General features: G+C 29.9%; 17 protein-coding genes and 4 long non-coding RNA genes across 53 annotated transcripts; 12 read left to right on the top strand and 9 right to left on the bottom strand.

The window, feature by feature from the left end:
- The first annotated feature begins 4,958 nt into the window (after positions 1-4,958).
- On the top strand, positions 4,959-6,246 carry LOC122516158. Its single transcript, XM_043633746.1, has 2 exons — positions 4,959-5,783; positions 5,874-6,246. Exon 1 carries the CDS (start codon positions 4,970-4,972, stop codon positions 5,705-5,707), a length of 738 nt encoding a protein of 245 aa, XP_043489681.1. The 5' UTR covers positions 4,959-4,969; the 3' UTR covers positions 5,708-5,783; positions 5,874-6,246.
- Positions 6,247-25,128: 18,882 nt separating this feature from the next.
- On the top strand, positions 25,129-30,387 carry LOC122515272 (Y+L amino acid transporter 2). The gene is made up of 8 exons (XM_043632571.1): positions 25,129-25,747; positions 27,247-27,465; positions 27,602-27,872; positions 28,027-28,150; positions 28,239-28,439; positions 29,159-29,308; positions 29,687-29,864; positions 29,943-30,387. The coding sequence occupies exons 1-8, from the start codon at positions 25,462-25,464 to the stop codon at positions 29,999-30,001; spliced, it is 1,488 nt and encodes a 495-aa protein (XP_043488506.1). The 5' UTR covers positions 25,129-25,461; the 3' UTR covers positions 30,002-30,387.
- Positions 30,388-32,443: 2,056 nt separating this feature from the next.
- LOC122519565 (ubiquitin-conjugating enzyme E2Q-like protein 1) lies at positions 32,444-35,115 on the bottom strand. 3 transcript variants are annotated; one of them, XM_043639228.1, is made up of 5 exons: positions 34,886-35,115; positions 34,562-34,727; positions 33,891-34,189; positions 33,249-33,656; positions 32,444-32,849 (listed from the first exon to the last, which is right to left on the bottom strand). In XM_043639228.1, the coding sequence occupies exons 2-5, from the start codon at positions 34,590-34,592 to the stop codon at positions 32,721-32,723; spliced, it is 867 nt and encodes a 288-aa protein (XP_043495163.1). In that variant the 5' UTR covers positions 34,593-34,727; positions 34,886-35,115; the 3' UTR covers positions 32,444-32,720. The 3 variants fall into 3 exon arrangements, with proteins under 3 accessions (XP_043495163.1, XP_043495246.1, XP_043495085.1); XM_043639311.1 differs by lacking the exon at positions 34,886-35,115 and having other exon boundaries at positions 33,891-34,247; positions 34,562-34,837; XM_043639150.1 differs by lacking the exon at positions 34,886-35,115 and having other exon boundaries at positions 34,562-34,837.
- A 240-nt stretch (positions 35,116-35,355) lies between these two features.
- Positions 35,356-36,875, bottom strand: LOC122519501 (transmembrane protein 231-like). The gene is made up of 5 exons (XM_043639024.1): positions 36,644-36,875; positions 36,403-36,566; positions 36,027-36,149; positions 35,744-35,951; positions 35,356-35,658 (listed from the first exon to the last, which is right to left on the bottom strand). Exons 1-5 carry the CDS (start codon positions 36,780-36,782, stop codon positions 35,396-35,398), a joined length of 897 nt encoding a protein of 298 aa, XP_043494959.1. The 5' UTR covers positions 36,783-36,875; the 3' UTR covers positions 35,356-35,395.
- Positions 36,876-37,282: 407 nt separating this feature from the next.
- Positions 37,283-41,641, top strand: LOC122519372 (transmembrane 9 superfamily member 2). 2 transcript variants are annotated; one of them, XM_043638812.1, is made up of 15 exons: positions 37,283-37,614; positions 37,925-37,992; positions 38,278-38,371; positions 38,461-38,596; positions 38,679-38,800; positions 38,897-39,023; positions 39,128-39,270; positions 39,379-39,555; positions 39,820-39,976; positions 40,130-40,307; positions 40,496-40,655; positions 40,742-40,893; positions 40,984-41,095; positions 41,182-41,353; positions 41,511-41,641. In XM_043638812.1, the coding sequence occupies exons 1-15, from the start codon at positions 37,483-37,485 to the stop codon at positions 41,576-41,578; spliced, it is 1,998 nt and encodes a 665-aa protein (XP_043494747.1). In that variant the 5' UTR covers positions 37,283-37,482; the 3' UTR covers positions 41,579-41,641. The 2 variants fall into 2 exon arrangements, with proteins under 2 accessions (XP_043494747.1, XP_043494830.1); XM_043638895.1 differs by having other exon boundaries at positions 37,284-37,614; positions 39,832-39,976.
- A 2,068-nt stretch (positions 41,642-43,709) lies between these two features.
- LOC122519243 (apoptotic chromatin condensation inducer in the nucleus) lies at positions 43,710-48,778 on the bottom strand. 2 transcript variants are annotated; one of them, XM_043638623.1, is made up of 10 exons: positions 48,597-48,778; positions 46,574-47,924; positions 46,391-46,475; positions 46,187-46,303; positions 45,910-46,102; positions 45,582-45,790; positions 45,210-45,437; positions 44,889-45,146; positions 44,362-44,511; positions 43,710-43,757 (listed from the first exon to the last, which is right to left on the bottom strand). In XM_043638623.1, exons 1-9 carry the CDS (start codon positions 48,598-48,600, stop codon positions 44,392-44,394), a joined length of 2,565 nt encoding a protein of 854 aa, XP_043494558.1. In that variant the 5' UTR covers positions 48,601-48,778; the 3' UTR covers positions 43,710-43,757; positions 44,362-44,391. The 2 variants fall into 2 exon arrangements, with proteins under 2 accessions (XP_043494558.1, XP_043494638.1); XM_043638703.1 differs by having other exon boundaries at positions 45,582-45,787.
- A 498-nt stretch (positions 48,779-49,276) lies between these two features.
- Positions 49,277-59,795, bottom strand: LOC122526687 (CD109 antigen-like). 4 transcript variants are annotated; one of them, XM_043650250.1, is made up of 27 exons: positions 59,475-59,795; positions 58,227-58,314; positions 57,530-57,722; positions 57,219-57,443; positions 56,890-57,140; positions 56,624-56,782; positions 56,364-56,535; positions 56,104-56,295; positions 55,784-56,019; positions 55,412-55,532; positions 55,178-55,324; positions 54,985-55,104; positions 54,833-54,887; positions 53,432-53,654; positions 52,890-53,007; positions 52,611-52,797; positions 52,369-52,529; positions 52,146-52,284; positions 51,928-52,046; positions 51,713-51,852; positions 51,418-51,637; positions 50,965-51,345; positions 50,732-50,881; positions 50,475-50,650; positions 50,224-50,395; positions 50,005-50,107; positions 49,277-49,928 (listed from the first exon to the last, which is right to left on the bottom strand). In XM_043650250.1, exons 2-27 carry the CDS (start codon positions 58,289-58,291, stop codon positions 49,720-49,722), a joined length of 4,434 nt encoding a protein of 1,477 aa, XP_043506185.1. In that variant the 5' UTR covers positions 58,292-58,314; positions 59,475-59,795; the 3' UTR covers positions 49,277-49,719. The 4 variants fall into 4 exon arrangements, with proteins under 4 accessions (XP_043506185.1, XP_043506168.1, XP_043506178.1 ...); XM_043650233.1 differs by lacking the exons at positions 58,227-58,314; positions 59,475-59,795 and adding an exon at positions 57,856-58,176; XM_043650243.1 differs by lacking the exons at positions 53,432-53,654; positions 58,227-58,314; positions 59,475-59,795 and adding exons at positions 54,415-54,580; positions 57,856-58,175.
- Positions 59,796-61,304: 1,509 nt separating this feature from the next.
- LOC122526718 (39S ribosomal protein L15, mitochondrial) lies at positions 61,305-63,027 on the top strand. Its single transcript, XM_043650273.1, has 5 exons — positions 61,305-61,537; positions 61,765-61,919; positions 62,083-62,248; positions 62,412-62,571; positions 62,724-63,027. The coding sequence occupies exons 1-5, from the start codon at positions 61,439-61,441 to the stop codon at positions 63,023-63,025; spliced, it is 882 nt and encodes a 293-aa protein (XP_043506208.1). The 5' UTR covers positions 61,305-61,438; the 3' UTR covers positions 63,026-63,027.
- Positions 62,232-62,838, bottom strand: LOC122526722. Its single transcript, XR_006306160.1, has 2 exons — positions 62,713-62,838; positions 62,232-62,623 (listed from the first exon to the last, which is right to left on the bottom strand). It is a non-coding gene; the product is annotated as an uncharacterized LOC122526722 (long non-coding RNA).
- A 31-nt stretch (positions 63,028-63,058) lies between the features above and the next one.
- On the bottom strand, positions 63,059-64,994 carry LOC122526710 (WW domain-containing oxidoreductase-like). The gene is made up of 7 exons (XM_043650266.1): positions 64,824-64,994; positions 64,645-64,709; positions 64,322-64,558; positions 64,041-64,236; positions 63,790-63,975; positions 63,466-63,721; positions 63,059-63,367 (listed from the first exon to the last, which is right to left on the bottom strand). Exons 1-7 carry the CDS (start codon positions 64,916-64,918, stop codon positions 63,158-63,160), a joined length of 1,245 nt encoding a protein of 414 aa, XP_043506201.1. The 5' UTR covers positions 64,919-64,994; the 3' UTR covers positions 63,059-63,157.
- Positions 64,995-65,450: 456 nt separating this feature from the next.
- Positions 65,451-68,056, top strand: LOC122526672 (ubiquitin carboxyl-terminal hydrolase 46). 2 transcript variants are annotated; one of them, XM_043650210.1, is made up of 8 exons: positions 65,461-65,700; positions 66,065-66,145; positions 66,237-66,453; positions 66,530-66,610; positions 66,679-66,968; positions 67,100-67,237; positions 67,322-67,465; positions 67,566-68,056. In XM_043650210.1, the coding sequence occupies exons 1-8, from the start codon at positions 65,698-65,700 to the stop codon at positions 67,671-67,673; spliced, it is 1,062 nt and encodes a 353-aa protein (XP_043506145.1). In that variant the 5' UTR covers positions 65,461-65,697; the 3' UTR covers positions 67,674-68,056. The 2 variants fall into 2 exon arrangements, with proteins under 2 accessions (XP_043506136.1, XP_043506145.1); XM_043650201.1 differs by having other exon boundaries at positions 65,451-65,700; positions 67,100-67,465.
- Positions 68,057-68,188: 132 nt separating this feature from the next.
- On the bottom strand, positions 68,189-69,207 carry LOC122526680 (60S ribosomal protein L21). The gene is made up of 2 exons (XM_043650224.1): positions 69,104-69,207; positions 68,189-68,704 (listed from the first exon to the last, which is right to left on the bottom strand). The coding sequence occupies exon 2, from the start codon at positions 68,693-68,695 to the stop codon at positions 68,216-68,218; it is 480 nt and encodes a 159-aa protein (XP_043506159.1). The 5' UTR covers positions 68,696-68,704; positions 69,104-69,207; the 3' UTR covers positions 68,189-68,215.
- A 625-nt stretch (positions 69,208-69,832) lies between these two features.
- LOC122518634 (WD repeat-containing protein 74) lies at positions 69,833-71,966 on the top strand. Its single transcript, XM_043637684.1, has 8 exons — positions 69,833-70,009; positions 70,099-70,246; positions 70,321-70,416; positions 70,509-70,815; positions 70,892-70,989; positions 71,091-71,292; positions 71,383-71,664; positions 71,806-71,966. The coding sequence occupies exons 1-8, from the start codon at positions 69,952-69,954 to the stop codon at positions 71,887-71,889; spliced, it is 1,275 nt and encodes a 424-aa protein (XP_043493619.1). The 5' UTR covers positions 69,833-69,951; the 3' UTR covers positions 71,890-71,966.
- Positions 71,967-75,180: 3,214 nt separating this feature from the next.
- Positions 75,181-99,198, bottom strand: LOC122518523 (flocculation protein FLO11). 17 transcript variants are annotated; one of them, XM_043637533.1, is made up of 19 exons: positions 99,069-99,198; positions 98,267-98,330; positions 97,684-98,183; positions 96,989-97,140; positions 95,542-96,261; positions 93,618-94,309; positions 90,245-90,335; positions 89,745-90,097; positions 89,347-89,562; positions 87,125-87,167; positions 79,257-79,390; positions 79,090-79,138; positions 76,951-77,088; positions 76,720-76,872; positions 76,467-76,645; positions 76,166-76,369; positions 75,930-76,076; positions 75,745-75,838; positions 75,181-75,617 (listed from the first exon to the last, which is right to left on the bottom strand). In XM_043637533.1, the coding sequence occupies exons 5-19, from the start codon at positions 96,251-96,253 to the stop codon at positions 75,337-75,339; spliced, it is 3,486 nt and encodes a 1,161-aa protein (XP_043493468.1). In that variant the 5' UTR covers positions 96,254-96,261; positions 96,989-97,140; positions 97,684-98,183; positions 98,267-98,330; positions 99,069-99,198; the 3' UTR covers positions 75,181-75,336. The 17 variants fall into 17 exon arrangements, with proteins under 17 accessions (XP_043493468.1, XP_043493483.1, XP_043493537.1 ...); XM_043637548.1 differs by having other exon boundaries at positions 99,082-99,198; XM_043637602.1 differs by having other exon boundaries at positions 97,684-98,049; positions 99,082-99,198.
- On the top strand, positions 98,480-98,853 carry LOC122518627. The gene is made up of 2 exons (XR_006304118.1): positions 98,480-98,571; positions 98,787-98,853. It is a non-coding gene; the product is annotated as an uncharacterized LOC122518627 (long non-coding RNA).
- A 15-nt stretch (positions 99,199-99,213) lies between the features above and the next one.
- Positions 99,214-101,967, top strand: LOC122518609 (alkylated DNA repair protein alkB homolog 8). Of its 4 annotated transcripts, none has more exons than XM_043637637.1 (8): positions 99,214-99,283; positions 99,546-99,853; positions 99,925-100,156; positions 100,231-100,353; positions 100,412-100,615; positions 100,679-101,064; positions 101,153-101,308; positions 101,384-101,967. In XM_043637637.1, exons 2-8 carry the CDS (start codon positions 99,746-99,748, stop codon positions 101,933-101,935), a joined length of 1,761 nt encoding a protein of 586 aa, XP_043493572.1. In that variant the 5' UTR covers positions 99,214-99,283; positions 99,546-99,745; the 3' UTR covers positions 101,936-101,967. The 4 variants fall into 4 exon arrangements, with proteins under 4 accessions (XP_043493572.1, XP_043493582.1, XP_043493601.1 ...); XM_043637647.1 differs by lacking the exon at positions 99,214-99,283 and adding an exon at positions 99,316-99,373; XM_043637666.1 differs by lacking the exon at positions 99,214-99,283 and having other exon boundaries at positions 99,738-99,853; positions 100,064-100,156.
- A 281-nt stretch (positions 101,968-102,248) lies between these two features.
- On the top strand, positions 102,249-104,283 carry LOC122518490 (mortality factor 4-like protein 1). 2 transcript variants are annotated; one of them, XM_043637458.1, is made up of 6 exons: positions 102,249-102,680; positions 102,766-102,883; positions 102,962-103,273; positions 103,355-103,567; positions 103,651-103,820; positions 103,924-104,014. In XM_043637458.1, the coding sequence occupies exons 1-6, from the start codon at positions 102,653-102,655 to the stop codon at positions 103,926-103,928; spliced, it is 846 nt and encodes a 281-aa protein (XP_043493393.1). In that variant the 5' UTR covers positions 102,249-102,652; the 3' UTR covers positions 103,929-104,014. The 2 variants fall into 2 exon arrangements, with proteins under 2 accessions (XP_043493393.1, XP_043493385.1); XM_043637450.1 differs by having other exon boundaries at positions 102,250-102,680; positions 103,920-104,283.
- A 275-nt stretch (positions 104,284-104,558) lies between these two features.
- LOC122518467 (serine/threonine-protein phosphatase PP1-beta catalytic subunit) lies at positions 104,559-110,217 on the top strand. 4 transcript variants are annotated; one of them, XM_043637412.1, is made up of 7 exons: positions 105,029-105,072; positions 105,192-105,253; positions 108,598-109,085; positions 109,171-109,269; positions 109,351-109,590; positions 109,803-109,965; positions 110,067-110,217. In XM_043637412.1, the coding sequence occupies exons 1-6, from the start codon at positions 105,044-105,046 to the stop codon at positions 109,908-109,910; spliced, it is 1,026 nt and encodes a 341-aa protein (XP_043493347.1). In that variant the 5' UTR covers positions 105,029-105,043; the 3' UTR covers positions 109,911-109,965; positions 110,067-110,217. The 4 variants fall into 4 exon arrangements, with proteins under 4 accessions (XP_043493366.1, XP_043493347.1, XP_043493357.1 ...); XM_043637431.1 differs by lacking the exon at positions 105,192-105,253 and having other exon boundaries at positions 104,559-105,033; XM_043637422.1 differs by having other exon boundaries at positions 109,803-110,217.
- Positions 110,218-114,581: 4,364 nt separating this feature from the next.
- Positions 114,582-128,675, bottom strand: LOC122518501. Of its 2 annotated transcripts, XR_006304088.1 has the most exons (8): positions 128,571-128,675; positions 124,164-124,301; positions 123,896-124,058; positions 123,233-123,321; positions 117,214-117,357; positions 116,870-117,121; positions 116,224-116,357; positions 114,582-114,871 (listed from the first exon to the last, which is right to left on the bottom strand). XR_006304088.1 is itself a non-coding variant. In XM_043637476.1 (7 exons), exons 2-7 carry the CDS (start codon positions 124,261-124,263, stop codon positions 114,858-114,860), a joined length of 762 nt encoding a protein of 253 aa, XP_043493411.1. In that variant the 5' UTR covers positions 124,264-124,301; positions 128,571-128,675; the 3' UTR covers positions 114,582-114,857. The 2 variants fall into 2 exon arrangements, 1 of the variants encoding a protein (XP_043493411.1); XM_043637476.1 differs by lacking the exon at positions 116,224-116,357.
- On the top strand, positions 124,810-127,092 carry LOC122518510. Its single transcript, XR_006304091.1, has 3 exons — positions 124,810-125,719; positions 126,204-126,284; positions 126,346-127,092. It is a non-coding gene; the product is annotated as an uncharacterized LOC122518510 (long non-coding RNA).
- A 19-nt stretch (positions 128,676-128,694) lies between the features above and the next one.
- Positions 128,695-129,823, top strand: LOC122518518. Its single transcript, XR_006304092.1, has 2 exons — positions 128,695-128,770; positions 129,192-129,823. It is a non-coding gene; the product is annotated as an uncharacterized LOC122518518 (long non-coding RNA).
- The last annotated feature ends 11,771 nt before the right edge of the window (positions 129,824-141,594 follow it).

Below are 141,594 nucleotides of genomic sequence, written 5' to 3'. Positions count from 1 at the left end.
CTTTTTATATTAATCTTCTTTATGTTATAAAAGAAAAGACATAAACTTACCACAACTGAAATCAATATAAAAAAGTAAACACAATTATTATTTACATAGAAAAGTAAATACAATTAGACTGACAATGAGTATATATATTCATGCTGTATTCTACCAATGTTTGGAAACCTAAAAAAAAGTATAAAGTAATATACCATGATACAGTTCTGTTATTTTGACGTAACAATGGCCTATAAGAGACATTTCTGTATATTTAGCATAAAGCTTGTGTGTTCTGTCAAATGTCAGAGCAAGTTGAGGAATTTATTGCAGCGAACAATTTCTGACCATGTTTACCAGTTTTATTGCGGAAGAGTAGAATGATATAATTCGTAATCTAAAATATCTTTAAGTATTAATCAACTTTAAATATATCCCCTGCAGGTTTACCAACTTTACTTTTTTATTTTTTTCAAAGTGCGCTTGCACCTTGAATTTGTGGTTGCGCATGCGCATAACATATAACCTCTTCATGACGTTTTTTGATTTTTAATTATTAATGACTAATTAAATAATTAATTAATAAAGTTAAAAGTTATGTATTTAAAATAAACATTTTATTAGAAAATTAGTGCACTTATTCATTTTTTTCTGCTGTGGCCAACTACGTTGCTTTACTGAGAAAAAACAACAAAAAATTTTCAAATTTTTAATTATCAATAACTAATTAAATAATTAATAAAAGATTTTAAAAAATATGGATTTCGAATTAGCTTCTAGCCAGTAATTAAATGTATATCTTCATTTTTCTTAGTTCTGGTGGTTCTGTGCCAACTTTTTTGCGCTGAGTTTGGTGCGCGCAGATAGCTGTCTTTTGCTTAAGACACTTAAAACTTTAAACGCGTTTTTCTCGGAATTACTTTTTTCGCCACGGTCTGCATGATAACTTATTTTATCCTTAGGTTATATAAATTATTTTTACATTTCCTAATTTCTAATTATATACAGGAAAAAAATTAAAATTGTTACAAAAAAATTAAAAGCAATAAATTTTTTTACATTTTGCACAAATAAAGGAAGATTTATTACTTAAATTAAAAATTCATCCTGTAAATATCATCCTAAAAAATGTATCGTTTCGGCACGTTAAAAATTAATTTTTGTTATTTATTGGATATTATTTGATTTATAATTAGTAATTTTATTACTCACGTAATAATGTTGATTTCTTAATAAAATTTATATCGTTAGTGCAAAATTTGAAAAAAATCTGAGATGGGACTCACTGACCGTCTCCTTGTTAAGAATAGAAAAACTTATAAAAAAAATAATTCCCCCACGAAGAATCGAACGTTAATAACCGGCACGAGAATCCAAGACGATACAATTTACGTTAGCGCACTACTTGACAAGTATTCAATTTTTTTCGTACAGTTCTTATGACTTTGAAGCTGAATAAGAATGCATTACTGTTTTCTTATAACATAATAAAAATGAATTATAATTATATATGTCTAGCCAAAAAATAAATTCCATGTTTTTAGAATATCCTTTCCTGTAAATCTTAAATTAATTTTATGTGTAGATATATAAGATTCTTCTTTTATAATATGTATTCAATTTGATACACTAATAAATTTTTACGAAACAAAAAATCAGTAATTTAAAATTTTATAAAATACATAATTAAATAGGAAAAATATTTAAATTTTAAATTTCGTCTTAAAGAGAATACGTATTCAATTTGATATACAAATAAATTTTTGTGAGGCAAAGAATTTATATCAATTAATTATTCTAATTAATTTTATTGCGAGACACAAAATTAATTCATTATTTTTACTCTCAACTAAATAATAATAGTTTCTGAAAAAAGGAATTATTTTTTTTTACTCAAGGTTCATTATTTTTGACAATAAATAAAGAAACGGCGTGCCATAAGCATCAAGATTCGATTTAAAAATGCCGCGCTTATACGCCGATATATATAGATATACAAAACGCTCGACGCTCGATGGCCAAGACGTAAAATTCTTGCTACCGAAAGAAAAAATATAAAAAGAGAAATATCAGAACGCTCAACAATCGATGGCCAAGGACAATAATACTCGTTATCGCCTAAACAAATAGAAAAGGGAAATATCGGTTTCTTCTCTCACTCTCACTTGCATTCAAGACCGAGAGTCCCGAAGATTGCCGAAGATCCTTCGTTTGTGTTTAGTGCACACGGACGCTCGCACGCACACTAGCATACTAGTGCGCTCGCGTGTAAAAGCCGATTGAGAGGCGGGACTTGCTTCCCCACTCTTACAATTATTTTCCCATCTTCAATCCAATTTTATTCGCTTATTTTTGAAAATACGAAGATAACTCATAGAACATTTTTTATGTATATTTTAATTCTCTACAACTTTTGTTTGAAACTTTTTTCGATTAAATGCCTAAATTCTAAGATAAAGCCATTTTTTACCAATTATTATCCTTTTTTACCCTTTTTCTCAAAAACGGCACCATTCAGATCAAAAAAATTAGCACCATTCGATTCAGCGTCGTCTATTTACCCTTATATCAAGTTTTCACCTTCTTTCCTGAGATCGAGGAAAACGGCTGAGTTTTCCAGTCCCGTTGACTGGACTAATGGCGCGGTTACAGCTTTAGTTCTCGCTTCGATCATTTAAGTAAAGCAGCGCTGAGTACGATTAGTATTTGGATGATGGAGACCCGCTTGAAAAAAAAAGGGGAAGAAGAAGAGAAGACAGCTTCATGCCGTAAACTTGAAATCGCATTGCTGCGCGTCGTAAATACCGAAAAACTTCATATTGTCGTTTTTCCAGACGCTCGGAACAAAATCACTCCCCATTACATTCTCCCCAACGCGCCAAAAGAAGTATAACTTCAATAATCAAATAAATTTTATTATTGAATTTCATAATTCATCTATTTAGAAATCACAGAGTTTAACATTTATATTTTCAAGAGAATTTATAGATATATATACAAATACAAATTTCAATTGAGTTGCGCAGTGTGTTCTGTAGTAGCCGGAAGTCAACTTGGCTCTCTCAAAGCAGAGAGACATAGACGGTTACATGTGTTTCACTTGCTGTTTTCTTGTTGTCAAATATTGTCGAAAATGCCTGTCATTTACGTAATAAACAAGAACTCGGTGCTACAACGATGTTACTAGACGTTGCAAGTCAAAGAAAAAAGAATCTACAGTGTCGATACGACGAATAAGAAGAAACATTAGGGCGTACGGGTATAACCATAAAAGAAGATAAGTTCCTCCCGGTATTCTACTACTTTTCTTCTACTTCAAATTGTCTCAGCACTTGTGGTATGTACTTATCTACTTGATCAACGTCTATCCTATTTTCATTGATACAAAAAGTGCGCGAAGACGATTAAACAGAAAGAAAGGAAAAGCAATCTTTCAACGTTATCAAGCAATCCAAATTACGAGAGAGTCGAGGTAACATTAACCTCGTGGTGCAAGGCGAGTCGCGCATCTCTCTCGCTCTCTCTCTCTCTCTCCCCCACCCCTTCACTAACATCATTTACATCGAATCAGTAGTACCCATTTCTTTTTCAATAAAGATGATATTCATTCAAATATATGGGTGAATTGTAAAAGGCACGTGGTAGTAGAAGGTATATTTGCCAAAATTCCTCCAACATGGAGTCCTCCGGCGATTAGGTTAAGCTAATTATGAGGAAGGTGGAAAGGTGAATTAAAATAAATAAAACACTTGGTTGAGCCAATAAGTGCAATGCTTTATTGGCTCGTCAGGGAAAAGCCTTGCGGCATAAAAACCCTGGTTGGTATCAAATACAATGGACGACGATGGATCACGAACTATGTCCGTAATCTACTTCTCGTCACGATTAACCCGGATGGGCAATCCAGTTGAAAGAAATAGAAATAATATCTCTCACCGTTAATTATCGCCTCTGTCTTTCGTTACCGTAATTATGTATTAATTATCGCTTATGCGATACATCACCGTGATGGCGCTATACCCTTAGGTATAGCCGTTACCATCCGTGAACTCTCTCCTCCACAATTCTCGCTTTCGTGGTACGTTTCCTTTTCTCCTCCACGATTCTCGCTTTCGTGGTACGTTTTCCGTTGTTCTTTAAGGTATGGTTGGTGGGGTACGGTAAGGTGGGGTTATGGACGCTAGTGTCCAGTAACTCTCTATCGATTAGTGCGCGCACTATAAATCTCGTTTTTTAGTTACTTACTAAAAGATAGAGGGTGAGATTCTCGCGTCATTTCTCGTGGCACCGTACTTTCCCTAGCGGTTCTTCCTGCATCGCTAGTAACTAATCTTCCATCATCAAGAAAAGTTTTGTGAGATAGAGGACGCGCATGCGCAAAAGCAAACTCATACCGGGAAGTAGAAGCCCGACGCGACCATAACAGCGAATCCACACGGCACAAGAAGATCGGCTCTTGTAACGTGCGGGTGCGTAGTCTCTGCATTTTTTTAATAGTCGACGAGCTAAGAAACAGATTGAGAGAGGGAGAGAGACTTGGGATTGCATTAAGTTAACTGTAAGTTTAAATACGATCTAGAGCATGAGGTTTATTTTTTTATTTCTTTGTGTTTAAGTATTTCACGACGTACAAATATCACATGCGCTCGAAGCGTGGTACGACGATAAAACTCTGTTCTTTATTTAATGCCTGAATAACGATTATTCTAATTATGACGTAGATTACGTGAAATACGAGAATCAAGATTTAAATCAAGATAAATCGAGATATATAGCGCCGGCATACGCAGGAAGAGCGATGTTTTACGAAAATAATTATATTCAACAGGACTCCTCCATTCTTATGCAAGAATTTATAAAAAATAAGTTTCAAGTTTTATAAGAATAAGTTATTAATAAATAATTAATAGAATACTACTTCAGCGAAGAGAATCTATTACATGACATTTATTTGAGACGTAAAATGGATAAAGAAGGATTCTTACCTATTATGTTGATAGCATCCTTTCGTCTGATTCAAAGCGTGACGGAGGATTTGAGCTTTGTGATCAATTCTATTGTGAAATCGGATAAATTGGAATTGGTTCAAGGATACATGATAAGAACCAGAATCGATCCATTGAGGTGGCCTTTACTGGATACAGCTGGCAATTCAACTTGTACTGATACGCAAAACGAAAATATGAACGAGTCTGAATTTTATCCTTGTTCGAAATCCATGATATCGATCACACGTGCGCCTGCACCTCAGCAAATCTATCGATTTTGTTATCAATCACAATCGACAATAGGAAAAGTAAACGGATCCGAAAATACCTTGGTGACAATGGGGAGTGATAGTCTCAATCCGAATGTACCTGAATTTGTACTCGTAGACATTTCGAGTAAGCTGATTGCGAGTAAACAAGTCAATCTAGAGGAAATTGATCAACCAACGAACGTTGAAATGATCGATAAAACTGTCGATGAAGTGCCAATAAATTCTATGCTTTTTGGGCCGTCGAGTAATGAAGAATCGACTAACGAATCTAATAGCAACGAATCGACGATCACTTTGAACGATAAAACGCTTACTCTCTCTGAGGATTCTACTTTAGAGAAAGTACAAATCAACGATGAGAAGGCACCATCGCCTTCCTTCAAATCCGATAACACTTGGAAAGAGGTCAAAAGAAGAACAAAGCATTCACATAAAGATGGAGTAAAAGGACAACTAGAGTCAAAATGACTCAGGATCTCGAACAAGCAATCAATAATGGATTGCGTTATTACGAAAAGGGTTTATAGAGTGGAGATGGGCAAAGGTATGGATCGTCATCCTCTATTAACAATTACAAATTTCAATTATATTATTTTTATCGTCATTATACTTTGATACTTATTATTGTTTGTAGATAAGGTTTCGCTGTCTGCCGGGATGTTATTACCGAAACAAATGTCTGCCGTATAAAATGTGGGCTCCTAATACTATAATAAATAACATATTAAAATTTCAGATTTGTTAAAATATATTTGTATATTAAAAGTTTGTATTTGTATATTAAAAGTTATTTATATATTAAAGTATATTGTACTCTTAAGCTATATTGCAATCGCCAATATATGTGTGTCAAATGTGCAAAACCACATCCAACTGTGGAATGCAAAAAATTTGTTGAAACTCCACCAACTTGTCTCCTATGTGGAGACCACCATACCGCGAACTACAAAAAATGCCCTAATTATAAAGAATTGCTCAAGAAGACGGTTCCGGTACCCAGACTAAAAGAAAATCCAAACATTCAATTAGTTTATTACCCCTCTAAACACAATATCCAAAAAGACAATTTCAATTTATTTTTCGAAACTCTAGGTTCTAGATTTGTTGCTGGAGGTGATCTCAATGCCAAACATAATCTTTGGGGTAGTAGAATTGTAACACTAAGCGGGAGAGCACTCTCAAAAAGCATCGAAACTAATAGATTAACACATTTTAGTTTATGTGAACCTAATTATTGGCCAACTGATATCAACAAAATGGAGGATTTGAGCTTTGTGATCAATTCTATTGCGAAATCGAATAAATTGGAATTGGTTCAAGGATACATGATACGAACCAGAATCGATCCATTGAGGTGGCCTTTACTGGATACAGATGAACGAGTCTGAATTTTATCCTTGTTCGAAATCCATGATATCGATCACACGTGCGCCTGCACCTCAGCAAATCTATCGATCTTGTTACCAATCACAATCGACAATACGATGGTTGTACCGAAAAATTCTGATTGTGAGCCTAATAAACAACGATAGGTTGAAAAGTTTTTTTTAAAACCACGAGGAAAGTTGACAAATTTTGAGCATAATGGTGTGGAAAACCATAAAAATGTACAAAATTAAATTTTAAATTCTTTTGTTTTGATAGAAGTCAAATAAAAATGTTGTAGAAAAAAAATGAATCAGGATTTGAGGAAGATTGACTACATAGACTACATATTCACGACCATATTGTATATTTTTTTTCCTTATAATATGAAGTTGCACTTACGAAAAAAGTGAAGTAATAGAGGGGAAAAAATTGTCATATTATTCAAATTTTTTTTCAATAATTTTGTTTCTCTCGCTTACCAAATTCAAGACATGATTTTGATCTCAATTATCTGATATACCCGGTATATTAATTCCATATGAACTCAGTATAATATTGCGTAGAGAGAACTAACAATGAGTATGAGAAGTCTTAATAAATGTTTAAACGTCAAATAATTATTTCTTTTATATGTTTTGTTTTTTATTTTGTTTACCAATACATTACAAATAATTGTATAATTGTTATTAAAAGACTTCTGTGTTAACTTTTAATATCATTCCAATTGCAATGAAACCACTACAAAATTCCCCTAAAAGTATTCTATGTAAGCTATTATAATATTTAAATATATTTTGTAATTATAATTATAGAAAATGTAGACTATTGTAAAGTATTAAATTTGTAATACGTACGAGAAAAGAAATAACTAGTCATAGATGTAAAAAAAATTCATAAGAGTTGAAATGTGAAAATTAACAACACAATCATTGTTATAAATAAAATGCATTAAATATAAACAATACAATGATGCTTAATGATACAACATCTCCTGTTAATTTTTGTTTCAGGGTAACAAAGCTGGATAATAATTATGAAAATAATATTTCATATATATTGAATATGATTATTACATTCATGATATATGTACGTGTTATACGTCTACATTGCTCAAAAGCAGTCATTTTGACTGCTTGGGAAATTTAAACATAAAAAAAAACTGGTGTGTGTACTTATGTACGCACTAAGAAGTTATACTTCTTTGGCGTACCAAAATGAATATAGCATCAACAACCTCAAAAATAACTGCAAAAAAAATAAGTATAATCTTATTTATTTATACATGAAGAGGAAGAAGAAGGGTTTAATTAAAATAAGAAATAAAATAAGAAATAAAAAATAAAATAAGAAATAAGAAATAAAAAAATTCATCAAATAATAAACTTTGAGGTAAATTTTCTTCGCCAAGTGCAATACATAAATATTGTTCTTCATCCCACATTAATGTCGGTTGGTTCGCCGTAAGACTCTCTTCTACAGGAATGTGTTCGCTGACATCATTTTGTCCAACTTTGTCGTGAATTTGATTATCATTAAAATATGAATTATCAATTTTAATATCGTACATTCTATACAAAGGAGACGGTATTAAAAATTGTAGCCAAGCTTTAATTGTACGCTTGTTAACAATGCCATGTAAGTAACTAGATCGGTCAATTTTCTTACGTTTAATATGTACATTTATACAATAATCGTCATCAATATTTCTTTGAAGAGATTTGACCATTGTATTAACTGAAACAGGCACGTTAATTAATTGACCATAAATGACTTATTTACCATTCACATGTCTCAGACGTCTGATCTGCATAAAAGAAATACGAGGCGAAATTAATCTTTCAAAAACTAAATCTAAAGGTGGTAGATGCTGAGGTACATCTGAATATTTGAAGCCGTTATATGTTGATATTAAAGGAATATTGTTCTTGATTAAAGCTTGTATGAATGTATTACAAAGCTTAGTATTTTCCATAGGCACATTAGGTATAATTTGTGTTAGAATATCCTTATGTTCATAAGATGGCTCTTTTAAATCCTTTTTAAACCACAATCAGTCACATACTGAGCATGGATGTCCAAATGAATTGCCCAAGAATTTTATTTTAAATTCCTTATGAGCTTGTTTAAATTGATGATAATTGCTATATGGTAAAGAAGGATCTAAATCCATATCAATTTGCCCGCCAGTGGAATGATTAATTAATAACTGGTCTGAAGAGTTAGAATAAATAGAGGGTACATCTGATTGAGGTAATTCCTGATCCATGATTGTGTCTTGGTTTAACGAATTGCGTTCTTCATCCGGTACAATGTCTTGATTAGACAATACATGTATAATCGAAGCATCAGCTAAATATTGATTATTTTGTGCTTGAGATCGTGAACTTTGCTTCATGTTTGTTAATGTAATGTTTTTTGATGTTATACGATGATGACACGGCATAGAAGAATTTTCCATATGCACATCAGCTTGCACAGTAATATAGCTGTAAAAGTCATCTTTTGCAGTAGACAACGATGCATCTTGAAGAAGTAAATGTAAAAAATAAAGACCAAATTCCCAAACGTACCAATAGAAGTATAAGTTCATAAATAATAATTAGCAGTACTATTATTTATTGCTGTGAATTTTAAATTGTATAAATTTGTACCGTTAATCATAGGCTGAGTCGATGGTTCAGAAGTCACTAGTACATTCTAAGTCGATGGGCACATAAAGTTCCATTCCCAGACAATTGGTTTTCTTGAAGAAATAAATGTAAAATAAATGTCGAATAAAATAAATGTAAGTAACTTCAAATTACTTCAAAACATAAAAACCAAACAAAAAAAATAAATAATTAGCAATAATATTAGTTATTGCTGGGACATTTAAATTATTTAAATTTGTACCGGTAATCACAGGCTTAGCCGATGGTTCGCAAAGTAAATTAGAAGTTAACGGAGTACATAAAATTTCATTCGCAGGCAATTCATAACCTTTTTGAATAATTTTTCTTTGCAGCCAAGAACCCTACAACGTTTGGCATTAGCGTGCATTATGTTTTCCTTATTTTCCTCATTATTTTCCTTATTTTCCTTATTCCTTTTCCTACGAAGACGATAATCTCTACATTTCTCTGCATTAGTTTTAGGCATATTGAAAACTAAAACAGAAATTTAAATGTATACTGATCCTGGTCAATAAAAAGCTGCAAGAGATTATAGTTTAATAATAACTTCAAAATTAAAATAATTAAAATAATTAAAATAAAATAAATAAATTTTCAATAATTAATAATAAATAATTAAATTTAAACTATAGATAAATGTGAACCCTTAATCTTAATTTTTGTATTGTTGCTAAGGAGAATAGTTGAAGATCTACGTCCGATCGGCACTATTGTTTTATTAATTTAAATCGCAACGTGTCCAGCAACTTTCTGTACGATTTTTTAGCCAATCTTTAGTGAATCTGAAAACTTAAGCCAAACAACATTTACTTCTCCATCTTCATTGTATTCAATATGAAATAACTACAATTTTCCCGAATGCCAATATATACTCTACATTTGTAAATAAAATAAAATATAACTTCAATAAAAACTTTAATAAAATAAAGATATTAAATACAATTTAAATAAAATACAATTATTAAAAAAATTAATAAAATAAAACAACAAATAAGAAAAAAGAAAAACTCTTGTTTAAATCAATACAAAGTATAATACTATATTGGCTCGTCAGGCAAAAAGCCTTGTAGCATAAAAGCTCCGGTTGATAAATTAAATATAATATGGAATTGCGGTTTTAACAAAAGATTAAACACGTATCTCACTTCTTGCTCGCTTCGCTTGTATACGGATTCAACAAAAAGGTTCACCTCGTTTATGGAAATATAAGGAATACTTATACTTTTCTTATTTCGCTTCTAGTTTAAATCGCTTTGTTCGTCGCTTTCTTTGTAAATTCTTCGCTGCTTATCAAACACGTGTCGTCGTAGGCGTCCAGTGGAAGAATAGGAGTGCTTTGTTTAATAGGCCCAGCAGGGCATACTTAGCAACGGTTTAAAGAGTGGGGAGAGACGACAACAAATTTCCTTATTTTCAATATTTTCGAAATGATTGAGCCGCTTATTTCGAATATACGCTAAGAATCTATAATCTTTATAAATGGTACATAAATCGTTAGTACGTTGAGTGCCTCACGAATTTTAGTTCTCGCTCGATCATTTAAGTAAAGCAGCGCTGAGTATGACTAGTATTTGGATGATGGAAACCCGCTTGAGAAAAAAAGGGGAAGAAGAAGAGAAGACAGATTCATGTCGTAAACTTGAAATCGTTTTGCCGCGCGTCGTAAATACCGACAAACTTCATGGTGTCGTTTTCCTAGACGCTCGGAACCAAATTACTCCCCATTACATTTTCCCCAACGCGCCAAAAGAAGTATTGTATTGATTTAAACAAGAGTTTTTCTTTTTTCTTATTTGTTGTTTTATTTTATTAATTTTTTTTAATAATTGTATTTTATTTAAGTTGTATTTAATATCTTTATTTTATTAAAGTTTTTATTGAAGTTATATTTTATTTTATTTACAAATGTAGAGTATATATTGGCATTCGGGAAAATTGTAGTTATTTCATATTGAATACAATGAAGATGGAGAAGTAAATGTTGTTTGGCTTAAGTTTTCAGATTCACTAAAGATTGGCCAGAAAATCGTGCAAAAAGTTGCTGGACACGTTGCGATTTAAATTAATAAAACAATAGTGCCGATCGGACGTAGATCTTCAACTATTCTCCTTAGCAATAATACAAAAATTAAGATTAAGGGTTCACATTTATCTATAGTTTAAATTTAATTATTTATTATTAATTATTGAAAATTTATAAATTTTATTTTAATTATTGAAGTTATACTTCTTTTTTTAATTATTTTAATTTTAAAGTTATTATTAAACTATAATCTCTTGCAGCTTTCTTATTGACCAGGATCAGTATACATTTAAATTTCTGTTTAAGTTTTCAATATGCCTAAATAGGCCAGTACACGCGGGCCAAACACGGACCTTTTTTACCAACAGCTTGATTCTTTGTTATAAGGGTAAGTTGACGACGCTGAATCGAATGGTGCTAATTTTATTAAAATCAATACCCGAGGTTTTGAGAAAAAGGGTAAAAAAGAGTAAAAAATGGCCTTATCTTAGAATCTAGGCATTTAATCGAAAAAAGTTTCAAACAAAAGTTGTAGAGAATTAAAATATACATAAAAAATGTTCTATGAGTTATCTTCGTATTTTCAAAAATAAGCGAATAAAATTGGATTGAAGATGGGAAAATAATTGTAAGAGTGGGGAAGCAAGTCCCGCCTCTCAGTCGGCTTTTACACGCGAGCAGGCTAGTGTGCGTGCGAGCGTCCGTGTGCACTAAACACAACGAAGGATCTTCGGCAATCTTCGGGACTCTCGGTCTTGAATGCAAGTGAGAGTGAGAGAAGAAACCGATATTTCCCTTTTCTATTTGTTTAGGCGATAACGAGTATTATTGTCCTTGGCCATCGATTGTTGAGCGTTCTGATATTTCTCTTTTTATATTTTTTCTTTCGGTAGCAAGAATTTTACGTCTTGGCCATCGAGCGTCGAGCGTTTTGTATATCTATATATATCGGCGTATAAGCGCGGCATTTTTAAATCGAATCTTGATGCTTATGGCACGCCGTTTCTTTATTTATTGTCAAAAATAATGAACCTTGAGTAAAAAAAAAATAATTCATTTTAACAGAAACTATTATTATTTAGTTGAGAGTAAAAATAATGAATTAATTTTGTGTCTCGCAATAAAATTAATTAGAATAATTAATTGATATAAATTCTTTGCCTCACAAAAATTTGTTTGTATATCAAATTGAATACGTATTCTCTTTAAGACGAAATTTAAAATTTAAATATTTTTCCTATTAAATTATGTATTTTATAAAATTTTAAATTACAGACTTTTTGTATCGTAAAAATTTATTAGTTTATCAAATTAAATACATATTTGAAAAAGAAGAATTTTATAACCACACATAAAATTAATTCAAGATATATATGAAAGGATATTCTAAAAACGTGGAATTTATTTTTTGTCTATACATAATTTTAATTCATTTTTATTATGTTATGTGGGATGCGAGCACCTCCAAGCCAAACACTTAGATAGGCATTCGTGAGGAGATTGGACGGTGGGCCCTGGATAGCTCAATGGTTAAGAGCAGTCGCCCGGAAAGCGGAAGATCCGGGTTCGAGTCCCGGTCCAGTCTGTCCAACGGCCCAATTTTTTCACGAATCCTATAGTTATAAGAAAATAGTAATGCATTCTGATTCATCTTCGAAGTCTTAAGAATTGTACGAAATAAATTGAGCTATTATCAATTGGTGCGTTAGCGTAAGTAGTAACGTCTTCGCTTCTCGCGCTGGGTATTTAACGTTCGATTCTTTGTGGGGGAATTATTTTTTTTATAAGTTTTTCTATCCTTAAAAAGGAGACGGTCAGTGAGTCCCACCTCAGATTTTTTTCAAATTTTGCACTAACGATATAAAATTTATTAAGAAATCAACATTATTACGCGAGTAATAAAGTTACTAATTATAAATTAAGTAATATCCAATAAATAAAAAAATTAATTTTTAACGTGCCGAAACGAGACATTTTTTAGGATGATATTTACAGGATGAATTTGTAATTTAAGTAATAAATCTTCCTTTATTTGTGCAAGATGTAAAAAAATTTATTGCTTTTAATTTTTTTGTAATAATTTTAATTTTTTTCCTTATATAATTAGAAATTAGAAAATGTAAAAATAATTTATATAACCTAAGGATAGAAAAACTTATAAAAATAATAATTCCCCCACGAAGAATCGAACGTTAATAAACCAGCGCGAGAAGCGAAGACGTTACTACTTACGCTAACGCACCAATTGATAATTGCTCAATATTTTTCGTACAATTCTTAAGACTTCGAAGATGAATCGGAATGCATTACTGTTTTCTTATAACATAATAAAAATGAATTAAAATTATGTATAGACAAAAAATAAATTCCACGTTTTTAGAATATCCTTTCATATATATCTTGAATTAATTTTATGTGTGGATATAAAATTCTTCTTTTTCAAATATGTATTTAATTTGATAAACTAATAAATTTTTACGATACAAAAAGTCAGTAATTTAAAATTTTATAAAATACATAATTTAATAGGAAAAATATTTAAATTTTAAATTTCGTCTTAAAGAGAATACGTATTCAATTTGATATACAAATAAATTTTTGTGAGGCAAAGAATTTATATCAATTAATTATTCTAATTAATTTTATTGCGAGACACAAAATTAATTCATTATTTTTACTCTCAACTAAATAATAATAGTTTCTGTTAAAATGAATTATTTTTTTTTTACTCAAGGTTCATTATTTTTGACAATAAATAAAGAAACGGCGTGCCATAAGCATCAAGATTCGATTTAAAAATGCCGCGCTTATACGCCGATATATATAGATATACAAAACGCTCGACGCTCGATGGCCAAGACGTATAATTCTGGCTACCAAATGAAAAAATAGAAAGAGAGAAATATCGGTTTTCTTTCTCACTCGCACTCGTATACAAAACGCTCAACTATCGATGGCCAAGACGTAAAATTCTTGCTACCGAAAGAAAAAATATAAAAAGAGAAATATCAGAACGCTCAACAATCGATGGCCAAGGACAATAATACTCGTTATCGCATGATAAATAGAAAGAGAGAAATATCGGTTTTTTTTCTCACTCGCACTCGTATACAGAACGCTCAACTATCGATGGCCAAGGACAATAATACTCGCTATCGCCTAAACAAATAGAAAAGGGAAATATCGGTTTCTTCTCTCACTCGCACTTGCATTCAAGACCGAGAGTCCCGAAGATTGCCGAAGATCCTTCGTTTGTGTATTAGTGCACACGAACGCTCGCACGCACACTAGCCCGCTCGCGTGTAAAAGCCGACTGAGAGGCGGGACTTGCTTCCCCACTCTTACAATTATTTTCCCATCTTCAATCCAATTTTATTCGCTTATTTTTGAAAATACGAAGGTAACTCATAGAACATTTTTTATGTATATTTTAATTCTCTACAACTTTTGTTTGAAACTTTTTTCGATTAAATGCCTAGATTCTAAGATAAAGTTATTTTTGACCCTTTTTTACCCTTTTTCTCAAAAACGGCACTTTCCACCTCAAAAAAATTTGCACCATTCGATTCAGCGTCGTCTATTTACCCTTATATCAAGTTTCCAGTTTCTTTCCTGAGATATGAAGGAAACGGCCCGCGTTGACTGGACTAGAATTAGTAGATCGCTATGAACCTATTACTAAACAAATAAACGAATACGAACAATCACATCGAGAGTGTATAGATTTCGGCCCTGAAGAAGACGAGGAATTTGACGATTTAGAGGATCTTTTTAACCGATATCATTCAATCGTATCTACAATTAAAAAAAAGAGAACATCCGCGGCTAACATCGCGAACAATAGCAGCATAACGTCAAATCAGATCAGTACGGACGAACCCCGCGAAAAACATAAACATATCCAAACGAACACATTACAATCGCGAAAACGGCAGGACACTTATCTTACGCATTCGGTCCCCATTAATACATCGCACAACTGCATCCTTTGCGAACGAGTCGAACACCCGTTGTACCGCTGTCCTAAATATAACGACATGACGATAACCAGCAAATGGGAGATAATTCGAAATTATAAAATATGTCAAAACTGTTTACGAAAGCATCAAGGTGCATGCATATCATCGAATTGTCGAATATGCCGTCAACCACATCACACATCCTTACACCGAACCGATAATGAGAACATACCTTCGACGCGTGACCCCACATCTTCAAAACAGGAAACACTCGCGTCAACATCCCAACCAACCTCGAATCCACATAACTAACTCCTATAGTCCTCGTCGTCACGCTAAATACACCGAATCAACTACTTAGAATCGCGACGTACCGCATTAAAAGAGGTGATAGAACTTTGAGATAATAGATATAAACGGAATCTTTCTTAATAGTACATTACTAGTCGAGCACACGATACAAAATACATTGGAAGAGCATTTATTACGATCTCATAACGGACGGATTCATACATTGAACTCAACTCGATCACATTCGGTATAGCATCAGTATCTTTTATCACCATCCGAAACTTAAAACAGCTCGTGAAAGACGAAAGCGCCAATCACCCGTTCAAAGCCGAAATTCTAATTAGAGATTTGTACATAAATAACTTTATCACGAACATCTAACCTATTCAATCGCGCCGATATATCTTCGCGAAAGAGTTACGAAACATCATATTCTGTCGGAAATCGCGAGAACGAACCAGAGAGCATGTTTTTGCAGTTCTTAATTATACGCGACTATTGAAAACTATAACACAGTGCAGAGGATGGATTGACCCTTTGAGTACAGAATACTTTCTCGCGCAGTATGGATCTCGTCTGCGGTAAATAACACATTATGATATAGAAGACCATCTAGTTGATATTTCGTTGTCTATCCTGCATTGAATGAAACATTTTTTATTTTCAATATATATTGTTTACTCACCTGCTAGAATTTAAAATCACTGTAATTTGATAATTATAATATATTTGGATATTCACAACCAGAAATTTAAACGAATCATAAAAAGGATTATAGAATCATGGAAAGGCTTCAATATATATTTTTACGAAATTAACATTTAACACATTGATATTTAAGAAAATAATAGTCAAACTAATAACTCATTTGTATACGATAAATCTCAAACAATTATCAACACATAATCCGATGTCATATTTTTTACGTTCATATGGTGCACCATTCCTTCTTTGCCGTCTTCTACAGACAACACAATAGAAATGATTGCCGAAAATATACGTTCGACTATAGCACTCAAAGGGTTAAGATGCACTCGTATCGGAGAGAAGATTTAACCGTGGAAATAATAGGACATGTATTAAAATTAGTCCAAGACGAACAAATTCGCGCCGAAAGAAAAAGATTAACCGATTCGGGGGGAGCGGTTATCGATGAAGTAGACTTGATTCCAGTTGGGAACCGATTAAGAAACACGAAATTAACTTTCCAGAAGAAACGTCTAACATCTTTACCATTTCGCAACCTCATGACCAATCTCATCATTCAAAATACCCACACCGATATTCGGACCACCATTTATACAATATGATAACGATATTGATTTCAACGAAACAAGCTATACATTAAAAGATTTGTAGACTTTGATCAACTCGGTTGAATGCAAACGAAAATATGCAACTTCATAATAGGTAGGAGATATACCTGACATATCAATTCTCCGTTTTTCTCCCAGCCCGGATGGCTGCGGGAACCATCTTTTATCTATCAAACACCATCCCAAATAAGTCGCATAAGAACTTTGTTCACTCATGAAGAATTAATTACACGAACGATTGAAATCAAAACAATATTAAACTTACAACCTCAACATTTCCATAACACTAACTCCAACATATTTTTTAGTGGCAAACCATTTCCGATGATACTTAAAGCTAGACGACGTGGGAATGTCCTGGATGCACACTCTACAACCGATAAGGAGACTCAAATCGAAACCGTGAAAATCGTACGAGAAAACAATCAAGCGCAGCGATTGTTTATATTTTATTCAATAATTTTAAATGTACTCTGTTGTATATGTTAACTGCAAACCTCGACACCTCAGATAAATTCATAACTATCATTCTTGTACGTACAAGACGATCAGATCGCCTGGCCAGTGATATACAATTATATCAAACAATCTACGACCAAACTTTGTAAATTTTAACGTAAGACATCACGATACACTTATCCGAGTAAGAATTTTATTGATCGGTACCCTCTCAACGGGAGGAGTATGTACGATCGGAACCGATCGTAACCAAAAATCCATAGTAACTAAAAATCGATAGTTACTATGCGCCCACTAATCGACAGAGAGTTACTAGTAACTAGCGTTCATAACCCCCAGCACTCGACCGTCGAGTGAGTGCACCCTGCAGGGCTCATTACAAAAGACATTCGGTCTACTCTAACGCTGGACGCCTACGAGAACACTTGGAAACAAGATACCCGGAGACAACAAGCGAGAGGAGTATTAGAGAGGCAAAGAATTCATCTGTTAAGACGAATACGTCTTACAGATATACCCGGTGATAGACGTAGAGGTGGTAACCCGGTAGTAGACGTAGAGGCGACAATTAACGGTGAGAAATATAATTTCCATTTCTTTCAACGAGATTAACCATCAGAGTTAATCGTGACGAGAAGTTGATCACGGACTATGTCGTGATCCATCGTCGTCATTGTATTTGATACCAACCAGGGTTTTTTGCCGCAAGGCTTTTTCCCTGACGAGCCAATAAAGCATTGCACGTATTGGCTCAACCAAGTGTTTTATTTTATTTAATTCACCCTTTCACCTTCCTCATAATTAGCTTAATCCAATCGTCGGAGAACTCCATGTTGGAGGAATTTTGGCAAATACAAGCAGACTACAATACTTGCTGTGATATGAGGTGTGTTTTGGAGCCATCGTAGAACTTCTTACGCAGTGAGTCAAAAAATTTAAAGTCCCTCCGGTGCTCAATCATGCCGAGGATGAAAGGTCCTAATCGGCACGAGTTACTGGTTGTAATTATTTCAATAAATCAGTGACGAGCACATGAGTAATTCCTTTCTAGGAATTACTTATGAAAATTGTAAATTATATTGTATCGTATTGTATGTTTTATTAGTTCAGGATAGGTTTTCTTGTCTCATCGATTAAAATCATTTAATTAACAGTGCAATTAATTAATGCATTTTCTATTTTATTACGAGTTTTGTTCGTGGTTAGTAGTGGTGAAACCGAGCATTTATTTACTCGTTTTTGTCCAGAAAAGCATGTAATAAATGTCTTACATGCATTGTTTCGTACTTAGTTTATCTAATCGCGATTAATTTTAATATATCTATACTTCGATATTATAAATAAATGAGCAAGAAGACAAACTCATTCGCGACGAATAGATTCTAGCAGTTAAGTGGTGGCTCAAAGCCCAGTTCTTTTATTAGAACAGCCAACTTAATGAAAGGAGTCGTCCGAGGTTGTTTATATATATTTATTTTTCTCTTTTAAAATTCTTAAATATTAAAAAATTAAATTTAACAATTTTTGTATAATCAAAAAGTCAAATCCAAATGGCTTGTAGAGTCTTAGTCCGCTTAAATGAAATAAAATGTTTTTATGTGTTCATATATATATGTTAATCATGTTTTTTAGATCAGGATTTTCAGCTTTTAATGTACTAATCTCCCGTTTCTCCCCCCCTATACTTTCTGCGTTCTCATTTATGCGTGTGTCCAGGTGCTACTCGTATGTGTGAGAAATGGTTAGTATAGGTTTAGTTTTAAGTTTTTCCCCTATTGGCGGCTGTCATTGTGCTAGTGGTTGCACGATGTACTTTACACTTTTATGAGCGTATTAGGTAGTGTGTACTGTACATCGTTTCGTGATACTTTTTAATTAATGCATCTTTCAATACTCGGAGTATAACTTGTAGAATCATTTATGGTATGAAAAATACACGAATATTTGTACTTTTATTATTTATATTAAATTTTTCTACTTTTTTTGCAATATATAAAATCGTTTTGAATAGTAGTATTTGTGGAAGCTTTGATATACTAGTATATACTAGTATTTTTAATCTAGTCATATTTGCAATAATCATTAGCCTTGGCAGTCGATTACAGCATTGGTACGTACTCCCATAAGTTTAGAAAACACGCGTTTGAACTAGGGTGTCGGAGGTGCCCCGGGACATGCTCTCTAGTTTAGGCTTCTGCACCCTGGTGGTACGTGAGAGAATCGTGGAGTGAGTGGGTGGGTATGTATGTATGTTTGCTTATTTTAGATATTGCCAATAGATTGGCAGGTAGCATACTTAGGTGTGAATGTTTATTTAATTTGTAAGTAGGTAGAGACCGGAGAAGTCGCCCGATTGTAATTTCCACTCAGGAGTAGACAATTTCTTCTCCGGATATTATACAAAGTTCCAGCAACCTTTAGATTCATTTATTCATTTAAATATTTCTTTTATTTTTTCCATATATTGCTTATGATCTGTACCGCGATATTTAAATCAGTATCGCACGATTCAAAAGTCTTTGCGTTTTCTTAAAAATTAATTTTTATTCAAAAAAGTGAAGATAGCTAAATACGTTGGATACTTACTTAATATTAAGTATATTAACGCTTTGCTCTTTAGTAATTCCTACTGAATACTTCATTTGTTATATATGTATAGTAAATACAAAGTAGAGTAAAGATAAAAGATAAAAGTGAGCGAGTAAAAAAGTAAGACCATAAGATGTATGACAAAATTTCTGCTTATTTTGATATTATTTAATTTTTTCAATGCAAAGTGTTAATAATAGGTTCATCGATTAGATCAAATATCTGTTTAGGCATTCGAGTAAATGTAATTGTATGATTTGTGAATTTCTTTCGGCTGCGATTGTTTACGAAATGTATCGTAAAATACGCTTAGAAAAAGCCTTACAGCAGCGTTTAGGGCATGAAGAAAGAAGAGGCATTATACCGAAGAGGCCCCACTTAATTGTTGCTGAAGAGGGCAACTACATAAACTATTGAGTTATTTTCAAAGGTTCAACAGCAAATTAGAACTTTTCAAGAATGCTCTCTAGTCATATTTTATATTTTATTATATTACATTCTTGCTCGTCATTAATTTGCAGTTGTAATTGGAGATGATGGACCATTCCATCTCCTTGGGACACCAAATTTGTGTCTCTATCGTCTTAAAGATGCATATGTGTTTAGTTAGAGTCAGAAATATTACAATGTTTGTATTATTCAATTTTAAAACTTAAATAACGTTCGGTAAATATTACAGTAATTTCTCTTTTCTTGTTTCATCTTTAAAATTTTTTATTGTGATCGTATTTTATTAAATTTGCAATTTTTCTTTTCTATAAGTTTTTCGTAATAATTATTAGATATTATTTTTTTTAATAACTTGATATTTGTACTTTTCCTCTTTTTTTTTTGTATATACTTTATATAAATGTAAAATCACGCGTTTAAATTTAATTTCATTGCAACGATAAATAGAGATTTGATCAAAATAAATAGAGAATTCAATTGAAAAGTGTATCTGCGAATTGGACGATTTATATGTCAGGCTACTGTATCACTTGATTATATGATTAATATAGTTTTCTTCTTGTTACAGGTGATCATCGTTGGATTTAACATTAGACCATTTGATTTTCTTCTATTTGATCGCCTTGAATGGTGACCTTTTAAAATATACGTTTAAATGCATTTCTGAAGGCACACACATGTTTATACATTAAAAATTAAATATAATTATTTCAATTTCTTTTACAATACAACTATATACTATATATATATATTATCATATACTATCAGAAAATACTGTGTTCTTTGATAATATTGAACCGTCATCGCGTAAAGTACCCACTATCGCTTTCTGGTGGTCCCGATAGTAACAAAAATGAAACTCGGTAGATAAAAAAGGGGGACTTGTAAGCTTCTATTAGTTCTTAATTATTTTTTAAGACAAAATTAAAAACTATATTTTTGAAGTCATATAAGTATGTTTATTAGAAAAAAAGGAACACTTTTTTTAACCTATATGATGGGTATGTTCTGATATAAAAACGAAATAGAACACGGGCGCCTTCTTATTTTTATATCCCATTTGTATACAAGGAGTTCGTGTTCCTTGTATAGTCTCCATGGTTGTTACTTTGGAAATCAACTTTAAATATATCCCCTGCAGGTATACCAACTTTACTTTTATTTTTTTCAAAGTGCGCTTGCACCTTGAATTTGTGGTTGTGCATGTGTATAACATATAACCTCTTTATGATGTTTCCACATTTGTAATTATTAATAACTAATTAAATGATTAATTAATAAAGTTAGAAGTTATGGATTTTAAATAAACATTTTATTAGCAATTTAGCGCACTTATTCATTTTTTTTGCTGTGGTCATCTGCGTTGCTTTACTAAGAAATAAAAAGAAACATTTTCACATTTTCAATTATCAATAACTAATTAAATAAGTAATTAAAAGAGTTAGTAATTATAGATTTTGAATTAGCAAATAGCTAGCAATTAAATGCATATATTCATTTTTTTCAATTCTTGAGGTTCCATGCCAATTCTTTTGCGCTTCTCACAACACATGCTTGGATCTGAATCAGAATGTCATAGTAACTTTCCTAAAATTGAAAATCTACGCAAATGTATTGCTCAATACATTCTATTTTAAAATTAGTTTAATCTATCAACGCTATATCATTGAAAAATTCGCACATGCTTAATCATAAGAATTATTTCAAAAAGTTTCCTAATTTTAACATAATTTCTCGTGATAAGATTATATTTAATATAAATTATACATTTTATCAATATTTTCATATCACTTAAATAAAATTCGTGGATATTTAAAAAATGCATTCTAGAATTTATCTAAGATTCATTTAGAAATGCTATTTTTACTCTAAACCTAATTCTATTAGAAAATCGGTCGGTATTTCAGTCTGAGCTTGAAACTAATCTTAACCGAATTAAATTGAATTTCAACTTTTTAACAAGAAATTAAATGATATAAGTACATTCGAATATTGAGAAAAATATTGTTTAAATTATTACATTGTTAGAGAATATAAATGTTCACAAATTTAATTTACTTTTCAATCAATACATACCGCATTAAATAATTATTAGTATTAACAATAAATAAATAAAAACACATTTTTTTTTAATATATAGATGGTGTGAAAATGACAAAATTGACTTTTAGTCGAGATTTACATTAGTTAGCTAATCTTCTAAGTTTCACATTTCATAGGATTACAAAATAACATCTGATGTAGAGTTAATTAGATAAAAAGTTACTAATAAACTTTATGTCTAGATTTCAGAAACACAAATAATAAGCTAGTATTAAATTTTGCAACGTTTTAGTTGTCTATCTTAAAATTACATACACGCATTATATTTCATTTTATCATAACTGTAACAGCGATAATATTTGTATGCATAGTCAAACCAGAATCTCTATATTATACTAACTAATGTTCTTATTTCTAATTGAACAATCAATTATTTCTATCAATAAGAAAAACATATAAATTCATTTAAATTTATATAAGTTTACACGAAAGAGAAATAAAAATATAAGTAATAAAAAATAAAATTATAATAGTTATTCTTAATAATTACTATGTTATCTTGCAAATAAATAATATTTAACAAAATTATAGATTTTTTCTATCTGCTGATAGACCTTTTTACAATGACCAATTCATTTGGTATCAATCAATAATCTTACAGTCACTGAAGAATACTAGTAACAAAACAAGTTCAAAAAAAATTCAAATAAACTTTAGTCACGTTAAAGATAAAATAAAAAATGGAATAATAATGACTCTAATTATTCTATAACGTTAATCTATAAATAGACATTTTTAAAAGTCTAAGAACGTTGTTTATCAGATGATAAACTTTACGATGATCGACTCCTTTGGCATTAAACAAAATAATTCTAACAATAAGCATACTCCTGCGGCCGCTGGAAGAATAAAAGGGGGAGAAACGAGTAACGGAAGTTCTCAATGCAGTGGTTTGCAACCATTTTCTTTTTTACCATCTAAAACAAAAAAAAAGAACATTATTAACATGTTGACTGATATGCTTTACCATGGAGGCCACAATTATAAGATATAAGATAGAAAACAATATAAAAAGTTGGCGTCATGATTGATCACGTAGCTTCTATCGAAAAAACAAACGGGTAATCAACAACGTGATAGTCAACATGTTATATTAATTGTAAAACATAAACGGAAAATGTCTTTTACAAAAATAAATGTCTATGTTTATATTTTACCATACGACCGATAAGATTACAAAATTCAAAAAACGTATAAAACAATCTGACTTATTAGTATATTAAATAAAATTAATTACACTTTTTACAGACTGCAGTGAAATTAATTTAAAGTAATTATTTAAAAAAGGATATAAAAAAATGAAATAATAAAGAAGAATTAACGATAAATTTGATCGACGGCAGGAAGATAAAAGGTTGTGCATCACTGGGCGCTCGTAACGGACTACTAAGCATAAGCGTAGGAATATGAAATTTGAACAATGATTGTTACATTTTACATCGACGATCATGAAATTAAGTCTCTATACCAATGTCAGCAATGGGTGTCCCCAAGAAGAGACTTTATCGTTGAAACGTTTTAACACGCAGTATTTCTAATCCCTTCAGCGTATGTGCTTCACGCGAGATTCACGAGAAATTCGTAATAAATCGTGACACGTCCGGGCAAACACCGGAAGATCACGATGTTTCTTTTTATTATCGATTCTTTGCATTTGCTTCGTCGTAGAAAATATCATCGTTCGAATGATCGTCAAAGAAATATTATGTTTACAATAATTTTATAAAAATTTAAACCTACAAATATATTTACAGTGAAATGTTTATAGTGATTCAAAATAAAGAGAAATATATTTTTATTTATTAATAATAATTATTTTAGTGCGATGGAAATTCTCGTGAAATAAGAATAAATAAATAAATAAGTGAAGTGCACATCGTGAGGGATGAACAAAGATGAATGAAAAATTTATGTGTTCTTATCGGAAGTGATACATACGCTTGATACAATAGTATTATTTTTAATGCTACGCAGCGTTCAAAATTTATGATCGATTTTCGTTAAATTCTATCGAATAATATACGTTTTCTGTTCGACGTTAAAATAAATCGCTATTCTATTTGTAATATTTATCAGTTACATTCGTGCCAATAAAATTATTCCTACGCGAATATCAAATATATGTAAATATATGTGGTACGTATTTCTTAAGAAGTAGATACCGGAAGTCCCTCCTGAGAAAATCAATACCGTGAATGCAGGTGCACACGAATGTCGCATTATCTGCCGTTTCGGCGCGGGAAAATATTTTCTTATGAAAATATCGATAGAATATTGTTCGTAACGAGTCTGCTATAAATTAAAACAAAAATAAATGTAACTTTTTATTTAATATTCTTGTTAAAACTAAACAATGTTTATCTTATCGTCGATAGTTATTTATTTTTTCAAATCAAACGAATATACGATAGGAACGAATGTAATCGAAATTAAACGATAACGATTTCTCGTTTTTCCTTTTTTATTGACAAACGTGTGAACTTCGATCGAGATTTATCTATATTTATTTTCATAGAAAATAATCTAACGAACGTACTAAGAAAATAAATAATAATCGACGAGAAAGAGAGTGCGTAGTGCGATATTTCGAATAGAAGAAGAAATGTAACTGACGAGTAGTGGGAAAGAAACGCGTTCCTGCCTCTTGAAGGGAAGTTTCAGCGATGACTAATGAAGTTAGCTGAAGTTGGTCGAAGGTAGTTGTTCTCCCCCACCGATACTTTCCCCCACCGTAGAACTCGTGTAGAACCACATGTGCGAAGAACACGCGCTCATTTCGTTCGTATATTGTACATACGTTTGGAAAGAGGTATGCTCACAAGAATTCGAACCTTTGAGTGGGTCGTAACTAAACGACGTTGTTCTTGGAAGACCCCGTAATTCGATCAATTCGCCGTTATATTGCATCATATTATTTTTTCAAATAAATTTTACATAACAAAAGAAGAAAAAAATAAAGAAAGAAAAGAAATATTTCGAAAAGAAAAGGAACATGCCGGACAAGGTAGCACCAGCCGAGAGGCAAGTGATCGTGCTTCATACTTCGAAAAAAAATATATCCGAAGATAATGACGACGAGGACAGTGGTGTTAAATTAAAAAAAGAATTAGGATTACTCGATGGGGTTGCTATTATCGTTGGTATAATCGTTGGCGCTGGTATATTTGTTTCACCGAAAGGAGTTCTTATCAACAGTGGTAGTGTCGGGCAAGCTTTGATTGTTTGGATATTTTCCGGTTTACTTTCACTAATAGGTGCTCTCTGTTATGCGGAATTAGGTAAGTTTAATGATTTGATTTGATGGCATTATTTATTTTCTTATTTATTTAACTTATATTCCTTTAAAAAACTCGCACATATTGTATATGTCAAGACATTTACACGTGGCCGCAAAAAAACATCGACTCTGCTGCAGTCTAATCGCGTTGCTATGACGCGAATCTGATGTCTGTTGCAATGAACTTTAGAGTTCTTGATATATATATTCATAGCTTTGAATTATTCAAAAACCTAGTTTTTCCTCCAATTTATAATATAATTCAAGAGATACTACTTTACCAAAAATAATATTCTTCGTTATTTTAACGTATTCTAAAAAAACAAAATTGATTTATTGAAACGATAATCGTATCAATTTCGGTTCAATTAACTCGAACTAATTTCTTTCGTAATTATTTATGTAATAATTAAGGAACATTATTTTTATCTTTTACCAATTTTTCTAATTTTTAAACCTACCTTTTTGTTAAATAAGTTTTCTCATAACATAAATAATAGATGTCAAAAAGGAAATAAGAATGACAATTTACATAAAGATAAAGTTTCAAAGGTAAATTTTAAAGCCATATCGGTTATCTTATTTATGTTATGGGCCATTAGTCAGTGATAGAACCGTAGACTCTTGCATCATCTTGCTGCAGGTTTTTGACTACTATAGTTCCTGTAAAAAAATAACGTAATAAGAAATATTTCGATCTATAGTAACTGACCAACAAAAAAATATAATAATTGAATAATAATATTTTTTATATATACAATTATCGTCTATATATTTAAATGTAATTAAATTAATTATTATTATTAATAGTTCATTGCAGGAATTTCAGATACACATATACATATTTAAATATATAGATCGAATAATTTATAAATGGCGCTTTTTCGTTTTTCTATCGATATAGGTCGATCATATTATTCTATCTCATGTCAGTTATGTTAGCTAAGAAAGATAAGATATAGAAATATTTTTTTTCGAAAATTTAAATGTAAAATCTAAAGATTTGTTTTATCTATTTAGTTTTGGACGATACTCTAATTATTTAAAAAATAATCAACAAACTCTGTGATAAATTATAGATCGAAATAATTTCAATAATAAAATAAAATAATTTAAATTTAAAACTTTGGTCTTTTCTTTTCTTTTTTGTCTTTTACATAAAAATCTTTTCAACAACAATTTTGTAAAAATGAAAACTAGGAAATATTCGTTGTAATATGATAGACTTATTCGTTTAATGGAAAAATAACTGTAGTTATAATTCAAATAATTACGGACTAACGTTTCAAGTGTTTCAGCAAATACAATAATCACACTTGTCGTTTTTTCATTTTTCATTTCATTTCATTTAAAATTACACATTTATACACGCACGTGTTATATACTTACATATATCCATATGTATAATATTTATATATATGTGGAGATAAATACTTGGTTGTATAAGTACCATTTCTCTATCACGTTAGAATTATTTTCTCTTTTTCTTTTTTGTTACAGGTACGATGATACCAAAATCTGGTGGTGATTATGCCTATATTAGTGATGCTTTTGGGCCATTACCAGCGTTTCTTTACCTTTGGGTTGCATTATTTATTCTCGTTCCAACGGGAAACGCTATAACTGCGCTTACATTTGCACAATATATTTTACAACCTGCTTGGCCGGATTGTAAACCATCTTACGAAGCTGTAAGATTACTTGCGGCAGTTGTTACGTGTAAGATATAATTACAAATTTTATTAAAATGATGACAACGTCGTTGCAATCATCATTATCAGCAACAGTAATAAGTCTAATTAAAGGATTTCAACAGGAACCAAAGAATAATATGTTTTGTTCTTATCATCTTTAGGCTTGTTAACTGCAATTAATTGTTACAATGTTAAATGGGCGACAAGGGTCCAGGATATATTTACTGGTACCAAAATCTTTGCTTTGATCATCATTATGGTCGCTGGTTTCTGGTGGCTTTGTACCGGTCATACAGATAATTTTCGTCAACCAATGGCTGGAACTAATACGCAACCTGGTTATATTGCGCTTGCTATTTATTCGGGATTATTTTCTTACTCTGGTTGGAATTATCTTAATTTTGTTACGGAAGAATTGAAAGAGCCTTACAAGTAAATATATATAAAATATTTTTCTTTTACAATAATAAAATTATTAGAAAAATATTGTTGAAACGTTGCAACGTTGCAACGTTGTAATGATATTAATCATATATGTTTAATATCTATATTATTTATATATTTACTTGAATAATATTGTTTACAGAAATCTTCCACGAGCAATATGCATATCTCTCCCATTGGTGACAGTGATTTATGTTTTGGCAAACGTCGCTTATTTTGTTGTATTGACGCAAGATGAGATACTTGCATCTAATGCAGTCGCTGTTGTAAGTTTCTTTTGTTTACATTTATGTATAATATGATTTATCAATCAATTAATTCATTTAATATTATTTTTATTTGTTCGTTCCGCAGACATTTGGTAATAAATTATTAGGAGTAATGTCATGGATCATGCCCTTTTTCGTAGCGTGCTCGACGTTCGGTGCATTGAACGGTGCCATTTTTGCTTCCTCAAGATTATTTTTCGTTGGTGCGCGTAATGGTCATTTGCCTGCTGCCATAGCATTAATTAATGTACAAAATCTAACTCCAATGCCTTCCCTCATATTTCTGGTAAGTATTTTCTTTTTTCTTTTTTCTTTAATTAAAATTTAAAAATAACTTCATACTATTGTTATACAAAAAATACCCACATTATTAATTTCTATTATTTATGAAAATTAAATAATATTAATGAATGGTAATAATAACAATAATAATAATAATAAAATAATAATAATAATAATAATAATAATAATAATAATAATACTCTCATTAATATAACTTGTAAGTAATATGTAAGATATTCGAGATTTGAACTACCGTCTTGTTTTGCGGCGCACGCTAATTGAGAGTAATAAATTGGATCTTTCATGTCGCTGACCGTCTCTTTGATAATAAACAGCGGAAGTATCCCTTTCGTCTTTGTTCCTTCGTTTGTGTGTGAGAACGTTATTTGACCTGAATGACCTAGAGGTCAACTCCAACATTTCAATACTACACTGATACAAGTCAAAGTGCATATTTAAACTAATACAATATTGAACCCTTGATAAATTTAATATCATTACTTGTTAATTAATATTTCTATCGTTTAATTTGCTCATCTTATGCAATTACAATAAAAATTGTTAATTAATATTAGCGAGATAATTAATTAAAAATGATAACAATTATTAAATTAAGGTAACAATTGATAAGCAACACACCTGTAGACATTAGAAGAGAACAATTTTTCTGCACTTGAGCGCGAACTCCCAATTTAAACGTTAAACTGTAATTTCCGTTTCTAGAGCATTATCACCCTGGCACTTCTGATCATAGAGGATGTCTATGTACTGATCAATTATGTTAGCTTCGTTGAAGCACTGTTCACCACGCTCTCAGTATCTGGCCTCTTGTGGCTACGTTACAAAAGACCCGATCTTCATAGGCCAATAAAGGTATTTCATTAGTTAATTAATTAAATTTTGTTCTCTTTAATTTACTATATCCTTTTTTAATTCATTTACAAATTAATTCTCAATATACGATTAATTATTAAGGTTTCTTTCTAATCGAATTTACAATGTTTCTAACTGGAAATATCTATCATCTATCATTTTCTGTTTTCAACAATCTGTTTGGTAATAAATTATTATTATTTTGTAAAGATATTCCAGGTAAAAACATTTAAATAGTTTTATTTAACATAAGGTACTACTAATACGAAACTCGTTATAACAGATATTATTCGTGAAGTGATATACAATTTTACGAGTTTTTGTGTATGTTATTTCTTAATTTTTTTTCTTTTTGTTTTGTCTTTTTCATTTGTTTAGGTATCTATAGCATTACCCGTAATATTCTTCATTATTTGTACATTTTTGGTTATTCTTCCTTGCTACGTTTCGCCATGGGAAGTAGGAGTAGGAATAATTATCATATTTTCTGGAATTCCTGTATATTGGATTTTTATATATTGGAAAAACAAACCTACATGGCTAGTATCAGCGTCGCGTAAGTATTTTCACTCAATTAATTTCAAATTACTTGTTTGTATACATATTAAAATTAAAATTAATTATTAAATTACAGATAATTTTAATATGTTCTGCGCAAAACTTTTCCTCTGCGTACAAGAAAAAAATGATTAAGAACTTGTGTGATGTTTTGTACACAATACAACTGATAAGCGTATATTTATGAACGATATGAAAAGTGATCTAAATTAGCAATAATTCTTTTTGAAATATGTAACAATGAATAGTTATAAAAGTTCCTCTCTTGGCCATAATAATTAATAACGTGTGAACTAGGATGAATGATAGTGAATGTATGAAGTTAAATCGTGAAAATGTTATATTATATAAATAGATTTTTGTAACCAATTATTCGATTAATTATCGAAACATTTTTTCTACAAAATTATCTATGTATATATATTTATATATAGAATGTTAAAATATTCTCGAAATACTGCCAAGTTCGTAAAATTTAGAAATATTTTTTGAGGCCAAGCATTTAATTTAAAATTAGAAAAGTAAAAGCAAAGATAATAAAAATTAAATTAATTGAATGAATATAAATTGTATGATATGATGAATGCGAAACGATTATTTTGATATATCGGATTTGTATAATTTTAAATGCAAAATTATTCTTTCTTGTGCATTACTTAATGTATTTTGGAATACTTTGCATATAGATTTTAATAACGCATGGAAATATTAAATTTTTCGATAAGTTCATGTAATTTTTTTTCTAAATAAATAAATGGTAAAAACTGCATGAACTTATCGGACAATCTACTATATTTAATATTTCAATAGATGATACATTTTTGCTTGATCATATATATATAATTGTACATATAACAATGAATTAGAATAATTGAATGATCTATTCTTTTACTATATAATAATTAATTAAGATATATATAGAGACACACTTTATATACTAAATAATAACAATTGTAAATATTACATCATGTATATCAGCCTTCGCAAGTCAATTATGTTTCTCTAATTATATTTAATATGTATTTCATATATATATGTATATATGAATGAAACAATTGGTATAAATAATCAAAGGAATGCGTAAACGTAATTTTTTAAATATTTCTTATTTGTTTTTTTCTTTTATATATTTTACTTATATTTTTAAATATAATTCCATTGTAATATACATAATTGAGAACGAATTTAAAATAAAATAAGTTTTTTCCAACACCGTTGGTTTTTTATTTTTTTTTTTTCGTTAATATTAATAAAGTGTAACATTTTCGACATTAGTTTTTGTAAATGTTAACCTACGTCTACGATAAGTAACGATAAAGACGAACTTGTATAAAATGTGTTATTTTCTTTTCTTTCTATATATTACATTAAAATTCATTCAGAATCATCTTTTTTTTATTTTAAATGTATGTATTAGAATTTATATATTTAGTAATCTTCATAATTCATTGATATTTTTCTCATTAATTTAATTTCTTATTCTTTTTTTGTTTAATTTTTGTTCTTCTTTATTATATTATAACAAATTGCACGTGATAATTATATATTTCCAAAAATGGCAAATTTATTGAATTTTTCTATGAAAATTCATTTTTCTTGGCACATATATTACTGTACATATTTATATAATCGTTTTGTTCCAACCAAACGTTTACTTGAAAAATTTATAGTGATATAATATATCCCGAAAAATTCTTTTTATTTTTACTATCATTCATTTTTAAAGAAGTTGAAACAATTTTTTCAAAGATTTATAATATGTATATATATATATATATATGTATGTATACATGTATGTGTATATATATATATGTATGTATACATGTATATATGTATATATATGTATGTATATATATAACAAAATTTTCTGTAATCTATGGATGCAGTATCAACAACAAAATCTATAAATACACATATTATCATTTATAATATTTTCTTAATAATATTCTTTTTAAATATTGGAAGAAATCGAAGATGAAAGTTTAATTCAAAGATTTCATTTAAATATAAATATTGTTTTAAATTGAGAGATTACGCAGAAAATGAATTAGAAACTTTTCTCTCTAATTATTTGCTACCGACATAGATATAGGAAAAAAAAACAATTAAAAAAAGACATATCAACGAATAACACATTATACATAATTATTATTTTCTTTTTTTTTTCTTTATATATATATATATTTTGTTTCAAATATATTTGTACGATCATTCTCTATAACTAAGAGACACATAAATAGAGAAATCCAAATGTAAAAACGAGATGATGATATTTAATAAGACTTGTACACGAAGAACATCGTACGTTTCCTCTAATTTCGTGTGAGAAAATATATATATAATATATTATCCGATAAATGTATATAAGTGCGTATATTCTTTTATCATACGATAAACATCATAATCATAATACGCTAGATGGATTTTTCAATCATGATCCAGCACGATAATAATTAAATACAACATTATACGATATTTCTTTTGCTAATGTTAAATGTTATTTACAAAAGATGCACCACCCTATTAACAAATTTTTATTCTCTTTTTTAAAAAAATAAATAAATAAATAAATAATTGTGCATCAAATATTTTGTCTATTATTTCAAACCAAAAATAAATAAATAAATAAATAAATAAAGAAATAAAAATTATCCTCCTCCACTAAATTTCGTCAACTTCATCTCCTACATAATATTTTCTCGAAAATATTTAAGCTCGAGAATTTTAAAATTGCGACTCATATATATAATATAGAAGAATTATTAGATAAATATAATAATTTCAACGTAAGAACGTTGACAAAGAGGATCGACTAAATGATTAAGATGATATTGATCAATCTGGATCATTAAGATCAGCCTTCCGCAAGAGGAGGCGTAACCCAACCATATTTCTCATGCGTTTTAACAAGATTTCGAAATGATTCTTCTGCAGATCGTCGATTAAATTCTTTGTTGGTCTTTAGTTTTCTTGCAACACGTCCCTACAAAAATTCAATTTATATTTAACATGTTCAACAAACATATATTTATAAAAATAATAAAAATAAATTAACACTTACAGAGAGAGAGAGAGAATAATAGAAAATTCAGAAAGAGAGTCGTGAAAATAAATGTACCAAGTCAAAAAATTATATATAAGTAATAATAGAGTCAAATAAATTATATAATCAATTTCAACGTGTTTAAAAAATTAATCAAAAAAAATCTCCAAAAAAACGAAATGAAATAATACCATGTATCTTATCAAGATATTAAAAGTTAAGTGCACGCACGCACGCACGCACGCACGCACACACACACACACACACACACACACACACACACGCGCGCGCGCGCGCGCGCGTGTGTGTGGTAAAGTGATACGTGGATTATTTTCTCACCTGTCCTTTAACGATACTAGCGGCGAACTGTGTGATAACAGCTTCGATAGTATATGCACTAGCCCATCCTCTAGGTGTTAAAAGTTCCATACAAATAGCCCCACCTTCCATGACAAATCCTTTCTCGATTCTCGGTGAGATAACTCTCATAAATGGTGGCGCGAAAGGAAAATTTTCTGGAAATACTACGTGAAGAAGTATATAAGGTATCTCGAGTTCTCGCATGTCGGCAGCTAACTCGCTTTCTGGATCGATTTTGTGAAGTCTCACGTGCCACTCAAAAAGATTGTCATTTACAAGCTCCGCGGTAAAAGTTGCATCTCGGCGGTGTTGGGTTTTTTGAATGTCGCTCAGTTCTTTCATCAAACGACGTAATCTTACTCCTTTTTCAGGAATTCCCATGTTACCCTAAAAATTTATTAATTAATTAATTATTTAATAATCATTAAATAATATATTTTTTCAATCAATTTTAAAATCTTCAATTAACACTTGCAATATAAAATGGATTATCTGTACAAAAGTAAAACACTCTGAAATATGTATAACAAAATAAAGTAAATATTCTTAGCTTCCTAAAAAGACTCTTAATCTTCACTCCTAATTCAAATATTTATATTATATTTGAATTAAAATGAATACCTGTGAGGAACTGGATGACTTCTTTGTTTTGAAAAAGCAACTACCATGTGCGGTATGACTGGTGCCTGGATTTTCAGGCATGGAACCATCAGACGGTGTAACAGCATCAGGCCGATGATGATGATGATGATGACGACCGAGTAATCGTCTCGAAGGTGAATTGGTTGTACCATCATTTCCACCTTCCTGTTCAGCAACAAGCTTCTCCGAAGATCGGAATAATTTTCGAAAAGCAGCAACTACTTTCTCTTTCGATCTCGTAGACATGATTCGCGCGTCACCGCGTTCTTCTTCGAATCCTTGAAATTTATTATCTCTATCTATCGTTGATTTAAAATATCTTATCCGATAATGGTCCTAAAAACAAATCTAAACTGATACAACAAATATATCACAACAAAGTAAAAATCTTTAAAACAATATTAGAAACAAAATAATTCAAAATTCTGTCAGAAATTGTAATTTAAAATCCGAGAATTAGTCGGAAATTAATATTTTTAATAAAATATAATTAACAGAATGACTCCTGCTTAAATTAATTAATTGTAAAGATGACTGTATACGTTAATTAGAAAACATCTGTCTAAAATAATAAAAATCTATTATGAGATACAATGATAATAAAATTAATTTCTAATTGTAAGATAAAAAATATCAAAAAAAGTAATTACCGTTTTCGATAATATTATCTTCGTGGAACATGATGTGCGTAACAATTGGTATCTATTTTCTTGCTCACTAAAAATCCATTTTTTCAAATGAATCGCCGGTGAAATTTGTCAAACAACATCTCTTCTTTGTAACGTTGGAATTACTCACTCACTCACTTTGTTCTCCCTATATGAAAGAGAGAAAGAGAAAAGATGAAAGAAAGAAATAAAGAAAGAAAGTGTGTAAGAGATGTAGATTATGCGGAGTAGTAAATAACGCTAACGTATAGGAATGATACTGACTGTCATGTATGTAAGTTGTATATATGTATGTATGTGACATACGTGATACAGCGCAGTCTCCACCCTCATTGAACAGAGTAGGACGCCTTGTTGAGATACGGATGAATGCTTGAAAGGGTTGACATAGTCGGTAATGCTGCTTCGTGCCAAAAGAAACGCCTTGACACCGACGACTCCCAATATCGATCCGCTTCGAGCGCACCTTCCCCTGTAAACAACGAAAAAACAATTGAAATATTTATTCGTTTTGTTATACATTCATTTGATTTTTTTATTTGTATGTGATACGTAAATCTTTTTTTAAATTTATTTATTGTGCATGCATGCATATATGTGTGTGTGTGTGTGCGCGCGCGCGCGTGCGTATGCGTGTACACACATATATATAGTTCGTTGTATGCAATACTTATTTTATAAAAATGATTATAAAACAAACGATTATTTTTTTTAAATTAATTAGTTACTTTCACAATGCTATTAATATAATTTTGTTGAATGTATATACGAATATATGTGTTTAATATTAAACATTGTTATCTTTATTATGTTTTACTATTTAGTTTTCCACGGCACTACAATATACGAGTTTAAATATCGATTAGAGAATAAAAATGTTAGAATGTAATTAATTAGATAAACGAATACAATAAAGCATGATATATACTGTATCCATGCCCATTTAAATTCTTCCCACAAATTAGGTTGGTAATATAGTAAATGATCTTTATAATGTAATTCTCCTTGAATCGTTATCATATCTTCTTTGGAAAATCCTGATTGAGTAATTACATGGCTATTGGTAATCTCAGCTGAAACTAAGTAATTAAATTACAAAAATAAAACAAATTAGTCGAAATAGTTTTGTAATTTTTAATATTAAAATTGAAATATTATGCTTACACTTTTTATTAACGTTTTGAGATACCAATTGCAACAATGATCGGTCTGTTAATTCAATGCTATGATTATATATCTCGTACAAATGATCGCTGTGAATTATGCTTCTCTGCTTCAATTCCAAATCTGCGATAAAATGAATCTTCTGTTCGTCTTGGTTCAACGTATGATCAAATATTGCAAACGATTGAATGGAGCTTTCGAAGAGTTGCTATTGAAGATAAAATAATATTTATCGGAAACATTGATATATAATTAAATATATATAACTCGATCAATGTCTTACTTTCAGATTAAAATCAAAAAATAAAAAGAGCTTAATATTTTTGATAGGTGAATCCGTATAAAATTGTGCTTCGAATTTTAATATATCTTTTTTCCCATCATTATTGGTATCTATTTCTCGTACCTTGGCAAAAAAACAATTATATATATCCTACCATAATTATAAATATGTGATACAGTGGGTACAAACAAATTGGACACTGAACAGTTCACAGGATATATATAAGAAGAAAAAGTACTGTGTCTTAAATTTATGTGGTTGATCGATTAATGAAGAGATTGGTTAGCAAACATCATCTTTGAATAGATTATGTTCGTTAACTGATCACCCACATCACAAAAATATATGAATTTATAAAAATATTATTAAAAGAAACCTTTATAATTAAACAATCATCGGAAATCTTATTTTCTTTGTAGCTAGTAAAGGTAGAACAAACTATTGGAGCCATTTCTATGCCTCTCTCCATTAATAATAAATATTTGTATTGAAAAGATACATCTGGCATTTCTGAATTAATTTTTGTTTTTATCCAAAATCCTAAAAATATACTAATTGTGATATATTTTCCAATGTTGATATTACAATCAAATAAAAATAACAATAAATATTAATACCTCCTGCATTAAACATTAAAAATAATGGAGTAATTATTGACATTATAACAAATAATAACACAATCAGAGAACTTAAAGAACATATTCTAGCTTTATATTTATAATAAATAGAACTTGAAAATATTTCAATCGCAGTCATGTCTAGGTACGTAGTTTATTCTGTTAATGTTTATTCGTTGCTTTGGTAACAACCATTAATGTGAGTTCAGTCATTACATGACAGACGCCGCCATCTTATATTATGAATACCTAAAGTCAACTTAATAACTTTATTACTAGGAATTTAAAACAAAACTTTAATTATTATTAATTTTCAATGATATTAATTTATATATATATATATATATATATATATATATATATATATAAATTTATTAATTTTAATATATTTTTAATAATTACATTAACTCAATTTGTTCTTTCGCAAAAAATATAGTTTTTATTTTTCATTATTATTATTATTATTCAAATAATTATTTAATGGTTTAAATATATTTGCATAATTGAAAAGAAATGTATTTAAACAGAATTATCGATTTAGTTTGATTAATATCATTGAAAAACTTAATCGCGAATAAGTCGATATATACTGGCGGGAAATTTAAATGACGGTTAGTTCGATAAAATTTTCTTAGATCGTATATGAGTGCATGACGTGTCATGGCACCTTTCGAGGTCTAATGTTCTTTGCGATATAACGTTCCATGCTATTAACAAACGTGTGTAACAGAGTTACAGGACGAAAATTGTTATGAAGTTATGTGACTAATCATCTGATGTAGTATACAATATACGTTTTTAGTAGACAATAGATACTTTACATTAAAAGTTTACGAATAATGGCGAGAATATTATCGATATGGGTATTGTGTACGCTCCTATGCGTAGTTAATGATATATCAGCATTTTATTTGCCCGGTTTAGCACCAGTCAATTTTTGTAAAAGCGGAGATTCTTCGAAAAATTGTAAGGTATAAGAACTTGCATTTATTTATCCTATTAATCGTATTAATAACAATATTAAACATTTTTTTTTTAGAATATTTGGTTAAGATCATCAATTTGCGTTTCAAAATTCTACTTTATTTTAATGTTAAATATCTTATCTTTTTGATAGATAGAATGATATTTCCTGGTATTTGTAATGCTTATGTGATAATAGAAATAAATTTAAATAAATAATATGTATATTCCAGAGATTTGTTTTATCAATTAATACTATTGTCATTTTTTTCAATTATAACAATAATAATATTCTAAAATATTTGTTCTTTCTTTCAGTCTGAAATTCAATTATATGTTAATCGTCTAAATACCGAAAAATATGTCATACCTTACGAATACAATCGGTAAGTAAAATAAAGTCATTTTATTTTTAATTAAATTTTTTAAATATTATACAGGGTGTCTGAGGTTTTTCCAGCCTCTATACAACTTTTTATTGAAGCTTTAGATGATTTATGTTTGTATAACATTTTTTCTTATTTTTGTGCAAAGAATACACTGACACTGTTTGATCGGAAAGACATCAGACATTCTGTATATTACTGTCAACTATTTAAATAAATTTCAAAACAATCTCTTTTTTATTTATATCCTATCATTTTAATAATAATAAAATTGTCTTCATTTAGTTTTGACTTTTGTACTGCGGAAAAAAAAGAATCACCGGTTGAAAATTTAGGGCAAGTTGTATTCGGAGAACGAATTCGTCCTTCTCCATACAAGGTAAACTAATAACTTCAATTATTTTTTATATTACAATAAATATAATATTTGATATAATATATAAATATATATATATTTTTTTTTTCTAGTTGGAATTCTTAAGACAAGAAACATGTAAAGTTGCTTGCACAAAAACGTATAAAGGAAAAGAGGAAGCTTCAGAACAAAAGTTGCAATTTCTTAGAAAAGGAATTGCGCTTAATTATCAACATCATTGGATCATCGGTAAATAATCCGATAAGTTCATTATTATTAATATTATTATACTTATAATCTGTTATTCTTACTTTGATTTTTTGTTTGATAGATAATATGCCAGTCACGTGGTGTTATCAAATACAAGATGAAAAGCAATATTGTAGTACTGGTTTTCCAATGGGCTGTTTTACACGGGAACCTCTTTCAGCACAGGATACCTGCAGCATTAATGTATGCATTATTAAATATAATAACATTCCAAAACATTTCTTTGGTAATTTTTATAGTACTTTAATACTTTAATATTTTGGATAATTCTGTTATTAGGGTTTATATAGCAAAACAGGAAAAGCATACTTTATATTCAACCACGTCGATCTTAACATAACATATCACAGTGGAGTCAAAGAAGAATGGGGAACGAGTTTCAAAGAGAATGGTGGTCGCATTATCTGTAAGCATTTAATAATATCTTTGTTAATATAGTACAGTATAATGTTAACGAAAAATAATTTTGTTATCGTAAATAAAAATGAAATATTTTAATTTTCTTTATAGCCGTAAAAGTAACTCCTCGTAGTATCAAACATACCAGTAACAACCCAAATTGTGATAGCAAAACATCTCCTATGGAAATACCCGAAGATCTTCCTGCTGGTAAAACATTGGATATAACATATACGTATTCCGTAAGATTTTCGGTAAGTTTTCTTAATTACATTTATTATAGTGAAAAGAAAAAAAAATAATAATACTAAGCGATTATTAATTATGTTATTACTATTTTTTGTATAATGATAAAATTACAGCAAGATAATACAATCAAATGGTCATCCAGATGGGATTATATATTGGAATCAATGCCACATACAAATATACAGTGGTTCAGTATCTTGAATTCATTAATTATTGTCCTATTCTTATCTGGAATGGTGGCAATGATTATGTTCCGCACATTGCACAAGGATATCGTGAGATATAATCAGGTATACACGCATACATACAACATTGTTACAATAAGATACACTAGAACAATGTATCTTTAAGTTTTTCAAATATTATTATTGGCTTTGCGTTAATATGATTGTTACGATTCACTTCCCTGGTAAACCTTCACTTTGTTTTACTTCTTATTTTGTCTATTTTTCTTTCTTTTTAATTTAAAAATGTTTTTAAAATGAAGAGTTATTCCAAGATAATATTTTTGTACAACATTATGATATCTTTACGTTTATGTTACGATAATGCAGGCCTACTTCCAGATAGAGTCAGGAGAGGATGCCCAGGAAGAATTTGGATGGAAACTCGTACACGGTGATGTCTTCCGACCGCCACGTAAAGGAATGTTACTTTCAGTATTACTTGGATCTGGTATACAAGTATTTTTCATGACCCTTGTCACGCTAGGTGAGAAAAATGATATATAATTTAATATAACATTAAATTACTTTAAAATGTTCGTTCATATTATTTTGAAATATACAAAATAATACTATTTTTCAATTCCTTTGCTTTTATAAAAATTATAACGAGCTATTGTATTGTTCCAATTGATTACAGCGTTTGCTTGTTTGGGTTTTTTGTCTCCTGCTAATAGAGGAGCATTAATGACGTGTGCAATGGTATTGTATGTATGCCTTGGAACAACAGCTGGTTATACATCTGCTAGAATTTATAAGAGTTTCGGCGGTGAAAAATGGAAATCCAATGTATTGCTTACGTCAATGCTGAGTCCTGGGTAAAATAATGATACTATATCCGTAAAAACATAATGTCTTACATAAACATTTTATAATTGATTTATAAAATGATATATGTGGAGTCTTCATATTCTGCTATTCTAACTTATATTTAATAATTCCTTTATAATATTCTACCTCTTTTATATATTTCTTTTCATATATTTTTCCTTTATTATTATTTCAGGATTGTCTTCGGTTTATTTTTTATAATGAACTTAATATTTTGGGTAAAAGGAAGTTCAGCAGCTGTACCATTTAGTACTCTTATCGCCCTTTTAGCATTATGGTTTGGTGTATCAGTTCCATTAACATTTATCGGAGCTTACTTTGGATTTAAGAAAAGGGTAAATGCATATACATGTGTACATTGTATGTAAATTTAAAAATTCAAACAAATATATGTTACTTAATGAATAATTTATTATTCCAGTCATTGGAACATCCAGTAAGAACTAATCAAATACCAAGACAAATACCAGAACAAAGTTTTTATACGCAACCAATACCTGGTGTAATAATGGGCGGTGTATTACCTTTTGGGTGTATATTTATTCAATTATTTTTCATTCTTAACTCGCTTTGGTAATTAATATTATACAACTATATTTTATTATTTAATTAATTATCCAAATAATATAATTCGTGTAAAATATTTATATATTTTTTTTTCAGGTCTAGCCAAGTATATTACATGTTCGGATTTCTTTTCCTAGTATTTTTAATACTTGTGATTACGTGTTCTGAAACTACAATCTTATTGTGTTATTTTCATCTTTGTGCAGAGGTAATATTATTGAAAAGTTTATTTTTATTTTTTCATCTTTAATATTTTTATCTACTATATAATAAAAATTGTATTTATTTATATAGGATTATCATTGGTGGTGGCGCAGCTTTTTAACGTCAGGATTTACAGCCTTTTACTTGTTAATTTATTGCGTACATTTTTTCATGACAAAATTAGATATCGAAGATGCCACATCCACGTTCCTTTATTTTGGATATACTCTAATTATGGTCTATCTATTCTTCCTTCTAACAGGTAAATAATATTTATTAAAAATATATATATATATATTATTATTATTATTATTATTATTATTATTATTATTATTATTATTATTATTATTATTATTATACAATAAGAAAAAATGATTGAATATTTTAATAATGAGAATAATAACATTTAAATGTTATAGGTTCAATTGGTTTCTTTGCTTGCTTTTGGTTTGTGCGTAAAATCTACAGTGTGGTAAAAGTTGACTAATTAGACAGTTAAATAACCAAAAGTATAAATATTAAAAAATAACCGTGGTACAACAAGATGAAAGGAATGAGTAAAAAAAAATGTTCGATAGTACAATGATCATTTGTTATATGCGTATATATAACTTATGTTCAATTTATTCTCGAATCCTTTTAATTCAAATATTATTGTGAAAAATAATAACATATTTTCTTTTTAACAATAATATTTGATTAAAGATTTAAAACTTTTGAACAATTTCATAAGATAATCCTAGTTAGCTGTGAAACTATTCGAAGAATAATAAACATCGACTATCGATCATTCTTAAGAAATTTTATACGATTAATATTTGGATGCGAGCAAACTTGCTGCACGCACACCGCGCTCTGTATGGGCGTACGGAAATAATAATATATTATTACGATGATATTGTATTTAAAAATTATATTTTTGTTTCTTTTTTTTTTTAATGTCATATTAATTAATTTATCCAAACATTTATTGCCTGCGAAGAGAACGTTCATCTACAAATATTTGGCCTACAGAAAACTAAGAAACAAAGTTTAAATATATAGGTACCACCGTTCCGTGAAAAAAAACACATTGTACTCTTCAATTTATTATAATATTAATATCATTAGAATGATTTTTATTTTAGTTGCTATAAATATCAACAAACAAAATATAATATTAATTTTACTTAAATATTTAACTTTGAAGAGAGAAACATCTTATTTTAGTTTCAAAAATAAGATGAAAAATATTCATATTTTTCTAAATTTCAATCCCAAGTTTAACGTTAAAAATATTGGAAAAGTTGTTTTAATTACAAAAAAAAAAGTAAGAAAAATTGTAAACGATTAATTTAATTGACGTATTATAAAATCGTGATCAATGAAAATTTATTTCTAATTAACAGTATTTTTAATTTGAAAATATTTTCTTAGCGTAATCGATATGCACATTGTAACAACAATTTTGTAAATTAAAAAGCCATTTAAATATTAGTATTAATGATGTTATTGATATGAATAAAGATATCAAATAAGTTTATGTACATATTCCGTTGAAACCGGACAAAATAACAAATGAACTTTTTTGATGTTAATAGCAGTAGAAGAAGCATATAATAAATATACGTGAATACATACATACGTGTGTATTATATATATTTAAATATATGTTTTTAAATTAAAGTAAAAAAAAAGAAAAAAATGGAATTAATTAATAATTAAAAAAAGCAAATGTATGACTTTCTGAACACATGTATATTTTGTAAAGTATTACTTGTTTATATTTTCATCTACAGGTAAATAACAATCTCCCAATTGGTATACTGTAAAAAGTAAGCGGTAAACGTACTTCATATCCTACCGTGTTTTACATTTATTGATAATTTTACACATGTCATATTTATGGAATATTGAATATTATTATTATTAATATTATATATATACAACGTGTGTGTGTGTTCTTCCTGCACGACTATCCAGGAGCAGGTAGATAAACAACACTAGCGTATTTTCACGATCTCTATTATCACATTTTAGAGTGATAGGGTCATAATTTTCTTTTTATCCATTAACTTTCGAGTTTAAAGTTAAGGCGAACAAAAATATTCGATATTAAGAAAAGAAATTCTTTTTTCTTTTGTTTTATTTTGTTACACATGTCTTGCATCTGCTTTTCCCACATTCACATATTTCAAATGATTTTCATTGTTGTGATTAGTTTATTGCTATTCGCGCTTTGCTTAAACGGTTGACTAAAGTTTCATTTCGTTTCATAGTAAAAGAGAAAACGAATAACTCAATTCAACATTACGCTTTCACTAATACAATGTCCTTTTCCTTACTCGACCGATAGAGTTATTTATTTGTTTACTCTCTTTCTCTCTCCCTTTCCCTCTCTTTCTTTTTTTCTCTTTTCTTCTTTTTTTTTTTATTTTCTCTCAAACGTTTCCCACGTTGTAAGTGTATGCATACATTAACTCGTGATGTACGATACATCATCGAGTAAATAACAGAGTTTTTTTTTTTTTTTAATCGCAGCGTAATTTTTTATAGACGATGCAAATTTTGCAGAGAAAATTGATGTAGTGCCTGTCCCGTACAGATGATCAAAACACAGTGCGCCACACCCTATTGAATTTGTTCTATTGTTACCGCCACTCTGTCGAATAGTTAATGTTGTTGACCTGTAAGAAGTAAGGTTTAATGCTCAAAGCGTGAGGGTGGTGGTCAGAGAACGGAGGAAATGATGATGGAGCGTCACCATGCAAAAGGAAAAATTTTTCCGCACTGTCCGTAAAAAGTTAATCATCAAAAATGAACAATTATTAATCATCCTTGGCTAACTAGAAAAAAAAAAAAATAATAAAAATAGAATATACAAACAGAAAAGAAACCAAGATTTATACATACATACATATATACATACATATATATATATATATATATATATATATATATATATGTAGCAAAAGTTTGTTTTCAATTACAAAATTTAACAAATATTAAAACCCTAACCGCGGAATAAAAGCATCATATCAATAGAGATATAAATATTTTGGAAACAAATAAAACAGAACGTGAAACTTAATCAAACAAAAGCGACAGAATAAAGAATGTTAAATAATTGATGAATATGTCAATTGTCAGATGTTGCAACAAAAAAAAAAGAAAAGATTTATTTTTTTTCTTCTCTCTGTCGATAATTGCGAATAGGTTTTTTTCTCCGCGTGTAAGAAGAATCCGTCTGAGTCTGTTATTTTGTTGTTGTTTACGTCAGGAAAAAGGTACGTTTATCGGAAGTGGCGATCTGCAAATTTTCTATTTTCTTGGACTACGACGACGACGGCTGTCTCTGCTTCTTTCAGTACGTCTCATCTCTTCTAGTCTGCGTGCGTGCTCTGCCATATGCTGTCTTCGCATTTCTTCCTTTACTACTATCTGCGTTCATAGAATATGAACACACAATATTATAACATTGAATTAAAACTATTAATTTAAGGTTCTTCTGTATTAACGGTTAAATTGTATTTTTTCTTTTTTTATATATAGTCAAATTAATAATTGTTCAAGAAAAAACTAAAGGAAAAAAGAGAGAGAGAGAGAAGGAGGGGGAGAGAGGGAGAAAGAGAATGACAGAAAACATTGACATTGACGTTACTAAAATGTAAAATTTTTACTTGTTAAATTATAAGGAGATTTTATATTAGAAGAACCTTATTCTCTGGTAACTTTTATTATTTCATTTGATAATTTCAATAAATAAATAAATAAATAGAAAAATGCCCATTTTAATGTATAAAAAATAAAAAATTTACCTGTTCGTTCGTAAGTGGTAGCCAATATATGCACGGTGTTGCTTTAGTTTTTCTAAAAAGATCGTCTAAAAGTTTAGCCGGAGGTGGATCGTCTTCCTTTTTTTTGAATTTTCTTGCAGGAGCTGGAAGATGTGCTTCCAATGCCGGACTCCGACTTCTTCTTCTTTTCTTATCTTGTTCTTTCTTGTCACGTTCTTTTTCTTTGACGTGTTGTTGACCATCCTCCTTACCTAAATCCCATTCTCTAACAACGACGACCTGGATTCAAAATAGTTTATGTATTATTATCATTTATATTTATTTTAATAATTCGGTAAATACCTTAGCCGAGTTAGTTCTTTCCTCGCGATTCCAATCTTGTTGCCAGGATTCTGTCGTCAATAGCTGTTCCGTCTTACGGGAAACAGGTTGATCTTTAGATGATTCTCTTGCCATTTCCATATCATCCTTGGTGGCGTATTCAACGTGTAGTCTTTTCGGATTTGACACAGGCCAAGAAATACCATGCAATGCTTGCCTTGTTTCAAATGCTTGATCTTCATTAGCATACTAAACAAAAATGATAATAATAAATATTTAAAAAATAAATATATATATTTATATATGTACAAATTCAAATAAAATGATATTTGAGAGAACATAAGAATATTAAATTTTTTATCTAATTTTACATTAAAATAACTTATAACAAACCTCAACGAAACATTTGGATTTAATTCTGTCCATCCAGAATCCATTTTCAACAATAGTACCGGTACGTGAAAGTAATTCTTTTATTTGATTCAATGTAAATGGACGAACCAAATTTTTGATCAAAAGAATATTTGTAGGCTTCGTCGCTGGTGGACTAGGTGATTTCACGTGCGAAGGTTCTTTCATAATAGAAATCTTCCGCCTTGCTGCTATTAAATTACAAAATATAAAAGACAATCAATTAATCATTTAAAACAATATATATGAGAGATTTTGTTATTAAATAATTATATAAATTATTTCTAAAAATAAGCATGATTGTATATACCTATATGATTTTCAATTTGTAAATCCCCTTTTTTCGCAGCACCATTCTTCTGTGCAAGAATATCTTTAGATTTTGGATCATTAATATCCTCGTCAAACCATTTTCCATTTCCCTTTTGATCTCTTTCATCGTCGTCATCCTTCGATAAACGTACTTCATTGATGGATAATGGTTTTGCTCCTGGCACTAATGCCTATTAAACGCAAATAATATTAACAAAATTATTATCTACAATTTATATATGTTATATTAAAAATTTTATAATAGTTGATATTACCTTAAGGGAATCTGTTGAGATAGAAAAAGAAGGCACCGAATCTGTAGATAACGCCGTTCCCCATCTCCGTTTTCTTGGTACGGATTTAAACTCATTATCTTCGTTACTATGATTTTCCTAGAGGAAAAAAGAAAATTTATATTATTTAGATCCAGATTTGATTTAAAAGTAAAATTGATAATATATCACAGAATCATATTATACCTTCTGATTATTAGACTCGCTATTAGCATTTGGATCGGTATCCTCACTTTTTGCATCAGTTTTGTCAACTAATATTCGTGACGTACTAAAAAATAACATATTTAAATATAAGATTATTAATCAATTGTATTAAATAATAAATTATCTTATTTATGGAAAAATATATAATAGAATAATATTTACAATGATCTTTTCAAATTAACTTTAGCAGGTTTCTGAGTTGATGCCTGAACGTTAGTCGAGGGAACGTGGTCCTGCTTTTCGGTTTCATTCTGAGCTTTTGTTGATTTGTTTATTTCGGAATGTTCAACTTCTATATTTAAATTGTTTAATGAAGGATTAGATTTAGATTCTGGAGATGTTGGTTGATCTTTTTCCTTAGATTCATCCGTTGTTGTATTAGATTTCTTATCACGAGTAAACGATTGTTCAAATTTATTATCGACAGGCTGTTCATCTTCGGAATCAGGCGTTTCAGAATTAGAAGAATCTCTATATTTATTTCTATGCTTTCTACGACTAGCACGCAATGCTGTTCTATTGCTACTGCAATCTATTTTAGTATGTTTCTCATCATTAGACTCAGACGACGAATCTGATTTCTGAATTTTTTCTTTGTCGTCATGTTCTTCGTCATCGGTATTAGTATGCATTTCTTTGGATGCATTTTCCGAGCTCGTTTCTTTCTCAAATACTTCTGTTGATTTCTGGTCAGTTGTTTCTTCAGGTTGGTCTTCCTTAGGAATATCAGGGACTAGTTCCTCTGATACACGATCGCCGTTAGAAGAATTAGTAGTAGCTGGAGTGGTTGTACTAGTTGGCTTACTGGGCTCGCTATGAAGATTTTGGTTGGAACAACTAGCCTCATTTGAATCACCTTGTTGATCTATGTTTGGTTTATCGTCAGACAAGTTGGCTGAAGTGGTTTCAGGCAGGAGCTCCTTGCTATCACTTACCTCTTCGTTGGAGTCCTGACCTGGGTATGAAGAGGAGGGATCATACGGCTGTTCAATGCCACTGGACATTCTTGTACAAGATACCAGCTGCTCGTCTGCCGAGTCAACCTCCCCTGCACCTCCCTCACCACTTTCTTGCCACTTGTTAGACTTTTTCCTACTCAACGATGCTTCAGATGATGCCTCCGATATATTCCTCTGTCTGCATAACTTCAATTTTTGTATTTCCCCAGGAGATGCGTCAGCTCTTGCCACTTTCCATACAGAATCACCATTATTCTCCTCCTCTGCCTCAGGTGATTGCACTTTTATGTTTCCTTCCGTGGAAGATACTTTCTCTTCATGGCTATCCGATACCTGCTCTAATTCTTTATTTTGAATACGCGTCTGTACTGGAGACTTTTCATTTTCATTAATACAACTGGGAACAACTGTAGTAGCTGCTTCTATGTTATCTTTCTCAGGTGATGTTGATGGTGAACGTTTTCCACGCCTGCGAGTTGATTTTCTTGTCGGTTTTTCTACTTTTTTTTCTGGTGTCGCTTTAGCTTTATTTCTTTCACTCTTGCGCCTCATGCCTAAAATATATTAATACATATATTATTATACAAGAATAAATGTATATAATGCATGTACATATCGATTTTTACATCCTTACTTTATATTACAAAAGTTTATTCATATATTACAACTTCAAACAATACACATCAATTAATTATATGTAAAACAATAATGCATAAATTTTAAGTTAAATTAAAATATTATGTCACGGAAGGTCATATATTCATTTTTGTTATTAAATCTTAGTCATTCCATAAATAATGTTTAACATGAACACCAACATATCAATTTTAATATGATAAATAGAAGAAATAATATTAATGCATTGCATGTTATACCATAATATATAAAATTAATTAGAATTTTTCTAATGCCTTACATTATTGAAATAATAATAATAATGATGGTATAAGAAAAATGTATTCATACTTTTTTTCAAATCTCACCTTTTATAATGTAGAAATTGAATAAGATTTTTTACGCAACGAAAATAGTTTTTTTCTCCGTGCAAAAGAAAAAAAATTTCATAGCATAATTTTACGAAAAATTAATCGACGATAGTCGTCCCTATCAAATATTAGACAACGGGTTTGCATTTAAATGATTAGCGTTAGCAAGCGAGGGCAGTTTGTGGTTATCTAAGAATTAGCGGGAGCATTTTTGGATACTGGTAGGCAATCAAAACTTACTCATAAGTGTATCCCGTCCGCGGGTAATGCTTCTGCGAAAATTTAAAGTCCCTTTCAAGAACTTCACTGAATATAAATATTACGCTTCAACAGAAACAACGATCCCAATGACGCTATTAACATTCGGTCGAGCTACCGTACTCGCTCGATTAACCATAAACTTTATTAATTACATAAAATAGAAACTTCATGTTAAATTTTTTACGTTTTGGAGTGACCTCGTCGGAAATTATTGGTACTGTTATTGCCAATAATGTGACGTCACGTGATTCTTACGGTCGGTAAAAAGTTACCGACTAAGAAATACATGTAATACTCATATGATAATAATTATTATGTATAATTTATATGTTTTTATAAAATATTATTATATATAAATATTTTCTACAGTATAATTCAATAAAAATATTTTGCAATCACACAGAGAATAACTATTGAAATTTATGTTTATTTTCATACTTCTGAAATATTTTATATAAAAATAATTTTTGTGCCATCTCTATTTTCGCATAATATTATTGGAGAATAAATAATAAAAAGATAATTATATATATTTATTTCTCTTCGCGCGTTAATTAAATCTTTTGTAACGTTAATATATATATTCAGCTAGAAAAAAAAAAAATATCGAAAAAATATACATACGTAATATATAATATTAATAACAGTATATAACTTTAGTAATATGTTTTACAATATATTTTTTTTAGATGAATTTAAAATTAATTTCTTACTCGTTAAACTATTCTGCTTTGTCTGTAAAGTAATATTAAATCTGCAACTTGAGAATTGCAAACTCTGTAAATTTGAAAAGTACTTTGGTCAGCACTTACACACCACGTTTATATATATATATCAATGTTTCTCAAACTATGTACATGAGTTCAACATCTTGATGTCATGGCTTTCTCTATTAAATAAGAAATGAATCCTTTTAGATTTGTTAATGTAAATTTTGAAAATAAAATAGAAATAAGAAATAAAGAAATATTTGTATCTACAAAAAAAAATTACTGAATATTTTTACCAAACATATAAAGTTTAAGAAACACTGGTCTATACTTTAATATTATGTCACTTGTAAATATTAAGTATAAATGTATCTTCACGCTAAATCCTATATTTACAAATACTTATAGAGTGAAACAGAAAACAAAACGAGCAAGGACGTCACATATGCGTTTATGCATAAAGATGATGCCACAGCAGATGCATGATCATTATCTTTCCTTTTATCAGGTTGTGAGAGACAAACATCCTCGCATTCTTTATCCTCGCAAATATCACAAAGCGATGCTACTCGTGGCTCATAAAATGCTCGTGCTCTTCTCGCTAATGTATTTAAACAAAAATTATATTAATATATCAATAATATATGTAATTAATAAAAACTTATAGAAAAACTTACATGAATCATAATAATCGTAAATAGATACAGGTACTGGTTTTTGTTTAGCTACTTTATGTGTTCTATACGCAGATACGGTAGGACAATACTCGTGAACGACCATCTGTAACATTGTATTAGATTTTAATAATAAAAACAATAAAAGAAAAATATAAGTAATATCTATATATATAATAAAAAAGATATAAATTATTTTTTTTAGTATAATAAAATGCAAACCTTATCGAAATACAAGACAACCATTGTATCACCATTCTTAGTTTCTACTCGTTTAACATTTTGTGAAACTTCAAGACTAGGTAGGGAATCCCTATCAACTGTAAAACCTGATGGCAAACTTATTTCCATAACAGCCATATTACTTTCATTAGCTTCCCTCGTTGGTACAAACCTATGATATATAAAATATTCATATATTAATATAAAAACAATTTCTTTAGTTTATTAGTAATAAATAAATGATTACATACCCAGAACAAATAGATAGTTGCAAATGATTAGCATTAGAGTTTCGATCTACCTGAGGGTCTAAAGTAAATAATGGCCAAGCACCAGCTACGTTCAAATTATATTCGTATGATACTTGAATTATGGCGAATCCATTACCATTTGCAGTGATGTTAACAAAACGAGTTTTCTTTGGAAGCTATACATATCAATTTATAATAAATAATTCAAAAAGATAATTATATATTTTTCTTATTTATAAAAAATATTAAAAACTTACAATTTGTTTTTGAAGTATCATAGCATTGCGAGAATTTATACTCAATTGACTTTGTTCTCCTTCGTAGAGTAACGATATCAAAACAGAATTGTCTTTTGCCATTAATCTTGCACCTAATTGCGCTAATGCGTATATACCAATAACGGTGTCCTAAAATTAAAATAAAGTCTTGCATTAAGAACTCTTTAAATAGTCTCTTTATTTTATTAAAAATAAAATATAAATAAACATACTTGTGTAGATGCAAAACCACCTTCTGAATTTCTTTGTTTAACCAACCATTTCATTATGGAGATAGAATCAGCAATTAAATGTCTTCGCAAGTATGTAAGTAAAGCATAAGATGTCATTTCTACATCTACAGAACGAGGTAATAAAGAATGCCATGGATTTTTGTCATCTTTTGCAATTGGTTTACTCCACCATTTTATATCATTTTCTGTCAATGCTTTAGATTGTAACGCGTAAAATGCGTTAGTCTCGTATGGATGTTTGGCCAAATTCAATACGTAGGTGCATATACTTAATGCATATGGATCGTCTAATCCATCCATGTTTCGTACAATATAATCTACACCTCTATTTATATTATTTCTGTATTTTTCTGTCGCTTCCTAAAATCATATTTTTAAATATTCATTAAAAAAGAAGAAATAATATTATATTTTTATTAAAAATATACTTACTGGATTTTCGAGGAATGAGATAAGTGTAAATGCTGTTAATGCGAGACCTTTAGCAGCTCCACCTTGCATATCACGATGACTGATTCTTCCTACTTCAGGAAAACTACCATTTTCAGCTTGATTATTGGACAACCATTGTAAAGCCTCGTCTATTACTTTATCGTCGATAGTTATATAATCTTTTGCTTGCTGGAATGATTTAGCTACAAATGCAGTAAGCCTGAAGAAAAAATAAAATGAAGATAATATTCAATCTTCGTATATCACAAAAAGTACAAATTATTATTTATTTTACCATGTACTTCCACTAGGATCGGACATGCCAAATGCACTGAACGATCCATCATTGTGTTTATATGTCAATTCTTGTTGATAACCAATTTCTAAATATTTCAATGCTTTAGCTTGTATTGCTTGTTTCAATTGGTTTGTATTCTACAAATAAATAACTTCTAAATTAAAGATTCAAATTTATAGAAATAAAAAGAAAAGAAATTTCATTTAAATTACCTTCAAATAATCTAATACAACAATATTCGGCACAAAGTTCAACATATTTTGTTCGCCGCATCCAAATGGCATTTTAATCAAATTTGCCAAATTAGGTATACTAGGACCCAAGATATCACCTAAAAAATTAATATTTCTAAATTTACAATTACAATAAACAAATAAAAAATTTTTAATAAATCACTTAAATAAATAATATAAAAGATTATTATTATTACCTACTGCTGAGATCACAATGTGTTCTGAATCCGGCACTATATTTCTAGGCATTTCAATTGTGATATTTGTTTGCATGCTTTTTTCACTTCTCAAATCTATAAATATTGCCTTATTCGCATATTGCGTTTCACCCTCAGACTTTTAAAATATGAAGAGTAAATTATACAAACATAAAATATACATATATATATATTATTTATTTATTAATAAAAAAAAAGTTACCTTTACGAGTAATTTGTGTTCAACACTATCCCCTGCTAATGAACTATGCGCTGTAGCCTTGATCGTTATATATCCTAATTCTCTTGGAATAATCATAAACGATACGCTTGAACCAGTATTAGCCTTAATTTCTACTTTTTTCTTGCGATATAATTCCAATTCTATAAAAATAAAAAATACATTAGTAATATGATATCGTTTAATTAATTAAATAAAGACAAAATTTATAATAATGAACTTACTAGGCGTGTCGTGAACCTCATTTGAAATTTCTGCAAATTCAAATTGTCCGGCATTTTCTAACAATACATCGGCTACCACATTTTTATTAAAGTAATTAAATACCACAATTTGTATTGCCACGATCTCTCCTCTTATCACGGAATAAGGCAAATCCATAGAAATGAAGAAGGGTCTAAAAACTTTTAGCTAAAATAATATTCGTCATATTAATTAAATATATATATTAAATTAATGTATTTTTAATAATATAGCAGAATATATAAATAATATATAAAAACCTTTCTTGGTTCATTGATGAGACCTAATCCATGTACATCACTTAAAGAGAATGCTGAAACTACCCACGATGTAATAGAGTCTGGTACAGTGCGTCGAAATTCGGTTTCTCCTTTGATCCTAAAAATGAGAAAGAAACCTTTATTTACTTTTATAATAATTTAATATTTGAAATATCCTAAAGAGTAATTACGTAATCTGTGATAAGTTTATGTTGCGTGTGAAATGTTACAAATTTTTATTGGTATGAGATACTTGTGTATATTTTTATCTGATAATGAGATATAATAGCTCTAATTACAACATTGAGACAGTGGCATAACTACAAATAAATTTAAGCGGCTTTCGGTTTCTTTAGTCCTGCATTTTTTTACATATACATAAAAGACGACACGATTTACTATGTATGTGTATGTATGCATATAACATAACGGAATAATATTATTTACAGAAAAATATGTACGTATGTTTATAAAATATACAAACAAACAAAAATATGTCTCATAAGCATGCAGAAGGAAGTATAGAAGATACAAATAAATACCCTGAAGAAAAATTTGTGAAAAGCCAAGTGTTTAAGATGTCATGCATAAGGAATACACGGGGCTTATTCCAAACAGGAGGTGGAATGCGAGAGAAGGCATAAGGACCTGCCAATGGTGGCCTTGTTGCTAATCTGAGCGTTACGGGTGGACCAAGATCTGGTCGAAGCGTAGACGCTCCATGAGATGACCCTTCAAGCCTACCTTCCCAATTTCCTGGGTGTCCTGTAATTTAACTATATGTATTTAAGATGACTATATAACAGATAAATGTATCGAATAATACTATGTTCATATGAAATGGTACATCTAGTCATCGGCTGTAAAATAATTTCAATATAAATAAATCCTATATATAAATAAATAAAAAAATAAGAATTTTTAATATTTGTAATCTATAACATTTAATACAAAAAAAATCATATGTTTTAACAAATATTAAATCTGTTAAAAACAATATTTGTAATCACAGAACATATGCATTTATAAAATATGTTATATATGTACATTTGTTATAACGAAGAATGTTACTTACAGCAACCCAAAAACTGATTAGTGAATTAGCGCAAACGATTAATGATAATTAACAGTTTGAGTTCCAAGTAACGCAAAGTAGCATGTTATTGAAATGTAATATGCAATTCATACATTGTCAACTCACTTGACATATGTCGAACGATTTTTCTAAAGGAGTCTTTAGAAAAAAGACAACCCCTGATACAACCCTGAGACTCAAACGGTTAAAGAAAATTGTTAATAAAAATAGGTTCGTCACTGTGAGGCATTATGAAGCAAGTTTTATTCTCGCATACTAGCACTGATCATAACTAATGAAAAAATTAATGATTAAGATTGTTATAGATGAAAGAAATAAAATGATATTTGATATATGTTGCAAAACTGTATATACGATGTTAACTAAATTAAAATTAAAAAATGAGTACGTGTGTGTGTGTGTGATAATTAATTAATTAATTGGCATTACCCAGCATCAACTGCTTCCCAAAGCCAAGTTTCAGGGAAGTTCTTACGAACAGTGACCTTCTTAGTTGAAAATATATCTTGGTTGAATTGCACGCTTGCAGCAGAAGGAGTAGAAAGAAGAGCAGGAACAGCTACATCCAGTGCTGCCATGCTAGCTCTGTAGTATACTATGCACATATAAGCATTGTTAAATAATTAGGATTAATGTAATAAATAAGCATAATAACGAATATTCAGCACACTAGATTTAAGGATTATACTAATGAATATTATCATTACTTCAAGTTGTATTAAAGATAAGTGTAATCCAACTATACTACATTAAATATATATAGCTAATATTACAGATATAATTATGTTAAATAAATACAGAAATTATTACTTCATTTAGTTACGTAAGATTAAATAAATATACTTACTTGGCAATAGATATTCAAAAAGATATCCATTAGTAAGAATGGCTGCACCAGTTTCCTGATTAACAAATTTAATATTATTCAATTAAACAATTTTTCTATCATACTTATTTTTATAAATTTCTATTCTTATACATTTTATAACCGATATTTACCCTAAATACATCGTTGGCTGTACCTGATCCTGGTCTCCAGAATGAACGATAAAGGTCGAAATCTGAATAAGGAGATTCTTCTATTGTATCGTATGATTTTAATTCTTTTTCCACTTTTTCCTGTAAAAAATATATTCAATATATATATTTGTGTATATATTTTCATTTATTGTTCATTGAATATTTTACGTACATAAGATATATCGTTTCCTGATTTTAATAGAAAAGAACGCTGATCGACACCCAATAATCCAACGTATGAATTTGGTTTAGAGCTAATCGTCAAGCTAACATCCTTTCCTGGTTCGACTTCTTCTTCCGGTGAAATTTTGATGTCGACCTTCATTCCAATATAAAATTAATATTTTATTATTATATTATTAATCATAATAATATTAATAATGAAAGACTATATATATATATTTACATAATTTTGTAGCGCTCCTTCTAGTTCCACGTCTAATGCATCTGCAATAACTTCACCATCGTCTCGAATGTAATAAACGATTACATGTGCTGTTGGTGCCATAACGTATGTAGCCAAAAATCTATAATTAATATATCATTATTATTATTATTATTATTATTATTATTATTATTATTATTATTATTATTATTATTATTATTTATTATTATTATTATTATTATTATTATTATTATTATTATTATTATTATTATTATTATTATTATTATTATTATTATTATTATTATTATTATTATTATTATTATTATTATTATTATTACGAATGAGGAATTATTTTGAAAAAAGCTTGCACATGAATATTTTACGATAACTTACTTAAATTTGATACTGTGTTTATCTTGTCCATGTACAGAACCAGCATCTAAGATATCACCACGACCAAGCACTTCATAGCTTAAATATTTAAGCGGAGTTGTGGAATTAACTTCGATCTCAACATCATGATTTACAGTAGGATTTTCTGTTTTTAAAATGGCTTGTATGTATTGATTACTACGCGACATGGCTTGATTGGTACTGGAAAACCACTCGTGCAAATTTAAATATTGTGCCTAAGAAAGTAATTGAAATCAATCGTTTATTAATAGTTATTAATTATAAATTCATAAAATTGTTTATATGATCAATCATCGTACCTCGATATTAAGTGGAACAGAAATATCATCTTTAGCAATGGGTGGATAAAAATCTAATTGTATCATGCCATTTTTGTCTAAGAAACGTGTAACATTGGAAAAAGCTGATTGATTATAAGTGTATCCATAAGCTATTAAAACAGGATTTTTTGTATCTTGAACAGGAGCCCCATCGTGATAAGCCAATTTAATCTGAAAATAAAATTATGATATATAAATAATTATATTGAATCTATTATAATATAAATAATTATACTTACGAATGCTGTGTATTTTAATCCCGGTTTATAATACTCAGATGTTTTGATTAATTCCATAGTATATTTATGTTTATGCAACGTTATCTCGACTGAAACGTTCTGCCTTCTACCAGTTAATTCTTCTTCAACTGTGGCTTCAATTCTAATAGGCCTTTCGTTCTCATCTGTAAGCCTATATTATTAAATAATATAAGAAAACATTTATTATCATACATAAAATATTTATTTTAAACATTTATAACATTTCTCTTTTAATATACCTGAGCTCAGTAATAATATTAAAATCAACAGTAGCTTTTCCATCAATGGGTACTATTTTTCTGACAGGTTGCTGGAAAATTGGTTGAATAACTCCTGAGAAAATATTTGGAAAAGCTGTTATAGTAGCTTCTCCTTTGACAGGCTTTCCATAAGTATATCTAAGGAATATATATATATATATATATATATATATATTATGATATGTAATTTATCTTTTAATTCATTTATTTAATTTGATTATTATATACAATATTTAATTCCTTACTTTGCGCGAACTGTAGCAGTAACCTTTGACTCTTTAAATGTAGAATGTTTAGGCGCATCTATGGTTACTTCAAATTTAGGAAGCACATACTCGGCGACTTCAAATTCTTTATCAAACATTTGATCATTGACATTAACCACAATCTTCCAAGTTCCTAAAACTGGAGACATAGATAATTCGAGTTCCCCGGTAAAAACTCCGCGTGTTATTTGCGGTCGTTGCCATTGTTTAATACGATTATTAGCTCCATCCTATTACAATTATTAATACAATTTATATTCAAACATTTTTTTATCTAATTATTTTCATTTATTAATAAGTATACTTACTATGATATGAATATCAACTTGACGTGTAAGACTCGGTCTCAATCTAGAATCTAATATAAGACAACGGAACATAACTTTATTTCCAGGCTTGTATATCGCCCGATCTGTTTGTATGAAAACAGAATAACTTTTATGGACATATTGTATTTCGGTAGAATTAGCAAATTGAATGCCAGTCAGGCCACGTGCAAAAAGTGTGTAGTGTCCTGGAGAAGTATCTCCGATCTGTAAACATAAGAATAAACAATTAAAATAATCAATAATACTTTATACAGTATGTTTTTTATGAAAATTATAATTTTTAATTATACCTCTAATCTGACAATTCTTGTAGAATATGGTTCTACAACAACAGTTTGAGATACATTGAAATGATCTCCATTGTTAAGATTACCAGACAATTCGATGTACACGTTTGAAGGTGTTGAGACACCGATGGTGCTTACGGTAACATGGTATTCTGAATCAGGGCGTACAATTTTTGGTGCAATGATAGCATAATACCTTTAAAAACAAACATAAAATATTAACATTGTATATGAGCATAAAATGATTAAGTAAGAGAGAGTCACGATATGTAAATTTTATTAAATAACCTGTTGCTTTTGTACCGATCAAACTATAAACACTAACTTACGGTTTCTTTTTCTGATTATGTGAATCCAAATAGGAGAATGTAGTAAAAATAAAATACATTGAAACTACAGCAATAAATATACAAAGAGTGTAAAAGGAAAGATTGGTTAATTTAGAATTTAATTTATAATACATTATTTTATTTTCAGACATAATATTGATTAAGAAAATATAATGAAAAATATGCGCAATACTCGACAGATATTACTCCTGTTACGACATTAAGCTATTATCAATTAAAAATCAAGATAAATAGTCACGAACGTAGGTTTATATTATTACTGCGTATGATAGATTAACAAAAATGGCGTCTGATGGAATTCTCGTCGGTATTCGCGGGGATTACCCTTTTTTAAAAATTTTTATTCTTACGGTTCAGCTATCGCATTGGTCACTATTCCAAATAGAAATAAGCTGCATAAACAAAACCAGTCCATTATATTATTGAAATATTTCACATCTGAAACACACACGTACAAAAATTTATATTAAATATAATTATTACGGATATTAATTATAGTCTGTGTGTAATTCGTTTAAAACATGTACATATATATACAATATATACAATAATATAGAAAATTATTCGTTATGTCATATTTCAAGATAATCAATTATGATCATGTGCGCACACACGTAATGCATGTGATTTTTTTTCAATTATCTCTCATTATTACGAGATTGAATATTTCCAAGAATGATTGCATAATCTTTATAAGTTTCTAAATAAACTTCATTATATCACGATCATAAATTGTTAATGAATAATATTTCTAATATTAACAATGATTTACGTGATTAAACGTTGAACACAAAATGATCTTTATAACGATAAAAAACTCAATGAATTATTTAAATAATTTAAGTAATTTACATTAGTATTTTGCAATTAGGAAGTAACGAGTTCTTCAATGCAAAAAAGAAACATAATAAAATAAAAAACCGCTGTCTATCGTGTGACACTTTCGTTGGTGTCCAGTAAGACATTTCAGAATACGCGCTTTCCCTTAAACATGCATACAAACCACATATCACATAGAAAAGAAGAGAGAGAGAAAGAGAGCTTATATACCAGATTAAATTATAAACGTAGTCTATTATCTGAATAAATTGTTGTCTACTTGTCCTCGATAATTTCTAAACACAACAATAAATGTTCTTATAAAAATCGTATATTTCTAATACAATCTTCTTAATTATCAATTAAATAAATATTACAAATATATCATAAAACAAATACAGTATTGTATTCATTGATTTACAAAGAAATAATAATAAATGAAAATAAAAATAGGACAAAACCATTAAAAATTTCTGACAAAAAGGAAAAGTAGCTCGATCAAACAACTTGTTGCTCTGATGACCAAATAAAAACAAATATTAATTACAATTACCACTTCTTTATGAACATTTATATCCCAACAATAATTATAATGAGTTATAAAGAAAAAAAGAAATAAGATAATCTAGAATCTTCTAAAATCAGGTTACAAAAACAAGAGTTTAGCTTCACGCAAGACTACCAAAGACCTAGTTTATACCATCGAGATCATTCCCGGCGCTGAACCATGAATCCTTTCGGAGGACGTCATTTCGTTTTAAATAAATAGAATGACTCACCAGCCGTCGATGTAGTGCCTTTAAGAACGCTACCTTTATAAAAGGTGTTATAGGTATGCTACCGATCTTACGATTCTTCGACTTATTTTCTATACAATTTGTAATAATATATCGATGTTAAACAATTTTTTATTACAAGGTTGAAATAAAAATGAAAAGATACAGATATATATATTTTCAAGAGCAAATGACAACAATGTTTTTTAAGACATTTGGTTCAATTGCCATCTCAAACGACGGCTGAATGTATACTAACGAATACTACCAATCATGGACGCAAGAAACCGGACGATCTGGCTTTCCCTTCCATTTCTTTCTCTCTCTTTCTTTCTCTCTCTCTCTCTCTTTTTATTATTTGTCTGTCTTTCATTATTTCTCTCTCTCTCTCTCTTTTTCTTCGTATTTCTCACTCTTTCCTCTTTCAACAGCCAAGTCTTTACCGTTAGAGGAAGAACGACTGGGTCCACACTACCATCATCATCATCATCATCATCATCATCATCATCATCATCATCATCATCATCATCATCATCATCATCATCATTGCATTTAAGTTTCTTGTATTTTCCCATTATACGCCATTTCTATTTTAACAAAAGAGATAATGTAAGTTATTAAATCAATCATTTATTTATCTTTTCTTAGTTTCGAACTTACGTCATTAATAATTATTCATTTCGGAGAATATCTTTGTCGGCGAAGTAGGCTGATGCTGCGCATCTGCATCCACAAATGAAGGTCATCCTCGTCCTCCTCATCTTTCTCCTCTTGTCCATTATTTTTCTGCATAAACACGTTTTTAAGACGTCAATGGGTTTCCTATTTTAACATTTTTTTTTATTCTTCACCTTCGTTGGGTTAAAAAAAGGATGCGGTTACTGGAAAAAATAATTCAATTAATTAATTATTTATAAATTTTTTTGTTACATAATAGAGATTTTAATTAATTATACAATCTGGTTGAGAGAAGAACATCGATTATTTTGTTATTTAAAATATCTGGTATTTAGATATAAAAATATACTGCAAAATAAGAAACATGAATGACATGATTTTTATGGTGATTTTAATGCATGTATATGCGTTTATTCGTATCACTAAATTTATACGAATGCATTTAAATTTGCATAGATTTATGTATATATCAATATTATTATTATTCAATTATATGAGGAAATAATAGAAAATGTAAATAATTTAAAATATACGAGAGAATCGTTAGAAATTAAAAGGCACGACTTTAATGAAACACGTAAAAATATACAACAATCAGTACGATAGTACTTGCGTTACATAGTTTACAATTAAATTTCAATATATCGCAAATATTATCGATCCAGGTCTCACCACATTAAGGTTACTGCATGAGAGATCGAGAAAAAATAAATATTTTTCATTATTATTTAAATTATAATTAATTCTAATTCGCAATAAGAACAAATTTACAATAACTACGAAATGTACGTGAATCGAGATATCAAATTTAAAATTATTTAATCATTACCGTTTATTTTATGTGACTTAATTTTGTAAACAAATGTATTATTGCTTAAATAATAATTTAATATATTAAAAGGAAGAGTAATTATAGTCATATTTTATTATTATCCTAAATTATTTGCTATCTAATATTTAAACAAATGCACTTTTATTCGAATATAATTAATATTTTTAATATTTTAATTATATTTTTTCTATCTTTAATTTTTTTTTTAATTTGTATTCTCTAAATTTTGCATTTATTAATTAATACTATTTACTTTTTTTTAAATGATATGTATAAATCTTGCAATATATATATGGTTAATAGAAAATGGAGGGGATTATCCCCACCATAAGTGTACGATACATACTACCATTCATTCAATTGTATAATGTACTACTTGGTAGTATATTTTTTAAAGTGAATAATTCACTTTTTAAGTAATAATTATTATAAAAGATTACAATTAATTAAATCTAAAATGGCAAAAAATGGTAGAGATTTGGCATTATCTATGCTAAGAAGTTTACCTCGAGTAGGATTGTCAAATCTTCGACCTAACCCCGGTTCAAGAAAGCCTGTAAGAAATGTGTTTTGTTATTTTAATTTAATATTTATTACTATCTGTATATTAGATTTAATAAAAGTAATAGTTTTACGATTTTAAATATTTTTTTGTTATTATTAAAATCAAATATATGTTAAATATAACTAGTTTATATAACCTTAAAAATTGTATATTATGTGATTGTTGAAATATATGAAATTATATATATTTTAGTTTTGATTTATTTATATTATTTTTAGTCAAAAAGAGGTAGGGGTCAACACGGAGGAGATAAACATGGTGCAGGAAACAAAGGTTCTGGTCAAAGACAAAATTATATGAGACCTGGATTTGAAACCGGGAATAATCCATTTTATCTTAGATTTCCAAAAGAGCCTTATTATAAAGGACATCAGTAAGTACGATGTTGATTATTGTCACAAATGTATAACACATCTCAATGAAAATTAGTGTATTACAAATATGTAACATTAATAATGATTATAATAAGATTTATTTTAATTGGTAATTATATATTTAGAACACAAAGAGAATTATGCATTTGTTTGTGGTTACAGCTTAAGAAGACAATATCCACCACTTTCTTTGAAAGAGCTACAAATGTTCATAGATACTAATAGGATAGATTCCAGTAAACCAATCGACCTGGCAACTATAATAAATACAGGATTATATAACTTTAAAATTGATTGGAAACATGCTGGAGTACATTTAACGGATGAGGTAATCAAATTTATTATATTAACATGTTAAGAGCACAGAGTCTCTTTTACTTACATGGCCTGAATAGAAAGTATACTGCCAGTCACTAGTAACTAATTTAACGTGTTCAGAAAAATTATTACTGTTCGAAGGAGAGAAATATTAAAAAGCGTACTTTTTTAAGGGCTCAAATATATTCAAGGCAAAAGTTAACATAGAAGTGCAGTGGGCTAGCGAACCTGTGATTGCAGCAATTGAAAGAAATGGCGGCATTATCACTACGGCTTATTATGATCCAAATTGTTTATTCGCTTTAAACGATACTGAAAAGTTCCTTCGCAGAGGTATAGTTGTTTTTGATTGTTTAATTTTCTTTTTCTTTTTATGGCTATATAGCTTTATATATAATATAAAAAATCAAAAACATATATATATATATACATATATTATTTTAATAATATATTATTTGATAATAAGATATTTACTTAATTTATAGGCGATCCAATACCACGTAGATTATTACCACCTGCAGATTGTTTAGAATATTATTCGAGTGCTGCAACAAGGGGATATTTGGCGGATCCTGAAAAAATTTCTCAAGAACGTTTAATATTATCGCAAAAATATGGTTACATACTTCCAAAAATTGAAGATGATCCAGACTACAAAATGTTGACTGAACGTAAAGATCCACGACAATTATTTTATGGCCTTGAACCAGGTTGGGTTATTAGTCTTGTGGATAGAGTAATTCTTAAGCCAAAGGCGGAATATTTGAAAGAATTTTATGCTAGTTAAAATATTGTATATTTAATGATTATAAAAACGCCTTAAACCTTATATTAAATCATTTGATATATACATGTATATGTATATATATCTATATATATATAAAAGAAACTATATATACTCTTCGCATTTTTTACCTAATTATTTCAAAGTTAATGCTTCCCAAAGTTTATCTTTTTTCATAACATTTATAATTAAATCTTGAGAAACGGACCATAGTCTGCTTGCCAATGCGGAATCTACTGCTGCAGTCGAAGGATCGCAACGATAACAATTATTAAAATAAAGTCCCGTCGCTCCTTCTAATTCTGGTGCAGTTGCACAAAATATTGTTGTACTTGCCGCTTGTTGCTAAGTCAGAAACAAAAAAAAACAAAAAATGTATGAATTAATATGCAATCTACTTCAATTAGTAATCTCTTTGATTCAATAAAAAATTGTGAATATACCAGTGATTTGGTGAAAGGTCTCACTATGGCGAATAATAGTCGGAATATCCACGAATAACGAGATAAAGATGAAGAAACCATATTACCAGGATGACAACTGAATACACTTACTGCGGGCCATTGCTTAGATAATTCTTGAGCAAATAATATATTATAAAGTTTAGAGTCGTTGTACGCACTCATTGACCAATAATGATATTTAGGCGGGGACAAAGTTAAAGGATGAATATCTTCGACGTGTTGTATAGAAGAAAATCTATGAGTTAATAATAATATTTATTATATAAACAAAAAATTCGAACGTAATTAATCTATCAAAATTACCTATGTGATTCGCTGGAAACAATTACTATTCTTGCATTGTAACAACTACGAATGGGATGCTCCAACAAAAGTGTAAAATAAAATTGTGAAAGATGATTAACTTGGAATGTTCTTTCATAACCATCTTTTGTAAGTTCGTATGGAATCCCAAATACACCGGCATTCAATATTAAAATATGAAGAGTTCTAAAAATGTTATATTAATTAAAATAATATTATAACATTTATACATTTATTTAATAAAATATTACCTATATTTTTGTTTGAACTTTTCTGCGGCATTACGTACGCTTTGCAACGACCCTAAATCTAATTCTAAGATTTCACAATTAACATTTTCTTTTTCTTGTTTGATTTTTTTCACTGCCTCTTCGCCCGCGTTAACATTTCTGCAGGCAAGTATAACATGACAGCCATGTAAAGCTAATGATCTAGCTGTTTCAAAACCTAAAAATTAATGAATGTTTACTATTTCATATATAAATAAAAATAAAATAACAAATACATTTATATATAAATATACATTAATTACCTATTCCCGTATTAGCACCAGTGATAAGTGCTAATTTATTACGTAAATCACGACCGTATAAAACAGAAAGGGCTGTACTACTTCCATCGAATCTTTGTCGTACTGGTTGTGAACTCTCTCTGTATTCGGTAGCAAAAGCTAATCGAGGATCGGTGTAAGTAGTAGTACGATTCATGTGATCAATGAAGAGAACTTTACCATCGTCAGAAATACATCTTTCCCATCCAGAAGGTAATTCTAAAAAAAAAGTAATAATACATTAATTTGTTATTACTTAAAATGAATGAATTTAAATCTGTATAATATTAACTATAAATAAATACCTCCTTCTACAATTTTCTTGCGTTCAGTTCTAGGATGCGTCCACTGTGTACCTTTTGTATAATGACTATAAAAAACAGTAATTATTTTCAATGATAATTAAAATGTATGAAATTAATGAACTAACCATAAAAGTGCTAGTATTACAAAATAATATTAATAATAAACCACAAATATTTACTTGACATAATAAACGTTTCCATCAACAGTAGCTCTTTCTTCCCACCCAGGAGGTAATTCGTCCTCGCTATCAGAATCATTAAGAACATTTACCATTTTGACATTACAAAGCAAATTTCTTATTATCAATTAAAACAACAAATTTCCTTATCAAACGCTAGGGAAATTTGTATTTTAAAATTTAGCGGGTTGTCAAACTTCCTAGCCGCCATATTTAAATTACTATATGACATTTGATCAGAAAATAACCAATCGTTAATGCTGATCTTTAAAAACCCCAGTACTGTACATTAAAAATATAAATTAAATAATAATCTATTATTGTGTGTGTACAGAGTCAATAATATACTATAATACAATTTTCTCAATCAAAGGTTTGAATATTGAAAATTTTAATGAATCAGAGAATTACATTTTTTTTCTAAAATTAGACTAATTCATAAATTCCATGTTTATATGAAATTATAGTAATTCAAATATGTGTAATAAATGAATATAATGAAATTATGTTGCATTATAAAGATATTTGCTTTTATTTTTTTTTTAATAGGAAATTTAAAGACCCAATCACACATTTATTTTTGTTTCTATTTGAAGATAACTTCTCTCTTATTCATATAGATGATGCACAAGTGCATATACATATAATACACGCCACACGCACACATATATATGTTTGGTAAAGTAAATGCGCAAGTTAGCCTTTTCTTAGAAGAAACCTCTGAGTATAAAATTCTGCTAACTTTTATTGACATATTTAGATTAATCGACGATTTTAGGTAATGAATCATTAAATTTCATGAAGATGGAGTTTATATCCTTGATGAATTTTCTCTTAAATATTCGATATACAATTGGGGATAGAAAATCATAAAATGGTAAGTGTCAATTTAATATCAGTTCAAAGAATATGTATACTATTAAACTGATAACAAAATTTTCTTTTTTTCTGCTTTATATTATTTTACTTGAATTTCTTATTTAATTGTTACATTAATCAAATTGTTACATTAATTAAATTTACCTTCCGTGCTATATCAATTCTTTTTAATCTTTAATCTCTATGTATAATAGAATTTATGCTGCTTAGATAGCAATGTAAATATTTGGAAAGCTAGTGACAGTTAAGATTTTTTATATCGCTTGTCTTACTACTTTTAATTATATTATTTGTTATTATTTTAATTATTTCTGTCGTTGTATTACTTGTTTGATATTTATTTATGTAAAATGTTGTTTTAGGGTGCAAACATATCACAATTAGAAAGAGATATCGGGTCTGATCAGTTTCCACCAAATGAACATTATTTTGGTTTAGTTAATGTAAGTAAAAATTATCCTAATAAAATTTCAATATTATTGCCAATACATTTCTTAATTTATCGATTAATTATATAAGATTATTTCTTTCTAGTTCGGTAATACTTGCTACAGTAATTCGGTATTGCAAGCTTTATATTTCTGCAGGCCATTTAGAGAAAAAGTTTTAGAATACAAAGCTAGAAATAAGAGAACCAAGGAGACATTGTTAACATGTTTAGCTGATCTATTTCATAATATTGCAACGCAAAAGAAAAAAGTTGGTTCCATTGCCCCTAAAAAATTTATCGCTAGGTTAAGAAAAGAAAAAGGTTTGTTTGTTGCATCTTTTCATTTCATCTAAGACTAAATTAATTATTAAAATTATTACTTTCTTTTTTTTCACAGAGGAATTTGATAATTATATGCAACAAGATGCCCACGAATTTTTAAACTTTCTTATTAATCATATAAATGAGATTATTCTGGGTAAGTATTTCAATTATATTATTTTCTTTCCTTTGCAAAATATATTTATATATATTTCTTATTTTTAGCAGAAAGAAGTCAAACCAAACAGACAGGAGGAAAGGGTGCGGGCGATGCTGGGTCTCCACCAGAACCAACATGGGTCCATGAGATATTTCAAGGGATATTGACTTCTGAAACGCGCTGCCTTAATTGTGAGACTGTTTCTAGCAAAGATGAGGATTTTTTTGATCTGCAAGTTGACGTAGACCAAAATACTTCTATAACATACTGCCTGCGCTGCTTCTCTAATACAGAAACACTTTGTAGTGATAATAAATTTAAATGTGATCATTGTAGTAGCTATCAGGAAGCTCAGGTATACTTTTGATCTAATATTTTTTTATCATTTAAAAAAGCTTTTTATATTAAATTAGATAATCATTGATCAAAATATTAAAAAAAATTATTCAATTAAATTAATATATTATTTGTTGCTTTGTCCTTTAGAAACGAATGAGAGTTAAGAAACTTCCCATGATCTTAGCATTACATTTGAAAAGATTTAAATACGTGGAACAGTATAACCGACATATTAAAGTATCTCACAGGGTAGTTTTTCCATTGGAATTGCGGCTTTTTAACACTGTAAATATCACCAAGAATTTGTTATACATAATACTTTTCTCTATCTGTGAATATTTTATAAAAACAAAATTTATTTTGTTGCAGAGCGATGATGCTGTCAATCCTGATCGCTTATATGATTTAGTTGCGGTTGTGATACATTGTGGAAGTGGTCCGAACAGAGGCCACTATATTTCTATAGTAAAAAGTCATGGATTTTGGCTGCTTTTTGATGATGACATGGTTGATGTAAGATGTAGATTTATACGCAAAAATTATTTTGATATCTTAAATATTTTAGTAAAAAAAAAAAGGGAAATAATGTTGTTAATTGGATATTATTTTTCAGAAAATTGATGCATCAACTATAGAGGATTTCTATGGGCTCACATCAGATATACAAAAGAGTTCAGAAACTGGATATATTTTGTTTTATCAATCAAGGGATTGTAGTTAAAAATTATTCAACATAAGAAAAAAAAAGAATTTAAATTATGTTAAAAATAGTCATTATCATTTAAAATTAATGTAACTCTCTAAATTAATTTCTGCAACGTTCTAATTGTACAGTCGAAAAAAAGAGAGAAAAAGATTTTATCTTTTAAATTTAATTATGTATATGAATCTTTCTTCTTTTTTATTAAAACAAAAATTCCAACGCTTAACTATTTAATCTAAGAATTGGTTTCCTAAGTAAACAAGAAAAAAAAAGAAAAGAAAAAGCAAAGAAACGTTTATTATTTGTTATATGAATGTTATTATACTATGTTATTTGAGAAGAAGTATTAACTAATCTTATATAAAATATAAGTGAGAATTAAAGAACTTTATGAGCATAAATTGAATTTATTCATTCATATGAACCCATTCGCTATCAATGTCATATATTTGCAATGTGCAGATTTCTATTTAAATTAGAATAGAAAAAATAAATTATATCTATGAGGAGTACAAAACAATAGAGATAATTAGTACTTTATAAGATATTTATTGCAACACTTAAGCAATAAATTCGTAAGGAATAGGTGCTAATAAGATGGGTGCTTCGCGTCCTGAAACAATATGAGCTTTTGATGGTTCGGCTGGTTGTCTTTTAAGTTGAACTTGGACTTTGTTTTCTTTGGCTTCTTTCCTAAGCCTTTCGTTTTCCTTAACACGCTTAAGGAAATCTTCTCTACATTTGGAATGAGTAAGATGTTCAATGCGTACATTGATACGCTTGGCAATGATGCGTCCACGCACCCTCTTGTTAACAATAACTCCAAGTGCGTGAGGTGTTACATTGAATACGCGTCCTGTCTTGCCATGATAAACTTTATATGGCATACCCTTCTGAACTGCTCCGTTACCCTTGATATCAACTATGTCACCAACTTTATAGACTTTCATGTACGTCGACAGAGGAATAGTTCCATGTTTACGGAATTTGCGGGAAAACAAATCCCGAGTACCACGACGATAACCTTTTGAATTAGTCATGGTTTAAGACTGAAAAAATGTATCATAATTATTATATATATACAGAAAAATTCTCTTGCATGTCACAAAATGCAGCTGTTTCATATTCAACGTAACACTTTTCATATGACTGAATTATACTTTCATACGAAGTACCATAAACGATTATAAGCAATAATTAACACATATAAAGATTTAAACGATAAAAATATTACATTAAAAGTTTTTCATAAATTTTCACTATTACAAGTTTCGTCAAAACACGTGGTCACTTTTTAAAAGTCGACGGATTATCTGCATTTCGATATTGCTAATAAAAATATGTATGATGTAATAATATGGAAAAAGAAAGATATTTTATTTTTCGCATAAATGTTATTAATACGTTTATATAATTAAAATATTAAATTATTATTTTTGAATACTAACCTCTACAGAGACAGTTAATGGCCGATACAAGCTAGAAAGAAAGATATTCGAAATTCCTTTATTTAAGATGGCGCAGATGGCGCTAACACTGTGGCCGTCACGCCAAAGCTTGGCGCCACCGGCACTCTTACCGTCACGCCTCTAGTGACGAAACAAAAGAATTAAGAAAACACCAAGTATATGAACAACCGCTACTATTCGCTCTCTTCCGTTCCAACCACCGAGCGAGATACACGCGTTTTACTAGCAGCGACCAAAAGACTGAACACTAGTTACTACTTCCGTTTCTCTTTATTACATTTTGTTAAGTTTAAAATATATATTTTGTAAATCCTTTTTGATACGTTTAAAATATAAAAATATTCTAATAATATTTTACCCTAGTGAATTAATTATTATTGCATATCGACGAACACGCTACAACACTTTCTGAATCTTCATTTTGTAATGGATAACCTATTAGAAATAATAAACTTTCCCTTTGACCAATCACACGATTTTCAAATCATTACCGCTAAGACTCATCTAAGACTGGATTAGTTGAAACGTATGTATATTCTTTATGACCAATCACAATTATCAAATTATCATTGCTAAAATTGGATTGGCTAAAACGCGTGTTACTGTTTCTGACCAATTACAATTCTGAAATTTATTAACACTTAAAATGAAAACATTCAAAATCTATACAATGCTAACAATATAAAAATTTTAAAAATGAAATAATAGTTTGGCCAGCCTGTATGTTAGTCCGCGCTATTTGTAATTTTTCACGTGGTTATTCTAACCTAGTTAATAATTATTTTCAAAATACTTAGTAGTATTGTATAATTATTAATAGTTAAGTAATGGATTATAAAGATGACTTTGACATTTTTGTGGGTGGCAAATCAGGAGTATTCAAAGGTTAATTTTAATGCAATGGCTTCCAATGAAATTAAAAATTACTCTTTTCAATTAAATTGTTTTTAAAATATAAAATGAACTCGTTGTAGGAATTAAAATTGGACAGAAGGAATGTGTGCAGAAAAATTTAAAAAGTTTTATATCAATTGGCTATAATGATGAGATTACAACAGCGAATTGGAGTGATGACGAAGAACGAGATATACTCATAGCTTATGGTACAAAAGAAACAAGAAGGTATTGAATACATTACATTAAAAAAATTATCCTTTTTTTAACTGACACTAATAAACATGTTTAATATGTTATAGTGTTAGCATTTATGATACCGAAAACATGTCATTTAAAAGCACATTTGTTTGCGATGTTGGCAAAGGAAGTATAAATAGTATATCAAATTACAATGGGTAAATAATTATGATTATTTTTATAATACTTATTATGTTCTTATTATAAAAACCACCTTTGAATTATCGAATACATATTCAATATTTATTAGGTCAATTTTGACTGCAATTCATTCTGGCGAAATAAAAATATGGAATTTTAACAATCAAGACAAAGTAATATTAAATGCCGGTGATAATTTACATAGAATGTGTCATTCTAATATAAATAAGAATATAATAGCAACCGGTGGCAAAGAAAATGGATTAAAATTGTTTGATTTGGAGAAACAAAAACAAATTTTTCACGAAAAGAATGTACCGCATGATTTCTTAAATCTGAGAGTACCTATTTGGATTTCAGACATTGCTTTTCTTCACGACTCGCATAGAGTAGTCACTGTTAGCAGATTTGGACATGTATGACTTTTTAGTTTCTATGAATATTTCTTGATCTAAATTAAATACTTGTATAAATTTATAAAATATATTTTAGATACGTTTGTATGATCCTGACGCGCAAAGGAGACCAGTTTTAAATTTAGAAATAAAAGATGAACCCCTGACTGCTGTGACTGTACCTTATAAAGAAATGTAAGAATTTGTATAATACATAAACATATATATATACATAAAATTATATTATATTATTTTATAATATAAATATATTTACACATTATATATATATACTGTAGGCAAGTCATGGTAGGGTCAGGTAAAGGAATAATGAAACTTATTGATTTACGTAAACCTGGAAAGATACTTCATACGTATAAGGGCCTGGTTGGTAGCATAACTGGATTAGCTTCTAGTAAAGCTGGACCGTATGTAGTCAGTACTTCTATGGACAGATATTTGAGAGTGCATCATATCGACACAAGACAAATGCTTAAAAAGGTAATTTCATGAATATAAATGAATATAAAGATATCATGAGCGTATATCGACATACATTATTCTGTGTTAAATATTATTTTGTTCTTATAGGTTTATCTGACTTCAAAATTAACATGTTTAGTATTGAGATCAACATTTTCTCCAGAAACACAGATCGACAATTCTGATAAAGTTCAAAATAATAATGGCATTAATAACAATGACAATGAAGTTATCTATTTAGATAATAAATCAGAGGATTTAAATGGCGATGCAGAATACGATGCATTGTTTAATAAAATGGAAGTTATTACATCTAAACAGAATAAAACGACAAACTTGTGTTACAAAGGAAAGAAACGTTCTAAAAGTGCTTCTTCCATAAATCACCCAGTAAGTAATTTTCTATTATTATATATATAGGGTATTCATGGTGTTCCTCGTCCTGTATTTTTAACATTATTATTATTATTATTTATACAAATGTTTCTGAAAGTTCTTATATATTTAATTTGTTAATATTTACTTTTATAGGAGGAATCAAAAACGTCTAGGATATTGGAACCTTCAAGTACTATTTTAAAAAGTAAAAAATTAAAGAAAAGAATAAAAAGTTAATATCCACAATAATAAATAACAAATTGTATATAATCGTCAAAACTTATTGAACCTAAATGCACTTTTTTCATACATCATAAATACGTTTCCTCATTTTTCGTAAACGTTAATTTACAAGGATTGGAAATTTAGATAAGAATAAAAGTAAACGATATAAATATATTATATATATATCATAGTATATTCTATCGCTGAGCACTTTATAAGTTACATGTGTGTGAGAGAGCCAAGGATCATGCGCTAATCACTTTGCTCAGGTTACATAATATTTTAAGATGCAATCACGATAACTAACTACAACACAAGTTTTTTTTTTGTGGTGTATCATACAATTCATTATTAATATCTCAATAAATTACATTTTGGTTTTTTTTTTTTGCAATGCAAGTACTGCCACGTCCAAAATCTTCATCTTCATTTATTTTCAATGTTTCTCTTACCGAATTAGATCTAATTTCTTTTATTTTCATTTCTCCATAATATAAATTTGTTGCTTTTCGCTTGTCCAAGTAAAATATTACAGCGAATTTTAAAAAATTATGATACAGTATAATATAATATGTATGCGAATCAATCAATCAATCTCTCTCTCTTTCTCTCTCTCTTGCTCTCTTTCTTTCTAATTAAATTTTTATTTCATATATAGAAGTTTGTTTAAGGAAAGCGCGAACGTGACTGCTTGCAAATTTGCAGTAGTATATATTTTGTACTAAAAAGATTTAGATTAACTACTACGGCACGTTTAAAACTACGCGGATGTATAGTTTGTTTCTCATGTACAAAAAACTCCATCATCATCGTTATCATCAATCCGTTCTCTCATAATTTTTATCGCAATACTTCAATTGTAATTGCTATATCTTTCTCTCTCTCTCTCTCTCTCTCTATCTCTCAAATTTTCTTCTTTTTCAAATTGCTGTTGTTGTTGCTGTTATTATTAATGGAATATTTAATCTTACATGGATAAACATATACAGGAATATAATTTCACTAAATTATAGGCACTGGCTCTTCACTATCAATTATAGCGACTTCTTTTACCATTATTTTAAATAGATAAAAAGAGGAACGTTAGTGCCAAAAATAGAAATGAATATTAACAAACAGGCCATTTATATACATGATTCTTTTTTTTCCTCCTTCTTTTTAAGTGTTTTACGCATATGTACAAATGTTCTTTTTTTTCGATAGAAGGCTTTCTCTACGTACAATTATTATTTAGCTTCTTTTTTTATTATTTTTGCGTTTGCTTGTATACTATAGATTAAGTGAAATGAAAATAATGCCTTTTCCAAAAGAATACATTTTTGTTTCTCACAAAATTAATCGTTGACAAGATTTTTATTTGTTTCCCTTTCTTTTTTCCTCTTAGTATATATTAGTACATTTAACAAATTTCATTTTTTTTTAATGCGTTGTGTTAGCATCTATAATAATATGTGTGCCTAGAATTTAATTCAACAAGATCTCTACGTACGTATTTTTATTTCAAGAGAATTCTTCATCTATATAATAAGATTTTTTTAATATTTAGAACACTATTCATTTTTTCTTATTAGAGGTAAATGTTTTCAATGAGATAATTGATTTTATAAGTATTTCACAGAATTATGTGTTTGGGTTGTTAATCTTTTTTTTTTATAAAGAGTAAATTATAAAATAAAAAAAATTTATGTTACAGAAGCAAAAAATTTTGTCATGAAGCCATACCATAAAAAAGAAACAATATAACAATAAAAATAATAATACAACTCAAGTTAATTTTGTGTCTCTCATACGTTCTGGTGTATTTAGAGTATATTAAATATTAAAAGTATCATTAATGAGAGAGAGAAGCAAATCAATGATTATCAATAATTCTTAAAAAACTGTACGATAAATATGGTCAACATGTGTGCGAATTAAAAAAAGAAAATAAATCGCAAGGGAAAAAAAATCATATTGGTCAAACATCATTTCAAAATTATGTTTACATATTATCACTATACTCTTATTATATACTTTTGTTACTTTTTTTGTTTTTATATTAAAAAAAAAAATAATTATAAGCAAGTAGAGGTCACTGTGTATATGTGTGTATATATATATGCGCATATATATATAATAATATTATTAATAATAATAAAAGAAATTTCCTATTAATTTATAAAATACATACAAGGTAATTCGAAGAAGCAGTGGCAATACGAAGATAATTATAATTATAATTATAATTATAATTATAATAAAAATAATAATAATAATAATAATATAATAATAAAAATAATAATAAATTACAATGTATACTTTTCTTTTTAATACAGTTATAAGAGAATGATTTTCGGTGTTGGTGCTTAAATTCTTCTTACTATCTTTTGCGTTGTTTTTTTTTATTAAGTTCATATAATATACGTAGTCGACTGTGATTCTCGATTCTTGCAAATATGTTCCATAACGAACATGAAGCCTCTCTCGTTATAATTCAAATCAATTTTACCGGCCAATAAAAACTACAAATTTTTATATCATTTGCTGGCAATATATCTTTTCATTTTTCTTTTTATAGCATTACGCGTTACACAATATGTCGTTATTGCCTATTTAATTAGATTGTTTAAAAAACTGTTCATAAACCTCTCTATGAAATTGTTAGCTTTAATAAGTCAATCAATGGCAATAAGCATCGTAAAAGCGAACGCCCATGTTCATTTAATGTTATTATATATTTATTGATATTAATTATCTTCTGTCATTTATTATAGAAGCTTTTGATAGAATAAGAAATTAAAAAAGAAATTTGAATAATCTTTCCTTTTCTCTTCTTGCGAAAGAATATAAAGTTTAAGAAAAAGCGAAATAAAATATAGATGATAATTATGGCTTATTTCACTATTCGTTTTATCACAATGCTTGTAAAACATCCCTAGTAATGACTTTTTAAAAGGGCACGGAGAATTCATATCCTGAGCGCAAACAATGGCTCATCATTAACTATTTTTTCTTTAACGACAAGCTCGAACTTTAAAATCTCTCTGTTACAAAAGATTGCAACGTTAGAAAACTTAATCTTAAACATTTTTATACATTGTAAGAGCATGTCTTCTCACTGTACATCTTCGCACATCTATAGTGATAGGTCCACGTAGGTCGTGATTCTTGACTGGTGTTTTATCTTCTGTTTTTTAAACTTACAAATTTTAACCATAAGGACAACAACGATCAATATTGTATATTCACGAGCTAAAAAATCATGAGCGCTAATAAAAGTACTCTATATATAACATCATGTCCTTTTCTTTCTCTGTATCTCCCTTTTTCTCTGTTATACGCGATAATAAATTTATACGATTCAATTCTTTCCATTACATTCTTCTTTGTCATAATGCAATAAGACAATGTTCTATGATTGAAGCAATAATACCTATATGCTTCACACATTTTCACTGTTACAGTGAATTATTAGATGTTTCATTCTCCTCCTGATACGGTTACTTCTCGCCAAGAAGGCTCTTGTGATGGTTTAACAATAGTCGACGAAGGCTCAGTAATATCTAAAGCTGCTGGACTGGAGGGTGGTGTAGGTGTTGAGGGTCCGTCTCTCGTGTTGCTATTCCCTGTTACATTTTGTTCCGTTTCAGGTTCGCCATCAACGCTCGTAGTTGTTTCAGCCTGAGAATCTGTAACTTTGGATGTTACTGATTCTTGTGTTCTCAACGATGAACCATCTTTAGTACTGATACTATCCTCACCTATAATGAAATCGTTAATTGTTCATTAATGTTTACATTTATAAGTAGACAACTAATTATTTTGTTAAGAGTTTTCTAATAAAGATCAAACTGTTAGTGATAAAGCAAATAAACAAATTCTACTTACCGCAAGGCCTGAGAACCAAATAATATAAGAGGTCAGATAGAGAAATTATACCAATTACTTTATCATCATCGTCTATCACTACAAGTCTGTGAACCTAAAAAGATACGAAATGATTTGATAAGAAAAATTGCACATTTACTTATATTCTTTCTTTATCATTATTATTATATATTTTCTTTAATTACCTCTGCTCTCACAATTCTTTCCATAACAATAAACAACGTCTCGTCTAATTTACAACTTTGAACACCTTCAAACCATTCGTTCCTGTGTTCATTAGCAGCTCGCAAAGATACGTCTAAATTATTATATGTTTTTTCAGCTGCTAGGTTCTGCATAGAAGAAGAAAAAGGAATAAATAAATTGTGATTATTTAAGAGTAAAATAATTAAAAATAAATTAATCAAAGAAAATAACTTACGATAACATCGAACTTGGAATAAATATTAACTAGTTTTCCTTCTGCATCGATGACTGGTAATGCAGACACCCTCCTTTCGACAAATTTCTTGAGAGCTAAAATTATGCTAGTTTCTTCCGTAGCTGTTTCTATATCATTAAAAGTTCCTATCCTAAGTTCTCTAAGCGTTTTATTAGTAAAGGATGGTTTTGGTAATTCATGAATCTGTGAATTAAAAAGAATTCATTAATAAATTAAATTTCATTAAATCTCATATATTCAGTCTCAATTAAATATGCAAGTTTTCATTGTAACAACTTACATAAAGGAACAAAAACCTTAATATTCGTTTATGTGTTAAAATATAAAGCACATTGCCAGTATCAGGATCAATAACTGGTAAACGATGAATCCTGTTTTGTATTAAAGTTCTGATAGCTTCGTACAAAGATGCATCAGGAGCGATGCTAACCAATGGATGAACTTGATCCTTTAATACCTCTGAATTAATAAAATACAATTAATATAAATAACATAAGAAAGGATATTTACTTCTCCAAGTAAAGAATATTTACTTCTCCAAGTATCTAATTCGTGTTCCTCCAACTCATCCATTGTAACAGACGGACTTGTATAATACATTTGAAGAATTTTTATAAAATCTGTTATGGTCAACATGCCAACAAATTCTTGCCTTGAACTATCCCACAAGGGCGCAGCTCTCACTCCTAAAAAGTAATTAAAAACAAAATTCAATATACATTCCAACATGTAAATAAACATTATATCACTTTTTAATCGCTCACCATTGTATACAAGAGCGAAGAAGGCTTTTTTCACAAGAAGATGTGTGTCGAATACAACTAATTTAGCACTGGTCGGTATTAAATCGTAACACTTGTGAAACTTGAAAAACTTGACGAATATCTGCGACTCGTCTTCTTCTAAAAATTATGAACGAACAAAAAAACGAAAAAATACAATAACGTTAATACAAAAACACTTCATTATGTTATATCAGAAAACATGTAAACGTCGCAAAGAATCATAAAGGAATCACCATTAATACATCAGAGAAGAAGATATCATGATGATCGCACCTTTGGAAAGAATCCAAGCAAGTTCATCTTCAAGGGGTGGATTTTCAAGTTCGAACTCTTTGATAAGGTCCTTGGAATAAACAGGATCATCTTCCTGACTCCACCAACTTGATACAACGTGTCTTAAAGCGGCACGAACGCTTTCAGAATTGGAATAATAATGTAGAGCTAACATTATTCTTATTATTATCTATTGCCATCGTTTGGATAATTAAATGGATAATAAGACAAATAATATTTCCCCAAACTACAAACATTAGCGGTTCGAGTGATCATCAATATTATTAACTGATCAAAGTTTCCTTTATTCAACCGAAGCACGTAGTTCGATACGATGAATAGCATTTTCGAATAAGCCGGAAGACGTATCCGGTGATAGTGCGATGATATCGATTATGGTAATGATGATGGTGACAATAATAAGGATTCATTCAAATGCTAATATCATCATTGATCATGAATTGAAGATTAAAATATTAAGAAGATGAACGAGACGATTCTTACATATCTACGCGTCAGTGTCGATCATTAAACGATCTATTCTTAAATTAACTTGTATTCTAATATTGAGGTGGATATAGTTGTTGCAAGTGGGAGAAGAAGAAGAACCACGTCAAATCTTAACAATATAACAATATAACAACAAAAACAACAACAACAACAACGCCGATGTCGCTACTAATCGTTCGCCCTGGCCTTTATAATTCTCCTTCCAATTCGCGAGGTTTATCTTTAACCTCTCCCACCAATTTCCTCACCTTCTGCTTTACTCTACAAACACTTGCGATCGTATATATAAATATACGCACGATTGATTTTCAATTCTGTTTCTTTCTACTGAAAAAAGCGCCAAATAAAAAAATTAAATATGTAATAACAAAAAAGAAATTCTTCACTTTTTTGTTTAATTACATACATCCAACCCTGATGTAACAATGCTTGCAAGAAAGAAAAAAAAAATAAAGAAAAGAAGAATGTTCATCATCGATGACGACGTAATTAATTAATTGAACGAGCAAAGCGTTCGAGTGTAAAATCAATCACTCCTGCAGCATCGATAACAATAATAACTTCTTGATTATAAACGGACCGTATATTAACGGTAGTGTATCTCAACGTTGATATGACAATTACACGTCCAGTTTTATCAGAAGTAATTCCTTAACAACAGGAATTAACAGATTAAGCCAACACGAGTAGCAATTGTCTTTGAATAAAGAATGTACAGTCTTCTTTTTTGTCACTTTTTCTAAAAAAGAAAAAAGCAAAGGAAACACCCCTATCTCAACAAAAGAGACTCCTCCGCTTTCTCCACCACCACCCTCTTTCACTTCTACTTCCTAAACTGCCACGAACTTGGTCAGCTTCATTGCTGATGGAGCAAGTAACTGATTCGCTCAGCGTGAAACGGAGTTACAATATTCTCTCGGTTCGTACGTGGTACACATGTATATACGTGTGTTCTGTTAAAGAGTCTTCGTCGCATCATTCGTGCCAAGAATAACTCGAACTTGCCAAGAAAAAAAATCTGACTGCGTTTAGTGGTTTACATTAGAGAGACCTAACAAATGCGAACCAGCAACAGTAGCAGTAACAAACAGCAACCACCCTTGAATTCCTATTTGCCTGTTTGCCTATTTCAGAAAGCTCTTTCGTTTTTCTTTCTTTGGGATTGATACAGTAAAAAGTTAACACAACAAACTTTTTCCATATTTTCTTTCCAGGTGCATTTTCTAAAAAATTTACAACTATGTTAGCGCAACTTTATAATTCTTTGCGATGCAACTAACTTTCCAGCAAACTCTGAACTTTGAACTTGGTAAGAATAGCTGAATATAAACTTACCGAGATCCGAGAGGGAAACCTTTTCCAAGAACGGATCCACGACTGGTAACTGTGTAAAATATAAAAAAAAAATAATAAAAAAATGGATCAAATAATTGCTGCTTAAATTAACTCGAGACAAAGGTGAGAAAGGAGAGTCTCATCCTTTTATAGTACAGTAAACTTACCCCTCGTGCATCTCTGAAGAGTATGGCAGCGTGAACTGGATCAAGACACGCATCTGATGCTCTGTGAGGTATAACTGGGGTTCCTAACGATAATCTTCTCGGTCCAGGATCTAATGAACTTCTTCTAAGTGCACCTACATCAAATGAGATCAAATCAAATTAAATGAAATTCAAAAATCATCATTGAAGCTATTAAATCTAATTCAATCGAAATAAATAATATGAATGATCGAAAAAAAAAAAGTATTAAGTAAGACATTTTGATGATCCATCAAAGTTCAATTAAAGAAGAAGATGATGGATGATGAGGATTTGTTCGAGCATTTATCGTGCATTTTTATCAGGCATTTTAATCAGGCATTTTTATCGAGCATTTTCATCGATCTCTCGAGACGATCTAAAATCGCTAAAAAAGAAACTTACTAAAATATTAAAAGGATTATTCATTCGCGCGAAGATAGATCTTCCTCTCTGGTTACCTTGCCTCAATATACTCTCGTAGATTCGATAAGTTGTTTCGCAGTCGATTTCACGATGATGATTATTAGCTGCTGTAGCTTGACGAGCACCACCATCGAGACTCTGACTTCTATTACGAAATTCGTCCTCCCTTTTTTTTGGCGCTTCCTGGCATTCGCTTTGTCTTCTTATATGACCGAGTCTTCTACCAAAATGTCTAATCATATCTTGTATACCATGATGATGATTATGATGAGAATGATGATGTTTGTCATGTTCACCGGTCGGACTTGGCGAAGCTGGCGAACTTCTTCCACTTCCGGTTTGTTGTTGTTGCTGATGAAAGTAATTGTGAATAGGTGGATGAAGCTGATTATGATTGTGATGTTGATAATGTTGTTGATGATGATGAAAATGGTGTTGTTGTTGTTGTTGCTGATGATGCTGATGATAATAATAATGATGATTCAGTCTGGTTTGATGATTGTGACTCCCATGAATGGTATGATAAACCGGTTGATTATGATGCAGGGGATGATGATGATCCAAAAGCAAACTATTATAATTAGAAGTACGATGCGACAACCGATAGGTCGAACTGACTGACCCACGTGATATCGCGTTCTCCTGAAGGTATAATTTATTACTGATATTATTGTCTCCTCGATTCAAAAGTTCATGCAAAATTTTGGTATCTTGTTGACGAGCATCGAAAGATGAATTGGACGAAGACGATGAATTTTTGGAATCCTGCCGATTGCTTCGTGCATTTTCATTATTGTTGTTGGAATTGTGGTGAGATAACAGATGACTTAATCCATGCATCTTGAATTTTTTGACTTTTAATCTATTTTCCTTTATTAATTTATATTTTTCTTATGTAAACTTGTTTACTTCTTAATCTTCTCGACAAAATAATAATAATCTTCTTCTCCTCATTATAATCTTCGTTAGTTTCAACGATGAGATGTTTAATTAAACTGTGAATAATTATAAATAATAATAATAATAATAGTAGTAATAATAATAATCATCATTTCTCATTCTTTTATTGCTTTAAAGGTCTTCGAAAATGGAAACGTTTTGATTTTCATTATTTTTTTTAATTGTTCTACGATCCATTCTCCTTATTGATTTATTTCCTCCAATTATACATGCACTCACATATGTATGTATGTGTATATATACATTTTGGCAAGAAATTAAAGTGATCTTTTAGAAACGAAATCACCAACAGCCAAGAATTTTCTACTTTATTATATTTAGTTAGAGAAATAATATTTTCTAATCAATCTTTAAATAGATTGATAGTCATATTGAGAATAATATTAATATAATCTTGTTTACGAGTATTCGCAATAATAATACTAATAATACCAATGACGTTATAATTACTACGATGATAATAGATTAAAAGATTATTACGTACTTAAAGGATTATTAATTAAGATATAACATTATCCCCTATTAATTTCCAAGTTTCTAATTTGAGTTAGAATTCATTGGATTGGAAACATTATAAAATTGAGCTATAAAATTGAGACAGGAAAATTGTAGTCAAGATATGCCAATCATTAAATCATCTTTTTACAAGGACAAATTAGTCAATCAACGAATTATTACCAAATGTAAGATTCTCTTTCTCTCTCTCTCTTTCCTTTATTCATTTTATAAAAGCTTCAATATAGATTATCTTCGATATCGATTAGTATACATATAGATTGAATAATACGAGAAGAAACGCTGATCGTTCATATTACATATAAGATGTAAGCAAACATATAGGATGATTCAAAAGTTCTCAAAAGAAACCAGTTCTCAAAACATTTAAAAAAATAAATAAATTTTTTTTATTCAAAACTATAATATACACAGCATCTTAATTAAATTTTAGAAGCTAGATTTATTGTTTTCTTATTTAAAGACCAAAAAATATGTTTAACTCGGAACATCTAGAAGTTGGATTACTTAATTTTTAAAATTAAAGACAATAAAAAAAAAGTTATAAAAGAATTTATGTCCCAGGTAAGAAACTTTTGATTCATCCTGTATATATGTTTGCATATGCATATATGCATGCATGTATGTGTGTATATAAGAAAAGGGTGAAGCTAAGAGAGAGAAAGAGACAGAGATAGATTGATCTTGACCGAGAAACCTTGGCTCGTTAATTCAGCATGAGTTCAGCAATTTCATGAAGAGAGTACGAGTCTCGTTCTAGTTCTACACCAAGTACTACTACTACTCTCCTTAACTATTTTCAAATGTTTGTTATTTAAATTTAAGTGAAATTCATTTACATATACAATTTAATAAATTGGAATAAATGGAAAAATAGTTTGGTTTGTTAAATAAGTAATTTACAGTTGGGATTATGAAAGAGATTTGCTCGTTGATCTATACAAACGCAATTGAATTGCATAAATATATTAAATATTCTATTAAGATTATGCATTTGGGAATCAAATAAAAAGAGAGAAAAAGAAAGAGAGAGCTTCTACGTTTTATAACTTGGAAACTTCCCAATTTTTCGACAAGTGGGTCGCCGAAAATGTATATTTTTGGGTCATACGAGATGAGAACTAGGATATTCTCTGTATCGATCCTCTTTTGCCAGACTTTCGAATCGAACTTTTGGATTACTAATGTGGATCTAATTTTATTTCTTTAACCATCGTTTCTCATTCGAATTGCATAATACTACGTGTATTTGTATACAATATTAATAAAAATAATCATAAATATATTGAAATAATAATTATTAATAATAATATATGTGAATGGGTTGAAAAGTTATGAATCTAACAAATTCTTTTTTGGTCAAACTCGCTTCACTTAAAAAAAGAAAGAGGTTTTTTTTGTCGAAGCTTAAAACTTTTCAAAATCCGTTCTCGTATATTATATTTAATATATTTGAATAATTATTATAAAACATATTTATTAAAAATGAAATATATAAATTAAAATAAAATAAATGTAGAAAAGAAATATAGTGAAAAGATTTTTAAAAATGATGATACTTCATACTATTATCTATAATAAATATACAAATAAATCTTATCCAGATTAGAGTAAGAAACAGATTGAAATGTCTAATATTATCACAGATTAAAGTTAAACAAAAAAAAATTCTAGGTAAATCTAAAAGATAATGCGAAGTTCTAATCATTGACGATAAGAATCGAAAGATCGATTCTTAAACTTTAAAAAGATAAATCACAAGAGAACATTAGAAATGTGCTATTAAAATCTAATAGAACACGCAGTCAAGAGGAAGATAAAGAAGAAGAAGAAAATCTAAGGATAGAAAAAATATATCGTTTGTTATATATTATATTTAAGTTTCCAATGTTATTTTTTGAAAATTCAAAGAGAAAAAGAAAGAATGAAAGAGAAAGAGGAAGTAATACTACTGTTAAAACTTGTATTATATCAATACTAAAAATAGTACGAACAGTATCGAAGAAAGAGAACATTGACACGTGAATAAAATGTCAGAGTTAATCAAGTATTTGCTATGAAAACATAACGTATGATATATACACACACCATACATATATCTGTTACTTTTTTAAAGTAAATTTTAACACATCAGCACAGTTGGATCTTTCAAGGACACTAGTCTTAAGAGGATGATCGCATTTCTTTTTTATCTTCTTTCTCTACCTCTTTTATTCTTTAATAGAAAATGTATGTATAAAATGCGTAAACTTATTTACTACGTTTACGATCCTCGTATAAAGTTTATAACATCAAAGATATGAACAAAGGAGGATTATCATTTAAAATATTTAAAATAAAAAACATAGAAAATGGCTTGAGAAATTGTGTGCTTCAACATAAAAAAAAACACTTTTATTGTTATTATATATATAAAATAAAAGTGAATCTGAACGAAATAAAAGTTGTATCTATGTTAGGATCAAAACTTTTCAAGCCACCCACGTGTATTCCATATATATATATATAAAATAAGCTGTAAATAAAGTTAATAGATAAAGGCCGTTTTTACTTTTTGTGTACAGCAATGAATACGGGATCTTAATTATAAAAATAAATGACTCTTCTAAGAAACTTTTGACCCACCCGGTATATGTAAAGATACACATAACATACACACATAAGTGCAATAACTGCAGTAAAGTATTTCAGCTTGTACATTATTTTACATAAGTATACTGCAGACTTGTTAAATGCAGGTGAGGATGCAACAAAACTGCTGTTCGCTATTCTAAGAAACATATGTGTGTATGCGTGTGTTTATGCTATCTCACAAATGTAACGAGATCGTAATTGCATCATCTACATTTTTTTTCCTTATTTTATCTCCGTTAAAATATATATATATATTGTTTGCTTGTAATCCTTTTAATGAATAAGTTATTAAAGAAACGAAGAATTAGCTAATTTGGATAGATAATAAATTCTAAATAAAAAGAAGAAAAAAATTATTTAAAATAAAAATTCATAAAAAAAACGTTGTTTTCATGGCCGAACACACTTCTTCATGATATATCGAGAGTATTACTTTACAAGAGAATCAGATTTCTTTTTCGTTACTAAATTTGTTAACGTGAGCACATAACTTTTTGAGTTATGCGAAATTCGTGACAACTAGTATACATATACATACGTATATACCATATGACGTAACCTAAAAAAGATCATAAAATAAAATACATAATGACATAAAAAAATGAGGTTAAACATTATTCTTTTCCATATTTTTGTTATCTCAGAAGAACTAATTATCAATAATAACGAATTAACTAATTGAACAAAACATGAACGATGATTCTTCTATTCATGATTTCCTTCTTCATTTTTCATCTTAACAAAATAATAATAATAATAATAATAATAATAATAATAATAATAATAATAATAATAGAGAATAAGTTGCATAATAAGGGTCATAATTTCATAAAGGTGAATACTCATTTAGGTCATGTCGTTATGATGGAATCATGTGGATGCGTCAGCGACAAAAAACTATAACTGCAGCAGCAGGAAGGAAGGATTAACTTGAAGAATAATAATAAGGTTCTTCTCGTGTTATGCCGTATTTCTTACTCGTTTCGCATATGCGTCGTATTCCGTTTTCAAGGATAAGGAAAGAGAGAAAAAAGAAAGAAAGAAAGAAAGAGGTAAGAAAAAAAGAAAAAGAAGAGGAAGAAGAAGAACGCGTACAATTTTGAATTCTAGCGAAGTCTAAAAACAGCGCGTCAAAGGACTATTTTCATTCGCTACAATGCGACGTTCGCTCATTGGTCAAGGTCGCACGAGATATGACAACCAATTGTGTATCTTCTTCCTTGTTTACCATTCAAATGAGAAATAAAATGTTAAAAAAGTTACATTTACAAAAAAAAAATAAAAAAAAAAAAAATAAAGAAAGATTAATCACGGACATGGATCTATCTTGTTAATTGATTTTAATAGTTACTAAAAAAGATGCATGTGTTTCAATCGATTATGGTTTATGCTCAACGAACTACGTAGAATTTGAAATGACCTAGAAAAGGAGTGAACCTTCTCTCTCTCTCTCTCTCTCTCTCTCTCTCTCTCTCTTTCCCTTTCTTTTTCTTTCTTTCTCTCTCTTTCTTTGTTCCTCAATAGAACGTTGATTATAAGAACATTTGAGCAGATGTTAAATAAGAATATTTAATGTCTATGGGTATACATAGATGGTGTGCGTGTTGGATGTGCGTGTGTGTGTGTCGCGTGTGGTAAAAGAGAGAAAGAGACGGAGATAAAAAACATGTAAGACGTGACAGAAAGGAAAGAAAAATAGGATTAACGTTGCAGCATCTTTGTTTGAGAGAAAGAGAAAGAGAGAGAGAGAGAGAGAACGCAACCTATTAGATTCCCCACAATTACTAAGGATGCATAAAATGAATGAAAGAAAATAATTTAATTCTTAGATCGTAGAAAAATGATGTGCTAAGGTTATGTCATAGTTTTTCATGAGAAAAAAAACCATTGATTATTAATTTAAACCATGGGGCTATATTATTTGTTTCGATAGTTTTTAAAATTACTTTTCAAAAACGTTACGATTCTCGAAGACCATTGAATAATTGACATTAATTTGAATTCGACTTACGTTTCCAAAAATTGTGACGCAAAGTTGTACAACACGAGAACTATCAATAAGAACGTAGATATTTGCCTTAAGTAAACGTTCAAATTTTCAAGATTTCCAGCGTTGAAATAAAAAAAGAAAAAGAAATGAATTTTCTTGTTTTTCGTAGAAAATTAATTTCACAAATTAACCTCACAAATTTCACTTAAGAAACACAATACGCATTATCGAAAATGAAAGTGTCGGGTCTGTCTATGTTGTGATGAGCTTACTGAAACAGCACCTTAAATTCTCTTCCCGCAACTTCGGCTTTTCGACGAAAACGCACGAACTCGTTTTCACTTTCGATACATACACTTTTATTCAGCTATTCTCAATCGAACCCTCCTTCTTCTACGTTCAAATATATTGCAAGAAATACGTTTCGAAACTACGTGAAACAATGTGCGTTCCTAAGTAGTAAACAAAGGAAAAAGAAAAAAGTAAATAAAAATAAAAATTAAAAAAAAAAAACAAATAATGAGATTAATTACTGAAAAAATAAATGAAGAGAACTCGGTTAATATACGGTGCACACAAGCAAACACTTTTTAACGAATCACAATGATGAAGAAAGCGCCACCGACAGACTCTCAACCAAACGAATCCCGATTATATACAACCAAGTTAGAAAATCGCGCGCTCGTGACTAGAAAGAATTTAAAGAGAGAGAAAGAGAGAGAAAAAAACTCGTTCGATTTCTCCTCTCGTCCCTCTTTATGCACCATTACTTTCTATCCCTACTTTTCCCGCATTACCGTCGAATCTTTCGCTTAAAATATGGCGCATTTTTTAAATTGACCAATCGCGCGCTTATGACTCAAGTCAATCATTAATATACAGCGCATAGTCTGAAACAAACCAATCAGAAGTGTACGCAGGTAGTGCCACCAAGCGGAATCTTTTGAAAACATTTTGAAAAATTTAATCGATCCACGTGATTTTTGAAACCACAAAAGCGCGTTAAACTATGTATAATACACATAAATTTCCATATTTTTCACTATTTTCTATTCATTTTTTATCGATACTAATAATGATAATGCTCGATAAATTTAAATGCATGTGTAAACAAATTTGAATATGTACATATGTATCAATCGTCATTAGTGTTATCATCGTAGACGTATCGTATACATGCAACAATATCTTAGACTGTAAAGTTAAACGTATAAATATGTATATAAACGTGTAAGTGTATATATATGCTAAGAAGATTATTCGATGCTATTTTCTTCATTGCTTTTTTTTTTAATTTTTAAAAAGTTAAATGCAAATTACTCACTTTGCGCAGCTACCTGTGCTTGATGATGTTGAGCTGCTGTCCTCTGTAGCAAAAAGAAAAAAAGGAAAGCTATTAAAAATTCTATCAATTCATCATCAAACTAATAATGACAAGAAAAAATTATAATTGTAGATAAATATGCAATCGAGGTTTGAAATAAAAACAGAGTGTTATTTTTATCATTGAAAATAACAACAACAAAATTATAAGGATAAAACTATAGGAAATATGGTACATTTTGCAAGATTAGACGAATGCCAGAAGCTTCTAGGGTCTTCGAATCCAAAGAGCGACTTCTAGGTTTTGGGGTAAAATAATCATCTCTTTTGCCACTTTTAATCCATCGAAAATAGGATGACATATTGAATTCTCTTATATAAGTTTTTTCAAACTATCAATGAGAAGTCTTGTTTAAGTTTTCTTGTCAGGAGACTGATCTAAATTAATACATTCCTTGTATTACAAAAACAGATACAGCATTATTAAACTAATATCTTGTTCTATTAATTCACTAATTAAAAGAAAGAAAAAAAAAGGAACGAGGAAAAACATTAACAAAAAGAAGAAAAGTCAAAGTTTACACAGAACATGTTATAGAATACCTAATATAAAAAACACGAGCGGCGTGTTATCGTAGTACGTAAAAGGAAAACAAATTTAACAAATTTTGGCCTTTCAAACAAAAATATGTCATAATGCGCGCGCATCCACTCACACACGCACCGCGTATACATGAATTTTATCACTGATAAAAGCGCGTACATACAGGCGTGAGGAACATTTGTTTCTGCAGTTTACATTAAATTTACATAAATTAAGTGTCATCGATTAAAAGAGTACAAGAAAAAAGAGATAAAAAAATTAACTTTTAATTTTCATTTTTCTTTTTTTTTTTGAATACCATCATAGAGAGAGATTATTTATATCTCGTATTAAGATAACAATTTATTTATGATTTCCGAAGATATTTAATCTTATTAATAAGCAATATATGCATATGTGTATTTATTTTTTAAACGAAATAGATAAATTGTTCTCAGTTCTTTTCTCATTGAAAGGAAGAATCTAAGTAATTCCAAACGTGTCCCAACTTATACGCGATCAACTAAAGAATATCGAGTCATCGGATGACCTTTCACCTCGAGTGAAACGTGTAGAATAACACGACTTATGCGTATTTTACGTTGCCTAACTCGTTAACTAATGTTTATCTTTTTTCCTTTTTAACATTAACAGAAAACCTTTGGTTGCAAAATACTACCTACTGCAAGTTTTCACATTGAAATAAATGCACACGAGATTATAATTGCTCTTTTAACGTAATATTACATCGTAATTATATCAATAAAAAAATCTTAAACAGCAATATAAATAGAATGTAAATAGAAAAAAATATAAGAGAATTCAAATGTAAAATTTATTGAATAAAGTTCGATGAGATTTTGCACTTGAGATTCGTCTTGATTCGGATTTATTTAGAACGCGATGATTTTAAACGGTTTCTTTTTCTTTTCTTTTATACATATATAAAAATAATTTTATAATTAACACCCGTTTTTTTATACTTTAACGCGAAACGATAATAAACAAATAATTAAGAAAGAAAAGAAAAAATATATATGTATGCATAATTATAATAAATCACTGAACACATTACAACGGATTATGGCAATAATGCAAATACATATTTTGCAATTCGCGAACACTACTATTTTACAAAATCTCGGTAACTCCCAAGCAGTAAAGTATGACGACCGTGTACTGAGTGTAAAATGCGTGTTGTACTCTCTCCGTTTCAGTTCCCACTACGCATCGCTAAAACGAACGTGATACAAGCGCGACTTTACTCCCACCAAATGACGTCCTCGCTAGTATGTACATACATATGTACATATATATATATATATATATATATATATGTATGCTTATGCCACGTATTCTTTCACAGACACCTAACTAATCGAGTTTATTTAAACAGTGTTTATCCAACGAATAAACGTAGGGGAAACCGTTACGAGAGAAAAAGATATCTCATTTTGCAGGCATCACGATATTTTGTTGACCATAAAACTCCTAAGATAAATTTCATTTTTGATAAAAAAAAAAAAAACATTTGTATATCCAAATTTATATATAAGAATATTATAACATATTTATATATTTGTGTATGTCTATTGCATTTTAAATAATAATAATAATAGTAATATATATCTATAACTCACTGCTTTTCTTTTATCCTCAGCACTAAGAGCACTGTGGCTTCTGTGTCTAATCAGATCCATAACTTTGCTTACAGGATTCCTACTACTTTCAGATCCTGCTCTTGGTCTACTACTTTGTTCTTTGGATTCTCTAGATTCTCTGGCATCTTTATGGTGTTCTTTTTCGGTGTGTACATCACCCGATGAACTTCCATGTGATCCTCTGTGAAGAGAATGCTATAAACAAGAGAAAATGCATTTCAATTAATACAACCATATAATATTGATGAGTATATTACTACTAAATAAAAATTAATTATCAAGCTAAATTTATATTTCATAACATTAAAGCACAATTTTGATATAATCCCTCTCATTCTATTTCAATTTTTATCAACATAAATAAACTTTGGATGTACCTGCACTGCACTCTTCATATTGGCAATAAGACTAGGTTTTCTTTTACTGGCATCAGACTTGCTCCTCGGTCTGAAGGCATCGAAAAGAGCAGGCTTTCTTGTAGGACTAGCTGTGTCATCAACTGTACCACCACCACCGCTTCTTCTACGTTCTGCACTGTTACTACGACTGTTACTACGACTAGTAGATCCTGAACGTGTACCCGAAGCCTTTCTACCACCCTTGCTCGAGCTGGATGAGCTGGATGCCGAAGGTTCAGGAGGTTGTTGAGGAAGTGGAGTAGATTTTCCTGACCCTGGTGCACTTCCAGGTGCTGGTTTCCTGATAGGTCTTGAATGAGAACCCCAGGTACCTAAACGCAAATATAATTTATTAGTACATGAAGTATATTTTATGCAAGTATCTTAAAAATGTATGACAAATAATAAAAATTATTTTTTAATACACTATTTTTAATATTTAAGATTGTAAAATATATTGTTAATTAATAGAAATTTACCTGCTCTAGGCCTATGGCCTTGTTCATGAGAACCTTGATTATTATCAGCATCTTCGGTAACTATAGTTGGTAATGGCTGTGAACCAAGTTCCTAAAAGCAAAAAAGAGTATTATCTAAATACAGTAATAAGACTTACAAGACTTGTTAGTGAACACTTTGGAACACTTAATCGATTTACATCTATTATATAGAAGTATATAGTTTTTCAGCATATTCCGTAGTAATCTTCTACTTGAGAACCCATTGTCATATTCTGTTTAGGACATAGTAACTCATACTTATTAAACACCCACACTGTAGAGATTAAATCCTTCAAATTCTAATATATAATTTGTAAAGTCTTTGTAGTCGGCGGAAGTTTGATCTAAAAGATCTCAACATCATGATGTCACTGTGTTAAGTATCTTGCAAACAGTATTAATATATTATATATACACAATATACATATATATATTGTTTGCAATATAAAGATAGTTCATCCTATGTTTCATTGAAATATTAAAGGATAGTGTCCCAAGTTATACCAACAGCAAAGAGATAAAAAAAAATGATTGTCTTTTATATGTAGCATTTGCTTGTTCAATGATCCCAGAAGTAATAAAAAATTTTACAAAGTAAAAATTTGTTTTTCTTTCGCAATACAATATAACAAATACATCTTCTTAAAATATTCAAATTAAATCAACATAACTTATGTTGTAATAATAATTAATCCTTATAAAAAAAGAAGAAAAAAAAAAGAAAAGAAAAGTCTCTGCAATATTTACAACTACCTTATAAGTTCCATATTCAGGGCAACGATCCAAATAAGGCACAAGTGAATATTTTCTGACTCTTCCTAAAGAAACTGATGACATAATAAACTAATTAAATAAAAAGTTTAAAAAAACAACGAAAAAGCAAGTATTACAAATTGCTAACTTATACCCGAATGGACTCATATAATAAGAATCATGTACCTATCAGAAGACACTGACGTTAACTGACAAAAACTGATATAAATTCACATAAGGAAAAAAAACGTAGAGGAATATCTATCTATTATCGTGAATTGAAATCTTCTCATCATTGGTCGACATCGATAACAATATTTTCACGGACAATCATGTAGTCATAACGCTCATTGCCTTATCAAAGTTCTTAGAGATTACGATTGCGAAGAGGCTATATATATCTCTGTTTTCTATTAAATAAACTATACAACGTTGATGCACTTATAATACTATGAAAATATAATCGCAAATTGATGTTCTAATTGTAAGAAAAATTAAATTTGTTTGATCTTCCTCTTCTTATTATTTTTCTTTTTCTTCTTATAGATAGAAAAACACTGAAAATGAAAATATCTAATCTCTATGTTTTTTCTTTTCTTCTACTTTTTTTTTCTCTATACAACAGGATAATTCTTTCATAAAAGACTAAGTTACGAATCTATACGCGTGACTTATCTATTATATACACGCGTGTATATGCGTGTATGTGTGTGTATGCAATGAAACTCATAAAAAAAGAGTGAAACTACGAGTAGTGTTAAGATGATAAATAAAATATTTGCGATTACAAGAATTGTCTAACTAGCGAATTAAAAGAAGAGAGAAAATTCCTATCTCATCACGTTAATGAATCTTTATAATGTCAATTGTAATCGAGACGAGGTCAAATATTTCAAAAATTTGAAGAGAATAGTTAATAAATCAATAGCGAAAAATCTACGATCGAATGAAAAATATTGCAAAGAGAAAGCAATGACTTGGGACACTATAAAGTAAAGAAAAAAAGAAAAAAAAAAAAGAAAAGAAACAATGTATAAGGGAATGCCATTCATCGTCAAAAGGATCTCCTATCTAATATCGAATAAAAAGTAAGAAACCTACATCTAAAACAATTATATTTTTTAATTATTAATTTCTTTCGCTCTACCATCGCATATAAAGAAATCATTTCTAATTCATAGTAAAAATGAGATGTAACGATCAGGATATTTATACACTAATGTGATGTTTTCGTCGTGTACATACATATACATATGATATAAAATAAATAAGTAAATGAATGAATAAACAAACAAATAAATAACTATAAAATATATTGCATGCCAATAATAATAATAATAATAATAATAATAATAATAATAATAATAATAATAATAATAATAATAATAATAATAATAATAATAATAATAATAATAATAATAATAATAATAATAATAATAATAATAATAATAATAAAAGCAATAATAATGATAATAATAATAACAAAGGAAAAGTGAATATATATATATATATATATATATATATATATGTCTCATTGGCATGGTAATGACATTGATTTAATTTCTATCGATTGCGAAGTTCTACGAATAACCTTCCCCTATGTTATAATTACGTAATCTCTCTCTAGTATCTGATGTGATTGTTGAGAAATATCAAAATAGGAGAATACATTATGCTTGATCGCCTAAGCCAAATACTACATACCAAAACAATGATTTTTTCTTCAACCAAACAAAATAGTAAGGGGTGTGCCGCTGTTGGTAGAACTTGGCGTAATGTTCTGAAATATAAAAGAGAGAATGTAACATATTTTCCGAGGCTTTACCTAACATATGAGTGAGAGAGAGAGAGAGAGAAAGAGAGAGAGAGAGACAAAGAGAAAAAAAAAGAAATAGAGAGAGAGAGAGAGAGACAGAAATTTTGTGTATTCAGTGTCAACAATGTTGAAAGTGCACCTAAGTAAATACAAAACGTATAACGAGAATCGCTAAAATGTTTTATGCTGCTTTACTCATAATGATAATTAAAATAATATTAACTATTTAAGTCGTAAGCAACGCGATTGCGCTTTGCAGATTTGTGGACAACCGACAGTGTATTAGGATTTTGCCAAAATTAGTGCACTTAACTTTACCAATGCTCATCAGTTGCATTAATAACAAAAAATATATAATAATTTTGCTTAAATCTTCTTCCAAATATAAACTAAGGCAAACGCTATCGCGCTGCTTGACGTTTTTCGAGAAGACTTTTCCAATAAGCTTCTGTTTTTTATTTAAAAGAGACATATATCGCTCTTTCAAACGTATTTCAACTTATTCCTAACATGAATGAATAACTTGGAATTAGAAATATAATCACGATGTGAATCGATGAGTGATAACTTTCTCGTTATTATTAATTATTTTTTTTGTAATTAACATCTACCTTCCGCCGAACACATACCGAACCTAATTCGTCGATCTGTACAATAATTAAAAACCGGCGATAATATCTGGGGATTGGGAAAGGGGTTTTTGCATAGTTATAAGAATTCATTCGAGATAAAAAAAACCACAAAAAAAAAAAGAAAGAAAAAAGAAGAATCATCGGGACTCACCTTTCTCTTCCTCTCTTGTATGAAGTCAACCCTACGCACCCATACTTCCTCGGTAGAATCGTAATCGAGAGTGCTAGAACTACTAGCTTGACTCTTCATTTCTATCAAGCTACTGTCAAAGAATCTTTTGTCCAAATGTGGACTTGGTAATGGACTAGTTCTCGAGAAGGTCATACTGCTAGAATAAGAAGGTGGATCAGTAGCAGGAAAAGTCATTCCTGGACCAGTAGTATGTCTTCTTCTAAGAGGTGGTTTTGTTGTTGAAGTTGGTGATGTTACAGTAGTCGTAACAGTTGACATGGTGAACCTAGAAGTTGTAACAGCTGTCGTAGTTGGAGTTGCTGTAGTCAATGTAGTCAATACAGTAGTCGTAGTAGTTGGCATAGTCGTAATCGTAGTCATTATCGTTGCCGATGAAGCTGACGTAATCGATGATGATGTCATTGATGCTGCTGTTGTCAGAGTCATCGTTGTCATTGACATTGTCGGGTTAATAGATGTTATCAATGCGGATTTAGTTTCGGATATACTCGAGGATTGATTCGATTTAAGATCGATTCTTTCCGAACTTGATCTTTCTGAAGATACTGGGCTTGAACCTTTCGAAGAGACGCTGGCTTCTCGAGTATTATCTTGAGACTCTTCATTCTTTGTTTCTTCCTTCTTACTGATAATTGTTTCTGCATTTTTACCTACAAAAAATATATTCATGTAATACAGATATGTAAATTGTGATATTATTTTTAAATATAGATATTTATGTATTACGTGTGGTTTATATTATTTTAATGGTTGTTTGGAAGAATAAGTCTATGTTACACGTTTCATCAAATTTTGTACATTATAACAACAATTAATAAATATTGAATTAAAATGTATTTTTTAAAATGTAATAAAGAGGTGTAATATGTTACATTAGTTGCTTCTTTAATTTCTACAGCAAGCAATGAATGGTTTCTATGTTTTCCTGTTAATTTGATTACATGCAACATACACCCACTCGTTTATTAATTTTGTTTGAATACTGAAAGAAAATGAGTCATGTTTTTTGTTTGTTCGCTTGTTTTTTTCCTACGATGACGACGATGATGATGACGATGCCGACGACGACGACAACGACGACGATGACGACGACGATGATGATGATGATAAAGAGTATAAGAAGAGATTTACAATTTTTGTTATCTATAAATAAATCACACCACGTAAAATCTACACACGTAGGATATAGTAGATCAGGCGTTGTGTTGCCTAAGTGGGGTGACTTTTTGCACTTGTAGGACGGCCGTTGCCAAACGAAACTAAACGAAGCTAAAAGACCAGAGTGGTGTAACGCTAATCTTAGCACTCGCAGTCGAACGAGCTCTCCTATCTCGTAATAGCAATCTTCTCCTCTCTCTCTCTCTCTCTCTCTCTTTCCCTTTCTTTCTTTCTTTAATGGCCGAACCTGAAATTTCGTAACTTCGTCTTTTAACTCGCTTTTCTCGTTTCAATCGAATTCCCTCTGTTAATATATATATACATAGGGAATTCTCTGAGACTTGAAAAATCTTAATGAATTAACGAGAAAGAGAGAGAAAGAGATAGAGGGATATATATATATATATATATATTACCATTAAACAAGATCGCGAGAATAGCAAGAATAAATAGTTGGAGGAAGAAAAGTAAGCTTAATTGGATAGCAGATAGAGATAATGTTGTACTTCGTAGAAAATAAGAATGTTGTGTTGCGCTTGTTGTACTTGTAAATCACGTGCTAGCATGAGATATAATTCTTGATCAACGAGAAAGAGCGAGAACGAGAGAGAGAGAGAGAGAGAGAGAAAGAAACATAGAGACAATTATATGAGAAAATGGAAACCAAGCAAGCAAGTAAAAAACCCACAACAACGACGACGACAGTGTATCTCTTCATTCTTACCTTCCTCCGTTTCATATTCATCTTCCTCTCTGCATTCAGACAATCTTCTACCCCAAGGATAAGGACTATGAGTTTGATTCCTTGATGGTAACCTATTGACATGAGAAAGAAAGTAATGATGAAAGAAACTATCGACCCCGTCAGAATCCTCCCCAGAGGATTGTAGCATATCCTTGAGGGCAGCCAATGAGGTAATAGTATTGTAATTAATAGCCGAAATGAGATCATCCTCGATGTCACTGTCGTCAGTAGTATCTTCGTTTTTATTAGTCATTGTTTCCATTAATTCGGTCGTTGTTACTGTTTCCTGATCGAGACTTTTACTAGGCTCGGTTTTTGGTGGTTCCGTTTTATCCTCTGAACTGGTTTCAGACTCGTCTTCGGACGTACAACTAGATGTACTCGTACTCGATGCTTCCTCCTCTTTTTTAGCCGTTTTCGTTGTTTCCTCGTCGTCAGATACCTTACAACAATTGATTTCTGAACTTTCCTCTTCCTCCTCGTTGTTGTCACACTTTTTTACTTGTTTATTATCTTCACAATCGTCCACATTCTTAGGCAAGATTTCCACGTCGGACGAAACAGACTTCTTCTTTCCTTCTGTTTCTACGCTCATATTGTCACGATTAACGGCGTTATTGTTCTTTTTTTTCTTCTTGTCGTTGACATCGCACGAATCCTTGTTACTTTTACTATTACTATTATCCTCCATCGAGAAACCTAATTATTGAAAAAGAAAGAAAATATACTCTTTATTAATGTACTTCTCGTTTAATCGAACTTATTATTATTTAGTTGGTATAGAAACATTTGATTTAAACGAACTGTTAATGTAATAGCAGAGCCAAGATCGTTTGCATCCTATCTACTTGTTTCACTAATGAAAAAGCCGACAAACACTTTGGCTTTCTTTCATGATACCTTACATTGGCTCGTGTGAGACTAGATATATATATATATGTATGGGTGTGTATTTATGCGTGTATTTGTAGTATGATATTGCGGAGAGTCTCAACTCCTCTCTAACTTACGAAGAATTTGTTTAGTCATCGCGCTTTGAGTGCGGTGCACGTATTGAGCATATACACTGGTGGTACATACTTATGTGAGGATTACAAAATCATACATCACGCGCCAAGTGGATCATCGGAAATCAATATGATATCGAGAAATGTTGTAGACGTTCGTACAGATCGCGTGTCACAGATGCTTCACAAGTTTTTTCATTAATCATCATGAAACATGAGAACGACTATCTGTGATATTCAATTGATTTTTTATATTTTTCATTTTTTTTTTTTTAGAATTTACCTTGTTCTAATTAGTATTAATAATCGATTAATGAAACGATTGAGATGTAATAACAAAAAATGATTTATTTGAACATTCTATTTGATTATAAAAATATAATAATAATGATGATGATGATGATGATGATAAAACTCACCTTAATAATGGAAGTCAGAGTAGTCAAGAAAGGCAGTCAGTATATACAAGCAGGAATTAATCTTCTAGAGTTGTTGAAAAGTAGAACGATCTTCTTTATAATTTTATATCAGCATCTCGTGTATCCCATTTGTAATGTATATATATTTATCACTGTAATTTTTGTCGATTAAAATAAACTCAGTATAAGAAATAAAATGGGAGATAAAATTTGTCGCACGCGCACGAATTTGAATTACGCGCCACAAAGTGTCGAACAAACAGGAAAGTCTTAACGAGTAATTAAAATATATACGTTATCTATCTAAAATTTATTTTATATTAAATAAGCAATCAATAGTAAAATTGGCATGTTGTATTCGGCGTTAAAAAAACAAAAACACGTTTTCTTATATTTTTTAATCCTTCCTTCCTTCTTTCTTTCTTTCTTTCTTTCTTTCTTCCTTCCTTTCTTCTTTTCTTCTTTCCTTTCTTTTTTTCTTTCTCTTTCGTCAAATGTAGAAAACTTGGATGAGAATAAAGAAAGAGAAAAGAAAAAAACAAAATTCAAAACGAAATCGCCTTTTCCAATAAAAATTCTTCAAAAAAGCGCAGATAACAAGAAGAATATTTGAAATAATATTGAGGTTAGATTAGATTTTCCTTGTGGTAAGAGACGTAAGAAAAAATAAGGTATCGTAGCCAATTAAGTAATACCATCACGAGTTTGATTCTTCCTTGGAAATTCAAACATCGATGTTAAAAACTCTTGCGATTTCACTTCCTTTTATCCTCGTTCTTTAAAAATCCTTCTTCCAGAGTTGAAAAATATTACAAAATGTAAACAGCTGTGCGCGCTCGTAGACGCTCGCTAGAGTTCGTAAACACTCGGAAATTTTCGTTGACGTTCGGAACGATGAAGAATATGGAGACTTAACGCTGTTATGGAGGGGAGATGACACTGTTACATTTTTTTATGGCAATTTGAAAATATTGCAATATTTCATTATTACAATCGAACACTTTTCTTCTTAGTTTTCTTCCTCTATTTTTTCTTCGTTTCGATGAACAATAAATAATCTTCTAAAATGTAATAAATTAGAAAAATACGTGTTAACGTTTCACGAGTAGTAATACATTGCTTCTTTTGATGAAACACTTTTAAACGTTATCGACCAATCGACCGTTGAGGTTTACGCGCGAATTTCTGTTGTGTCCTTTTTAAAAATAACAAAGAAATATTAAGAAAGCAGAGGAGAGGGAGCATACCGTTTTTCCGAATAAAAAAATGTAAGCGTACCACTACACCTTCTTCTTGTTTCTCTCTCTCACCACTCTTGTTAAATTACAAACTGCTGGCTGGACTACAACGATGGAAAAGACAGAAATAAAGTAAGAAAGAAAGAAAGAAAGAGAGATAAAAAGAGACAGAAAGAGAAACGACACATCTAAAGGGAATGTTACGATGCGGAAAAAAGGATCGATGCGTTTTCTTCTCTCCTTTCCCCTCTCTTGCACGTTCTTGGCGTTAGCCGGCACGTTGCCGGAACGACAAACGGCACGACCTTGAAGCTAAGCTGAGCGCATCCGTATCAACGCAATCGCGTACGTAACTCGAACGATCTGGCTCCTACACCGTTCTTTTTCACCAAAATCGAATTTACTGATTGTACATATGTATGCATATATATCTGTATATAGATATAGATATACAAAAAAGAAAGAAAGAAAAAAAGGGGGTAGTGAACGAAATGAAAAAGACTAGTAGGATGACTTAATTCCTATTTCTAATGCGCGATTATATTCTTCCACACTTTCAGGAATCACGTCCTTCAAACTGCACATAAAATGGTCGTTCGGGCCGGTCCAGCTTTTACCGCAAAACCGTAAGAAGAGATAAGCGAAACACACACATTTTCTTTCTTTAGATCGTTCTGATTTAATAATGATAAAACACGTGAGATAAAAAGAGAAAGAAAAATAAAGATATATAGATGTAGAGAAAGAAAAGTGTGTGTTATGGGTGAGTGAGAAAGAAAGAGAGAAAGAAAGAAAATGACAACAAGCACGTATTTTTCTTTTTAAGGAAATAAATAAACTACCACAAATGCGTACGAACGTATGTGTATGTAACGTGGCGATTGGATCGAAGAGAAGACGCTTCCGATTGACGTCTCTTCGATCCTTGTAGTAGCGCTGCCGAGAGCAGACTGATATACCTCTTCTTTATTCAGCTTCACGCGCGCTCTCATGTAACTATACACAACATATGCAATTGCGCTAAGGAAAACGCTGCACAATTTACCCCTTTAAAAATGTACGTAACTCCCTCACCGGCCGGTCGTTTAAATGCTCTGCTGCCGCTGCTTTGAGCTGTGGCCATTTGCTCGCGTTGATTTTATGGCTGGTTGTAGAATAGATACTTTCTTTTTCTTCATTTTTGTCTTTCTATTTACTATTCCGTAGTTTCTATCTTATTACGAGACTATGGCAAACTTTATATGAATTATTTGATTTAAATATTTTATTGATGATTTAAATTTTATAAGTTTTAAATATTTTGTTTGTCTTAATTTTAGGTTATGTACGTTTTCCTCAGTTATTTCCCAACGATTCGCTCTTTTGTAATAAAATGAGTCACGTCACGTTTTAATATTATTCTAAGTATCGTCATCGTAGGTTATTAGTCGTACGATTCCGTAACACGTGAATCCACGTGAATGCGTTCTCAATTTATACTCATACACGATACAGTTAACGCTGTGCTGAAATAGTTATTATGGAACTCGAGTCTAAGATTATAACTAAGAGCGTGAGAAAACAAAAGCGTGCATACTACAGGCTTATAAGGGATATGAATATTAAATGTTGCGACAAACCTACCAGAGTTAGTTCTTTTTTCTATCGTTTGATTAATATCATTTATCCTTACGCCTTTAAGTTTTTTTTTTTCAATAGAATATACTGATTTGCAACGCAGGCTTGTCCACCGGATTAGATAAAGAAATGCTGCAGAATATTGTTTCACCTGTAATATCTAATTGTGAATTTATCATGCCACTAGGACGTACTTATTGTTTCATTAAATGTTTATTAGAAACTGATGCTATTCAATTGTACAATAAAATACATGGACGCTTTAAATTGGATGGTCAAAATAAACCGCTGTATTTGACATATACTGAATCAGGTATATTACTTATTTATTCTTTTCGTTATATATATATATCTAAGAAACTAAACATCAACTTTTATATTTTTTAGTACCTGATTTAAATAAGAATGCACTTGATTCTATATTGCCACCTGGTCTTAAAGTAATAGAAGATTTTATAAGCGAAGAAGAAGAGAAGTCCTTGTTGAATATAATTGATTGGACAGAAGATGGTAATATTATTAATTTAAAATATTAAAGTATTTTTATATAATTTATATTTTTTTGTAGGACCCTTTTTATCTGATCTAAAGCAAAGAAAAGCTAAACACTTTGGATACGAATTTCAATATCATTCGAACGATGTTAATCCTAATACACCAATTATTCCAATTCCGGAAGAATGTAGATTTTTACAGGGTAGATTTAAAAAACACGAATGTGGAGCATACGACTATGATCAGCTTACTATCAACCGTTATTTACCTGGTCAAGGTACTAATCACAAAAAAAGATAATCAATATTCTATTTACGATATTTATTTGCTTTATTTCAAGGAATACCTCCACACATTGACTCACATAGTCCTTTCAATAATACTATCCTTTCTTTATCATTGGGTTCTACGTGTGTTATGAATTTTAAAAAAGAAAATGCAAAAGTCAATGTTATTTTACCTCGACGTTCGTTGTTAGTTATGACCGATGAAGCACGTTATGCCTGGATGCATGGAATTTCTTCAAAGCATAGCGATTTAATTGAAACTCCTAATGGGATTGTAAAACAAATGCGAGGTATAAGAACTTCGTTCACATTTCGAAAAGTACAAAAAGGTCCTTGTACTTGTAAGTTTGTTGAATACTGTGATTCAAAGAAAACCTCCTTTTCTTCTTCTATAAACAATAAGTCGGCAATGGAATTAGAACAATTTTATGTACATAAAGTATGTGTGATTTATTATTAATGTAGATTTATATATTATAATCTAATTCAAATTGTAATTTTCTAATCGTATAAAAAAATGTTTTTAGGTATATGATGAAATCGCAGATCACTTTAGCGAAACTCGAAGCAAAGGTTGGCCTAATGTAATCAAGTTTTTAAACAGTTTAAACGACGGCTCCTTAATAGTAGACGTTGGTTGCGGAAATGGCAAATATCTTCAAACCAATGAAAATATTTTTAAAGTATGTAACAAACGATTATATGTGATATTGTATTGTTACATAATATTTGTACAGTTGTCAATTTAAATTTAACAGATTGGTTGCGATCGAAGTTCTAAGTTAACAGAAATATGTAGAGAAAGAAATTTCGAAGTACTCCTATCCGATTGTTTACATTTACCATATAAAGACAATTCAGTAGATGGTGCAATAAGTATCGCTGTTATTCATCATTTGTCGACTGAAGGAAGAAGAAAAAAAGCGATCTCTGAAATGATACGCATACTTAGACCCTATGGTAAATGTTTGATCTATGTATGGGCGAAAGACCAGAACAGAAATTCCAAGCAATCCAATTACTTAAAATACAATACTAATAAGAGAAATGATAATAGTAATGATACATGTACATTACAAAGAACTGAACAAAATTTGTTATTTCCTGTACATAGAAATCGAACAGAATTTACTCATAGTGATATGTTTGTACCTTGGAAAAAAAAAAGTGGTGATCATTTTCTCAGGTATTATCATCTTTTTGAAGAAAATGAATTATCGATGTTGTGTTCAGAGATTTCTCTGGTTTCGATCAAAAATACTTACTATGATCAAGGTAATTGGTGTATAATTTTAGAGAAGAATGTATAGTTGTGTACAAAAATAAAGATACTAAAATAAAATTGTTTTTGATTTTATACTTTCTGTTTACACATATAATATATATATATGATGTATATGTATGTATGTGATATGTATATTCACTTCAACCAATAGCGTCACGTAACACTTTAAGGTTGTTTTCCATCGAATAATTGATCGTTGCGTATACTTTAGTCTGAAATATATCGCTATAATGCTATATCTCTGATTATAACCTATATTTTTTCATAACAAAATAATATATTTATATTTTATTATTTGAAATATTTTATAAAAAAGTATTATATGTAATATTCCTCAATGTATTATATAACAACTGTTTCTTACAAATAATGAAATATAAATCATATTATATACAGGGTGCGGCCAAATAACCTGTGATTTCTTATGAAAAAATGAAAATTAAAAATAATGTATATACATATTACATATAGTTACAGCATGCAGAGCTAATAGTTAATAATTCTAGTGTTGTGATTGGTTAGGTGAAGTAGATTTGTTTACTGTTGATTGTGAATGCATTTCTACTGAGTAAAAAAATACAAAGAACTGTTTAAAATGATTTAATCATTATATTGAAATTAATGAACACTTGTCGAGAGACAATCCACAGTGGTTTATTGGTCTTAAATACGAACGATAATTTGATTTATTTGATAGGTTAAAATAACTATTAGCAATATTAATAATCAAGAATCTGTAAAGATGCCACCAAAGTGCAAATTTCAAGAAGGTATATTTCTCTATTATTACATAGCTAGAACAATTATTTATTTGACGTATTGCAACATGTATTAATTTTATTTTCTGTGAAATAGGTGAAAAGGTATTGTGTTTCCATGGACCATTGATTTACGAAGCCAAATGTTTAAAGTCATCCATCACGAAAGAGAAACAAATTAAATATTTTATTCACTATGCTGGTTGGAATAAAAAGTAAGTATAAGAGATAAATTCTAATTTGACTACTCTCATATATTACGAGTTATAATTTATATTATATCTAATTAATAGCTGGGACGAATGGGTGCCGGAAAGTCGTGTATTAAAATATAACGAAGCTAATGTACAAAAACAGCGTGAAGTGCAAAGAGCACATTCTAATCAACAAAGCGCACAAAAAAATAAAAAAGGTAGCACAGGCTCCAAAACGCAAGGAAGAAGAAGCGATGTTGGTAGAGAAAAAGATACAGATAGTAGAGCTAGCACACCAGTAGCAAATGTTGATAAAAGTATTAGTCGATTTAGTAAAAGTGCTAGTAACATTGTTACACCTTCAACATCTCATGATACTCCTACAACCGAGGCACCACGCAAGAAACGCAGGTTTGTTATTGAAATACTTTATTCTTTTTATTACAAATATATTTTGAAAAAATAATAATAATAAAATAAATTATATTACAGCCGAGTAGAACCAACGGGTGAAAATGAAGAATATCTGACTAAGGTTGAAGTTAAAATTAAGATACCGGAAGAATTAAAATTTGTACTGATAGATGAATCGGAAGTAATATTAAAACACCACAAATTACCAGTCCTTCCTGTTAAGAATACAGTCGATAAGGTCCTAGATGATTATGTAGAATCAAAGTCACTTGGAAAACCTGAATCTACTAAGTTAGTTTCCATAACCTTTTGTTACTTATGATAAAAAGATATATTATAACAATAAAATGTTTAATTTTAAATACTTGTTTCAGAGAAAGCATTATGGAAATAACTAAAGGAATTAGGGATTACTTTAACATTACTTTAGGTCTTCAATTATTATATAAATGGGAACGTCCACAATTTATCCAGATGATGAATGACAATCCAGATGTGTTGCCCAGTCAAATGTATGGAGCCTTTCATTTACTTCGACTATTTGGTAACGATTCTAAATATCTTATATATATAATATATTTAAATATGTAATATTTTAAGATTCTCCAATTAATACTATAATTTTATTTCCGTTTATTTTCAGTTAGACTAGGCAGTATGCTATCCTACACTACTCTAGATGAAAGAAGTATACAGATATTGTTATCGCACTTTCATGAATTCTTACAATACTTGCAAAAGAATCATGTCGAACTATTCAATCTGCAACAAGATTATACTGATCCTCCACCAGACTATCATCGAAAGTACGGTTAAGAAAATACTAAATAATTAACATACTAAATCGTTTTCATCCATTGATCGTAGTATATTGCAACGGCTTACACACTGTTAAAAAGAGTTGTAAATTATTGCGAATTTTACAATCTATTTTATAGTAGATATTTGTTGAATCGCCTGATAAACAAATAATAATAAACATACTGGCGGAAACATACTATTCATAATTTTCATAGAATTAATTAACGGGTTTATCCTTATGGTTGATGTCTGATGTAACAGTAAGACACAAATTGCCTAGAAGTTTTCATCACAAAAAAAAATACGTGATACTAAAAATTGCAAAGAGAAACGAAATAATGTCAAAATATATAAACGTAAACGACTTAATTATTATTTACTGGATATACTTTTTTAAATTAATTTTTATTTCATTTTTGGTCCAAAAAAAATGTATTATTTTCTACTGTCTTCTGTTGACAAGCTTACATTCGAAGAGAGTGAAGTGAGAAAGAAGTAGGTTAACCAATTAGAAATGAAAGAGTGAGTGACTAGCCAATCGGAAGCGAGATGAATGGAGTCTAGCCAATCAGAAATGAGATGAAGAAAATTGAACTAATTAGAAGCGAGAATGAGACAGTCGAACAAATCAGAATCGAAAGTGAGTAAAGAAGGAAAGAAAGAAGAAAGAGAGAGAGAGGTAGGATGGAGAGTAGAGAGAGAAGGGTTGAGAAAAAGTGGGAAATAACAAAACAAGATGTCCGTATCAGCAGTCGATAAGAGTTTATCACGCAACGCGCTTAACATATACGTCTGTAAGCTTTCTCTCTCTTTCCGTAAACGCGCAAACAAAACAGCCAAGTGCCGAGGAAACCCCTACTAACCGTTTTACGAGCGTCAGTGTGCTAGTCAGTGGCAAGAAAAAATGGCGGATGTCGACTTGAACATCGACAGCCTCATACAAAGATTATTAGAAGGTACGTGATAATGAAAGAGTACTCGCGAGGGATCACAGTGTAAGATTATTAATAATAACTTCGCTTTCGATTTCGCAAAGAGGCGTGCTTTTATTCGTATTAAATAATCATGTTAAATCGAACCAAGTATTATCGTGTCGCGTATTACTACTTCGCAGCAGCAACAGCAGCAACATCAGTGCACACAACTTATTTTCGAGCGAGCGCGACAAATCGAACGGTACGCGTCGTCTCATTTTACCATTTTGTCATTTTACTTTCGTATGACTTATACAATGAGATATCGTGATTAATTATTTCAGAGTTTAGGGGAGAGCTGTTCGCTCGTTCGCTCGCTCGCTTCTACGTATATTCATATCTATTTCTAGTTGAGAGCGTCTTTTTCACGTTATGTAGGAAATCTTTGCTTAAGAAAAAAGAAGAAATGAAAGATAAATAGATAGATAAGAACAAATAATGTGATAAATATCGATCTTTTTTCTTTTAATTTTTTTCCAGTACACTGAATATATATTTTAAAAAAATATTTTTTAATGTGAAATGTTCGATTAACCGAGTATATTTTGTTTAGTTTTAATAACTAGAAAAAAAAACGATTTTTTCTGTTTCTCTTTTTGCCTTTCCTTTTCTCTTTCTCTTTTTCCTCAATCTTTTTCTCACTCTCTCTCTCTCTTTCCCTCGACAAAACGTGCATCGTCGGCCCTTTCGATGCTCCCTCTCAAAGTGTACAACACGCAGAAAGACCAGGTTCAGAAGAAAGCCAAGCTAAAAGATATTTTCTCGTCGGATTTTGTCGGTACGCATATTATACATTTAAAAGAAAATCAAACCACGAAATCCATGTAGTTGCGCTATTATGTATACTTCGATTTTATTTTTGACTTATAATATTATATTTTTCTTTTTTTAGTTCACCTAATTTTCGCTTAATCTCGAGCGTCCTTTCATAGCAATCGGGGTAGACGCAGAAGTTATTGTTGCAAAAGAGATTCCAACGATAATATACGGTTTCCTATTTTATATATTTTTCTTCTTTTTTTTTTTTATATTTTTTTCAGCCCTTCGTCTTTTTCGCGCTCGAAAGCTTCGCGCAGGAAACACACATGCATATATATACATATACATAACTTATTTACTTTATTTACAACAGCATGTACAATGGCGGAAGCGTGGAAGGTGGTTATATGTCTTGAAAACCGGTTAGCAATATCGTTTTTGTTGATTCTTTTCTTTCTTCTCTTTCTCCCTTTCTTTCCCTTCCATTTTACGTAAGTACTTACTACGACTTCTTTCTTTCAGGACATCCTTCTTTCTAATTTCAATTATCCCGCTATTTTTTAATCTTACCTATAACTGAGTCAAACCAGTAAGATAAATTTACGACGGAAATGTCCTTATTTGGTCTTGATCAACGTAGTATCGGAAAATTTTATTTGATTAGTGTAGTACGATATATGTAACATATACGATGTATATACAAAACGCATTCACACATTCACAAATAAATAGACAATATATACGTAAGAGTTATTCGCTTGTAAAGAGTTGCAGCTCGAGTAGACATTTTTATGATGCGTGTGTAAAGCTTTGCCATTTTATCCTCGATAATGGACTATGCCAACCATAATAATAATAATAATAATAATAATAATAAGAATACGAAGAAATTTTTATATTCAAAAATGTCACAAGTTTTGAATTTTCTGTAACATTTTTCAAACGCTGCTGTAAACCTGCATACGCAAGTTTAAATTTTCGCGGGTTATTTATTGAATACGCAATAATCTTGTTCTCCAAATAATATTCCCTCCCTTTCCACCATTTTTGTTTGTATTATCGAAGAATATAAAAATATGTATATTTATCAAGATTATATTCTTACTTAAACTACGTAACTAATTAAACGATAAGTTGTTTTTCAATGATCGACTCTAGACGGATTGATTTCTATGTCTATAAATAAATTAAATCGGTTAAAAAGAAGAAATAACACACGCGTACACATACATACATACATACATACTTACAGTGTTAATAATGATAATTAGAAGAATATTTTGAAATGATGTCATGTTCGTAATAAGAAATAAGATAGGAATTAGGATGGTTGTAAAGTAAATGATCTAAAAGCGTCGTGTGAAGGTGTTGATACAATAACATATGAGCTTGCCTTTTCCCCACTTTACATCTTTCCTAACATTACTCTTTTCTCTTCATCGCCTATCCCCTCTCGATCATATCGTTGTTTCACGAGGCGCGAAATATACGTTGAAGTATTGTTCGCGTGAACGAACATCATCGATCGTTACGCGTTCTTTTTGCATTTTTACCTGTACAAAGAGACCGCTGTTATGCTACCTTTTTACATAATCACTCTTTATTATCATGTGTATGTATATATCAAATATTTACTTCTCTCTCTCTCTCTCTCTCTCTCGTCTCTCTCTCTTTAATTTTTTTTTCTCTCTGTTTGTGTTCCATATTTTTAGTTGTACAAGGTCATTTATTCGTAATGCGTGATATCTCAATGCATGTATATTTACACATATACACACACACGTGCACATATATATAATATGTGCGCGCGCGTGCGCGTGTGTAGGTGTGTATGCATATACGTCGTTTGAAATAAAATTCTTGCTAACATGGAGAGGATATATGAAACTCGTTCTTTCTGGAATGAATATCGTTATTGTCGTAGGTGGAAAACGATAATAGATTCTTTCACTCATATATAAATGCCATACATGTATGAGTTTGTGTATTAATTTGCGTAAGCCCCTGCTGTGTTTGTATTATATATAAACCATCATATACACTTAACTTGATAAAGTCTAACCTTTATAATTCAAATTTGTTTCTTTTTTATTAGATAGGTTCTAGCATTATTTCAATATAAATGAATTAAGTGAACTGAGTTTATAGATAAATCTAGTTAGATAAATGAAAGTTTATATACGTACAAAGCACAATCTGCATATGTGATATATAATTCATTATTTTTTTTATGAAAGATAGTTTAGACGATTATTTGAATATAAATGAGTCAGGCAAATAAAGGAAAAAAATATTGACGATTCTGATGAAATAAAAAAAGTACATATAAGTAATATATGATTCATTATTATCTAAAAAGATAGGTTAGACTATATTAAATTAGTTATAATGAAAAGAGTATATAGGCAAAATATATTGACAATTAATTTCATAATAAGAAAGAAGTGTCCATCCATTCATCCGTTCATCTATTAGTATCACAAGGGTGAGTCACCAAGAGAAGTTTTTTTAGCAAGTGGGATTTTTTTTCTCAAGGTTGATTTGTCAGTCCAATGTTCAACCCTTAAATTAGTTGGCTTGTACGACAAGCAGGGGATATTCTATTTTTGACTCACAAGGGAAGAAATATAAATAATAAGTATTACATTTAACGTAGAATATGCTCCATGCTGCTATTCGCGATGCTGCCTGCTAATAATCGTATGCCTCCATTATCGAAAACTAAAGAGTGAATGAAACTCAATAACAATCTATTCAAATAACAAATTATAATTTATGTGAACACAGTAAGAGGATGCAGACCGGGGAAGACAGTAACAATGTCCGAGGGAGAAGTACGTGGACTTTGTTTAAAGTCCCGTGAGATCTTTCTTCAACAACCGATACTACTGGAATTGGAAGCACCTCTTAAAATTTGCGGCGACATTCATGGCCAATACACGGATTTGTTGAGACTATTCGAGTATGGTGGATTCCCACCAGAGGCTAATTACCTTTTCCTTGGTGATTATGTTGATCGTGGAAAGCAATCCCTCGAGACGATATGTCTCTTGCTAGCTTATAAAATCAAATATCCGGAGAATTTCTTCTTACTACGTGGGAACCATGAATGCGCCAGCATTAACAGGATATATGGATTTTATGATGAATGTAAAAGAAGGTATAACATAAAGCTTTGGAAGACATTTACCGATTGCTTCAATTGTCTACCAATAGCCGCCATTATCGACGAGAAGATCTTTTGTTGTCATGGTGGCCTCAGTCCAGATCTTCAGGTGATTTCATCGTACTTTTATTTTTTGTATTTTATTTTTAAAAATTGTCTCTATAATGCACACAATTTTATTTGTATATTTATAGAGTATGGAGCAGATCAAAAGGATCATGAGACCCACCGATGTACCTGATACCGGTCTTCTTTGCGATCTACTTTGGTCTGACCCTGATAAAGATGTTCAGGTAAAATAAATCCAAACGAATCCTAATTTTTAATTTATTTTCTCGAGAGTAAGACAAATATTATGGTATATTTGAATTTAGGGTTGGGGAGAAAACGACAGAGGTGTTTCTTTCACCTTTGGTCCAGACGTTGTGTCCAAGTTCTTAAATCGTCACGATATGGATTTAATATGTAGAGCTCATCAAGTTGTCGAAGATGGTTACGAATTCTTTGCTAAAAGACAACTGGTCACTCTCTTTTCTGCTCCTAATTATTGTGGAGAGTTTGACAATGCTGGTGGCATGATGAGCGTCGATGAAACTTTAATGTGCAGTTTCCAGGTATAATCATGATTATATATACATATTTAAAAAAAAAAACACAAAAAGATAAACCTACATATTTATATTGGATCATTATTCTGAACCATTTCTAATCCGTAGTTTAAATATTAATAAAATAAAAAAACACATTGACCTAATAAATAGAAGTAATTTACAATAATCGAAAAGTTAAATAGCATGAATCTTTCATTTTGTCTACGATCTTGCAGATCTTGAAACCTTCAGAGAAGAAAGCAAAGTATCAATACGGTGGTATGAATACTGGTCAAGCAGGCAGACCATCTACACCACAAAGAAATCCAGCGAAAAAGAAATGACAGCCTTCTGACCCAAATGAACAATTAGTATTCTCTTTATTGACAGTGCTGAAAGGTAAGGTTTGTCTATTTACGAGAAAAGGTCGTACAGATTCGACGGGACGATAATCTTTTAATCGCAGAAACTAGTAAGGACTTTATTTTCACGTTTTTCAGCATGAAGACGTCGAGCTCGATCTAATCTATCCTAATCCGTTAATATATAAAAGATAAAGTGTGCGTAAGACGATTACTCTTATTTTTTATGTTGATTGCATCTAAAACGTGAGATATTGCGGTTCTAATTATTCACAAACGATAGAATTTATTTTTGTTCTTTTTTTTGTTCCTTCTCGTTTCTTCTTCTTTTTTTTTTTTTCATTGAACTAGGCGACGTCTACGGTTCTTTGAAAAAATAATTTGCATTTTTTCCTTACAAAGAAGACGATAGTCCACGATTGATAACGGCACAGAGAAATCTACATGACACAATAGATTGAACTTTATTGCAATAACTTTGTTGTTTGTTTTCGATTATATTTATGGGAGATATAATAATTCTCTTATGTTATGATTTTCCAATTGTAATAAATTATAAAATGATTATATATATAGATATAAATATATATATCTATATATTAAGTATTCCTTTTTTGGGTATATATATGCTATATATAAACATATATATTTATTTTTTATTTTTCTAAATACATATACATATATATATATATTTAAAGTCATTGCAAATAAATTGTGTTTTAATAATCTCTGTAGCCGTTGTAGTTATTTTGTTTTTGGTAAAGTATTAATGGTCCGGAGAACAATTTAAAAGTTTAATTAAGTATTTATTGCTTCCATGCTTGTGAGTTCAAAGAGGCATCAATTCTAGATTGATCAATGTCCGCGTTGTTTTAGAGATTTTTTCAACTAATTAATTACTACTACTAATATTATTTATTGTTATCATTGTCCATCATTCAACGTTATTCATAGTCATCTTCATTGTCATCATCGTTGTCATAATTATCATAATTATCATAATTATCATTATTACAATCATTACCATTGTAACCATCTCATTATCTTTATAATTGTTATTCTCATTATAAGCATTGCAGTTTATGCAGTTATTAACATAACATAGAATGCTGCAAGTGTACATAGTAAGAAGTTTCTGTAGCGTTTATGTTCTTTTATTATCTTTTATTTCTCTTTTTCATTATTTTTGTAACTTTTCATTTTCTTTTTTTTTCATTCTTGTTTTCTTTTGTTTAAATATCACATTTAAAATATTATTGATTTTAATATTAGCAATCTCTATGATAATAATTGATTATATGCATACCGAGGGCACGTTCAAAGATATCTAAATATATATATATTTTATTTATATTTTTTAATCCAATGAGTTGGAAATATATGATAAAAAAGAGATGAGAGAAATGAAAACAGCATTTCTGATGATAAAGTAAAGTATTTACTACTAATTATCACAAATGATGTTTTTCATTGCTAGGATATTATGTATGCGAACAAATGGGGGATTTAAACAAAGGATTAAGTTCAAATATGAAAAGTTCATTGTTCAAGTTCCAAACAGCACATTCACTCTGTTTAGATTTCTTGTCGAAAAGTGCCAAGTTATTGAAACACAATGTGCAATTGATGATATGTGGTCGTGATCCACTTGGTATTTGTTGACATGATTTTTCTTAAGACTAATGAAACTCAAACATGTAATGAGATTTTTCTGTAATTAATTAAATAACAAATTAAATAAATAAACAAGTAATATAAACGAGGTCCTCGATACGCAATTGGCAATTTTTATGTTAAAAAAATAACAGAGAAATCGTCTTTATTTAAAATTTTTTTTTTTTCGATTAAATAAAACGAAATAAATGAAAAGATCTTTGAACGTATATATACTTATCTCTTCCATAAAAAAAAGAAAACAATAAATAAATCAATAAAATGAAGTATATAATAATATCGGAACCACGTAATTTTTGATTTCTTCGCATTTCTAAGTTGCCATGTTGTATAAATAAAATGAACGATCGATAAAACGAAGCCACGCTCGTTAATATGCGACGTTACATTTTCTACACGTTGATTCCTTCCATTATTATTATTAATTTAATTAATTACAAAATATTAGTAATTAATTAATTATTACAAATGAATATAATTAATAATATTATTATTAGAGAGAGGATGTCACATTACTCTACCGCTACTATTATTATTATTATTATTATTATTATTATTATTATTATTATTATTATTATTATTATTATTATTATTATTATTATTATTATTATTATTATTATTATTACTATTACTATTACTATTAAATTGTAGAGAAAGAAATAGCATTTCTTTTAAATTGCATTTTTAATTATGGTATAATTCTAAATATCACCGCCTGTATTGTTTTACTTCTCTTATTATATATATAGCGCTTATTATGAAGTAACTATAAATATATTCTATAGTTTGACATTTTTAATTAGTTACTTGATCTGTGAAGCGTGGTCAGCCGAGAGTGAAGAAGAAGAAGGAGGAGGAGGAGGAGGAGGAAGTAAACAAAATGGAAATATTTGAAGAGAAGCAAATACACGTATATACATTCATACATATATATGAGTCGGTAATTATGGAAGCAGTCTAAAGTCGCATTTGAGATATGTCAAAGATATAAATATATTTTCTTTCACAATATACAGACACAGATATATCCTTATGTTCTTTAAATTGTTAAATTATATAAAAGAATGAGTCAACGGTCTCATCTTATTGAAAAACACTAGTTTTCGTTAGAACACTAAAATTAAAGAACAATAGGCACGGTTGGTAGTTGAATGGGTGATTGCTTGAGAACACCGTGTACTATTAATTTCAGGAAAGTATGTTAGGACTGCAAAAAGGTATTGTTAAGATCTCTCAAACCCATAAAAGGGAGAATAATAAAAACATTCATAAAAGGATATTTTTTTCAAAAATAAATAATACATAATTTATAATAATATATACTTACTTTTTTTTGTATATATGCTTGTGCTTCGTTATAAAAAAAATATTCATTTCAATTGAAAATATTTCAAAAATTAAAAAATGCTTACAGATCGCTTTCATAATTGCTCGTTTATATATATACATGTATGTATGTATGTATGCATGCATGCATGTATATATGTATAAAGATTATGAGGAAATATTTCCTTCTTGCTTACATATATTTTTTTTTCTTCCTCCGCTGTGCATCGTCTGTTACTCGTGGAGATCAAGTAACCATAAGGGTGATTCAACATAATGACGACAACAATAATTGCAATGATAATGTTTAAAAAGATCATTTTGAAAAAAGAATAGCCAGCTGTTGTTGTTGTCGTAGATCAATTGAAAATAAGTAAGTGCAAGTTTGATGAACAAAATAAGACCGAAACCCTTGGTTGGTCTTCCCTCCATTCCCCATGCCCATATACCTTTCTCTCTTTTTTGATGAATGATTAATAATAGAGCGGTTGTGATTCCCTTGATATGCATTTTTTGTCCCAGATTCATATATTATATTTGTAAATGGGCAAAGGTCGATCGTGATTCGTCGATGGATGGATCATTTTGTGAAATTTGAGAGAAGATTAAGGATTAATTACAAATATTTGCATAAACGACATTAATTAAGAGATAACTAAATAAATAAATAAAAATAAGAAACGATAAAGAGAAAGAGAAAGATAAGACCATCGATCGAATCTCGACAGAAATGTAGCCCAACGAGTAATATAAAAAAACATCCTGAAGATGTAAAACTTTCAAATAATAAACGTGCATATTGTTGTACACATCTTTTCTTTCTCTCTCTGCAACGATTCATTTATCTAATTATTATTATTATTATTATTATTATAAAAAGGTCATTTTTAATTTAGGATTAATTATCAAACGAAATACAGTCAGTTCTCGAGTTACAACCATTCGCACTTACGACGAAAAAAAAAAAAGAAATAAAAGACATTATATTTGCTTATATAATTGTGGTATCTCCTCACATGTCTATAATTGATTATATTAGTTTTTTGATTGGTTATTGACTGATATTTAGTTATTCTTTATTTGTTATTAAGTAACCACAATTATTTTTTAATTTAAGTTTTAAAAATATAAATATTAAAATTATTTTTGATAAGAATGAAAAAAGAAATGAAAAAAGAAATTATGAATACAGATAGACCCACAGACTGACACCTCAAAAAGAGAGGTAATTACAATAAAAATTTGTATTCAAATATTTTAGAGGCGTACTTTCGTTCAGGATACATTAATAATATATATATGTATATTATATTATATTATTTATTTTTTTATGAAATTCGATTTACGTCCGAAGTTGCGGAACCGAACCTCGTCGTAAGTCTAGAACTGACTGTACAATTAGAATTGGTTTTTTTTCCTTTTTTTGTTTAATTTTTCCAATAAGTTTCTGGCAGTGTTTATTATTATTTTATTCTTGGACATCACGAACGTGAAATACAATTTATTATTATTAATTATTATGTTGTAGATCGCGTTTCGAGAAAATATTAATAAATAAATAAAATTCCCATGCTCTCGAGTTTTAATGTTATTGTTCTGTTTGTTTGTTTGGTTTTGTTTTTTTTAGGATAAGAAGTATAGAGATATACAGAATTTTGTGTTATTTTTGTTTTTGGTTTTTTCTTTTTAGGATACCAGAGACGTAAGTGTACTTCCTTTCTCCTCATTGATATTGTTGTCGGTGTTATTATATTTTTATTATAATTTTTTTGTTTTGTTAAATTTTGTTTATTTTTCCTTTAATTTTTCATACTTTTTTTTCACTTCCACTTTGCATACGTCACTTCCTTCTTCGATCGTCGAGAGATTCGTTTAACGCGTTCCATACGGGGCGACATATATGTATGTTTTTAAGTTGGAGTTGAGTTATCAGTAGACGTGAGCTAAAATAAAATAAATATATATATAGTATTATTAACAATTCATATCAATTGAAAATAAAATAAAATAAAACAAAAAGAAATATATATATATATATTATACAAAGAACACATAATCAAATAAAAAGTAACAAAAGAAGACAAGAGGGTGAGATAAATTAGATTGAAATAAATAGAAATCGCGATAAGTAGAAATTCGCGATGATCGGTGAAGGTTCGTAAGTCCCTTCTCCTTTTCTTTTTTTTTTTCTTGTTTTAAATTTGTTTTTGTACTTTTTTGGTATTCAATTCTTTTTAAAGAAATTCACACTTTCATAGATATTTTAGTTTTTAAAGATTGAACGTCCTATAAGAACATTAGAAATATTCTTATTCTTGTTTTAATCCTTAAAAATTATCGTCGATGACAATTTTTAATTTTAATTTTTAAAAAAATGTTTAAATACGCTAGTGCATCAATCAAATAATGAAAATATTTGTATACATTTATATTTACATATAAAAATATATTAGAGCTTAATCAAATGATAGAACAAACTTTTTATTAAATTTCATCAATTTTTAAAATATAAAATATAAGTATACTGTATTAAAATTTATTTAATGAAAATAAAATAATTTGTAAGGATTTACAAAGAAACCGAATTAGATATTAATTTCTTGTAGGCAAACGTTCACAACTGATGTTTAGTTCAAATGAAATGAAAAGAGAAAATTAGTTGGAAATAATCGAATGAAATTTGTATGTAAAAATCGAAATTCTAGGATAAATGAATTCATTTAAATGTCTTTTTTGTTAAATAAATGACAATGAAAACAATTGAATTCTTACGAAAGTTACGTACAAGAAAACACTTTCCATATCGTTGATATTATTTCGCGAACATAAATATGATTACCGGAGGATATTTCTATGAATATAAACTGTTAATATTAAGAGTGGGCAGGACAGTTCTATGTATGGGTATTTAATTGTTATTATTATATGTAATTTAGTTATGATTTATTTAACCCTTTCGTTGAGGCATGTTTTGTTACGACCCCTAAATGGGTCGCTTGTAACGAAAGGGTTAATATTAGAAAATTTAAATTTATTTTATGATTGTTTCTTTATCTTCATCATCATCATCATCATTATTACCATTATCATTATCATTATTATCATCATCGTAATTAATGATTGTCTGTCTTGTTTTTTTTTCTATTTTGTATTGGTTTTTTGTTTTTTTTTTTGGAAAACAACAATTTAAAGTTTAATTAAAACACGCACGGACAAAACTTAAGGGAGTAAGATGGTAAGAGAATATTAAAAGAACACTTTACGATGGTCATTAATTTTTCGTTTGATCGCTCACATTTTTTTTTGTTCGTTTTGTTCATTTTGTTTAAGTTCTTTTCATTGTTCTTATTTGTTCTTAATGTTTATTGTACCACGGGCTGGTAAAGTGATATACTGGAACTGGCTGCGAATAATAGTAGTATAACGCTCCTGAAACGACAGATAGATTGTTTTGTTGTAGAATATTATTCCTTCGTATTTGAGATTCAATCTAATCTCTTTTCTAATACAATACCTTGCCGCATGAAGCACAGGTATTTGTATCTTTTAAGAAGAAAAAATATTATACGAATACTCCGTGGGGTATTGTCAAAATTGTGATCTTTTTTTCCCTTAGGGTGATTATTTTCGATGCGTCAAAAATTCTTTCAACATCGATGATGTGATCCGTCGATTGTGAAATTAAATTAAAAAAAAAAAACAAAAAAAAAAAAGAAAGAAAAGAGAAAAATTGAAAGAAAATAGGAAGAACAATTCTTAATTTAAAATGCGAGTGTATTATTAGAAAAAGAAGATAGAAAAAGATAGAAAAATGTAGATAGGTAGAAAAAGATAGAAAAATGTAGAAAAAAGATAGAAAAAGATAGAAAAAAGATAGAAAAAAGATAGAAAATTGATATATATATATATCAAAGTTGATATTAAAATATATTTAAACATACCAAGCGGTCTAATAGGATGTCGGCTCCATAAGAAGCTACGTTTAATTGGGCTAAGGTAGCTGTCCCTCAGATAAAACGGAGTGCTGTATTGAGCATAGCTTGGAATATACGGAGCATAACTTGGATACCACCAAGGGTCTCTCGTGAAGGCACTGATCGGAGCTGTTGGAGATGGTTCAAGCAAATCCATAAAAGGTTTTCTGCGAAGGAACGATGAATAACTTGGGAAGATATCATCGGTTAATAAGTTACCTAAACAAAAGAGAAGTGAAATAACAAATTTTAGAAATTATTTTAATTTAATAATTATTATTATGAACATATATATTATATTATTAATTTACCATGGATATCAAAGAGTTTCTTCGTGCTAAGAGGTGGACTTATGTGTCGAGCAAGCAATGGAGACCTACTCGGGTAAAGTTTGTCGATGTCAGCCAAACGATTTAGATGATCGGTCCAAGCTTTCTCAGCGTCAAATGGTTTCGCTGTATATTGACATTTTAATGAATTTATTTAATTGCTATTTTAAATTATTATTATTTCGTGTTGACAACTGGATAATCTTTTCACCGAATTAAATATACAGTTAATTTATTGTGCTTTAATTATTCCAAAGAATCAAGTTTATCCAGGTGTTAAAACACGATTGGTTCATTCGCTTAATGACAAACAATTCGAAATTAGTTTTATGTAAAATTATCCAAGTCATGAATTATTATTATATCTATTTAATTTTCGAATTGTTTATCTTTGTTTGATCTATTGAGTAGGTCTATTAAATTCATTTCTTGAATTTATTTAGAATTTCTTTCGATAATAGGCAAAAAGATCTAACTCGTTCGAATTTGTATTATTTAATGAATTAGATATTTTTCCTAAATATATGTTAATAGACCTACGTCTATATAACTATAATATTCGAATTAACATTCCTGGTAAGAAAACACCAATTCTCACATAGCAACACTAAAAACTACTGACGCCAAAAATTGTAGAAAATAATTTTATTTTTTCTTTTTATTTTTTAAATGTATATGCTTCTTTCGTTTGAACGATGAAGAAAAGTCATTATAATTTGACTTTTGTTTGTTACTATTATTAATTAACATTTATATTCGTTTTGTTAGATTTTCTCTTATTATTCGTATCATTGTATCAGATCTATCGAAAAAGTTCTTTTCTTTTTATTTTTGATAGAGAAAATCTTTAAACATATTTTTTTTTTCGGTTATCCAGAATTATTTGTGAATAATTAAAAAAGACGAAGAGACAGAATATTTCAATAAATTTTATTACGTTTAACTCTTTCTTTACGATATGCTTTGGCGAGAGTATCGTTTCATATTAAAATTCGATCGTACGTACAGGCCTTTGTATGATTTTTAGTAAGGAAAGTGTTAAACGTTAATAAAAATTAACTTTTTTCGGCGCTTCCTTTTCACTCCAACGATATTATAATTGACGTATATATATATCTTATTTTTTTTTTCTTTTCCATTTTTACATGTACACGTACCGACATTTTAAAAATATTTTTCAATTTGTTCAAAAACATTTCTTTGTTTCTTTATTTTCTTTTTTTTTTATTTCCAAAATCGTTTCTCTCACGATCGGTAAAAAGTTACTAACGACGAAGCATCGTAGGCATTTGCATGAAATTTTGTTTTCTAACATGCTTTTTTTTTTTTTTACTAATCGAGTTAGTTTAAAATACAGCGTTGGTTCTAATAATTTGCAAATAGGTATTCTACGATGGTTATAAAGAAGAAAAAAATCATGCAACAACAAATACTTTGCCACATTCCCACGATCTATAGTCTAGGTGAAATTTATTTCTTTTTTTTTTTTTAATTAGAAAATTTCCTTCCTTTATTATTTTCTATCGTCTGTGCAAATTAATAATTAGCGTCAACGCTTTTTTAATCATATCCTGTAATCTTAATTATATTTTATTTCTAAAAGATATATCCTCTTAAAAAGCGATTTAAAAAATGTTGACATTAATTACACACAAGCCTTGTCGGATTAATTAATTTTAAATACGAAAAAGAATTGAACAAACATTATTATTATTATTATTTCAAGAATTGATTATTTATTAATTAATCCGATAAGATTATTGGCAAGAGTGCGGGATTAAATGTGAGAGTGTCTCGTTTAACGTGCTCAGAATTAGTTTTTAAATTGAACGACGTAGCGTTAGAAGAAAAATAATGAAAAATCTTATAAGCCGTGCTTATAATTTTCTAGCATATTGTTGCTTGTAAATTCCGATCAATGACATTGTAAGATCGGAGTAAAAAGTGTGAGCGTTCATGATTCGCTACAAAATACGTCACGTAAGGTGAAAAAAGCATACTAACCTTGTGGAAAAAAGCTGCTTCAAAAAAACCTCGTCCTCTGATTGAGAGGTCACGAGAGATAAAAAGCGGCGATGGTCACGTATCCAAAAAAGAGTAACGTTTAGGTTTTATTTCTTTTCTATTTTATTATCTTTTTTTATGGTTTTTGTTTTTTTGAAAAAAATTCGTTCGCTACGTTGCATTCATGAAAAAAAAAAGATTAATCATCGAATCATCCAATTCATCGAATTTTGGGTGAGCGAGTTGCGTCGAATTCTACGTTTCTACATCACTTTTTCTTTTCTTTTTCTATTTAAAAATAATTTCATTAATTTTGTATTCGTTGAACGTAACTAATACGTGTCCAAGTATTTTGTCTAATTGTATTAGCGTTGTTATAATAAAATCAAGAATTAAGTAATCTCTTCTATATCTACTTCGTTAGGTTTTATTTTATAGTAAGTTACTATAAAATATTCGAATACGGGTCAGTCGTGGGCAATCTTTTGCAAATTTTATATTTTAAATTTACGATAATAATAATAATAATAATAATAATAATAATAATAATAATAATAATAATAATAATAATAATAATAATAATTGTTATTATATCTTTGCCCACGATTGCTTGGAATGTTTGAAAATGAACTTTTATTTGTGTGAGTATCTTGTGCAAGGTGTTCGAGTCTTTGCAAAAATATATTTTATCATTCTTATCGATTATGATCGTCACCGTGATAGCGGTAGTTAATTATTTTGCGAAAAGATTCTTTTTTAACTAAGAGATATATATATATATATATATATATATATAAAAGAGGAGATTATACTAGGTATTGTTGGATATCATAGATATAAAAAGGGCCATCAAGAGAGTAGGTAAAAAGGAAAGAAAGAACATGCCGTTTCCTGAAAAAGACAGAAATTTCTGCTTCCTGCTTGATCAATGAATTAATAATTATGTTTCGTTAATTTGCCGTTTGTTAGTAAACATAACCGTTTTATACGCGTGCATGTACCATTATTAGAGCAGATTATTAAATGAAAATATGCAATTGATTTTTCTTTTTTTTCTTTTTTTTTTCTTTTTTTTTTTCAATTTTCCTTTCTTTTTCTTTTTTTAAAGCCCGTTTCGTTCTAAATTCTCTCTGATCGTGTAAACAAATAAAACATTAATAACAATTTTATACAGGCATAATAAGAACATTAAGGAGTTACGATTAATCCTCTATAATAATTATTTTCTTTCCAAATTTGTTTCTATTAAAATATAATTTTCTATATAAGAAATATTAATATCAGTCAAAGGTGAGTGACATTATCGACAATAGTATGTATACGTCAAATCGATAAATGACTTTATCGATGTATTTTGCACTTTGTTTTACCTTAGTATTATTGATAATAATTATTATATATAATTTTTAAGAACATTAATTAATATAGAGGATTAAAAAAAAACAAATATAGAAATCACCTACGAAAGAGAGAACCAGATGATAAAGAAACGATTATAATAACATTATCAGCTGAAATTTCCAGCTTTTTCAAGTATGGCTTTTCTACTGATTGTCCATTTATTAAAATTAAATAAATATCTCCGCAGATCGTGTAAATCTCTTCTTTTTTTTTTTTTTTTGTTTGTTTGGTTTCTTTTTCAGTTGGATTCGCAACTATCGCATTCCCTTCGCTCAGAAAAATCATTCGTTTCCGAGCTTCGATTATTACACTGATTTAGATTTTTGTAATTTTATTTCCGTGCGTCCATCGTCCATCTGTTTTTTTTTCTTTATTTTTAATTTCTTTTTGTGTTTTTCCTTTCTTTTTTTCTCAATTACATCTTCCTCTCGTACTAATTGTTTAAACATCTCAGAGATATCACGACGCACGTTGTAAGACATTTTTTTTATATTTTTTTTTTTATGCGAAGACTTCCACCGCGGCTGCAATAGTTAACAATTTACTTTGAATGTGGATACAATTAAACAAAGAAATAAAAATCATTTGTATTCCCTTTCTAACTAAATTCTCTTCAAATGTTTCTTAATCTTTAATAATTAATTAATCAATTAATTTAATACTATATTTATATAAAAATAAATAAAATTAATTAATCAATCAATCAATCAATCAATCAATCAATCATCGCGTTTAGTTATTCTCAATGAAAATGAACATATAAAACGTTGCGATAATTGTGCCCTATGAATGGGAACGAAAAGAGGTTATGAAAAACAAGAGAAAAGAACAAAAAACAACAACAACAACGACAACAACAACGAGAAATAAATTAACAAATCGCGAAATGTTCGTGGTGGTAATTAATAATTTCTAAAACGTTGATGGAATCGTGTTCTATATGTTATCGCTATTTCTTCCCTTCTTTGCCACTTTCGAGCTATTTCTTGACGCCTAAGATCACTCAGATCGAGGCTGCGGTTCACTATGCGCAACTTGCTTGGCCTAGTTCCTGGAAAGAAATTAAAATCAGCCAGAATTCTTTTTCTCTCTTTTTCTCCTTTCTTTTATCCTTTTTTTTTTATATATATATATCAAACTTTCTCTTTCCACCTCTCTCCTTTTTATTTGAAATGATAGCACAGATACAGATGGATGATGTGCAGGAACAATGAAGATGATTATCGATTCTTATTCGATTTGATTGATGATTTTATTTTTATTTATTTTTTTTTAATTTTTTTTCTTTGAATATTCATTCATTTTTCTTGTGACGCTGTTTCCTTTTTTGTTTTTTTTTTCTTTTTTAAATTTTCTTGATCTTGATCCTTGGACATGATTATCTTCGATGGACGACGAAGGGACACGAATCGTCGCGATGACACAAAACAACTAACATACATACTTTGATAATAATTAATATATGTATGTGTGTGTGTGTGTATATATATTTTTTTCCCTTTTGTTTTTTAAATTAATTATACGAAGTTTACATATACGTAAATGACGAAAATCTTATATCGCGTATGCTCATGCATTACGCATACACTTTAAACAGACACATATATATATAAACAGATATTATGGTATATGAGACGTATATTATATATATATAGCATTATTTCGATATACTTATTAAGGTACAAATAAGATAAATTAGTGAGTGAAAATTACACGTTTGACATATGATATAACGTGGAAGGTAAAAGACGATTATTATAGTAAATAAATATGTTCTTTTGTTCGTTTTTTTAGTACACAGTTATTAAATTTTTTTCACGTGGAAATTCGAGTATTAACAAAAGACATGGATGTGAGCGGTTGTTCTTGGTTTTCTTTTTCTTCTTTTTTTTTCTTTTTTCTCATGTGTGTATGTGTATTATTTTTAGTTGGACTTTTTAAATTATATTTTGTGTTTCTGATCGTAGACGTCGAGGTATCGTTGATTTTTTTATTACGTCAAGAGAGATGGTCGAACAATGATGCATGCGATGATAGTTCATTTATATTTTATCGAGATCTCTCGAAACTTTATCGATTTATTTTGGCCTTCCGATTCGAGTGATTTTATTTTTAATTATTTTGAAACTAACGTAGATCTTTTGGGAGGTCAAAAATAACCGAGAATTCGCGATTATTATTGCGTCTTCGTGTGCTCGTTATTATGTATTACTTAAATATATAATTTGTTGAAGAATAATCGTTCAAACAAACGAATCTTCGCAGTTGACATGTTTGTATCACGTTTTTCTTTTTTAAATTGTTTTTTTTTCGTTTCCTCTTATCTTTAATCACTGATTATTTTCTTCCTTCGAGTTCTACTCATTTATACATAACATAAATGGTTACGTGTGTATGTACAACATTAGAGAAATATATACATATACATATATATATATATATATACACATTTTTTCGTGTGCGGTGTGTGTATATATGTATATGTATATGTATATATATCTATCGTTTCGTTTCGCGCTTCGAGTTTCTTTCAGAGGTCGTTCATTATTCTTTTCTTTTTTATTTTCTAACTTTTTCTGATTTCTTTAGTACGTACCAGGGGTGAAGCGTTCTACGGGTTTGTATTGGTGAGGGTAGATTTGCCTTGGCGAGTAACCGTAGATCTCACGATGAACGGGCATATACCTTAACAAAAAATTCCACTTTACATTATTTCTTTTTATTATAATTTTCTTTTAAACATTGAACAATATTTTGTTTTTATATATTTTTATTTATTCTATGTTGTATCAAAGAATACAGAAGTGCATAGAAGCTCACAAGTCCACTTTTCGCGTAACCACATTCATCTTAGTTACTACCGCGACCACCAGTGGGCGATAATATGCATTTAACGCGATGAAGGTACAATACTATCAAAGAACAGTACAATACTATCAAAGAATACAGTATTCTACATATTATCGCCCACTGGTGGTCCCGGTAGTAATTAAGATGAATCAGGGTAGATAAAAAAAGGAGACTTGTGAGCTTCTATGTACTCTTCTGTATTCTTTGGTTATATTTATCGACATTATCGACATTGTTACCGACAATTTCTATTATCGATATTGCTTTTATCGACCGAATATATGGTAAGGTAGAGGGAAGTAACTTTACCGACATGAAATACGTCGATACTTATCGCTATTTTTTACAATTATTCTGATGCGGTAAATTTGAATAAATTGAATCGATAAAATGTGTACATAATACATACCTATATCCAGGGGTGTTGATACGGTCAGCCGCATGAATAGGATTTTCAAAAATCGATTTTCCAAATGGCCAAGTAGGCGAGGTGGTATGCAACTCGGGGTAATCGGTGCGGAAAATACTGCGTGGTCTGTGCGTATGTTCCGGAGCTCTGATATCGTCGGTACCTAGATTATAAAACACACGAAGAAAACAAGAACAAATAATTTGATTATTATACATGCGAAGGAAGGAAAGAAACAAAATTCGAAGCCAATGAAGATTCTTTTTACCTTTCAGAGCCCGAACGTAACTTTGCCAGAATTTCGCTTTTCTCGTGATTGGCTCGTTGCGTCCGATCATGTCGAGATTGCTCCTGAATCGCGCATCCATTTTGCCGCTTTATTCGGGTCGTTTACCACGCTCGTTCGCTAATATAAATGAAAGAATTTAAATGTTAGATTAGAATAAAAAAGAAAATCTTTGATCTCTCTTTTATATAATTATTGGCATTATGTATACCTGAACATTTTTTAAATAAGCATAGAAACCGTACTTCCATCAATAGGAACACGCATCTCATAATTTATAAAAAAAGAGAAAAATTGAAGAATGCGAGGTACTACTATTAGCTGAATTTTTAAACACCCTACGTAACCTCCATAAGTTTCCTATTTAAACTCCCTCTCTCTCTCTCTCTCTCTCCCACCCTTTTCTCTCTATTGCATAAGCAAAAGTTAATTTTAAATCCGCCTTCAGTGGGCCGAAGCATATGTTTCTTTAACCTTGCTACGCTAAAGACGTCGTTTCTTTTTTATTTCTCGGCACCATAAGCGCGGGATGATATAACATTCCAATCGATACGTTCATTCGTTTATTAAATCAATACTGTGTATTCTTTTTCTTGTTTATTTTAAGTCGTCAATTTCAATTGAAACTAATTGTTAACGCGCATAGGAGAAGATAAAGAATATGTTGTTGAGAAATTTATCGAGAACGCAAACAAGTATTAAATATCAAATGGGACCATATTTTTGCCAAGCTATTTTGTTTAGATGAAAAAACAGTAGCGACATTAATGGAACACAATAAAATAAAATAAAAATAAAATATAGATATATTTAATTTTATCCAGGCGTCGTTGGTAAATTGAAATTTATTAGAGTTAGCTTTTTTCAAAAGGCACATTCCGATTGGCAGCCACGTTCTTTAGATCGTCCAATCAAAGCAAGCGACACAAACAGTAGCATCGTCTTTTCTTTTTGTTGACGCAACATGTTTCTCTCTTTCTCTCTCTCTCTCTCTCTCTCTCTTTCTTTCTTGCTAATTTTAGCAAGTCTTACTACCCGCTTCATACTCGACCTCGATCGTGTTCGCACGCTTTCAACTACATGCGTGTATTTTAAGGTGGAAAAAAGTATTATAGACGATGACGAGGAAAGTAAAATTTAGCATCTCTAAATTCGATTTTAATATTCATTTTTGATCTCACCTATAACCGTGTTAAATTTCTTAATATTTTGATATCATATTTCTTTTTTTTTCTTACGTCTTTTCATAGTGATTTACAATATACAAATTTACAATTTACAATCAACAAATACGTATTATTTAGTGTTTTAAAAAAAAATTATTAAAATTACCCTATCGATAATCATTATCAACAGAAACGTTACCTACTTTTCCTACATTTTAATGTCTGAGTATCAGGGATAACCCGCAGATGGCACTACATGGTAAAATCTGAACGGCCATTAGTATTTTTTGAAAAGATGTCGGGTAATATGGATTGAGCGAAGAAGACGATTTAATCTTTTGAATATCATCTAATTCGTCAAGGAAGGTCAAGGTAAAAGTTTCTAAACCTTTACTAATTTCTGATACAAATGAAGGAATCAATATTTTTTCTTTATGGATTAATAAGCGTTTATAATTTTCTTTTTTATTTTTCCTCTCTTTTTCCCTTATGTTATATTCTATTCAATACTTTCAAAGAGATAAAATAAAAGCATGAAACGATGATCGTTAATCCAATGGCGAATAGTAAGCGCCTACGAAATGAACAACGAGCAATGACGCAAGAGTCCTGGATTCATTCGTCGTAGTCGTTATATTTAGTCTGCCCGGGCCCCAGTCCGTTTTTAGTCGAAAACAGGTGGAAGTTAGAATCTGGGGAGTAATAAGTAGCATACTTGACGAGTCTTACTCTGACTTTGACCGATTTTCGCGAATTCCTTTTAGCCAATTTCTCAATACTTAGAAGAAACTTGTTCGAATCATTCATTAATTTCTTCTTTTTCCTAATCAACCTAATTTTCGTATCTTTTTTTAAGGTAATGTTGAGAATCAAGAAGAGATAGTTTCAACGAAGTTAAAAGCATTTTAAATTAAAAACTTGGAAGATACCGGAAGTGGTAAGAATATTCAAAGTATTTTAATAGAAAAAAATGTAAATTTAGAAAAATATTTTTATAGATTAATCATATCCTATCTGAAGATAATTCTCCGAAGAAGAAGAAGGAGAAGAAGGTATAATTTAGATGCTTTCTAAAAATATACTCGAAGCACAAATCATTGAAGACGATGTAGATTCCTAGAAAACTGAAAAATATTCCGAGATGAGTTTAATACTCTTTTAGTATTAAGGTACCGATACATATACCAATGTGCACACGTACACAGGCAAGTAAATAAATAATTTCTCTATATAAAATTAATGTGGAAACGGGGTTCCCGTTTGATGCGTCATGGTTGCGTCATTTACGGAACGAGAAGAGGTGGTGGCACTTGAATTAGTTGAAAAAAAATCGCATAATCCAAAGTTTTGGCATCTCTTTTTAGGCACGTGCCTAATCGTCCAACTACCGATTGTCAGACTTAATCGACACACCTTACTTGTACATCAAACAGTTTAGCCAAAGTTCTTGGCCCAAAATGTTTACTTAGCCAGGAAGACTAGAATCTCTTTGCCAACTTGCATAACTTTTGACAAAGCGTCGCGGATTATGCGATCTATGTGTTACACGCTTAAAACGCTTCAACTATTTTATGAATGAATTTCAATCGGCCGTACAGAGAAAGAGAGAGATATATAAATTTATTTTCTTTAAAATAATTCAATATTCTTATTGATTAAGGAGTTGTAAGATGATTAAACAATTGGATCGTTTAAGAGTAATATTAATTTGAAAATAAGTTTACGTTTTGATAGAAGAAACGAAAAGAAAGGGAGGGAGGGAGAGAGAGAGAGGGAGAGAGAGAGAGAGAGAGAGAGAGAGAGAGAGAGAGAGAGAGAGAGAGGGTTGAGAGTAAGAGGGCTATAAAAGACGCCTTGGATTTGGCGTCACTCGGTCCGCCTAAATTCTATTCTCGTCCGACGTTATAAATACGTAGTCTTTCATTATGTAAGAAGTTAAACAAAGCCTTGCCAATTATTATAAACAATTTGCTAGAAGAAGTAGAAGTCAAAGAAAAGAAAGACGAAGAAGTGGAAGAACAAATCTTATAACTATGACGTTTGTATCACGAGCTTTATGAGATTGGATTTAGAAGTGTGTTGTATAATAATCAATGATATATTCTCATTTCAGGATGATGATAAAATATCTTTAGCGAAATCGATCCTATGGTTAATCTTTAACGTATGTATAAATGGACATCATTTTCGGCATTGGACTAATGGAATTTGTAAACATTCGAAGAAGAGTGAAACACGATGCTCTCTCTTACGACGTTTAGTTTATCATTGAATGACGTACACAGACTGGCTACTAATAGCGACTACCATTTATATATATATATTCGAGTATTTTATTTGATTTTATTATAAGGATTATGCTTAGCCATTTTCTCTCTCTCTCTCTCTACCGATTAGGTGTTATAAATTTAAATGTTACTTTGCTTGAAAACTTGATAATCACACAAAACTTAATATTATTTAGGTTTAATGACTGCAAACACCTGATCATTAGAGAAATTACATAACTTGCGTGATTAGAATATATTAGGGGAATTATTTGTTAGGATTTATTTCAAGCAACGTCATATTTCACACATATTTATTAATATAATTACATATATAGACAAAAATAGTAAAAGAAATAATAATGAAGAACAATGATTTAGGGATTATAGCGGTGTTATCAATATGAAGGATTAGCGAAAGTACGAATTTTCTATTAAAATTTTAATGGAATTATGAATAGGACTAGGCAAAAAATGGTCAAGCGACTATTTTCCTTCAATTAATATCTTCGTAGGAAATACGTATGCTCTCAAACTTTTTCTCCTGAATTGGCATCTTCAGTGTTTCTTCAACTCCAAGCAAGCCGTCAGTCAAACGAGCACACTCGCGATTCCGCTATATAATCTCGTGTTATTTAAATATATATATAATATTTTTTTTCTATTTGCTTTTCTCTTTTTTTTTATATAAAATTTACCCATTCAATAAAAATGAGTATAATTACGATTATTATTTATTAATTATTAATTATCATAATATTAATAATAATAATAATAATAATTATTATTATTATAATTTCAGATCTTGATAAACTCGAATGAAAACTCGCAGTAATTGTTGGCCGAAAAACTCAAAACTTGTTTTATTTTGATGTCCTTTTTTTCTTTTGCTTTTTTTAAATTGAAATTTAATTGAAATATTTGTCACGAATTGGTCGATGAAAGAAAATTTTTACCTAAGAAGTTCGGATGACCGTTCGGTTCGGGAATCGGATCTTACACTGGACAGCTGCCGCCAAAAATGTGGACTAGTATACCGAACGTCGGTACAGTGGCGCCGATCTGTCGGCAAGTTTTTGCGGTCCTCCGCGCGACATTTATGGCACAACCCCCGCCAACGTTTCCTGATTGGTCGATCTTAGCACCGAGATTCGAAGTATTCGCCTTACATTTACATACTTGATTGTATTATCTCTTCCTCCCCTGTTACTTTTGAACATGTTTCTTTTGTTCTTTTTTTGTAAAATTACTTCCTTCCTTCTTTGATTATTTCCTTTCTTCATTCTTTTATTTTCGATCTTCTAGTTTCTAAAGTTTTGTGTATTATATCTTATGTTGACTCATACACGCATTTATAAGTATTACAATCTTCTTAGAGTTTTCAATGATAATTTTATTACAGTTACTTTTATTTTATTTCTTTAATTTGTTCATTGATTTGTTTTTTTTTAAATGCATTTTGATGAGGATTTTTTAAAAATTTGTTTTATAATTCATAAATATTTGTATTAGGTGTACGTTTAATTTCTGTTGAACTTATTTGGTATGAATTTAATTGAAGATGTTTTGTATTTCAGAGTAAGATGGTAGGTCGTCGTGACGTCACAATTTAGCCATCCGCATTTAGGAAAATCAGAAAAGCTGTTAGATATGTTTCTTCCTACTCTCGTGGGAGTCTATTTTCGTTGACCCGTATATGCCAGTGGTTCGTGAAAACTAGCGCGTTAGTCCTGTTAGAGTAACACCTCCATTTCTTTTTAATGCCAACTATGCACTCGTATGCTGCGTTTTGAAGAATCATTGAGCATTAGCAAGGAAAAAATAACATGAACGTAAATTAAATTTTTATTTAAAACACTAAAAACACACACGCCAGACACGTATATGTGTATAGAAAGTCACAAGTTTATTTCGTATTTTTATAACAAGCGAATCATCAATCTTACTAGTTTGCTATAGCACCTATAAACGTTTAGTAAAAATAGCACGACCAGTCAAGACGATTATTCGATCGATGAATTTAAATTGTGATTCGATCCTTATTGATCCATAGATCTATTTATTCTTGAAAGAACACTCGTGAGAGAAAACTCGTGATAATTATACGATTTGGATTTGTTACAGTACAATATTACGGATTAGTTTAGATGTTTACACCGAGAGTGTAATTTCAACTGCGTCAAATTTAATATATTCATTCTGAACTTTAGTTGTTAATAGATTTATTTACAACCCGTTTACTGTCCAATTTTTTAAGTTTGGATCCAAAAGAGTAAACACATTTATTCATCAATAAGATACTTGATATATTTAAACTTGTTTAGACAAACACTTCCGGATTTGTATTACCGAGAATTTTCAATCGTATTAAATTTGCCATTTACGTTTAATTCAATTGAATAAAATAGGTCTATTCGTTATAAACATTATAAATGTAATTGTTTCAAATATTATTGAATATTTGTCAATGATTTTTATGTAAACTTCAATCTTTTTTCTTCGTTCAGTTTTATTTATTTCCAAAATACTAGGTTGTGACATACATTCCCATTATTTTACCGTCTCATATTCTTTATTTTTACAAAAATGTTTATTAATTATATTAAATATATTTCTCTCGCGACGTAATAAATTTTATATTAAATTAGAAAATATAAATAAATAAAAATAAACAACAAAAAAACACGAAGAAAAAATAAAAGAATAAAGGGAAAAAAGTAAAGGAGGACGGAAGAAAGGTGATATTTTTTGATTTGGCACTTTTGATAGGTCGACCTCTTAGGACGCTATAAGTATGTATGTACCGGGTGTTCTAAATGTGAGGCTATTTTTGTAGTGTCTTCTTGTGTATACCGGTCAGACCCGGCAATACAGATATACATGAGAGACGCGTCGCATTTATTTTCAATTCGGCCACGGCCAAAGGGAGAAAGAGAGAAAGAAGGATAGAAAGATAGAAAGAGAGAGAAAGAGAAAGAGAAAGAGAAGAGTACGGATACGATGACGATCGGCACCCATCAACGAACCTTTGCCATGACACACGTTTAGAGTATGCACGACCGTGTCGTTTTAATGCTCGCGAGAGGTCGAGACCTTTAAGCCCTCGTGAGAATGATCAAGACACAGGTGGTAATGATCGAGTATTGCTAACAATAGTTAGAAATGCTATCTTATTCATAGATAACTACTACACTACCGCATAGCTAATTATTCTATTTTAAATGATTACTAACAGATTACTATATTTAATTAGAATATAATTTGTATGATATATATTGTACCAATAGTTGTTTATTGGTTATTATAATTTATTTAAATTTTTATATTTAAAGTGTATTTTATATATAAGTATTATTTATAATTAATAAGAGATTAAAATGATATCAATTAAAGGTAGTTAAGTGTAATTTACAATAAGTATAATTAGTTGAAATAATGATCATACTATTGTTACTTTACTTGTATGACGATAATAGTGAGAAGATAATTAAACAAGTATGTAACTCGTGTTCCCGAAATTTGGCTAACAATAAGTGACCTGCACGAATTAGGCTCGAGTATAAACGCATTACAACATTCTATATCTTCTTAGCACTTGACCCAATTTCTCGATTCACGTTTCTCAAACTGTGTTTTCAAATTTAGAAATCCACGTTCCGTCTTGCTAAACGTGAACTGATCGAAAGTAAATTTTGTTGTGTCTTTACATAAATTATAATTAAACAAACATGTTTAAACAAGTAATTTATTTATTTATTAATAACAAATGAAATATATTGTTTTTTAATTATTTGGAAAAAAGTGAAAAATCAATATATAGGAAGCTTGAGAGTTTTACGTCGTAAAGTCCGTCGGTGAAGGTTGATCCCAGAGTAAATTGAAACTTATGAGTTTTCTAGCCCTCCGAAGTCTTCTTCTGGTTCCTCTTCTTATACTTTCGTCCGCCATTCTTCTTTGCCGTTAAGGAGATCACGTCTCCTTGGTAACTGATACGCCTTATTAGCTGTTCTCTCCTCACTTCGTACCTAAGTCTCAGGAGGATCATGCGTCTTTTGCTATCTCCAGTCAATGTCTCTTTTATCTTTCTCATTTTCCTCACTTTTTTTTTCCTTTCCTTATGTCTATTTATCCTCCATTTTTTTTATCTTTCTCTCTCGCACACTCTCATTTTTCATTTCTTATATACGATTTATACAATTTGTATTATTTCTTTTAGATAGTAGAAATGACAGTAGCCAGCTACCGAATTATATATCCATGTACACATAGGTATCAATGAATGGGGCCACATTGTTGGATCCCAATAGATATTGGAAAATATCAAAGCTATTCAATGACATTTAAGCGATTTGGGTGGGCTACTACCGTTTTTGGGGTGTCAGTATTCATTGAGAGAAGAAATTTCGTGACCGCAGACCATTTCAGCATTTAGTCTACTGCTATACCATTACCCCCATAACCAACTACAATAGCTACCGAATCCACGACGGATACAAATATTTTCCTCAAACGTGATTTCACGCACTAACGCTTCTCTACAGTCTCCCTTTGAAAATTTATGTTAGGCTTATTTTGATAGGCTAATACACGCATCAATGATATTTCGTAAAACAGGAAAAATTTGCTTTATCCAAGGGTAATTAGGATTATTATTATATCATCTATTCGAATCATGTTTTATTTTCAAAGTAGAATAGAAGAAATAGAGTCTGAGGTTTTTCCTTTTTCTTTTCTTTTCTTTTCTTTTTTTTTGTGAAAAACTTGTGAAAAGGTACACACTATTAGATCCCTTTTGTTAGAATGACATCTGCTCATTGACAATGGTAATAGGCGTGAAATTCAGCAAATTTGTTAGAAAAAGTTAAAAGGACGCTGACAAATTCTAATTTATGGGATCCCAAGAACAACCAGGTGGTCTTTCGAATCCATTTCAAGAAACTTGAGTAAAAAGAGACTATCACAGATCATCTTGAACTTTTTTCAAATGATTTAGTTCATTTAAAAAATTGAAAAACAATAGGATTGTTACGAACAATTAGAAATTTGTTGCTTCATCGTTAAATGTATATTTTAGTTTGAAACAATTGGTTCTTTATACTGATTCATCTTTTAATCGATTGACAGTTAATATTCCCTTTTAAATGTCCAGTTGATGTTCTCCCATTGTTCCGCCTTTTGATTTCGTCTTTGCCACGTATCGTTTTTATCGAGGGTTTAATTAAACCTCATCAATCTTTATTAGCCAGGCTGCCTTCATATCGACAGCATTGATTTCATGACGTTAACTTGGAACCCTCGGAGAAAAGCTAACTTGTGTTCTATAGTACCCATGAATACGTTTATGGGGCATCGAAGGGTAGTGCACCCTGCTAAGCATTTCATCATGAATCAAGTTAAGACAACGTTTATAGAAATAATATTACTTTTTTATCTTTTACATAAAAACATTTATTACAAATATTCTAATTGAAAATTTTTACATATTTAACTAAAATAATAATATAATTTTATATCTAAATGTTCTGTTAAATAGAGGATCTAATTAAGAAGGATACATCTAATTTAGTATCAGCATGAACCCTCTTTAGACCTTCCTGTTTAACACCACACCTTTCCAACCATTATTTCAAGTGACTTTGTATATTTTTGATTACCGTTAAACCCTCAAAGGCTATCACGAATAAAATTTCATTCTCTGCAAGGTAACCAATAATATTGTTAAACAATTTTGACCATTAAATTATTGATAATACTATAATAAATATTTTAAAATTGATGATCACATATAATTATATCATCAAATAATTAATATTAATTTTGTTTTGTATTTGCTTTCTAATAATCTCAAAGTTTCTAAGAATTTAAAGTATACCGGATAAAATTAAATATAACTTATTAGATTATTGATAGAAATATTCTATCGATAAAGTTAGATTAACGATTAGGATAGAATTTAAAGTATACCGGATAAAATTAAATATAACTTATTAGATTATTGATAGAAATATTCTATCGATAAAGTTAGATTAACGATTAGGATAGTTGTCCTGCATGTGTTGAGGAGAACTAGATTGAGAAATAAATAGCGTTTGCAGCTCGTTTGCAGTGTCTTGTAGGTCGTCTTTCACATGGTAATGACGATCGTCCAACATTAGACCGCCGAGTCTAATATCGACTAACGTAATCCTGGCTTAGGCCTTAGAACCCTCCCATTTCACACTCACTCTCTCTCTCTCTCTCCTTCTCTCTTTCTCTTACAACCATTTACTTTAGCTCATGGTACTGGTATAGAGCAAAGGGTCTCGCCTATATGACAAGTATATTACGCCATGCGTTTATATCAATTAGCCCCTGACGTTTTGGGGGTGTGCTCACTCGTGAGACCGATTCTGAAAGGGCCCTTTCCTCTTTCCTACCAAACCTAAACGAATATTCCCTTTTATTTTCTTCTACGTCTACACTTTTGCAATCAAAACTCATCAAATTGTCCCTATAAATGTAATAAAACAAAGAACACACACACATATATATATATACTGATTTATCACTTGCATTTATTTGATCAGTAGTTTGTAAAACAAATTTAGGAATAAAATTGTTACATAATTATTTTGATTTTATTTATTTCTTACTCCGCCTCTTTCGGGTTTGCGGAGGGCTTCCCTTATATGCTTTCTTTTACAATAATCCCTACAATAATATTTATTCTAATTATACACTTTCACTCTCCATTCGTCACTTTATATAAACTATACTACAAACATAACAATTGATAATCAAAAATTCAAATTGATAACTGACACACTTTAAGTTGTTACATAATTATTAATCTAATAAATCAAATTCAAGGTATATTAAAACAATAGTGAATTTATTTAAAATCAGTTTAAGGATATCACTTTGTTACGTTATTATAAGATTTGTGTTGTTTAATCGATAAAAGTCGAAGACAAATTTGACGCATGCCATTGTTGGAAAAATTTGTAAGAAAAGAAGGGAACAGATTAAAAAAAAAAAAGAAAACAGGAAACACGCCTTCTTCTATCAATAAGAGAGAGTGCGAGAAAGAGAGAAAGAGAGATACTTACACTGATAGATCTTTTTTTATTAACGTTTCTTCCTTATATCAGATGGCCCTTAAAATATGGACGACAAAGAAGTCTCCTTCTACCAATAGACCATCTCTTTCGAGTTTAAATCCATTTAAACGGGCCTGACGATGAGGATGCTACAATATAATACCGGTTACACGCGATCGATGGGTTGGATCCACTGGTGTTACTTAGCAGCTGGTCTAAAAAGAACTTTGATTTATCGTTTCTCTACCTCCAAGTATTTAGGAACTTCCTATTTCGATCTAGCACGATCAAGAACTGATCCTAAGTATACATCATATTTTTTACTTTATCAACAATTCAATACTGTTTCATAATATATATATTTTTTGTTAAACAGTAAAAATAATCTTACACGAACGAAGGATTTTATTTTTGTAAAAGGAAAAACTTTAGTAAAATATTAATAATCGAAAAGATATAGAGGGTGGGCGAAATGGAAGAAGAGAAAAATAAACTCAAATCGTGCACTTTTCCAAATGAAGGCATAAACATTTCCTTCTCATCGATTGCGACCTCGATTTGCTGCTCGACCAAGCACAAGCTCATGGCTACTGTTAGGTAATACTGATCAACAAAAAAAGAAAAAAAGAAACTAGACGAATAAGAAGAAGAAGAAGAAGAAGAGGAGTTATAGAATCTTTGGGTGAAGATGATCGAAAAAATCGAGAAGAGAGAGAGGGCCCCCTCGTCTAGGAAGAGTAACTAGGAAAAGTCGAAGCTCATGGGCGTGACAATTGGCCGGATGTGTTTGCCATTGTGAAAAATTGTGCGGTCCTGTCCTGTGGCATGCTTCTTCTCTCCTATTGCTATAAACCTTCGATCGATTTCGAAGGAAACGGCTGGAGAACTAGTACATTGTTCGATTTGACGTTAAAGGGACTTGTAGGTTTGCTAAATACCTACCGATAACTTTTCTTTGTTAGGCTAGTTTGAAAAGGTGACGATCTTTTGATAAATTTCAGCCAATTTTTTGGATGTTTAGTTCAATAATGCGTGTATCTATCCTATGTGATTTAGTATTTAGGCCTTGTCGATAGTTAATATCCATATTTGTAGGTTAGAAAAATATATATATGTGTTATATATTTGTGTGTTATTGGATTTTTATTTATTATATTTAATTAAAAAAAATCTATACGGCAATGTTTGTTTCGTTCAATTTTATCGCATCGTTTAGTTTTCTTTTTGCGAATATATCAAATGAATTGAATAATTTTATTCAAAATATTTTATTTATTTATTTTTGTTTTTATTTTCTATAGATTCCGTACGTACACACATACGCGTATAGATTTAGAAGCTTTAGAGAATTCGTGAGACAATAGGATATAGACACGTACGATGAGCTTCCACGCAAGCTATTACTTCACTTCCGCTAACACAAATCTGCACTTTACTCGGCGTAAAGCTGACACGATGTTTTTAGCTGAATCTCCACCTACTACAGAACAACTTATTCAACCCTCCGATATAAGTTCGATATCGTTGATCGTTTCGTTAATATTTGATAAAGTTCCAATAAATCTACCCCATTCAATTTGGCGATTAAATTGTCGTGAAATTATCTGATCATTATGTTAGAACCTAGTCGTGATATAATTTCGTTCATTTTTTAAATATTTATCAACATACTCGCAGTAGAATTTAATTTAATTTTTTCTTTTTCTTTTTAAACATCGTATTTTATTAATTTTCTTTGTTTTCCTTTAATCCCATGTTTTTACCTAAACGAATTATGCAGTAAATTACTTAACAATTTATTTTAATCATCGGAAATGTCTACTTGTAAGATACAAAACAAGTTCTTCACGAACTTGAAAAGCTTAATGAAGCTTTTTCCTGAATAATATTTCTTCTTGAAGATTAATTAAATGCAATAGTTCGAGGTAATATAATATTAGTTGTATTTAAGAGCTTTTATTATACAAGAAGCGAGCGTTTGCCTTGACGAGTGGCAAGTTCAAGAGAGATACCTTTTCCAAATAGTTTTCTTAGCACGTGTCAATTATTTTTATAAAGGCTCCTTGCGTGTATATTTGCGTGTGTTAAATAAATGGATTTCTCAAAAAAATGACCTTGGAAATGATCCAAGCGCAAACTATATCTTATTGTGCAAGATCGGTTTGCTTTACGAAATTTATTCAAATTTTATTTTACCTACGTTGAGAAAAATCTTTTTTTAACACTTTTATTGACGTACGACCTTCGGTTTATTGTTCAACAAAAATATTAATAATCTAGTACCAATAAATATTGAACGAAACACTTAAATCGTACGTGTAACTTAAATTACAATTATTATTAACTTCCATACAATATTGTATTATTCTATTATAAAATAATTGATCAATAATCAATATTGAAATTACAATTATAATAATAATAATTCCGAACGTACCTGAATACATGTGAATTAACAAAAAAGAAACAAAGGAAAAACCTCGCGAATTTTGGCCCTACACCTTATCGGCTATGAAAAAAAAATACGACTTTAATTAAAAAAAAAAAAAAAAAACAACAAGAAAAACAACAAACAATACCTTAATTATTTTTTCTTCTGTGCAGGGTAAAAATCCGTATAATAAACAGTAAACGATTGGATAGTTGCCAGGAATCTTCAGTAGAAGTACTCACTTCGCGAGAAAGGTTCTCGTTGCGTTCACTTACCTTGCAGGAGGGAAATCTTTGGTGGTTCTGAAAGTAGGGGGGTAGGTTTCACCCCCTCCCCTCCTTGCTACTGGTAGCAGCGTTATCGACCACTGTCGCAAAAGCCACGCCTTTGCCCAGGTGAGAGGACAAGAGAAGTAGAACGCGAAGGGGGGAGGCCGACCCTTCACCTAAACCTCCCCTCTAACCGCCACTCTTCCTCCCATCGCCCTTCATCCTATTTCTCTCTTTCTTTTTCATTTTCCGATGACTACTCTCTCTCTCTCTCTCTCTCTCCTCTCTCTCTCTCTCTCTCTCATTCGAGTTTCTCTTACGATGAAGAAGATCGGATGCTTGTACGATGTATAATCGAACTGGCGGCTAAGGGCAACACCCATAGCCCTTTTTATCCCCCTTCCCCCCTCCCCCTACCCCTACCCACTGTCCCCGAAAAGCAAAGTACTATTTCGTTTCAAATACACTTTCAGTTTGTATTGTTGCAAATGTTTGCGTTTAACAGGCTTACCGAACAGGCAACTGCGTTTCCAACTGCATTGTGCCTGGATTTGAGTAAACGTCGGCTTAAAGATACGAGAGAGAGAGAGGGAGAGAAAGTGAGAGGTGTAGCTTCTCATAGGAGGTGTCTTTTGGGACAAAATATTAGAAGGAAATTGAGCGAGAAATCAATGCACGCGCTAACGCCTAACTTCAATGAACGTGTTTTCATGACAATTTTTGGCTGGAAGCAAATCCTTCAAGGATAATCTTTAAGATTTTCTAATGAAAGAATATGTTCTACAGGGTGGTTTATAATTCTATTATCATAGTTCGAGATTATTGATCAAGTAGTCTGAATTCCTTTTTCTTTTTGATTTGTACCGATTAAGAATTAGTTTCTTTTTTTATTCGAATACAATTGTTGGATCAGTGTCAGAAATTGTTGAACCGATTTGTCAAGTGATTCGTGAATTTATCAATTAATTATAATAATTGTTAATCATTTGTGTTTTATTATTTTTTTTTTTGAAGATTTGTTCATCGTTTATGACACACACACACATATTTTTTAATTTATTAATATAATTAGAAATGTAAATTTTTTTAATACGTTCAGAGTAAAAGAATGTTTAGAAAAAAAGAAATAACACAAGTGTGTTTTGTAATTCGAATTTATATGATTTTTTTTTTCCACGAGATTTTCTGTACAAACATATGTCTAAATATCAGCATAACCATCGTTTAATGGTTCATACGTGTGTCGTATAGTACGTTTCATTATAAGTTGACGGAAAATAGCGAGAACAGGGCGTGGGAGTGTCATTGGTCGACACGTGCTCATCAAATTAGGGTTCTTTCAATTGGTACCGGCGAACGTTCGACTTTCAATACCTTTTTTTAACTTATGCTTGCTCATAATGAAACCATAACCATATCTTTAATATTAACTTAGCATAAAAATCGCATAAAATTAGTAACTTTTTATTTAATCAAATGTAAAAAAAGGAGTTTTAAGTTAACGATTGAGAGAGATACGAATGTTCAGAATAATTTATTTTTATTTCACTTTTATACATACACATTATCCGTTAGATTTTTCTATATTACAAATATTATTACGCCAGTATGCGAGCAAAAATTGAAAGAATGTACGAGAATAGAATAAACCTTTATCGAGGAAAAATTCAAAAACATCGTGTAGATAAACAGTTTGAAGAGAGAAGAAGAAGAGGAAGGAGGAAGAAGAAACGGAGCGAAAGATCAAATATGTGAAATCAACATTTTTGGGGGTCCTATATAATAAGTAAGTATGTCAATAGACGTAGAGAAAAAACATTCTAGGGAATATACACCGTGGATAGGAAAAGGGAAGGATTTCTTTCTTTCTTTCTTTCTTTTTCCTTCATCTCTCTCCCAGCTATTTTGCACCAACCCCTAATTCAAAGTTGTGCTTTCACCCTCTTAAACGTTTCCTGGTTTCGCGGCTAAATCTGCTTAAAGCGAGCCGTCGCTTGGAAAAGGTCCTACAACTTTTCTTCTTTTCTTTTTCTTTTTTTTTTCCCTTTACCATTTGTACACTGATTTACACGAGGAGATTTTTATCTTTTATTGAATGAGGAAGACATACAATAAAGATTTATTTTTTTTTCTTTTTTTTTTTGCAAAGGAATGTCATCGATATTTCTAACACACATCTGCGAGATCATTCTTAAATAAATATTATCTTTTTTTATTGGAATACTTAAAAGAGATTATAATACTCGTTGCAAAAGTTATTATGTCAATTTAGATATATATGAGACTAAAAAAAAAAGTGGTATAAGTCACTTTTTCAAAATAAATGGCTCATATATACAGAGTGTATCATTTAAATCGATCCACGAAAAACTGTTGATGGTAAATTAATAATATCAATTAATGTGCTATTTTAAATCATTCAACTTTTGTCTATAACACACATTTTTTTTCTACTATTAACCATAAACCTCCATAAGTGGTGCATCATGCGAAATAAAATGTAGACGTGTAAAATATTTTATTTACTGAAATTTCATTTCTCATTTCAATAGTATATATTTCATTTCTACTGTAAATAATCTACTATTTAAAATGATATATTGTAAATATTATTTTCAAAAATATTTCTTAAAGATTTTACAAAAATAGAATGAACGTGCGCATTTCGTACGTTATCCGATCCGTATTGTTCAATTATCTAACATATTTTATTTTGAAAATATTTAAATAAATCGATTTAAATGAATTCACCCTGTATATATACACCTCTTAACGTTAATTGAGAATGAAAGTATTGATATCGAGTGTCAATGTTTGGTCATTTTAACGGTTCGATCAAATTCCTGTTTGTCCAACTTTCCTACTCGTTTAAACCATTTGATACACGTGTCTAATACAAACCAGAAAACCCATACACCCATAAATACATACATACATACATACGTATCCATAAATACACTTTACAAAGAATCAAACGAACATTCGATAAAATTTGTCTTTAATTATAACGAAAAATGGGTGACAGTGTAGTGGTGAGGGGGAAAGAAGTGAAGTGAGGGGGGGAAGAGAGAGGGGAAACAAAAAAGTTGAAGAATAGAAAAAAAAAAAGGATTGAAGGAATAATCTATAGGGGAATGATAAATAATTGAAAAAGAAATTAGTTTTTACGTTCTTATTCGGGATTTTATTGATTAAGTAATCTTAATACATCGCTGAGCCGCAATGTACCATAAAGAGAACGGAACCGGAAACGATCCATTCTTAGCGGGGAATATGCTTTGTCGGTGGTTGCTCGTCGCCCGGAATTTCTCCTTTGATTAATCTACTCTCGGTGCTTTTTCTACCCTCAAAGACTTATAATCTTAACCAATGCGATTCCTTCTGGCAAGTATCCAATACCTCCTTGCACTTAGCTTTTCATATTTTAAGAAGAACAAAATGGAGAAAAAAAAAGAAAAAAAAATTGAATTCATTTTTTTCTTCTATCTTCTTCCTTTTCGTTTTTTTCTTTTTTTTTTTCTTTTTTCTATACTTAATTTACGATCAGCTGATCTTCGATTTTGATATCATAAATCTATAAAAATATGTTTTTTTTTTTTCCATTTAATTCTTACGATTCTAATTTATTTATCTCAATAAATTTAATCGAATATTTGAATTTAAAAGGAAGAATGAGGAATGGAAGTAATATTTTTTCTTGGGGAGGGGGGAAGAGGAGGAATTTATTTTTACGATCTATATCACAAGTCGAATAATTTCTCATAGACTTTTACTTTTCTCTCTTTTCTTTTTCGCTTTTTCAATTCTAATATCTTTTTTTCTCTTTTTTTTCTTCTTTTTTCCTCCCCCTTTTGATTCAATTGAATATAACAATTCGATAGAGAACGTTCGATTTTCTAACGAAAAAGTAGGAAAAAGTGTCGAGGGTATTTTAGACGGTAAAACTTGTTCGCGAAAGTTTTTCAATCGTCCGAACTTTCTGTCGGTTCGTTTATCGTACATCGAAAAGAAAGAAAGGAAGGAAGGAAGAAAAAAAAGAAAAGAAAAAAAAGAAAGAAAGAAAGAAATAGAAATAGAATTGGCATGTCGAAAAATCACTATAATGAATTTTTCTATCCCTTTTTCTATATCACACTTTGACACAAGTAAGATAGCGAAGAATACTTTAAAAAAAGAAGAAGAAAAAAATACAACCAGAAAT

This window comes from Polistes fuscatus, unplaced genomic scaffold (genome assembly GCF_010416935.1).
Source record: "Polistes fuscatus isolate 324 unplaced genomic scaffold, CU_Pfus_HIC Scaffold1, whole genome shotgun sequence".
NCBI lineage: Eukaryota > Metazoa > Arthropoda > Insecta > Hymenoptera > Vespidae > Polistes > Polistes fuscatus.
Note: the sequence above shows the minus strand (reverse complement) of the source record. Positions and strands in the feature narration are given on the sequence as shown.

Bases quoted from the DNA above. Each gene is read 5' to 3' on its own strand.
- LOC122519565 (XM_043639228.1), bottom strand. From the start codon at position 34,592: ATGTTCCACGAAGATAATATTATCGAAAACG. The intron at 34,190-34,561 runs GTAATTACTTTT...ATAAATTTCAAG, and splicing joins AGATAATATTATCGAAAACG to GATTCGAAGAAGAACGCGGT. The intron at 32,850-33,248 runs GTGAGAAAATAA...GAATTTTTGTAG, and splicing joins CTAGTATCGTTAAAGGACAG to GGACGTGTTGCAAGAAAACT.
- LOC122518523 (XM_043637511.1), bottom strand. From the start codon at position 96,253: ATGGAGGATAATAGTAATAGTAAAAGTAACAAGGATTCGTGCGATGTC. The intron at 90,098-90,244 runs GTAAATTTCTAT...ATTTGCGTTTAG, and splicing joins AGGCCATAGGCCTAGAGCAG to GTACCTGGGGTTCTCATTCA. The intron at 76,646-76,719 runs GTAAATATTCTT...TTATTAATTCAG, and splicing joins CGAATTAGATACTTGGAGAA to AGGTATTAAAGGATCAAGTT.
- LOC122518634 (XM_043637684.1), top strand. From the start codon at position 69,952: ATGGATTATAAAGATGACTTTGACATTTTTGTGGGTGGCAAATCAGGA. The intron at 70,247-70,320 runs GTATTGAATACA...AATATGTTATAG, and splicing joins GGTACAAAAGAAACAAGAAG to TGTTAGCATTTATGATACCG. The intron at 70,990-71,090 runs GTAAGAATTTGT...TATATACTGTAG, and splicing joins ACTGTACCTTATAAAGAAAT to GCAAGTCATGGTAGGGTCAG.
- LOC122519501 (XM_043639024.1), bottom strand. From the start codon at position 36,782: ATGACTGCGATTGAAATATTTTCAAGTTCTATTTATTATAAATATAAA. The intron at 36,567-36,643 runs GTATTAATATTT...GTATATTTTTAG, and splicing joins TTTAATGTTTAATGCAGGAG to GATTTTGGATAAAAACAAAA. The intron at 35,952-36,026 runs GTAAGACATTGA...TATCTTCAATAG, and splicing joins TTTTTGATTTTAATCTGAAA to CAACTCTTCGAAAGCTCCAT.
- LOC122518490 (XM_043637450.1), top strand. From the start codon at position 102,653: ATGCCACCAAAGTGCAAATTTCAAGAAG. The intron at 103,568-103,650 runs GTTAGTTTCCAT...TACTTGTTTCAG, and splicing joins GGAAAACCTGAATCTACTAA to AGAAAGCATTATGGAAATAA. The intron at 103,821-103,919 runs GTAACGATTCTA...GTTTATTTTCAG, and splicing joins TCATTTACTTCGACTATTTG to TTAGACTAGGCAGTATGCTA.
- LOC122519372 (XM_043638812.1), top strand. From the start codon at position 37,483: ATGGCGAGAATATTATCGATATGGGTATTGTGTACGCTCCTATGCGTA. The intron at 39,024-39,127 runs GTAAGCATTTAA...TTTTCTTTATAG, and splicing joins GAATGGTGGTCGCATTATCT to CCGTAAAAGTAACTCCTCGT. The intron at 40,894-40,983 runs GTAATTAATATT...TTTTTTTTTCAG, and splicing joins TTCATTCTTAACTCGCTTTG to GTCTAGCCAAGTATATTACA.
- LOC122515272 (XM_043632571.1), top strand. From the start codon at position 25,462: ATGCCGGACAAGGTAGCACCAGCCGAGAGGCAAGTGATCGTGCTTCAT. The intron at 28,151-28,238 runs GTAAGTTTCTTT...TTCGTTCCGCAG, and splicing joins CATCTAATGCAGTCGCTGTT to ACATTTGGTAATAAATTATT. The intron at 28,440-29,158 runs GTAAGTATTTTC...TTCCGTTTCTAG, and splicing joins TGCCTTCCCTCATATTTCTG to AGCATTATCACCCTGGCACT.
- LOC122519243 (XM_043638623.1), bottom strand. The intron at 45,147-45,209 runs GTATTTACCGAA...TTTTGAATCCAG, and splicing joins AAAGAACTAACTCGGCTAAG to GTCGTCGTTGTTAGAGAATG. The intron at 44,512-44,888 runs GTAAATTTTTTA...CTATGAACGCAG, and splicing joins TACCACTTACGAACGAACAG to ATAGTAGTAAAGGAAGAAAT.
- LOC122518501 (XM_043637476.1), bottom strand. From the start codon at position 124,263: ATGGATGCGCGATTCAGGAGCAATCTCGACATGATCGGACGCAACGAG. The intron at 124,059-124,163 runs GTAAAAAGAATC...TTTATAATCTAG, and splicing joins TTACGTTCGGGCTCTGAAAG to GTACCGACGATATCAGAGCT. The intron at 117,358-123,232 runs GTACGTACTAAA...GTCAATATACAG, and splicing joins CGTAGAACGCTTCACCCCTG to CGAAACCATTTGACGCTGAG.
- LOC122526672 (XM_043650201.1), top strand. The intron at 66,146-66,236 runs GTAAGTAAAAAT...ATTTCTTTCTAG, and splicing joins ATTATTTTGGTTTAGTTAAT to TTCGGTAATACTTGCTACAG. The intron at 66,454-66,529 runs GTTTGTTTGTTG...TTTTTTTCACAG, and splicing joins TAGGTTAAGAAAAGAAAAAG to AGGAATTTGATAATTATATG.
- LOC122526680 (XM_043650224.1), bottom strand. From the start codon at position 68,695: ATGACTAATTCAAAAGGTTATCGTCGTGGTACTCGGGATTTGTTTTCC.
- LOC122518467 (XM_043637412.1), top strand. From the start codon at position 105,044: ATGAAAGAGTACTCGCGAGGGATCACAGT. The intron at 105,254-108,597 runs GTACGCGTCGTC...ATGTGAACACAG, and splicing joins CGAGCGCGACAAATCGAACG to TAAGAGGATGCAGACCGGGG. The intron at 109,086-109,170 runs GTGATTTCATCG...GTATATTTATAG, and splicing joins GCCTCAGTCCAGATCTTCAG to AGTATGGAGCAGATCAAAAG.
- LOC122526718 (XM_043650273.1), top strand. From the start codon at position 61,439: ATGGCAAAAAATGGTAGAGATTTGGCATTATCTATGCTAAGAAGTTTA. The intron at 61,920-62,082 runs GTAAGTACGATG...TTGTGGTTACAG, and splicing joins CCTTATTATAAAGGACATCA to CTTAAGAAGACAATATCCAC. The intron at 62,249-62,411 runs GTAATCAAATTT...TACTTTTTTAAG, and splicing joins GAGTACATTTAACGGATGAG to GGCTCAAATATATTCAAGGC.
- LOC122526710 (XM_043650266.1), bottom strand. From the start codon at position 64,918: ATGGTAAATGTTCTTAATGATTCTGATAGCGAGGACGAATTACCTCCT. The intron at 63,976-64,040 runs GTAATATTTTAT...TAACATTTTTAG, and splicing joins AAGTTCAAACAAAAATATAG to AACTCTTCATATTTTAATAT. The intron at 63,368-63,465 runs GTATATTCACAA...TTTCTGACTTAG, and splicing joins GACCTTTCACCAAATCACTG to CAACAAGCGGCAAGTACAAC.
- LOC122526687 (XM_043650233.1), bottom strand. From the start codon at position 58,007: ATGTCTGAAAATAAAATAATGTATTATAAATTAAATTCTAAATTAACC. The intron at 51,346-51,417 runs GTAAGTATATTT...ATATGATTTTAG, and splicing joins TCTCATTCCTCGAAAATCCA to GAAGCGACAGAAAAATACAG. The intron at 50,396-50,474 runs GTATGTAATCAT...TATATATCATAG, and splicing joins CAACTATCTATTTGTTCTGG to GTTTGTACCAACGAGGGAAG.
- LOC122518609 (XM_043637637.1), top strand. From the start codon at position 99,746: ATGGAACTCGAGTCTAAGATTATAACTAAGAGCGTGAGAAAACAAAAG. The intron at 100,354-100,411 runs GTAATATTATTA...ATTTTTTTGTAG, and splicing joins AATTGATTGGACAGAAGATG to GACCCTTTTTATCTGATCTA. The intron at 101,309-101,383 runs GTATGTAACAAA...TAAATTTAACAG, and splicing joins CCAATGAAAATATTTTTAAA to ATTGGTTGCGATCGAAGTTC.
- LOC122516158 (XM_043633746.1), top strand. From the start codon at position 4,970: ATGTTGATAGCATCCTTTCGTCTGATTCAAAGCGTGACGGAGGATTTG.